Source organism: Leopardus geoffroyi, chromosome E1 (assembly GCF_018350155.1).
Source record: "Leopardus geoffroyi isolate Oge1 chromosome E1, O.geoffroyi_Oge1_pat1.0, whole genome shotgun sequence".
NCBI lineage: Eukaryota > Metazoa > Chordata > Mammalia > Carnivora > Felidae > Leopardus > Leopardus geoffroyi.
Genome location: NC_059330.1, coordinates 10,626,138 through 10,765,281, shown reverse-complemented (window position 1 = coordinate 10,765,281; position 139,144 = coordinate 10,626,138). Strand labels below are relative to the sequence as shown.

Sequence of the window (139,144 nt, the reverse complement as noted above, 5' to 3'; positions counted from 1 at the left end):
GGGAGAGGGGCACCTGCCTGGCTCAGTCTGTTGAGCGGCCGACTCTTGATTTTGGCTCAGGTCATGATCCCAGGGTTATGGAGCCTGATTAGAATTCTCTCTCTCTCTCCCTCTGCCCCTCTCCCCGACTCATGTGTGCTGTTTCTCTCTCCCTCTCTAAAATTAAAAAAATAAAATAAAATAAGGGGCACCTGGGCGGCTCAGTCGGTTAAGCGTCCGACTTCAGCTCAGGTCATGATCTCACAGTTCGTGGGTTCGAGCCCCATGTGGGGCTCTGTTATGACAGTGCAGAGCCTGCCTGGAATTCCCTTTCTCACTCTCTCTGCCCCTTCCCTGCCTCGTGCTTTCTCTTTCTCTCAAAACAAACAAATATAAATAAAAGAAAATTAAATTAAAAATTACATAAGTGGATTTGCCTATATGTGCATAAAACAGCTCTAAAGTTTTTCAACATTTATTTATTTTTGGGACAGAGAGAGACAGAGCATGAACGGGGGAGGGGCAGAGAGAGAGGGAGACACAGAATCGGAAACAGGCTCCAGGCTCTGAGCCATCAGCCCAGAGCCCGACGCGGGGCTCGAACTCACTGACCGCGAGATCGTGACCTGGCTGAAGTCGGACGCTTAACCGACTGCGCCACCCAGGCGCCCCTAAAGTTTTTAACAATGGACTGATTACATTATTTATCCCTAGGGAGGGGAACTGGGTCCTCGGGTCTGAGGTCAAAAGGAAATTTTTTGCTGCACACCTATACAATGTCTAAAAGGGATACTTTGTGTGTTAACTCCCTGAAGGAGGGCAGGGAGTGGGAAATAGATACATTAATTCCGAGGTTCACACTCCAACACCAACAAGGGCCAGGCAAGAAAGGTCGATGAGTGAAACAGTCAATTTAAGGAAGTGGTGAGTGAAATAGGAAACAAAGGCAAATGAAACATTAAATCTCCCGGGGCTCCCGGGTGGCTCAGTGGGTTGAATGTCCGAATCTTTCCCAGGGTGGCGGGATTGAGCCCCGTGTCGGGCTGTGTGCTGAATATGGAGACTGCTTAAGATTCTGTAGACCTCTTCCTTGCTCTCTCTCTCTCTCTCAAAATAAATAAATAGATAAAATTAAAAATTAAATTTCCTTACAACTTACAGCCCGTTGAAATGTCCCTGAGACAGGCAGAGTGACCTCCCTCCGGGAGCTCAGCTGCCTGGATGATGACACTGCTCAGGGCAAAAGACAATCTTAGCCCGACCCCCCAGGGTCCTGTCAGTCTACTTTAACATATACAAATTCCTTTGGAAACTTCCTTTATCTCTAACCCCCCCAAGATACATGTAGGCAACCGTACTCCACACTTACGGCCCCCCGATATACATCTGAGGGATCTCATGACTGAGCTTTTACTAAACAGTAATGAATGGCCTTTTCCTAGCATCAGCTAACCCCTCAAGGTCCTAGCAAACTTGCTTCCAGAATATCTTAGAGACTTCCATTATCCCTAACACCCTCTCAACCTGAAGGTATATAATCAGTCACCTGTCACAAACCCCAGTACAGTTCTTTCTGCCCATGGGTCCTATCCCTGTGCTTTAATAAAGCCACCTTTTTAAGAAAAAAAAATTTTTTAAACCTGGATTCATTTTTGAGTGACACAGCATGAGTGGGGGAGGGGCAGAGAAAGAGGGAGACACAGAATCCGAATCAGGCTCCAGGCTCTGAGCTGTCAGCACAGAGCCCAACGTGGGGCGGCTTAACGAACTGAGTCACTCAGGCGCCCCCATAAAGCTGCCTTTTGACACCGAAGATGTCTCGAGAATTCTTTCCTGGCCATTAGCTCCGAACCCCAACACTTCAAACCCCTTCAGTGGGGACTGAGGCAAACAGAGTCATGTTCTACCCAAAGGGGCAGCCTTACTCAGTGTCAGCAGGTTGCTGCCTTACGGAAGGGCAGGCCCAGAGTCATCTTCTAAGGAGAAACGGAAATGGGGTGGCCGGTGGGTGAGGGAGGAGGTCAAGGTGACTACAGGGAGCACGGCCTGGGAGTGGCAGAGCTAGAGAGAGGTGGGACAGAAGGAGTGGTAGACACGTCCGCTGACCAACCTATCTGCCATTCCTAATCCCCCTCTCCGCTGCTGCCTTCCACCTTAGAGGATAGAAGAGACAAATGACTTGCTTTCCCAGTCTCCTTTGCAACTGGGAGCGGTTATGTGACACAGTTCAGGCCAGTTCATCTAAGGAGTCTCGTTGAGGGTGGAGGTGAGTTCTTCATGATAAAAGGGACAAATGCTTTCAATTAACCCTGAACTTAACCATTCTTCTGCCTTCCCATCTTAAATGTGAATGCAGATGAAATGCCGGGAGCAGCAGCAGCTATCTTGTAAACAAGAGGGAAAACTCAAGTGAATTGCAAACCGGCCCTTGACATCACTGGCCTGATAAAGCCGTACCAGCCAGAGCTGGTCTCCAAGCTCACTGTGCTAGGGGGAAATTAACTCCTCTTTGTCTAAGCCATTGTGATCTGTTTGGTATTTTTGTAGTCAAACATTCTGAACTTTACAGAAGATGGGTATTTGATGGAATTCAGAAGATGAGGGAAAACAGGAGGCTGGACAGGAGTCAGTGGAAGGTTAAGGATCCAGGGCAGAGAATTTTTGTTGGAAGGTAGGGGACGTCTGAGGATGTTTCCGTCATAATAACCAACATTTGTTGAGCACACATGATGTGTGGGGCACAGGGATCTTCACAGATCAACTTATTTGTCCCCACAATCTTCTGAGCCAGGACTGGCTTTGTCCCCCCTATGATGGGAGACTCTGGCCCAGAGATGCAAAGCAACTTGTCCAAAGGTCCTGTAGCTACTAGGCAGTACAGGCAGGATGGGAACTCAAGCGGATGGAGTCCCCGCAAAAATGGAATCTTTTGAGTCCTCACCCAGTGGAGCGAATGAAGAAGCATGTGCCCCTCTTAGGGCCTCAGTCTCTCACTGTGTGAAATGGGGCTGATTGTCTCACCGCAGTGATGGGGCACCAGGAGCCTGTCATCTGTGGGTGGCCCTTGTGAGGGCTGAGGCAAGGCGTGGGTGCTGAGATGTGCCAGCAGGGTGAACTGGTCTCTGCGGGGCCAGCAGGCCAGGGGTGGTGGTGGGCGGGGGGGCGCTGCCTGGTGCTTGGGGTCAGTCATGTGACACCTCCCCTTCCCGTTCCATCTCTGTGTCCCTATGCCCTGCCAGGAATCCTGCCAGGACCAGGGGCTACCTGCAGGGACAGAAGGAGTTTGCGGATGATGGCAGCTGGGGGCAGGGGACCTGGAGGGAGCAGCTGAAATGCTGGAGGCTCTGTGACCCCGCTGGCCCTCTCTGTGCCTTGATTTCCTCCTCTGTAAAATGGGGCTTGAATAGCACCTCCGCCGCCTACTGAGACGGTTCACAGAGACGACCACAAAGCCACAGCGAGGTGCGGGGACACGCGGGGACGCGCGGGGAGCCTCAGGGTGGCCGCTGGGGAGACGTGGGGGCCCCGCGGTGTGTGGGTCCCTCCTAGGCCGACCTCACTCGGTCCGCCCCACTTCCCGCCCCAAGCATTTCCGGCGGGCTGGTCTCAGGAAATACCAGACCGACCCCCCCCCCCCCCCCCCCCGCGGTCCCCATGGGCCTCACGTCACCCGCCGGCGAGGGAGCTGCCCTCCAGCTCCTCACCCGCCCCTCCTCCACCTCCTTCCGGTGGCCAGTGGGCCTTTGCTCACATCTCCATCCCCCCGGGAGTGCCAGCCCTCTTGGGCCGGACCTTCGAGACTCGCCGGCAGCTACCAGAGCCTTCCAGATGGTCTGCACCTCCTCCTTCCTCTTCCTCCAACTCTTTGCTCCCGCTGGGAGAAGGCAGGTTGAGGGCAGGGCTGGGGCGGGGCTGCAGCCCTGGGAACCGGGCTGTTGCACCCGGGAGGCGTGGCTGCTGTGAATGGAGGGGGGGGGGGGCGGAGTTGGGGACATTCTGGAAACCCAGAAGAGGAATCAGAGAAGCAATCGGGGAAGGCTGCCTGAAGAAGGTGACGTTTACGTCTGGACTGGAAGAGCAAGGCGTTAACCGAGGACAAGTGTTTCAGACAGTAATTGCAGCGGGGGAGTCAGAGGAGGAGGCAAACTGACAAACGGGGCACAGAGCTACTGAGGAAGAGACATGAGGGGAGGCGAAAGGGGCCTTGTGCTAGTCTGAGGTGGGCAGGTGGGCAGAAAGGCTTCCCTTCCCTGGGGGAAAGGGCATTGGAATGACTGTGGAACAGTCCAATGCCCTGAGCAAGGTTTACTTAAGCAAAGACGGGGTGGGGGTGGGGGGGGCGGTTTCCAGATGGGGAGACAGCAAGTGCAAGGCTAGAAGTTGGGAGGACGTGGGAGACCCTGCTGCTGGAGCTGAGACCTCCAGGTAGCACGATATTCACAGGCCAACGAGGCCAGTGAGTCAGGCCAGTGAAGGGACTCGCCCAGGGTCACAGGGGTTAGAGCTGGGATTTGAGCCTGGAGTTCAGGGACAGGAACCGCTAGCCACAGGGGGGCTTCCTGGCTCCTGGAAGCCGACCCAATGCCGCAAACCCCTCCAGGAACAGCAGCCACCCTCCCCTGCCAGGCACGGCCACCACCGAGGGCTGGCACTGAGGGAGGGGGCGGCCAGCTGTTGGTAGGAGACACTGCCCTGGGACAGACGGTAGCAGAAATCACCGTGGGATGCTGGAGGCTGTGGTGGCCATGATGTGGTTTCTCCAGGGCCCCTGTGGTAACAGCCTGGGCCCTGTGCCTGCCTCCTGTGGCTTCTTCACCCACAGAGTCCTCACTGGGGCCTGTTCTGTTTCCCAGAGCTTGGGCTGGGAGTCCGGAAGGGACCCTCCTCCGTCCCTGGAGACCTCCCTCTCTTTCTCTGCTGGGGGGCCAGAGTGGGCATCCCTGTTTTGTAGAACAGGAAACTTGGGTTCAGAGATGGACAGTGGCTGGTCCCAAGCCACACAGCAGAGGAGCTGCACCAGGAGCCCGCAGCTATCTCTGTCTGCTTTTCCCACGCTCCTCAAGGCGATTCCTGAGGGGCGCCTGCGTGGCTCAGCCGGTAAGGCGTCCGACCTCGGCACAGGTCACGCTCTCACGGTTTGTGAGTTCGAGCCCCACATCAGGCTCCACGCTGACTGTGCGGAGCCTGCTTGCGATTCCCTCTCTTCCTCTCTCTCTCTCTCTCTCTCTCTGCCCCTCCCCCACCTGTGCGCACGCTCGCTCTCAAAATAAATAAATATACTTAAAAAAGGAAACTCAAAAAGAAAAATAAAGGCGATTCCTGGGATCTCATCCAAACATGGGACTTGCACTCCAATCCTTGCTCTAGGTGGGTTTCTGGGGGTGCTGAGAGAACACATTCCATCAGTCTTCAAACGTGACCTACCCTGAGCCCAGCGCCCGTGCTCATAGGAAAGGCTCTAAGGGTGTTTGTTACCTGTGGCTTCAGTTTGTAGAGGGACTGCATAAGGGCACAGGCTCTGGGTTCAAATACCTCCTGCCACCTGCTAGCTATGCTGCTTCACCTTCTTGTGCCTCAGTTTCCTCGAGGGCGACATGGGATCGTGACAATGCCTTCCTCATCGGGTTGGTATGAAGGTTCAATGAGATAATATAGGGAAGTGCTTAGGAGAGGGGCTGCTAGGGGGTGTCTGTGTGGGCTTTGCTCTTATTATTAGGCACCTGCTGTATGCTGTGACCCTGCACAAGCCTCACAGCCACAGGTGAGGCAGATAGTTTCACACCCTCCGCTTCACAGATGGGAGACAGAGATTTGATGGGAGGTGAAGGTTGCCCAGAGTCTCACAGCTGGTAAGACATGGTGTCAGGATGGAAACCCAGGCCAAGCTGACTCAGACATCCCCGGCCCCCCCCCCCCCCTCCTGCCAGCAGGGCGGCTGTGACTCAAGTTTGCAGGAAGAGGGGGAGGAGGGTGGGGTAAGGGGTACCGAGGGGAATCCAAGACCTCTGTTTTCTCAGAAATAGAAGTGCATTTGGTGACGTCTGCATACGGTATGGTTGAGGCGGTCGGGGCTGAGAATGAGCCAGTAAGGGGCCCGGGAGTTCATCAACACAGGCAGCTTGACAGGGTTGTGGGGAAATGTGTGATCTCTTCAGGGGCGGCTGGATTTCAACCTGGGACTCTGAGGCCTGGGCCTGGCCTTGGCTACAACTTGGGCCCAGCCCCTAGCAGTGTAGGAGGCATCAGGCTGGCACGGGAGTCCCCAGTCCTCTCTCTGGCTCTGCCCTAACCTGCCGTGTGACTTCAGGCCCAGGCAAGACCTCTCGGGCTCCTCAAGGGCTAGAAGGGAGGCAAGTAGCTAGGATAAGTGAGCCCCCGGCCACCCTGCGTAGAGGGCTGTGAGTCAGCTGACTCAGAATTTGGAGGGCCCCAAGGTAAAGCCAGAGCCGGGGCTGGGGAGGTCCTGGCCCCCTGGGCTGGTGGCTGGTGAACAGAGCACCCTCTAGCAATAAGCCGGGCAAGGCAAGGCACACAGCCTACAGTGGAGCTGGTGGCTCATCCTTCTCCAGGGTCTGTGCACCCTGAGTAGCTGGGCCAGCTGTCCTGGGGGTGATAGTTTCCAGCTGGGCCCTGGGCTCCGCCCATCAGGAAGAACCCAGACTCCCAGGAACTGCAGCCTGGATGCGAGGTTGGAGAGCACTTCTCTGGGCCGTGCATCTGCCCGTTGATTCACCAGATCTCTGTTGGGCGCCCACTGCGTGCCAGGCTGTGATCTGGGTTCTGGGGATTCTACCATAAACAAGACAGATACAAAGCCCCGCCGTTGGGAGGGGAAGGAGACAATAAACAAAGAAATCCATGCATAACATAAGTCAAATAGTGATCAAAGCTGTGAAATCCATACCAAGCAGAGAGCGGTGGAGAGAGGTGTGAGGGCAGGGGGAAAGAGGGCACCATCATAGTGGCCCGGGAAGACTGATGGAGCATTGGACTGGAGGGAAATGAGGACAGGGCATCTGGATGTCTGGGGGAGGGCATTCCAGGCAGAGGGAACAGCCAGGGACAATGTGGGAGAGGCTCCACATGCAGAAGAAGGCTTGGGGATGGGGCAGGGCGGGCAGGACCTTTTAGCCATGGGAGGGGCTGTGGATTTGATTCTAAGGGCCCTGCAAAGTCCTTGGAGGGTTTGAAGGAGGTGACAGGGTCTCATTCAGTCTTCCCAGCAACCCTCTGCCAGCAAGGGACGTCGCCCCTGAATTGCAGTGAGGAAGCTGAGCTCTGAGAGCATCCCTGAGCAAGTGTGAGGTCTTTGTCCCAGGCTCCCAAATCCACTGTTTATGCGAGGCAAGGCGCTTGGTGCAACACGAGCCCTTCCCCAGGGGGCCACATTCCGTCAACCTGGGGCTCCCAGACTGGCCTCCACCCCTCAGCAGACAGACATGACGCCTGTGGCCAGCGGCCTGCAGGGGCCAGTCCCAGCCCGCCCTCAAGAAGCTACCAGACCACAGGGGGACAGAAACTAAACGGTGCGTCATCATCCAGGGAACAGGTGCTTAGGAGAGTCTGCAGCCAGAGAAGGCCCTGAGCACGGCCTTCCAGGCGGGATGCCTACTGAATCCTAAAATCTTCAGCCAGGTCAGCTGCTAGAAGGGGCCTGAGGGCCGGAGCGGGAGCTCCAGGCAGAGGGAAGAGCACGCATGGAAGTTCAGAGGCAAGCTTGTGCAGGTCGGCTAAGGGCCCCCAGATGATTGGTGGGTGACGGAGTAGTGCTGACAGATGAGCTGGAAGAGCGCAATCCCTTCCCCGCTCCAGAGCTCAGTTTCCTAATCCATTCAATGGGTGATCACAAGGAAGCGTGGGGCCAGGGATGGGAAGGGGCTCTGGGAGGGCCTCGGGCTGGTTGGGCAGGTCCCGGCTGGCCCCCGTGTCCCTCCTGCCTTTGAGTACGTGGGAGGCTCTGATCCAACAGCCCAGACAGTATGGAGGTACAATTTTGTTCTCATCTTTCTGCTCGGGGCCTCTCAGCCACGCACATTTACAAAAACTAATAACAGTATTGTTTCATGTTCTTAACTTGTATTTCCTTTGGGTTGAAGAAAGGAGTGGGGAGAAGAAGAGAAGAGAGGAAGGAAATAAGGAAGGAGAGAAAGAGGCAGGAAAAAAAAAAGATTTGAAGGGTTTTGTTTTGTTTTTTAATTTTTTTGCCTTTTTCGGGGCTATCATGGCCCCATCCTTTGCATTCCATCACCTCTTGAGTCACTGGCTTCCTGCCCCCTTTGGTTCCCCTGTCTTGGCTTTTAAACTGCTGTATCTGTATGAGCCTCCCCCACAGCTTGACGGCCCCTGGGACAGTTATGCTTCAGCCCCAGTTTTCAGTACCACACGGTTTGGGCGCAGGAAAGGAAGTCTGTATGGATGAGTGGGGGTGAGTGGGAGGAGAAGGTGGCAGGGAGAACCTGTCTGGAGATGTGTTCCATGGTCTCAGGATAGACTGGTCCGTCCTGATAGTCCAACCTAGTAGCCTTGGCCTAGGGCCCTTCCAGCACGGAGGCCTGCCCTGTTGGCATTCTTCCGGCGACACTGAATTACAAGTGTATGAGTGCCGACTCTGTGCTAGGCCTTAGACTGCAAACTTTCCATCTGCTACCTGAGTACCGACAAGCAGGTGTTATTCATGGCCCCCTTTTCCAGGTAAGAAAGCTCGAGGCTCAGAGAGGAGCAGTGACTTGTCTCACAGCCTCATTAGCATGATGGTTCCTTCCTGATTCCCTGGGAAATCAGCCAGGCTTGGGGTTTCTGGGAGCAGCTCTCCACGGCTTTGCTCAGCCCAACGCACGTGCATACACGTTTCCTTGCTGCACAGCACTTTCATAGCTTCTGTAATCTGGGACTCATTTAAAGTAGACCAGGCAGGCATTATCACGGCCCTGTCCATTTTATAGTCCAGAAAACCGCGGCTCAGAAAGGCAGAGCCACATGCCTGAGGTCGCACGGCTGCCGAGTCCCTTATACCCAGGGTATTCCAAATTCCTGTGGCTTTGCACCCAGCCCTATCACGTGAATTCTTCTGCAGGCTTCTCAGCCTGCCCAGGTTCTCAACTCAAACCCATCTGTTTTTCTTCTGGGGAGGAAGGAAGGGGATCAGGACTCTAAAAATGGAGAGGAAAGCAAGGAGCAGAGCGACAGTCACCCTGAGCACCTGCCCCCGTTGCCCTCACGTGGCTCTGGCAGAGGTCTCATGATGGGTGCAACGTCGGGGTGACAAAACCCACATGGCAGGTTGGAAAACTTAGGTCCGCAAAAAGGTGAAATGGCTTCATGAATGAAGGAGCTAGGATCTGAAGCCTGGCTTGCTGACTCCCAATGTCATGCCCTTGGCATTGGAGGGGACCGTACCTCGAGAGCTGACCGTCATCTCAGTCTTGATTTGGACTTTTTTGCCCGAAACGATTAGCCGATGCTCACAGAAGAGGATGATGCAGGACAGGAATGATCAAGGGCAGGGCATGGTCCCCAGCACGACGATGTCATCTATTTCCACCTCTTTGTATCAAAGACAGAAGCATTTTAGGAATACAAGCAGCAAATGGCTTGCTATGACACCTCCCTGGTTGGGAGGGAACTAGGTGAATAAAACTAAGATTTAAATGCGACTTTAACAAATATTTATTCAGATCTGAATTGATATCAGGAACTAATGGAGAGTGCTCTGAATGGGGTGGTAAGTATTGCCACAAGAGACTTGCTACATTCCCTTATTAGTGACTTGAATGGAGTCACGGGGGCGGAGGTGGGGGGGTGGGGGGGACAGCCATTTATTGACCTGGGATAGACAAGGTATCACATAGAGGTCTTTGGTCATGAGCAAAAGAAATGGATTCTGGTTAACTAAAGAAAAAAGCGAAAGGACGTTTTAAAAAAAGTGGAAGGAGGGGCGTTTGAGCGGCTCAGTCCGTTGGGCATCCGACTTTGGCTCAGGTCGTGATCTCATGGTTTTTGAGTTCAAGCCCCACGTCGGAATCTGGGCTAACACCTCAGAGCCTGGAGCCTGCTTCAGATTCTGTCTCCCTCTCTCTCTGCCCTTCCCCCACTCATGCTCTCTCTCTGTCTCTCTCAAGAATAAATAAACATTAGACAAAAAAGTGGAAGGAAATGGAGTGGCTCAGCGGATCAAAGGCAAGGCTTGGAAAGGCTGCCACCTAAAGCAGCTCCAGGATCTCAGAAGTGACAATTGACGGGCATGTTTCTGAGAACGACACTGCTCTAGGGTGGTCCCTGAAGGAAGGACAGACGCTGGGCATTTAATCCAATGGAGGACCCCTCCAGGTGGCTAGGATGTTGGCTAATATCATCCAAATTCCCAGAGGTATTACCTGCAGCTGACAGGTGGGATCTGAGTGAACAAGAATTTTGCTACGGTTGACTTCAAATCTTACCTTTTTGTAAATTTTTGAAAAATGTTTTACTTTTTGATTTATTTTGAGAAAGAGAGAGAGAGGGAGGGAGAGTGGGGTGGGGGTGGGGTGGGTAGGGCGCAGAGAGAATCCCAAGCAGGCTCTGCTCTGCCAGCTCAGAGCCCAGCACGGGGCTCTATCCCACGAACCGTGAGATCATGACCTGAGCTGAAATCAAGAGTCAGGGGCGCCTGGGTGGCGCAGTCGGTTAAGCGTCCGACTTCAGCCAGGTCACGATCTCGCGGTCCGTGAGTTCGAGCCCCGCGTCAGGCTCTGGGTCAGGCTTTGGACTGATGGCTCAGAGCCTGGAGCCTGCTTCTGATTCTGTGTCTCCCTCTCTCTCTGCCCCTCCCCCGTTCATGCTCTGTCTCTCTCTGTCCCCAAAAAAATAAATAAACGTTGAAATCAAGAGTCAGATGCTCAACTGACTGAGCCACCCAGGCGACCCTCAAATGTTACTTTTGGCTTGAGAACCCGGTATAGGTTGGGGATACCTGACATCACAGTAACCTATAGACAGGACTCTGGAATTGCTCTTTGAGGGCCTTTATATAAGGAGCTTGGCACAGGAGTGCAAAGACCTATATGACCAAGGACACACATTGCGTGTAGCATCGTTTCTAGAAACAGAATGCAGGGATAATGTCCTCCATTTGCTGGAGAAGTCTCCAGTTACATACACTAAGCCATCATGAATGAGGCAGTTCTTTTTATGTTTATATGGAAGAATCACCAAGATATATGCTGTTAGGTGAAAAGAGCCCAATGCAGTGCATAGAGGAAGCTATAAGTGTAGAGGTTGGAGGGTGGTACAGATACATATAAGCCTATAAGTAGCTAGAGAATCCGTATTGGACTATAACAGTAGTTGCCTCAAAGGAGGGGGACTGTATGTCTGGGGAGACAGCAAATGGGACACTTATTTTTCACTGCCTAGCCTGATGTACTGTCTGAAAATTTTCTGTGCATGTTAAAGACAAAACAAAACAAAACTTGTATGTGGCACTTGGCTGGGTCAGTCGGTGGACATGTGACTCGTGGTCTTGGGATTGTAAGTTTGAACCTCACATTGGGTGTAGAGATTATTTAAATACAACTTTAAAATATAATAATAAACAAACCTTTTTACTTGGACTGATTTATGGAAAAGTTGCAAAATATAGCACAGAGGGTTTCCCTATACCGTTCACTCAGTTTCCCCCCGTTACCATACATTACCATTGTCCATTTGTCAAAACTAAGAAATTAACATTGGTGCCATACCATTAACTAAGTCACAGAAATTATGTGGATTTCACCGGTTTTCCACCAATGTCCCTTTTCTGTACCAGAATTGCATCCAGGACACCATGTGGCATTGAGTTGTCTTGTCTTTTCAGTCTCCCTTAGTTGGTCACGGTTCACTACGAGTCTTTCCTGTGTTTCATGATCTTGACAGTTTTGAAGAGAACTGGTTAGGTATTTGTAGGATTTGTGCACATATATTTTTAGGATTATTTTTAAAGATATTTACTAAATACAAAAAAAAAAAAATAAGAAGAGAGAGAATCAGAGAAACAGAAATATGGAAAGAAGGGAAGGGAGAGAGAAAGAATGATTAAATGAAACAAAGGAGAGAACAAGGATAAAAAGACTTTGGGGTTTCTCAGAAGAGAACGTTCCCTGAGACAACAGTGAATGTGGCCGTCAAGAAAACTATAATGATGCCAACCTGACCTAACAGCTCTGATCACCTGGTTCCTGGGCTGGTCTGAACTGGAAGTGTTAAGAATCATCTCTGTGATATTGCTGATGATCATAGAGGCAAAAATCTTCAACAAAATATTAGTAAGTCAAACTCAACAATGCACTGAAAAGATCATACATCATGACCAAGTGAGATATATCATTTCAGGGATGCAAGGATGGTTTAATATCCACAAATCAATTACTGTGATACAGCACATCAACAGAACAAAGGATAAGAATCATGTGAACATCTCCATAGATGAAGAAAAAGCATTTGACAAAATTCAACAGCCATGTATGGTAAAAACTCTCAACAAAGTGAGTATACAGGAAACGTATCTCAACGCACTAAAGGCCATATGTGACAAACCCACAGTAATATCATACTCAATGGTGAAAAGCTGGAAGCTTTCCCTCAAAAATAAGGAATAAGACAAGGATGTCCACCCTCACCATATTTATTCACCATAGTATTAGAAGTCCTAGCCATAGCAATTAGGTAAGAAAAAGAAATAAAAGGCATCCAAATTTGTAGGGAAGTATGGGGTGCCTGGGTGGCTCAGTCAGTTGAGCCTCCGACTTCGGCTCAGGTCACGATCTCTCAGTTCGTGAGTCTGAGCCCCATATCAGGCTTGCTGCCCTCATCGCGGGGCCTGCTTTGGATCTTCTGTCCCCCTTGCTCTCTGTCCCTCCCCCGTGCATTCTCTCTCTCTCAAAGATAAAATAAAACATTAAAAATTTTTCAAATTCGTAGCGAAGTAAAACTCACTATTTGCAGAAAACATGGTATTATATATAGAAAACCCTAGAGAGGCACCTGAGTGGCTCAGTTGGTTGAGCATCATACTCTTGATTTTGGCTTAGGTCATGATATCACGGTTTGTGAGTTCAAGCCCCATGTCGTGCTCTGTGTTGTCAGTGCGGAGCCTGCTTGGGATTCTCTCTCTCCCTTTCTCTCTGCCCCTCCCCTGCTCACATGCATGCATGTGCTTTCACTCTCTCTAAATAAATTAATTAATTAATTAAAAAAAGAAAACTCTAGAGGCTCCACCAAAAAACTATTAGCACTAATAAATGAATCCAGTAAAGTATCAGGATACAAAATTAATATAGAGAAATCTGTTGTTTTTCTATACATTAATAATGAACTATCAGAAAGAGCAATTAAGAACATAACTCCATTAACAATTGCATCAAAAAGAATAAAATACCTGGGAATAAATTTAACCAAGGAGGTGAAAGACCTGTGTTTTGAGAACTATAAGACAGTGATAGAAGAAACCAAAGACGAAACAAACAAATGGAAAGGTATACTATGCTCATGGATTAGAAGAACTAATATTGTTAAAATGTCCATGCTACCCAAAGCAATCTACGGATTCAATGCAATCCCTATCAAAATACCAATGGCAGATTTTTCCATAGGACTATAACAAAAATAAGTCACAGGAATGTAATGTACACCATAGGGAATACAGTCAATAATCTTGTAATAACTTTGTATGGTGGCAGATGGCAGCTAGACCTACCCTGGTGAACATTTCGTAATGTATAAAGACATTGAATCATGGGTCTTGTATACCTGAAATGAATATAATAGTGTATGTTAATTATAATTCAATTAAAAAAATTTTTTTTCTCTCTGCTGTGACAAAGAGGGCTCCTAGCAGCTCTAAGCTTCCCGAGTCATTGGTGCCCACAATCTCAGAAGCAGAGAGGGCTACTTTGTTGCTAATTTTAGGTAAAAATCCTGGAGAAAGCAGTTATTGGCTGAGCTTGAGTCACATGCCATCCCCGAACCAATCATTGTAGCCAGGGAGATGCAGCACTCTCATTGGCCAGCCAGGGATATACCTGCCCCTGGTCTGATAGTGAGGAGGGTTGCTCTCCACACCTGTGCAAGAAAACGTTTAAAAAAATGGACTGGCTTGTTTAGAATCTTCACTATAGGGAAAAAAAGCCGAAAGATTAAAAGACAATAAGAAACAGAAATGTTGTGTCATAAGATCAGAAGCTATATTTAAATGGATGCTATGTTTTTATAGTTGCACATAATGCCCTAGGGAGGAAAACTGATGCAGGGTATTGAAACTTGTTTATGAGGTGTGATAAGGGCTTTGGAAGACAGGCATTGTGTAATCCCAAGCAAGACGGTCAGTTTGTTCGTTGATTTAGTGACTAGTACAAGTATAAAAGCGTGGAGCTATCAAAAATTTAAATGTAAACTGGTGGTGGGGTTGGTGACCATTATCGTTAGGAATCAGGGTACTGAGTGATGAAAACCCAAGTCAACCAGTTGAAGGAGGAACAGGTTGTTGCATACCACCCCAGCACCTGTTCCCCTCCCATAAATTCACCGTCCCCCACCCCCCCAGCTCCAGGGATGAGTCCTGATTGGTCCAAACCAACCACCTCAATTCCTTGCCCCAAGTTCCCCACAGCTGGCTCAGGGATGAGCAGGCAATCCAAATTCTTTCAATCACAGCAAGCCGTGGATGGTTGGGAAAAAGAGATATTGTTTGCTTCTGGGTGTTGTGGCTACAGATGTGACACACGGATCTGCTACAACCAGTTTATGGCAAGCTGAGAAACCAGCCAAGGAAAATGATGACATGTCTATGAGGCATATGGCTTATGTCAAAGAAATGGAGCCAGAACCTTGATCATACTGCACCTGAAGCCCTAGCTCTGGAAATTTTAATTAAATGAGCTAATTGATTCCAAATATTATTTAAGCCACTTTGAGTTTGGTTTTCTTTTTTCGTCCTTTTTTCTTGTCTTAAATGTTTATTTATTTATTTATTTATTTATTTATTTATTTTTAGTTAATTAATTAATTTATTTATTTTTAATTTTTTTAAATTCATTTATTTTTGAGACAGAGAGAGACAGAGCATGAACGGGGGAGGGTCAGAGCGAGGGAGACACAGAATCTGAAACAGGCTCCAGGCTCCGAGCTGTCAGCAGAGAGCCCGATGCGGGGTTCGAACTCACGGACCGCGAGATCATGACTTGAGCCGAAGTCGGCCGCTTAACTGACTGAGCCACCCAGGCGCCCCAATGTTTATTTATTTTTGAGAGAGAGGGAGAGAGAGAGAGTACAAGCAGAGGAGGGGCAGAGAGAGAGGGAGACACAGAATCTAAAGCAGGCTCCAGGCTTGAGCTGTCAGCACAGAGCCGGATGTGGGGCTTGAATCCACAGACCACGAGATCATGACCTGAGCCGAAGTTGGACGCTTAACCGACTGAGCCACCCAGGCGCCCACATCTCTGTGTTACTTTCATTCTCAGGCTGGTTCTCCTACTGTAGAGCTGCTCCAGCCTGACATCCCACTAGCTCAGCACCCTAATGGGAGGAGAAGCTTCCTGTCTCTCAACGGTTTCTGCGAAAATCCTGGGCTTGAGTCTTGGCCAGTTCTGGGTCGTGTGCCCGTTGGGAACAAACCACTACGACCAGGAGAGATGCTCTGATAGGCTTAGCCTTTGTTATACACCCACCCCTGGGGCTGGAGGGAAGGGGCAATCTCTCCCCTCAGCCTATTCAAATTCCTATTTCAAAGAGATCAGCTTGGAAATCAGATAAGCCTGGGTTTCCAGTCTTGTTGCCCTTTTAGCATTGTGATCATGGACGGATAATTGAATCTCATCTATAAAGTGGGAATAAAGATGGTCTCAAACTCAGGGTTGTTATTAAGAGGAAATGAGACCATCCAAGCCAAGCATTGTTGGTATTGTTATTATTACTATTTCCTAACCCTACTACCTCCACTTCCAGGAAGCCTGTCTGATTACTCCCCCCCCCCCCCCCCAGGAGCTAGAAGAAAATTTTCTCCCTGTGAGCTTTCACAGCCCTTTCTCTCATGATTCTCTATGTGCTATTACAGTTTCTGCTCATGTTCATGGTTCCTTTCTGCCCTTTTCAACTTCCAGCCCCTAAAGGGGCTACAGTAGGTTCATCACTGTATCTTAATAAGAACCACTGCTAACACCCATCCAGGGCTTGTTAAAAAAACAAAATTCAACCAAGTAAACGTTGAAGATCTCATTGACTTTATTAAATGATTCATAAGTTGAGCAGCACCCCATCTAGCAAGGAGAAGGACTGCCTATAAAAAATGGAAACCTGGGGCACCTGGGTGGCTCAGTCGGTTAAGCGGCCGATTTCGGCTCAGGCCATGAACTCGCGGTCCGTGAGTTCGAGCCCCGCGTCAGGCTCTGTGCTGACAGCTCAGAGCCTGGAGCCCGTTTCAGATTCTGTGTCTCCCTCTCTCTCTGCCCCTCCCCTGTTCATGCTCTGTCTCTCTCTGTCTCAAAAATAAATAAACGTAAAAAAAAAAAGGAAACCTTTCATAGGAAGGAAGGTGAGCCAAGGAAGTTATGAACAAAAGAAAAGAAAGGATTGTTCTAGGTGAGACCACCTTTCCTTGGGGGAAAAACTGGAGGGTCTTATTATACAGATTACTTCATCTTCCTTAGGTGGTGGTAGGGGTGGGTAAGGAGAGGGCCCAGCTCTTTGGTGCAATCCCATTGAGTGTGATGGATTATTCCCACTTCACAGATCAGGACACTGAGGCCTGGGGGGAACAGTGACATGGCCAAGGTCAAACAGCAAATCAGTGGATAAGAAGTTTGGTGTTTCTGGATCCCCAGCACAGGATTCTTTCTGCTGGACAAATGGTTTTGAATCTAAAGTTCAATCTTTGGTGAAGATCCCTGAGACCTCCTTCTGAACCTTTTACTAGGTGATTCTTTTCTTTTCTTTTCTTTTTTTTTAATTTTTTTTTTTTAAGTATTTTTTTTTTTCAACGTTTATTCATTTTTGGGACAGAGAGAGACAGAGCATGAACGGGGGAGGGGCAGAGAGAGAGGGAGACACAGAATCGGAAACAGGCTCCAGGTTCTGAGCCATCAGCCCAGAGCCCGACGCAGGGCTCGAACTCACGGACCACGAGATCGTGACCTGGCTGAAGTCGGACGCTTAACCGACTGCGCCACCCAGGCGCCCCTCTTTTTTTTTAATTTTTAAAAAATTTTTAAATTTTTTAAAATTTTATTTTTGACAGAGAGAGAGAGAGAGACAGAGCATGAGCGGGAGAGGGGCAGAGAGAGACACACACACAGAATCCGAAACAGGCTCCAGGCTCTAAGCTGTCAGCACAGAGCCCGACGTGGGGCTCGAACTCACAGACTGGGAGATCATGACCTGAGCTGGGGTCAGACCTCAACGCTCAGCCCTCAACGCTCAACGCTCAACGGACTGAGCCACCCAGGCGCCCCTAGGTGATTCTTTTCACTCAGCATGCCCACCTTCCTTAACCCAAGACATCCCTGCCTGCTCTGCACAGCCATCTGTTTGTGCTTCTGAAACACCACTCCGACCAGCCCCAGTCACCGCCTCATTATGCATCTGGAACCAACTTCCAAATCCTAGTGGAAGTGGACTTTACCTCCATTTTTGACTTCAAATATTCTAATGGGTTCAGTTCTTTCTGGCTTCTCTCTTAATTTAGGCAAAAGACCCTTCGGGCAAAGCATCCCCTGAGGAACCAAAACTACCCCCTCAAGCAATAAGGACTGACCTGAGCCAGCCAGACCCCGCCCGCAGGTGACTGACTCCAAGATGACCAAGGGCCTGACCTTTACCGTCCACCTGCAGGTCCCCACCGGTCTCTGTCCCGTATTTGCCTAATGTAAACCTGGCAGTATTTTCAGCACTTTGGAGACTGTCTTTGAGGCAGCCCACTGTCTTCCCCGGGGCTGGCCTCACTGCAGTAAATCCTTCTCTGATTTTCACCTCTGCTTCTCTCTCTCTGCCTTTGGATTTTGTCAGCAGTGAGTGGCGGAACCTGGTCTGTTTGGGACCCCTGGAGTCAGGTGCTCTTGTACCCCTGAGCCCCGGCTACGCTAGGAAGGGCCGATGAAGATGTCTGCGCCAGCCCTGTGCCCTGGGGCTGCTTTGGGCGTGGGCACAGGGTCTGGCTTGTCCCTCAGCCTCCTCTGCAAGGCTGCTTACGTGCTCTGGACCAGAGTGTGGGTGTGAATCCCAGCACTGCTGTGTGCTGCCTCTGTTTCCTCATCTGCAAAATGGGGATAGGACTGCTGACCTTAAGGGCTCATCGTGAGGGTGAATTGAGAGAGGGACCATGGAAGAAGGTGCTATATTTCAAAGCAGTGCAGGAAGGAGAAATCACTTGGAGGAATGCAGGAATGTCCCCTCTGACCCTGCACATGGGTGGGGGTTTGGGGCCTCAGGAGGCCCTCCCCCACCCCCCAGCCTGGCTCAATCTCCAACTTACTTTCTGGGCTGTACTTAGCTCATCGTATCTTTTTTTTTTTTTTTTTTTTTTTTTAAGTTTGTTTGTTTGTTTATCTAAATAATCTCTGCACCCAACGTGGCGCCCGAACTCAGGACTCCGAGATCAAGAGTTGCAGGCTTCTCTGACTGAGCCAGCCAGGTGCCCCATCGTGATCTTTCTGTCTGTATCAATTTCTCTTTCCAAAACTTGCGTCTCATCTCTGTGGCGACACAGACTCGCTACTTGGGTGGGGAAGGGAATGGGTCCCATGTGCAGAAAAATTGGCCTGGATGACCAAGCCCTGGCATCTCTCCAAACCTCTGATTCTTGTCTGTAAAATGTGGACAGTAAGACCGCTCACCTTGTGAGGCTCTGGTGAGGTTTCAGGCCAGCGCTGTTCAACGTGGTAGCATCCAGCCACATGTGGCTGTTTAAATTGATTAATTAAAATAAGTAAATAAACTCATTAATTAAAGTTAAATAAGGTCTCAAAAACTCAGCTCCTTGCTCACACTAACTGCATCTCACATGCTTACATGTGGATGGCACAGTTAGAGAACATTTTGATCATTGCAGAAAGTTCTCTTGGGCAACACTGGTTCAGACAATCTATCTAACGCACTCCAGCCTGCACTGAGCACCCACAGTGTATTGGCGTAATTCATCTGAGGTTGCAAATCCTAGTGAAAGTGAACTTTACCTCCATTTTGACCTCAAATATTCTAATGGATTAAGTTCTTTGAGGGCAGGGGCCATAATTCATGTAAAGCTCTGCTCTCCCAGAAGGCCCAGGAAGGTCCCGCCAAGAGTGAGCTGCAGTTTACGGGGGAGTGTTGAGCTGGTTGAGGACCCTCTCCAGGAGGGGGAGTGGGCCAAGTTCAAAACAGGGAGCTCAGGTTCCTGCCACAAGGTTTAATTCACTCTCCTGGTGCAGAAGGGACACTGAGCAGTGGGAGGGGGCTGCAAACCATGGGGAGGAGTTTCTAGCATCTGGAATTACCAGTGTTGGACTTTTCAAAGGAAAAATGACCGGGTGGGTTTACCAATGTGTTAGTTTCTCTCTCTGACTTCCTTGTTGCTCTCCTCCTCTCTCCCTCCCCTCTCTCCCTCCCCTCTCTCCCTCCCCTATCTTTTCTTTCCTTCCTTCTCTTTCAGTCTCTCTTTTCCCCTTTCCTTTCACTCTTCTATTTTCCCTGAGAAGGGAAGTCTAGATCCCAGCTTGTAAGAACAGAAGGGATGTCTTTATCCACCCGGTTTCTTCATAGGGAGGAGGAATATAAGGCTCAAAGAAGTGCAGTGACTTTTGCCTAAGGTATCTTAGGAGAGCAGAATGGGACCCTGAAAACGGAGCTTGGCATAGTGTTGATGTCACCTGGGCCTCCTGGGAACAGGGATGGTGCTGTCCACAACCCAGCAAACCCTGAACCATACCCCATACTCCGCGGTCTGGAGTAGGTTAATGCCGTGAGGTCCCAGGAACCTCTGCAGGGTGTGCCTCTTCTCCAGCTTTGTCTTTGCCTCCCTTTGAGCCTTGCACAGAGCTTGGCACATAGCAGGTGCCTCATGGGCACTGGTTGAACCACATGGAAGGAGCGGTTCCGGCTGCTCTTTTGAGAGTTCCAGGCCGTGTGAAGGGGTGAGTCTGTGAATTCCTCACGTGAGGATGACGGTGAGCCAAGGGATCCACCTTCTAGATCCCTTTGGCAGTCTAGCCAAGGCGATGCACCCCTTTCTCGGAATGATTTTTGAGTGTGTTTTATTGAAGTATTAACACACATACGGAAAAGTGCACACGTCTAACGTGTACATCGGTAAATTTCCACAAAGTGAACGCACTTGTGACCCTAGCACCAAGCTCAAGAAACCGAAAGTGACCGGTGCCCCAGTAGCCCCTGGCGCCCTCCAGGCTCCACCTCCTGAGAGAAGCCCCTATAGGAACAATGTTTTCAAGTGCATACTGCGAGGGAAAGAACGGAATTTCACGTCCGATGAGGGCTCGGGGTGCGTGCCTGAGGCTGGTGAGATGCTTGTGGAGTATGGGGTGTGGGGGGACTGGGTGGGTGGGGGGATCTCAGGGAAGGTTGCCGAGCGCGTGGGTTCGGGTATGAGTTCGCCAGGGCTTGTAGGCGGTTGGGGGGGGTCGTTGAGACGCGTGTGTGGGACTTGGGGGAGGTCTGGGGGATTGGGGCGTACGCCCCGGGCGCTGCAGGAGGGCCGGGCGTTCCGCTAGGGGTCGCGGGTCTGGTGGGGAGGGGGGGGGGGGAGGTCGCGGAGGCGGGGCCTCGGGGCGGGGGCGGGGGCTCGGGGCGGGGCCGGCGGGCGCGCGCACGCAGCCGGCGCGCCCCCTCCCGGCCGCCATGTTGGCTGGTGTGTGGGTGTCAAACGGAGCTGGACGCGGCGGCGGCTGCGGCGGCGGCTCCGCAGGCTCCGGTCGCTCCCGCCTCCTCAGCGCTGGCGGCGGCCGCAGCCGCGCACCCGGGCGGGCTCGGAGGAGCGGAGGTGAGCGGGGCCCACGCGCCTCGGGGGGCGGGAGCGGGGCCCCAGGGCGCGGACCCTCCCCTCCCTAGGGCGCGGACGCCCTCGCGGAGCGGCTCCCCTCCAGCCCGCCCCCCAGAGCATGCACCCCAGCTGCCCCAGCTGGGTCCCTGCCTCGGGTGGGACCCTTTTCTTTCCAGCCAGGCCCGTCCCCACGGGCTGGGGCATGGCCCCCCTCCCCACCTGGATCCCTCTTTCCGCTGCAAAGACCCCCAACCCCCCCCCCCCCACCCCGTTTCCCTATCGGGGAGCTTTTGCTTTTATATTCTCTGAGTCTGAGGCTCCTCTTACTCCCACCCCAGATCTAGGAGCCCTCTCCGGGCCCCCATCCTCTTGCCTTTCGGCTTGGAACCACCCCGCCCCTCCTCCCCAGATCACTTTCCTCCCCACCTCGGGCCAGGCACCCCTTTCCTCCCTCCCGCCCCCGTGCACAGCCCAGCCCCCGTTTCCTCCAGGAATCGGGGGAGGGGTCCCCGCTGTCCGGGATCCCATCCCGTCGCCCCTCTCCTTCGGGCTGGAGCGGGGCCCCTTTCCCTCCCCAGGGACCAGGTTCTCCCTCCCCACCCCCGACCCCCACAGCACAGCGGGGACGGGGGCGGCAGAGCCGGGCTCCAGCTGCCTTTTGTTCCGCGTGGGATGGCAGAGACCCCGCCCGGCGGTCCCGTTCGGCTGATCCGGGTGGGTTTATGGGTGCGTGGGGGCCGGCCTCTTCAAGGAGACCCTCTCTCTGCCCGTGGGGCGGCTCCCCCTGAGCAGAGCGTGTTGGGAGAGGCTGGCCCTTCCTAGAGGAGTCTGTGCCAACAGGTTTTTGTTTGCGACCTGAAGTTGGCCCAGTGGCTTTGCCGGGGAGGGGGGGGGGGGCAGGGGAGAGTGGGGACAGCTTGTTGTCCCCTGAAACCCCAGAAGGGGCCTGTGAAAGCCCATTCCTCCGCCCTGGGACATCGGCCGGGGGTCCCTTCGCTGTTTCGTCCTGGGGATGCATCTGAAATCTGTGCTTTAAGAGAGGACGGGGCCTGACCATCATTGGGGTTCAGATGGGGGAAACTGAGGTCCAGAGATGTAGTGATTTGCTCAAGGTCATGCACTGGTACCGTGTCACCGCCAGAACTAGAAGGTTGGTCTCCGGGGCTTGCTTTCCAGGACATTTTAGAATTTTTTTTTTTTTTTTTTAGAGAGATGTTCAGGATATTATTCCCCCTCCCCCTCCCCCTTTTATTTTTAACATTCACACAAGATAACAGGCACGAAAAGATGTGAAGTATGAGTTCTTGCTTTCCACCTCCAGAAAATGCCCTGTGAAAGAAGAGATTGCAACAGGAGGTTAAAGGGATAGAAAAAGGTGAATTTTAATTACTCTTCCCCCCACCCCAATTACGTAAGATAATGAAGATTTGGCCGAAAACATGTGCATCTTGTAGCCCTAGATACCAGATGATAGGTGCTGGCAATATCAGATACTGAACCCTGCACAGCAGTGATTGAGTTTGCACTGATAATTAAGTTTTCGTCTGTATTTAAATGAACATCAGGAGGGACTACAGTTTGTTTCCAAATTGTTCTTGTGCCAGTGAGTGTATTTGGGGTAAGTGATGGTGTTGGGGAAGCCACCAAGATCTGATCTTTTATGTATCTGTATTTTCCCTTTCATATTTTAAAGCTTACTAGTTTCTTTAGTTCTCATATTCGGTTAGTCATGTTACCCGTCGCACTGGGCTTTTCTTTTGTAAGCGCTGAATGAGATACCGGCTAGTAGAGTTGGGTAAAGTACAAATTGTTGTGAGACATGATTCACGATTGTTTCCCCGCAAGGTCCTGGAACAGGAGCAAGTTTGGATTGTCCTGTGGGATGTACTGATCTCTCCTGGTTTCCACAGGCTTTTTGCCTCCTTGAACCTTGAGTTTGGCAGATGGGGAGTTCGGTGGAGAACTCTTCTCCCAGCAAGATGTGCTGTACCAAACACCCGTGGTGCATGTGAAGAAATGTAAAACTTTCAAATGAGGATACCTCGTTTGGTATATGCAGCCTTAGAAATGACCCATCCCTTGTAAAAAAGCCTTTGTAGAAATACAGTGGATGCCTCTTAATGTAACTGCCTTCCATGATAAGGTGTGGATTGCCTGAGACTTGGGATTCTGATAGGAGTCCTACAAAAGTAGATGCGTTTTTAGGGCTTTGATTTGTTTTAATGGCTGGGCTGTTGCTGAACTTAAAGAGTGGGCTTTTTATTCATTTCTTTTTGAAGATTTTATTAGGAAGAGGACAACTTCCAGTTCTTTGTGGACTAAAGTGCCAAGAAATTTTCATGCAGGAATTGTCCTTTTCATCCTCTTGGGAAGCGCATTAAAGTTGTTAAAGCTTCTTGGCAGTTGGTCTTACTGTTGTTCCCCAGAACCTTCCTGTCAGAGTGATGGGGCCCGGATGACTGCGGTGGTTGTCGCTTTATGGCATGAGTACCAGGTGACCCTGAGCCTTGGAGAAATGACAGGGCTTGCATTTGGGGAACTTGAGGTTGGGGAGGATATGAGGAATTTTCTAGTTCTACTCCCCTGTTTGTCTGCTGGGCTTTCTATTCATGTGTTCAGTTTAAACAGACCTCTTCTGTCAGGCCTTTGCCGGCCACCTCCACCAGTGTTTGGGTCCCTCAAACCCTTCTCTTCAAGCCTCACCACCCCAAACAGCCTTTTGGGGCACTTAGTCACGTTGTCTCAGTATCGGGCTTTTGCGGCACTGTGACATCTTTGAGGCCAGCGACCGCCCTCCCAGTCTTTGCTTACCTCTCCAGTACCCAGCTCAGGCTCTGACACATGGTCGGTGCTCAGAACAGGTCTAGGATGTGAATAACTCCTGGGGGCAGAGGAACAAACTTTGATTGGTCCCCTGCTACAGGCTCCACTGTTTCGCCTTGCTCTTGCAAAAACCACTACTGTCCGTCCCGCAGTCATCTGTCATATGGGTGTGTCACGTCACATGGCACATGGGCGGCTTCAGCCACATGCGTGTTGTCCCCCACCTGCAGTTGTGAGAACTGAGACCCAGGCGCTGAAGTCCTGTGCTCAAGGCCACACAGCCACTAAGTGATGGGGCTGGGATTCCAGCGGGTTTGTTGGGGTTCCCAAATACTCTTATGCCTTTTGCCTCACTGGAGGAACCAAGTCTCAGAGAGACGAAGAGACTTGTATGAAGAAGCCCCCCTGCAAGTTGGCAAGGGACTGAGTGATGTCACTGAGGTCGTCGAGGGTGGGAGAGAGCACATTTTGTTTGGCCTTGTGAAACGACTATGGCCATCGGTTGAGTTTTTGAACATTGACAAGCTTTCTGATAACTTCGTCGATGGTATTTTCCTTGGTCTGAAGGGGTCTAAAAATAGAAACTTGGGGAAACAGATACAGTGAAGTAAGTGTACGTGCCGTTGAGTGAGTGTATCCCGTCCATCTATGGACTTGTTTGGTTCCATCTATTTTTACTGTCAGATGGTTGAGTTTTTCATGTCTTGAAACGCAAAGTTGTTTCAGCAGACTTTGTTTTTTTTTTTTTTTTAATGTCATTTCATTTTGTCTTCACATCGACCTATGACACAGGGATCACCACCCATCTGTGAGTGGAAAAATGGAGGCCCAGAGATGTTAGGTAACCTATGAGGAATTCGCACAGCCAGCAGCCAAACCAAGGTCTGTGTGATTCCCAAACCTGGGTGCCTCCTACTCCACCAGCTCGTGTATAAAGCCCCTCAGTGTTATGTGTGCTCATTTAATTTATTATATAGGATAAGCCTGTGATCTGAAAATCACCACCGAGTTTCTGTAGAAAGTTGGAAATTGTGAATGAGATTTCTTTTTCCTGACCTTAGGATCAGTGAAACCACTGTAAGTTGAATGTCAAGAGTTTAATGAACCAATTGAACTGACAGACGCTAGATTTAGGGTTAGATTAAAAAAAAAGAAAGAAAGAGAGAAAGAAAGAAAGAAAGAGGCTTGCCTCCTTTGAACCAGATCTGCAACATTGTTAAAATGTTCCGTGTCCATGCATTGGATTCTTTGTGGTGACTCATTCCCAGCATCCCCAGGTACTGGAACCTGCTTTGTGCCTGGGCACAGAAAAGCCTTCCTGTGGGTGTCAAGGCTGCATTCTCAAGCGTTCTGGAGACAGAACAGGTAACTTCTCTTTCTGTTCAAAGCAGTGCCAGGAAGTGGGTGCACAGAGGGCTGTGCAGAGGACTCCCCCCCCTCCGCCTTCCCTTCGTGGCAACCCCGCTGATAAATGGAGCAGGGAGAAGCAGGCTCGTCCTGAGGGATGGCCGACCATCTAGGGCTGATGCATGATGTGGGTTTAAAAGCATCTATAATTAATCAGTTCTGAGTGCAGGCTCCATCCTTCCTCTTTCCCACCCCTCTTAAGCTAATGTCATCGTCGCATCCTGGTGGCTCGGTAGCTGAGAGCACCACATGGTCCAGACAGTTTGGCTACAGAGTCCGTGTGAGAAATAGCTGTGGAATGAGACGTGGGTACAAATTGGTCTCCTGGCTGGGTGGCGTTGAACACTGTACTCACGGAGCTTCATCTTCTGCATCTCTGAAGTGGGGCTAATAGTAACCATCTTGCAGAACAGACCAGTGCTTCTCAGACTCCAAGCGTGCATTGGAATCACCCCGTGGCCCATTACACACGTTGCCGGGCTCCGCCCCAGAGTGTCTGATTCAGTAGGTCTGAGGTGAGGCCTGAGACGGTGCATTTTCAGCCAGTTTCCAGGTGTTCCTGATGCGCCTGGTCCAGGAACCAGGTTTGGGAACCCTGGCCCAGAGGACCGAATAAGAAGGCTTGTGAAGGTGTCAGTCAGCACTGGGCGACTGTGCTGAGGGCGCTCACACACAGCAGTGGTTTTCTGCCTCTGAAATGCTTCTGGATTGCTCGGAAGATGATGGCATGACACTTGGGAAGGGACTTTGGTTTGTCAGATGTTTTCGCTTCGTTCTTATGTGATGATAACTTGGACCGTGGTCACGGGCATCATCACTATGGGAGTTAGTTGGGATGTTTTCCTTAATGAAGGGAATGTAAGACATCAGTGCCCTTCAAAGAGGCGCTAAATCTAGGATTCTGTTAGAAAAGCCGGTTCATCATTCCCACACATCAAACAAGATGTTCACTGTCAAGGCTTTTCAGAAATGCAGCTGAGAAGGGGCAGGGCACCAGACAGACTCCCACGGGGCCATTAGGGATGGCCACTGGTGTTAATGGAAGTCATTCCTCCTCCCTCCCCATGGTTCAGATTGATTTAATATTCTTTGGTGTTTAGGGTTTGGGGGGAAAAATTCATTTTCCACCAATAGTAATTATCGTCTTGTCCATCAAAACCAAACATGGTCTGTGTGAGTGTGTGTGTATGAGAGAGAGAGAGAGAGAGAGAGAAAGAGAGAGAGAGAGAAAGAGAGCGCCCTGATGGTTTTCTGATGTCTCCTGTGTGCCAGGCCCTACGCTACTCCATCTACGTACAATATTTAATTTCATTCTGTTCCTCCAAGGCCTGTCACGATTTCCCTTTTTGCATATGCAAAAACTAAGGCTCAGAGGGGTTCAGCACCCTGCCCCAGGCCACACAGCCAGTAAGTACCCCACCTAGTTTTTGCTGCCACCTGTGTCAGATTCAAAACCACATTATTTTCACTGCCTCACTCTGTAGCCATCCCAGGTGCTCCCATTGCTTTGCTAAACCCTCGTAGCAACCCTGGGAAGTACACGTTTCACAGATGAGTAGACCAGCTCAGGGGCGGGTCAGGCTGGTTCATGTGTACCCACCCAGTCCCGTACCTGTCTGGTTTTGGAGCCTCATGAAGCTGTTTCTGTGGCAAGACCTCACCTCCCTGTCCAGGGCCACAGAAGTAAATTCTAAGATGTACATCTGCTTACAGCGGGGGCCTGGGAGGACCCCAGCTGGGTTGGCTGGGAGGAAGTCTGTGTGGGCTGGTAAAGGTTTTTGTGTTTGCAAAACTGTGTTAAAATAATTGCCCAAATTGCTCTGAGGAAAGGGCTCATTTCTTTTTTACTCTGTAATCCTGAAGCTCTGCACATTGGTTCTGTAAACATGACACATGAGAATTAAGGACTAAAAAAAAAAAAATCCTCTGGTTAATGCTGTTGTTAAAACGTGATCAAATTCACGCAGAGGAACTTGTTAGTCTTAAACAGTTATGTAAATAAAAATATAAAGTGTCTCCTTCCTCAGTAGGCAATTAACATATGACTCGTAGCAAATGGGTCATTTTTCTGGTCTTAACAGTGTATGTGGAGGTTGGGGTGTGATCACTTTCCCAAGGTTTAAAAATTGCCTGCAGCTCCCAAGCCAAGGAGTGGTAAACAGCTATGTGTCAGTACCTGCCCTGCACTCTTGGGAGGCCCTGGAGGTTTGGACTCAAATTTGTTGTTCTGTAAACGCTTTCAGGCCGAGGTGAATAAATCATCAGAGCTGGAAGTTGGTTCTGCAGAGTCCGCCCCGGGCCCGTCCTTCCTCCCTCCCCAGAAAAGTCATAGCAGTGGAGGAATACTGACAGGCTAAAAAATCACATATTTACTTGAAAGTGACTTCTCCGCGAGTGCCTGGTGATATCCAGTGCTGTCCTGGGGTATAATGACTGTACCTGGGATCCCAATGTTTGGGAAACACATGATGAGGGGAATAACTTTTATGCCACTTCATGAGAGGCAGTTCAGCTGATGCAAAAGCATGAGGATCAAACCGAGGGCCATTCTATGACATTAGGGCAGAATATTTGAGGTCACCGTCGACCTGGAAAATCTGCAACATGTGGTCTCTTGTCAAGATGATGCACGTCGGGGAAATGCTATGTGTCTTGCCACCGATCGACAGTTAGTATTTGTGAGACAATAGAAGCTGGTGGTTTGCTAAGCTGTGATTTTGATTCTTTGTTAAGACATCAAGAATGCAGAAAAATCTAGAAGAGTCAGGGAAGATGTCAGGGAGAAGGTAGGATTTGAGGTAGACCTCAAAGGACAGGGACCAGTATCCGGGTATAGAGGACAAATGGGAAGGCATTTCAGGTCGAGGGAACATCAGGGGGCGAAGCTTGGGGTGGGCGTGGGCTGGGGCCTGTGTGTGGGGTGTGCGTGGCACCCCACGTACACAGAAGCAGCTTTGCCCGGGGGATGCTGGGAACAGTGAGGACAGAGGTGGCCCGATGGCCTGGCTCTGATGGGGCAGCGGCCTTGGGATTTGGTGGTGTGGGCAGTAGGGTGCTCAAGTGTTTGGGGTGGGGCCCTCTGGCAGGGCCTGACCCGGCAGATCGGTGAGACGAGATAGGTCACAGTTCCAGCAACAGCACGAGGGTGCGCGTCAGAGTGAAGGGAGGTCCTGGGGTCCGGTTCTGTTTGGGGAGAGGCAGGTGCCCCGGGGGCCTCCGTGCTGGCTGGGGAGAGTGGATGTGACACCCTGAGAGCCTGCAGTTTTTACCCTTGGCTGCACCTGCAGGTCACATGGCCTGGAAAGCTTTTTAAAAATGCCTGTGATAGGGCCCCACCCCAGACCATGGAGGAAAAGCCAGTCGTTTGTTTTTTTTTTTAGAAGCACCCCAGATGATGTTCATGGTTTGTGTGGGCCGGCAAGATGAACTGTGTGCTCAGGGGAGCCTCTGGGCGTGTCAGGGATTAGAAGGTGGGAGCCAATTGGAGCACGAGGAGAGCAAGAAGCCTTTGCAGTGATGAGATATGAGGTGCTGGGCTCTGAGCTACTGTAGAGTAACCGAGGAACCAGCTTGAGGAAAGAGGGAGGGGGCAGCACGTAAGGTGGAATCGTGCCAGGGAGAGATCACCCCCCCCCCCCCCCCCCCCCGGGGCTGCTGAGGTTTGCCTTTGAGCTACTTTGCAAAAGGGGGCTGGCCCAGCAGAGAGTGTAAACTGGGTGAGGGCCGGAGAAAAGATTGTGCCCCACCTGTTTGGCAATGTTCCTCCCCCTGATTTTCAGCCAGGAGTAGGGAGCAGGCACGGCGGGTTCTTATCTGGCCGTTCAAGCCTATGAGCCAGATTCCTTCCTACACCCCTGATTGTAATGACTGCAGCAAACACCGCTTGTAAAACTTAAAACTACATTTGTTCACCGAAGTTCCATTAAAGGTAGTTGTAATTTAGAGTACCTAACTGAGGTAGATTTGCTTTTCGTGGAAGATGTCTGGAAGAGAGGTTTTACCTGGTGCTTTTTTTTTTTTTTTTTTTTAATTTTTTTTTTCAACGTTTATTTATTTTTGGGACAGAGAGAGACAGAGCATGAACGGGGGAGGGGCAGAGAGAGAGGGAGACACAGAATCGGAAACAGGTTCCAGGCTCTGAGCCATCAGCCCCAGAGCCCGACGCGGGGCTCGAACTCACGGACCACGAGATCGTGACCTGGCTGAAGTCGGACGCTTAACTGACTGCGCCACCCAGGCGCCCCTACCTGGTGCATTTCATGCATATCACAACATCATAATTTATTATATTTTCAGAAAGAAATTAGTTTGCGGTCCAATTAATTCTGTAATGTTTATTGAGCACATATGTACTGTGCTCCATAGGTTGGGAATACACGGAGGGAGAGGTGTAAGTTCCTGGGCTCACGTAGCTTATGGTGCACAGAGAGTGGCTCCTGATGGAAGGATAAGTGATGGCAGCCTGGGAGGGAGGGTAAAAAGTGGCATCAGATACCCAGAGTGAGGCTGAAGGCTTCAGGGGAAAGGGTAGGTAGGTAGAGTCGTGCAGGGAAAGGGGGAGCTCTGGGGGACGCAGAGGAGAGGCCTCCGGGCCAGAGAACAGGGCCAGGCCAAGGGCTGAAGGCGAAGGTGTGAGCTCGAGCTGAGCGAGGGTGTGGAGGAGGAAGGGCCGGACGTGAGGCGGAACAGGCGGACTGCTTAGCCCTCTCTGAGTCGCGCTCTGAGTCGGGACTTGGCTTTCACACAGTCTTTTGGTGGCGAGTGGGCAGCGCCCCGGGTCTTTCACGCTGCCTCTGATTGGAGCAGCTCTGCTCTGCTCTGCTCTGCACGTGGGAAACTAAAAAGAGCTCATTTGAAAAGTGTTCCTCTGCTGTTTCAAAAAAAAAAAAAAAACCCCAAAGTGATCTCATTGCTGTAGGTGCAGGGGAGTCACTGACAGCAAGAGAGCGCCCTGTGGGTGGCCGGGAGAGAGGGCCTGGAGGCTTCCCCAGGGAGCTGAGAAGCCCTCACTTCCTTCTTTCTGCAGGAGAAGGTGGGGCTGAGAGGGGTTCTCACCTCTTCCACCCTCTGCTCTAGGCCACTCTCCCAGGTCCCAGGGTGAGGTCTGGGCCATGTGCCGTGCTATGGCTAACAGGTCCTTTGGGAATGGAGCTCTTTACGGTCAAATAGCTCTGTTTCTGTCTTTTTCTCTTTTGTAAATAAGCTGTGTGCCCAAATGGGGCTTGAACTCATGACTCTAGGAGCAAGAGTTGCGTGTTCTACCTACCGAGCCAGCTGGGTGCCCCAAGCAGCTGTATTTTCCAGAAATCCCTGGAGAATTTTATGACCAGGTCATAAAGGTAAGGGACCTAGCAGTTCACCCTGGGATGCATGTCCGAGAGATCACGTGCCAGGCTCTTGTGCTGGGTACCGGGGAGGTGGCCCAGCCCTCAACTCTTCTTAGAGTAGACTAGACAAGAGTGGTCCACAGGCCCCATGCGGCCCACAGATGTATTTTGTCTGGGCTGTGCTGGGCCTTTTTAAGGCATTAAAGTTGGTTGCCCTATTAGTTTCCTCTGGCTGCTGTAACAAATGATCACAAATGCAGTGGCTTAAAACAACAGTTGTGTAGGTTAGAATTCTAACACAGGTCTCAGTGGGCTAAAATCATGGTGTAGCCAGGGCAGTGCTCCTTTCTGGAGGCCTTAGGAGAAGATCTGTTTCCTCGTGTTTTCCGGCTTCTGGAGGCTGCCCTCATCCCTTGATTTGTGGCCCCTTCTGTCTTCAAAGCCAGCCACAGTTAGGCTGTGTCTTTATGCCGCATCATTCTGACAGGGACTTTTCTGCATCCCACTGCCACTTTTAAGGATCCTTGCCATTACAGGGGTAATTCAGGATCTTCCCTATTTTGAGGTCAGCTGTTCAGAAACCTTAATCTCATCTGCTACCTTAATTCCCCTTTGCCGTGTAACTGGGATTAGGATGTGGACATCTCTGGGAAGCCATTATTCTGTCTACCGCAGTTGCCAACATGAAAATCAGGAGATCTTACATAGCGATCCGGACTTGCAGCTTCATTGACAAATCAGAACACTTGGCAGCCAGGGGCCTGCACTGTTGCCTGGCAACAGTGGGTCAGTGCCAGTGTCGGCGCCATCTCTGGATGGGGCTTCGTGTGCCAGTTCTCTGCAGCCCCCACCCCTCCCATGACGCCTGGTCACTTCCCTTCGTGGCCTGGGCCCTGCTCTGGAGACCCAGGACCCTACATAGTTCGTCACGGCAGTGTCTCCTGTTCAGGGTGGTGGGGCTTGCCAACCTCCCTGTTCGATGCCCTCCTCCTTGCCCTCACGCTCCACCCTCTCTGCTTAGACACTTGTCTCCCACCCTCCTCTCCCTGACCCAGGCCTCTACATTCCAGAGCATCTCGGATGCTATTTTAGGTGGGCATTGTTTGTACGATAACTCCTTGCCTCCTGTCCTCTCCTTTCCTGGCACCCAACACTGGTACATTCTGGTGCCTTCCATTTGATATCTTGCATCGACGTTTGTGAGAAGCAAGATGCACCTTGAGAGTAGTGTCCATCAGAAGTCAGGATCACACAGCAAACATTTAGCTGAGCCTCTACTCGATGCCATGTACTTACCTACCTACCTACTGGGAATTCAGTGGGAAGGGTGGTAGGGATGCTGGCCTTGCCTCCCACCTCCATGTGGTTCTCCAAGAGGGAGGAGGAGAAACAAGTGGATAGGTGATTGCAATTTTAACCACCTGTTGCATCTAGGAAGAGCCTGGCAGCCTCCTGCTTCGCTGGGGCTGGGAGGCGAGCTCCGTTTGCAGTGGTAGGGGGTCCCCTGGCTCTGTTAAAGGCAGTTCAGTGAAAGGTTTCCTTGTTTCCAGACCCTCGCTGAATTTGGGGGAGGCATCTCGAGGCCTACGTGATGTATTGGTTTACAGTGTGAAGGACCAGGTCAGAGGACTCTGTGTCGCTGCCTGGTGGTCTCACCTGGGGCTCTGGTTCTTTTCTGGGGAGCCCCTTGTGTGGCCTCTTGTGGACAGGCCTCCACAGTGACCCTGAACTGTAGGACTCAGGTGGAGGACACTGGGTAGAGCCCCCAGAACTTGACAGCTTAAGGGCATCTAGTTCTTTTACCTGCGCGGAGCATTATCTAGCATATTAAGGGTATTGGGGAACTTGCTTGAAAACAAAGTAAAACTTTTCATTATGGGGAATTTCAAACATAGAAAAATAGACTAGTTCAGTGAACTCCCAGCACTGAGCTTCAGGAGTTTTTTTTTTTTTTTTCCTTTTTTAATGTTTATTTACTTTTGAGAGAGAGAGAGAGAAACAGAGCACGAGCAGGGGAGGGGCAGAGAGAGAGGGAGACACAGAATCCAGAGCAGGCTCCAGGCTCTGAGCTCTCAGAGCCTGGACGCGGGGCTCAAACTCATGAATTGTGAGATCATGACTTGAGCCAAAGTTGGACGCTTAACTGATTGAGCCACCCAGGCGCCCTGCTTCAGCAGTTTTAATCTAGGATCCTTCCCCCTACCCCTCTTCGATTCTTTCTTTCCTTTTTTTTTTTTTCCCCCCTCTTCGATTATTTCAAAGCAAATCCCAGACTTACTTCATTGATCAGCGCTTCGGTATGTATCGCTAGCAGATACAGACTCTTTGGAAACTTGTTTTTGTAATCTTTTTTTTTTTTAATCTTTGTTTTTGAGAGAGAGTGCACATGCGTGTGTGCAAGCAGGGAAGGGGCAGAGAGAGGGAGATACAGAATCTGAAGCAGGCTCCAGGCTCCAAGCTGTCAGCACAGGGCTCAAACTCACGAACCGCGAGATCATGATCTGAGCTGAAGTTGGATGCTTAACTGACTGAGCCATCCAGATGCCCCTGGAAGCTTGCTTTTAAGTGGAGACTAAACACCAGGCATCCTAATTTTGATTTCGTGTGCTCTGGAGTCAAAGCTGACTTTCTGTACTTGTGGGTGATAATCTTTATACAAAATCTTGATGTGGGTTGAATTTTATTAGCACAATGAGAATTTTGCTATTAATTTTTTTAATTGCAAAATACATGTAACACAAAATTTACCATGGTAACCATTTCAAAGTGTTAAGAATTCAGTGGCATTAAGGGGCGCCTGGGTGGCTTAGTCGGTTAAGTGTTTGGCTTCAGCTCAGGTCATGATCCCACGGTCCGTGGGTTTGAGCCCCGCGTTGGGCTCTGTGCTGACAGCTCAGGAGCCTGGATCCTGCTTCAGATTCGGTGTCTCCCTCTCTCTCTGCCCCTCCCCAACTCATCTCTGTCTCTTTCTCTCTCAAAAATAAGTACACATTAAAAAAATGTTTTAAAAATTCGGTGGCATTAAGTATATTTACACTGGGGCATGTGGATGGCTCAGTTAGTTGAGCGTCCGACTCTTGATTTTAGCTCAGGTCCGGATCCCAGGGTCATGAGATCCAGCCCATGTCAGCTCTGTACTGGGCGTGGACCCTGCTTAAGATTCTCCCTTTCCCTCCGCTCCCCCCTGCCTGTCTCTCTCAAAAAAAGTATATATACACTGTTGTGCAATCATCACCACAATGTAGTTACAGACTTTTTTCATCACCCCAGAAGGAAACCTGTACCCGTTAAGCAGTTATTCCCTATCCCTCCCATCCCCAGCCCCTGAAAACCACTAATCTGCTTTCTCTCTCTAGGGTGCTCGGCCCGTGCTGGGCATTTCATAGGCATGGAGTCATACGGGTGTGATCCTCTGTGTCTGGCTTCTTTCACGGAGTATAGTGTTTTCCAGGTTCAGCCCTGGAGTCACGTGTGTCATTCCTTTTTATGGCTAAATAATATTCCATCGTGTGGACAGACCACAGTTTGTCTATCTGTTCATCTGTTGATGGACATTTGGGTTGTTTCCACCTTTGGCAATTGTGAGTGGTTGCTACTTTAACTTGTCCGCGCTTACTTTGAAATGGGTGATGTGATGCATGGATCAAAAAGAAAATGTCGTCATAAAGGGGTGGGGGGGGTGGCTACTTCCATAATCTGTTGATTTTTAACCCATTTAAAAAGAACTTATTGGGGCGCCTGGGTGGCTCAGTCAGTTAAGCATCCGGCTTCGGCTCAGGTCATGATCTCGCAGTCTGTGGGTTCAAGCCCCGCATCGGGCTCTGTGCTGACAGCTCAGAGCCTGGAGCCTGCTTCCAATTCTGTGTCTCCCTCTCTCTCTGTCCCTCCCCTGCTCATGCTCTGTCTCTCTCTGTCGCAAAAATAAGTAAAATTAAAAAAAAATTAAAAAAAAAAAGGAACTTATTACTGAAGTACATCGTATGTAACGGAAAAGCATTCAGGGACTCAGGCCTGTTGCTTTTTTTCGGTGGCCATGAGGCCTGCTTAGGAGGCTGCCATCTGGGAGACATCCTCCTCTTCTTAGACCTGAGAGACCACAGCTATGGGTCTGAGGGTGGGCAGTGGCCTTTTTTTTTTTTTTTTTTTTTTAGCATTGGCATTGAGGGAAATGCTTGACTTTGACTCCAGAGTTATAGGGGCAGACTTGGTGTTTTCATGAGTCATTGCCTTTATTTCGATGCCTCAGTAAACAGTGTCTGCGCTTGTGTTGTCAGGTGCTGGAGGTCAGGGGGTTAGGTTAGATATGTTGTTATCTGTGCAAAATGAAGTGGGTTTGGTAACACGTTTTATATGTAGACGTTGATTTCTGTTAGATTTTATTTCTAGCAAGGAGTTAGCGAACAGGCTTGAATAAGTCAACTGCTGACTCGTGGGGTGCCCGTCGCAGGGGCTGCCTTGTGGGGCGAGATGCTCTCTCGCATCATGCTGTGTGTCCTCTTTTGGAGGGTCCAGAGAGGTGTTCATCTCAGGTCCCAGGACAAGGAAGAACTCTTCCGTGAATTAGCTCTATTTCTGTCTTGTGGGCAGCGTGAATCATCTTTGCCTTGGCCATCTGGAAGCTCAGCGCAAAGTCGATCATTTGGGCCCGCTCTAGTGTGGCCTGCACTTGGGGTTCTAACCTTGCTTTTTGGCCCAGCCTTTTGTTTTGTTTTGTTTTGTTTCCTTTTTTCCTTCTCTTTCCCTGTTGCTTGAGTTTCTTTGTTTACTTGCTTTTCATTGTTATGTGGGTTTCTCTAAGCCAGTGATTCTCAACTGGGCTCAATGTAGTTTGTCAGGATAACCTGGGGAGCTTCTTTTTTTTTTAAATGCCGATGCTTGGGGGGGCGCCTGGGTGGCGCAGTCGGTTAAGCGTCCGACTTCAGCCAGGTCACGATCTCGCGGTCCGTGAGTTCGAGCCCCGCGTCAGGCTCTGGGCTGATGGCTCAGAGCCTGGAGCCTGTTTCCGATTCTGTGTCTCCCCCTGTCTCTCTGCCCCTCCCCCGTTCATGCTCTGTCTCTCTCTGTCCCAAAAATAAATAAAATAAACGTTGAAAAAATAAATAAATAAATAAATGCCGATGCTTGGGACACCTGGGTGGCTCCATCGGTTAAGCCTCTGACTTTGGCTCAGGTCATGATCTCACCATCTGTGCGTTCGAGCCCGCATTGGGCCCTATGTTGACAGCTCAGAGCCTGGAGCCTGTTTCAGAGTCTGTGTCTCTTCTCTCTGCCCATCCCCTGCTCGCTTGCTCTCTCTCTCTCTCTCTCTCTCTCTCTTTCTCTCAAAAATAAATAAATATTAAAAAAAAATTTTTAAATGCCGATGTTGGGTCCCCACCACCTTCTGTTTTAATCGTTTAGGGAAAGTGGCCTGAGCCTAACTATTTTCCAAAGTTCCCCAGATATTCACCTGTGTGGCCAGGGTTGGGAGCTGCTGTTTTAGGCCATTTCACATTCGTTTCGCAAACAAGACAGGGATAAACAGAAGAAAAGGATGGAGTCTGGGAGGACAGCTGACCCTAAAGTATGGTGGTTTAAGCTCAGAGGAGCCAAGTAAAAGGGATTATGTAGCTTCCAGTGGTTTTCCTGCCAGTGGAACCAGTGGGAAAGCTCTGAGGGGATCCTCTCTGTGGCCAGAACTGCAGAAGGCTTAACTCCTGGGACCAGGGTTGGGGGGGGGGGGGGGGGGAGAGGCTGGGATTTTGCTCTGAACATCTCAAGCCTGCTTAGTGGTAGTACAGCTTTGTAACCAGGTCTTCTGGCCCATTCAGGACCCACGTCCCATACTTGGGACCTAGTTTGTGCTTTAATTCCATTTGTTATAAAAAGTAATCATAGAGAAGACCCAGTGTATAAAGAGAAAATTTAAAACATGGTCTTTGCAACTAATCCAATTCCTCCTGCACTTTGAAAAAGCACTGTCTCTGCCTTTTTTGTTGTTGCTGTTTTGTTTTTTTAATTTACTTATTTTGGCGAGAGCACAAGCAGGGAAGGGGCAGAGAGAGGGGGACAGAGGATCTGAAGTGGGTTCTGTGCTCACAGCAGTGAGCCCGATTCCAGACTCAAACTCATGAATCGTGAGATCATGACCTGAACCAAAGTCAAAAGCTCAACCAACCAAGCCCCCCAGGTGCCCCTAGCACTTTCCCTGCTTTAAAGAGAAACAAGAAATTATGAAAGAAAAGACATTCTTTATTGATTAAAAAAACCTATATTTTATCGGTAGAAGAAAATGGTAAATAGCACGAGAAATCACTGTAATCTGAATGCAAGGTGTTGGATAGATGTTAACCTTTGAGGAAAGAGAAACAAATGATTATCGAAACAAAACCAAACCCATTATTTCTTCCTTCATCCCACCCCATCATTGTTTTTATTTACTTCTTTCACTTTTTAACAAAAATCTTGTTAGCTCTTTTTCTCTTCTGATTATGTTTAAGCCCACTCTACCAAAATAGATTATCTGCAGTATGGGATTTCCAGGCTGATTTTCTTTTTGCGCTAAGTCTCAGAGAATGGTGAGGGTGCCTGTTTGAATGGTCATCAAAGAAAATTTGGAAAGTTCACCTAAGTAGGAAAAACCAAACTTGAACTTGACCTATAGCCTTGCCCCTGTAGTCACTGTTAATAGTTTGGTTTGTTTTCTCTAAGTTGTTTGTTCGTTGAGTACGCAGGGGTCCTTGTGTTGTGTGTGACCATTGCCAGGATGGTCCAGAGCTTTCCCTTGAACAGCCACAGTGGGAAGAGGTCAGAGCCTCCTGCAGTTTCTCCCCTCCTCCCTTGCTGGGGGTGGCTCCGGTCTTCAGCCTCCAGAGGCTCTGGGAGGGCACTCAGGAACTCTCTGCTTTGCTGGATTGCTAAGGGCTTATTAACCAGTTGGATGTGGGTGAGGGAGGGGAGACGCTGACTGTGGAAGCCGTTGATACTGGTGCGGAGATGGGAAGTGTAGGGGGGGAACCGGTCTAGGGGGAGGAGGGCTTCAGGGCCGGACCGTGGAGCCAAAGACTGACAGAGGCTTCCAGAGAGGGGCAGGCTGGCCCCTTGGGCAAAGTTACCTACTGGTCTCTGGGCTTCAGTTTCCCCCTCGATGGTGTAAATGAGAGAGTGGGACTAAGCGATACCCAAGTCCGTCCTGACTCCCAAATGCTTTCTTCCATCCTCAGTAAGAGCGGCAGTCAGGCTGGCAGTTGTTTTTGTCTTCTGAATGTGTCTTTCCCTTTGGTGAGCTGCTGATGAGGTGTCGGTGATGTGGGTGTCGGCATGTTCTTACCGCAGTTTATTGCCTCTTCTCAGAAGTCCCCGTCGGAGGAGGAAACAGGCCAGTTCCTTAGGAAATGTGTGTGCCTAGGGCTCAGCAGCTCACTTCTGATCCAACCCGGAGAGCTGGTCCAGGTTGTAGGTCAACTGGCTTGCTTCAGGGGCACCCATGACATGTCCACGTGCGGTCATTTCCTTCTGGGGCCCTCAGCATTGCTGCCGCACGGGGACAGGCAGAGGGGTCATTTGTGGGTCCCTGTGAGTGGGTGTCCCACGCCGGGGACAGGTCCCCGCTTCTCTGTCCAGCGGTGTTAGGCACGCCTGGCTGGTTACTGAGCCAACCCCAGTGACAAGCTGTTAGCTTTCCCACAAGACTGCACATCCCGGGAGGAGAGCAGACCCTGATGGGTGCCGCGTTCCGCCCAGGGCCTGGTGATGGCGGATGGCTTAGTACAGACTTGTCACTTTGAGGTTTTCATTTGTGTGCTACATCACACTACCAGCTGGTGGATATTTAAGAAGTCTTTTTGACAGAAATTTAAAAGCTATTATGGAGGCTTCCTCCCCGCCCCCCCCCCCGTTTAGAAGAAGGAAATCCATTTAAAACTCAGAAAGGGGAAACAATGTTGTCTTCTTTAAGAGGAAAAAAAAAACCCTCATTCTGTAACGTACCGGCTTCTGAATCGAGACTCAGAAATGAGATTAAAAAAACAAACTGCCCTGTGATCTGTGGTGACAACACTGAGACTGCTTGGGATTCTCTCTCCACCCCCCCCCCCCCGCCACCCCCCCCCCACGCCTCTGCCCTCCCCTGCTCATGCTTGCTCGTTCACTCTCTCAAACAAATAAACATTAAAAAAAAAAAAACTGTCCTGTGAGGCTCATGGAAATCGAATTTGGAATTGGTCAGCCTAAAGTTTGTCTCCTTTCAGTAGGTAATGTGGAAATACGGTTTTGCTGTTGTTGTTGAATATGAGCACAGTACCTCATTGGCTTGGCATGTTTTGAGCACTGAGTCACTTCAGAGGGAAGTTTCCAGACAAGGATCACATCCCTTTGAGGGCCAACGGCCTGTCCTTCTCACTTGGCACTTCTTTTCGCCCTCTTCACACTTGCCCTGTTCCCCGGCTGGCTGCTGGCTGGGTGGTGAGGAGGGCTGCCTTCTGATCGAAAGGCCCAGGCTACCTGCTGGGAGCTTGCGGTCTCTGATGGGTCTTGAGGAGGCTGAGACTCCCCTCCCCCCGGAACGGAACGCCTGGAGGAAGAGTCCGTGTTCTCTGTTGCTGGCATCCAGGGCCCATCCCTGTTTGGCCTGCGCGCTCTCTTCTGGCCTCCTTCTCACTGCTGTCCCCTCCCCACTGGCCCGGCTGGGTCCTGAGCCCGTCATTTTGCTTGGAATGCACTCTGCCTGCCGCTCAGCCACCTTGACCTTCCCCTTGCCCGCTCCACCGCTGGCCCGTACCCCTTGGGCTTCCATAGTAGGGTGTCGGCTGTCTGTGTTTCCCTGCTTCCCATGGGCTGTGTCGTGTGAGCTCTTTGCAGACAGGGTTTGCGTCTGACTCACCTGTGTCCTCCAGCACTCTGCTGCCACCTGACCGGGGGCAGGTGTTGAGGACACACTTGCTGCACAAGTGGGGGCTCGTAGCCTCTTGTTCCTCCCTTCCTTGCCCCTGCCCCTGGTGGTCAGAGAGGCACCTGCTCAGGGCCATGCAGGGGTGGGGTGGAGGTGAGGGGTAGGAGGTGAGAGTAGCAGGGTGGCAGGGTGGGTGGGGGTGCGTGGACCTGTGGGCAGCGCAGGGGAGAGTGCAGGTTGGAACGGGGTATGGACAGCTGGGAAAGGCCACCACAGGCCATTTGCGGCCTTCCAGGTGTGAAACCTGAGGAGCCTGGCCAACACGGATGCAGACTGTCTTCTAGTCCTTGCCCTTCAGCTTCCCAGCTGTGGAGGTGGAGGTGGGCTCTAACAGATGGACAGGCTGAAGGACACAGGGCTGGGCGGAGGCTTACGCCTGGCTGCTCATGGCACCGGCACGTTGGCCAAGGGCTTTGATATTTAAAAAAAAATTGTTTTAATGTTTATTTTTCAGAGAGAGAAAGTGAGAATGGGGGAGGGGCAGAAAGAGGGAGACAGGATCCTAAGCAGGCTCCTCGCTGAGTTCAGAGCCAGATGTGGGGCTCGAACTCATGAACGGCGAGATCATGACCCGAGTGGAAATCGAGAGTCAGCCGCTTAACTGACTGAGTTAAGCACCCATACGCCCCAATATTTTTTTAAATGAGGATGGGACTTTTTTTTTTTTTTTTTTTTTTTTGAATAGACAACACATTGACATAGGTTTGAAATAAAAGATTATTGGGGCGCCTGGGTGGCGCAGTCGGTTAAGCGTCCGACTTCAGCCAGGTCACGATCTCGCGGTCCGTGAGTTCAAGCCCCGCGTCGGGCTCTGGGCTGATGGCTCAGAGCCTGGAGCCTGTTTCCGATTCTGTGTCTCCCTCTCTCTCTGCCCCTCCCCCGTTCATGCTCTGTCTCTCTCTGTCCCAAAAATAAATAAACGTTGGAAAAAAAAAATTTATAAAAAAAAAAAAAGAAATAAAAGATTATTAAAGTATACTTTGAGAGATCTTGCCCTTCACCTCTGATCTCATCTGCCTTGTCCTCCCTTCTTCTTCTTTTTTTTTTTTTTTTTTTAAATGTTTATTTTTGAGACAGAGAGAGCACAAGCAGGGTAGGGGCAGAGAGACAGAGGGAGACACAGAATCTGAAACAGGCTCCAGGCTCTGAGCTGTCAGCACAGAGCCCAACGCAGAGCTCGAACCCACCAACCATGAGGTCATAACCTGAGCTGAAGTTGGAAGCTTAACCAAGCTGAGCCACCTAGGCACCCTCCCCCACTTTTTCTTTTTTAGCGTTTATTTTTGAGAGAGAGAGAGAGAGAGAGAGAGTGTTGCTGGGGAGGAGCAGAGAGAGGGAGACGGGGAATCCCAAGTAGGCTCCGTGCTGTCAGCACAGATCTTGACTTGGGGCTTGAGCTCGTGAACCGGGAGATCATGACCTGAGCCAAAATCAAGAGTCAGATGTTCAACCAACTGGACCACCCAGGTGCCTCTGCCTTCTCCTGAATAGAGAGTCCCTTTTAGCAGTTAGGATATCCTTCTAGTGTTTCTTTACTCAAATAAAGCAAACACAAATTTATATCCTTATTTCTCCCTTTTTATTAGAGAAAAGAGCACACTACGCATAATCATTCTACACCTTGCTCTTTTACGCTACCACTGTAGCCTAGAGATTTTTCTATTTTTATACTTGGAGAATTATCACTCTTTCAGCTGTTTGATATTGTGAAGTTGTTCCTTTGTTTTCTTTTAAATCCCATCCCCTGGGGCGCCTGGGTGGCTCAGTGGGTTAAGCGTCCGACTTCAACCAGGTCACGATCTCGCGGTCCGCGAGTTCGAGCCCCGCGTCGTGCTCTGGGCTGATGGCTCAGAGCCTGGAGCCTGCTTCCGATTCTGTGTTTCCCTCTCTCTCTGCCCCTCCCCCGTTCATGCTCTGTCTCTCTCTGTCTCAAAAATAAATAAACGTTAAAAAAAAATAAAAATAAATAAATAAATCCCATCCCCTAAACAAAGGCATTCGGGTTGTTTCCAGCATACCTCGCCTGCATCCAGTAGGCTTATCTGTGCATCTTTCCCGCGTGTGCAGGAGGACCTGAGGGTAGCGTCCCCCAGGGACACCGCTGGGTCAGAGGGCAAACACATTTGCAATGTGGGTAGATTTTGCTAAATTGCCCTCTGCAGGGGTTGTTCCGATTTGTACTTCCATCCAGCAGGTATGAGTGCCTGGTTCCCCACAGCCTTGCCGAGAGAAGGCACAGTCAGATGTTTGGATTTTTGCCAACCTGACAGGTGTAAAAGGCATCTCAGTGTAACCTTCGGTTTGCATTTTTCTGAAGTGTGAGCCGATCGTGTCATATGTTTAAGGACTACTTACTTATTTAAGAATATTTATTTATTGTTGGGAGAGTGCGTGTGGGGGGGTGGTAAGGAAAGGCGGACAGAGGATCCAAAGTGGGCTCTGTGCTGACAGCAGTGAGCCCGATGTGGGGCTTGAACTCACGAAACATGAGATCATGACTTGAGCTGAAGTCGGATGCTCGACTGACTAAGCTACCCAGGTGCCCCGGGACCATTTATATTTTTGTGTGGACGGTTCTTTTCTCATTTTTTTTCTTGGGTTATTGGTTGTTTATTTCTCAATCACTGTGAGCTCTTTATGTTTTGGGGAGTTTAGTTCCTTAAGTTAGGAGTTGTAAAAATTTCTCAGGCTAGGAATTGTTTCGATCTAGCCAGATTCTTTAAGTACCTCCCTCCCACCCCCATCTCCTGTATTTAAAGATTCAGACTGTGGCCTTGGGACAGAGTCTGGTCTCTATTGGGACAGAACCACAGCCTTGGCTTCCTTCCAGGATTTTAAATTAATTGACCACAGACACGTTTTGAGTCTGCATGGGGGTGGGCTACGTGGTGTTGTGAAAACAACCAGCCCCTCATGTTTCTGTGGCCCGACACAGCAGAGACTTCTCTCTCTCCTCGTGCCGCGTGTCCAGGGTGTGCGGTCATCGGCGTCATTCATGGGCCCAGGCTGACGGAGGCACCTTTTTTTGTTGGTGGTGGTGGTGGTTATTAATGGCTTTATCGATTCACAATTTGTGTACCACGCAATAAAGTTCGCTTGTTTGAGATACACAGTTCAGTAGTTTTTAGTATATTTACAGTTGTGCAACAATCAGCATAATCTTAACATTTCATCACTCCCCCAAACACCTCATACTCATACCCGTTAAGCAGTCCCCCCACGCCACCCCCAACCCCAGCCTTCCTTTACCTTCTGGCAACTGTCAGTCTACTTTCTGTCCTCTGGATTTGCCTGTTCTGGACATATAAACGGAGTTATGTATACAGTAGATAGCCTTTTGTGCCTCGCTCCTTTCTTTAAGCATGCGGTTCTTTTCTTTTTTATTTTCTTTATTATGTTTTAATAAAAAAATATATATATGTTTTCAGGGATAGAATTGTGATTCATCACTTACATACAACACCCAGTGCTCATCCCAACCAGCATCGTCCTTAATGCCCCTCACGCCACTAGCCCTTCCCCCACCCAACACCCCGCCAGCAACCCTCCGTTTGTTGTCTGTATTTGAGAGTCTCTTATGATTGCTCTCCCTGTTTTTATATTATTTTTGCTTCCATCCCCTTATGTTCATCTGTTTTATATCTTATTCCACATATGAGTGAAGTCATATGATATTTGTCTTTCTCTGACTAATTTCGCTTAGCATAATACACTCTAGTTCCATCCACATTGTTGCAAATGGCAGGATTTCATTCTTTTTGATTGCCGAGTAATACTCCATTCTGTATATATATACCATGTCTTCTTTATCCAGTCATCCATCAGTGGACGTTCGGGCTCTTTCCATACTTTGGCTATTGACGATAGCGCTGCTATAAACCATTGGGGTGCCTGTGTCCCTTAGAATCAGCATTTTTGTATCCTTTGGATAAACCCTAGCAGTGCAATTGCTGGGTCGTAGGGTAGTTCTATTTTTAATTTTTTGAGGAACCTCCATACTGTTTTCCAGAGTGGCTGCACCAGCTTGCATTGCCACCACCAATGCAAAAGAGATCCTCTCTCTCTGCATCCTCGCCAACATCTGTTGTTGCCTGAGTTGTTAATGTTAGCCATTCTGACAGGTGTGAGGTGATATCTCAGTGTGGTTTTGATTTGTATTTCCCTGATGATGAGTGATGTTGAGCATTTTTTCACGTGTCTGTTAGCCATCTGGATGTCTTCTTCGGAAAAGTGTCTATTCATGTCTTCTGCCCATATCTTCACTGGCTTATTTGTTTTTTGGGTGCTGAGTTTGGTAAGTTCTTTATAGATTTTGGATACTAACCCTTTATCTGGTATGCCACTTGCAAATATCTTCTCCCATTCCATCAGTTGCCTTTTAGTTTTGCTGATTGTTTCCTTTGCTGTGCAGAAGCTTTTTATCTTGATGAGGTCCCAGGAGTTCATTTTTGCTTTTGCTTCCCTTGCCTCTGGAGACATGTCAAGTAAGAAGAAGTTGCTGTGGCCAGGGTCAAAGAGGTTGTTGCCTGCTTTCTCCTGTGGGATTTTGTTGGCTTCCTGTCTTACGTTTAGGTCTCTCATCCATTTTGAGTTTATTTTTGTGTGTGGTGTTAAGAAAGTGGTCCAGGTTCATTCTTCTGCACGTCGCTGTCCAGTTTTCCCAACATCATTTGCTGAAGAGACTGTCTTTGTTCCCTTGAATGTTCTTTCCTGCTTTGTCAAAGATTAGTTACCCGTACGTCTGTGGGTCCATTTCTGGATTTTTTGTTTGTTTGTTTGTTTCCATGATCTATGTGTCTGTTTTTGTGCCAGTACCATACTGTCTTGATGATTACAGCTTTGTGATAAGCTTGAAATCCAGGATTGCGATGCCTCCGGCTTTGGTTTTCTTTCTCAGGATCGCTTTGGCAATTTGGGGTCTTTTCTGGTTCCATACACATTTTAGGATTGTTTGTTCTAGCTCTGTGAAGAATGCTGGTGTTGTTTGAATAGGGATGGCTCTTCCAGCGTATTTTCAAACTTCATCACGTTGTAGCGTATATCTGTACTTCATTCCTTTTTAAGGCTGAATAATATTCCGTTCTGCACCACATTTTATTTACCCGGTCATCTGTTGATGGGCAAAGCTGTTTTCACCTTTTGGCTATTGTAAGCAATGCTGCTGTTAACACTGGTGCACAGATTTGCATGTGGACGTATTTTCCTGTCTCGGGTAGATAGGCAAGCTCTGTGTTGACCCAGGCCGCCACCATCACCACCACCTTGGGAAGGGAGTTTAGAGAATTACACACTGGCTTTTAAAGTGTTTGACGGAAAAACGACACATTTCACTTCTAGCAGATTTTATTGGCCGGGGCCGTGACTGACCTGGGGACGTGCAGTTCCCAGAAGGACGTGAACTGGGAGTACTTGGTGAATGTAACTGATTTCTACAGAGAAGAGGAACGGGCATTCGTGGGACCCAGGAGAGCGAGTCCGTGTGGACAGGCCAGTAGCAAGGTGGGGAGTCCCAGGGTAGAAACTACCTGGAACTGAATAAACGGGGCAGCCTTGAAAGCCGGTCGGTGAGAAGACCTCGGATCTTTCAAGCGGCAGCTTTAGAAGTGGGTGATGGTATCGGAGAGGAGCAAGGCAGTCTCGTGCAAGTAACCTTGAATTGGCCGAGGTTTGGGACCGGGCTCGTCCAAGTTTTCACAGCAGGTGTTGTGGCTCCGTGCAGGGGACGCAGACCTCACCCCACTCATGCTCGCTCGGTGTCACCCACCTCTTGCTTCTTACCTGTAAAATGCCGCCCTTGCAGAATTCTGGCACACAGTAGGCACTGAGTAAGGTACAGCTGTCACCCTGATGCATTTGGCTCGCTGCAGCCAAGCCTGCGGTCACCAAGTGGCCATCCCCAGGCCTCCGGTTCATGTTTTCCTTGCGAAGCATACATGTGCTGAAGGACTGTCCTCTTCTCGGGGCCTGGTTATCCCCAGGGTGGCCGAAAGAGGAGGAGGTCGGTGGTATTGACGTGGCCGATGAATATTCCAAGGCGAGTAAACAGTTCTTCCTCAGCCTCTGGCGCAACAGATTTCTCAACTCGAGTGTTTTCTGAGCCCCGGAGAAACTGGGCAGATCTGTGTGCGCCCTCAGTCCTACACCCTTGTATTATTTTTCTAAACAAAGCAGGACAATGGCAATGTAAACATTGTTTGAACAAAAGCATTTGGCTAATGGAGATAAAACCAAAAGGAAAATAACAATTTTAATTTCTTTTTGGCTTTTGTGTTTTGACATTTGCCAGCATACTTTAATCTTTTAAGAATTAAAAAAATTACACGGTTTGCAGACTGCTGTTTGTTTCTGCTTGTTAAATTTAGTGTGAAATTGCCTCAGAAATCCCCCCCATGTCAGCTTGGTCTTGTTTTCCTCTTTCGGGTTGGGGGGGGCGGGAGGTGAGGGGCCAGTGGCCTGCAAAGCGTGTGGGCGAGCATGGAAACTGGTAGAAGCAAAAGCTTTCACCTCCGTTCTCACAGCTTGTGCGCGTCCATTGTCTTGTGGTGCCTGGCAGGCCGCCGCGTCCATTTTCCAGATGAGAAGACGGAGGTTCAGGGACGTGCCTGAACAGTGGGGGGGGGCGGGGGGGGGAGGAGAGGCAGCCATCTTTCCACTCTGTCGGGCTGTCACTTCTAACCCCCCACAAACAGTACCGAGAGGTCGCGTTTTACATTCTGTCAGAGCATCTGGAGGTTTGGTTAGGGGCGCAGAGAGGAGCTCAGAGACGTTGTGGGTTGGGGGGGGGGGGGAGCGTGGGAGCAGGTGGGGCCGGACTCGGGGCCTGTGGAGTCATTCATTCCCGCGGCAGATGTGTGCCAGGCGCCGTGCCAGGCCCTGTGAGGCGGGCGGCAGTGTGGAGACAGTCGGGGCCTCTGTCCCCCCCAAGAGCTGCAGTCCAGAGGTCGTGGGAGGAAGGAGGGAGAGCCGAGGGAGAGCCGGAAGCCCAGGCAGGCAGCAAGCAGGTGGCGGATCCTCCAGCAGAAGGGGAGGGAATTGGGGGTGATTTGGATTCGGTTTATCCTGAAACCGGGGAGGAGGTAGTTGCCCCAGAGGTACGGGCCACGGTGCCACAGGTCTGGGAAGTGGCCTCCCCCGCGAGGATGTCTGAGCCACTCATCGGTGTCATGAGAAGGCATGCTGCTCACGGCACCCACGGGCAGGCTTCTTGCCGCGTCCTCTGGACTCTTCTCTGTCCCGGTTCGTTAGCATCACTCCCTGGCCTCTCCCCTCGCCTGCGCCGGATGGTTCTCCGGGGTCTCCCCCCCCCCCCCCCCCCCCCCCCCCCCCCCCCCCCGCCCCGGCACTTCTTGGACTTGGCCCAGTGACTGCTAGCCTCCGTCCCTGTTCTCCCCTGGTCGTGTCACCGCTCCCCCCAGAGGAATGTGTGGACCCTGGTGCCCCTCCCCAGCCCTCCGTGCCCGCTTTGCCGTCACCTCCAGCTACGTTTGTTTGTTTGAAGGAAAACTACGGATTCGGCCTCTTTCCTTCTCCTGAAACCTGCACACTCTTCCCACCTCTGTGTTCTGTGAAGGGCGCCTCTGTCCCCCTGGCTACCGCCACTCCACCTGTCCCACCCCGCGCTGACCTTCAGCTGTCGGGGGTTCGTTCTGCTCTGCGTTTATGTCCGAGGCCTCCCGCCTTTCTGCTCCCCTGCTGCCCCCGCATTCGGGCCTCAGTTCTTCTCATCGCCCCTCGTGTGGGCCCTAAGTGGTCTTCCTGTCTTCCTCGTCCTCCCTCCTCCCCACCCTGGCCCTCTCACCCTGTGCTGCTTGGTCAGGATTCCAGAAATACTGTTGTGACAGCGTCATTGCCTTGCTCCCAAACAAAACAAAAACCAAGCGCTGTAGCTTTGCTCCAGCAGTATTTCCTAAAATAATTTTGAGTGGTACGCAGTCGAATGTTGAATTTTAATAGTTCTTTCTCTTAAAAATGCCCTAGTACTTTGGCAGTGGAAAAAGCTCAACACTGAGTTACCACATGAGCTGGCGATTCCACTCTTCAGTGTAGACCCGGGAGAGCTGAAGGCGTATGTCCGTGCAGACACTTGTATGCAAATGTTCACAGCGGCACTATTCATCGGCCAAAATAAGGGGGAAACAACCCAGATGTCCTCCAACGAAGTAGGTAGATAAAGAGGTAGTATCTCCATACAATGGAAAATTCCTCAGCCCTAAAAAGGAACGAAGTCCTGATTTATACTGCACCGTGGATCAGTGTTTAAGATGTGTTAGGTAAAAGAAAGAAGACACGAAAGGCCAGAGGTTGGATGATTCTGTTCATATGATATGTCTGGGACAGGGGCGGGGGTGGGGAGCGGGAAGGGGCTCGGGTGGGGACTAACAGATGCACGGCCCCTTCTTGGGATGACCCTAGCACAACACTGTGGATATACTAAACGGGAAGTGTGATTTGTGCACTGAAAAATGGTGAATTTTATGCTCTATGAATTCTGTCTCAAAAACAAAACAAACAGGGGTGCCTGGGGGGCTCCGTCGGTGAAGCATCCGACTTCGGCTCAGGTCATGATCTCACGGTTCGTGGGTTCGAGCCCCGCGTCGGGCTCTGTGCTGACAGCCTGGAGCCTGCTTCGGATTCTGTGTCTCCCCCTCTCTCTGCCCCTCCCCTGCTCACGCTCTGTCTCCCTCTGTCTCAAAAATAAATAAAAACATTAAAAAAATTAAAAAGAAAAAACAAACAGGCCCCCAACTTCCCAAATGTCACAGCAGTGATGCCTGATTTCGTGTATGTTATTACTTAGAGTGGGTATTTGAATTTAAAAGGAAATGGATTTAAAGAAACATAGTAAGCGAACAATAGTGCCACTTAGAGGAGCAACTAAATGAGGCCGTTCCTAAGACAGCACCTGGCGCGTAGCAAGCGCTCTGTAAGTGTCAGCCACTAGCATTATCATTTTTGGGAGGAAATGGCAAAATCTTGCAAGTGAGTAACCACGCAAGTCCAGATTTCGTAGTGTGCTGAGTGGGGCCCCGGCAGCACAGCCTCTCCCCGCCGGCCCCCTGGAGACCCCACTCCCACACCCCTCGCTGTCTCTGTGCTCTGCCTGAACGAACACTTGCTCGTGCCCCTCATTCTTCAACAGCATTGCCTCAGATGCACTCGGCATCCCACAGCCTGTCCTGATCTTCCTGTGAGCTGCCCCGGGGCCCGCAGCTTGTAATCTGCTCTGTGGTCCCCCAGCCCAGACCAGAAGCCACGTCTTGTGCCTCCCTAAACCCTCGTGCCTGTTGGAGCCGTTCTTTTCACACTGAGCGAGTGAAGAGTAATTGTTGAACCTGGTATCGACTAAACCATTAATACGTCTGCTCTGTAATGATAAAACGATGTCATTAAAGGACAGCAAGAGTGTTTTCAAAATCCGTGGAGAGCTTTTGCACACCCTGTAAATGAGCAGTTCTACTCTTAGGAACGTACTCTGGAAACACCCTGCCCCTGTGTCCTGGGAGCCGTGCGTGCACAGACCGGAATTATTCATGATGGCAAAAGTTTGGAAATAGTTTAAGTGTCCATTGGCAGGAGAGTGTGTATAAATTGTTACGTGCGAACATAAAGCAGGTGGGCCACAGCTAGCCTTATGGCGCGACGTGGATGCGCCTCAGGAACATAGATGGTATGAAATGACAGAAGCAACTCGTGGAAGACCACACATTATTTGGTTTTACGGCACTGGTGGTAAAATAATTTTCTGCTTTAAACAGCGAGGGACAGGGCTCCAGGGTGGCTCCGTCGGTTAAGCATCTGACTTTGGCTGAGGTCACGATCTCGCATTCGTGGGGCCCAGCTCTGCATCGGGCTCTGTGCTGACAGCTCAGAGCCTGGAGCCTGCTTCAGATTCTGTGTGTCCCTCTCTCTCTCTGCCCCTCCCCTGCTCGTGCTTTCTCTCTCTCTCTCTCTCCCTCTCTCTCTCTCTCTCTCTCTCCTGTCTCTCTCTCCCTCTCCCTCTCTCTCTCCAATAAACATTAAAAAAAAAAAAATCAAGGTACTGAAGAATCCAGAACCCAAGCTGTTTGCCTGGGGCAGAGGAAGTAGGGAGGGGAAGGACCCCCTGGGGTGGGCACTGTGGTCGTGCCCTAGGCCTTGAGAGCTTGGGGGATCACAGGGGTCCCTTTTGTTTGTGCCTCACATGTGGTTTGCACTTAATTCTTTTATGTGCATCCAATAACACATAATAAAAACTTAAGCAAACAGAGGAACAGCAAGAAGACGTTAGGGCCAGCTCACGTCTTTTCTGGGGCAGAGACTGACATTTAAGAGTTAGAAGGAACATTTCCTCCTGACATACCCAGTCGGTATTGCAGAGTAAATAAAGCACTGGGACCGTCTCCAGCAGAAGAGGAAGGAGGGAAATAATATTTTTATTCTGTACCAAAAAAGAAGGTTTACCTTTCAACATGGAGACCCAGTTTTTTCTGAGTGGAATTTCAGATGACCACAGCTATTCGAAAGGAATAATACAAGGGGGCGCCTGGGTGGCTCAGTAGGTTAAGCCTCTGACTTTGGCTCAGGTAATGATCTCACGGTTTGTGAGTTTGAGCCCCACCTTGGGCTCTCTGCCGTCAGCACGGAGTCCTTTTAGGATTCTCTGTCTTCCTCTCTCTCTGCCCCTCCCCTGCTAGTACTCTCTCTTTCTCAAGTAAAGAAACATTTAAAAAAGAAAGAAAGAAAGAAAGAAAGAAAGAAAGGAAGGAAGGAAGGAAGGAAGGAATAATGCAGACTTCTTGATGTAACTGAATTAGCGGAAGATCTGGTTATAGCCAAAGAGACATCATTTCTTAAGGATGTGAGTTCTGAAGAACACATTTAAAAAAATCGTTTTGGAGTCTGTGGTATTTCAGACTTCTGTCCTGACTGATTTCATTGTATTGCCAGTCTGTAGAACCTTACACATTTCAAGGGGAAGCTTTCTTTGAAGCTCATCTTTAAAACCTTTTTCCTTTGTGGGCTATGCTGGTAGGAGCAGGGAATGCCAGGGTCTGATCCTGGTACAGCATTAAATTGCTCTGGGCCTTGGTGTCTGCACATAGGTGAGTCCTCAGGCCCTTCCGGCTCCAGCATCTTTTCCCCTGCTCACGTGGCTTGGTGAGCTGGCTGGGGACGGGACCTCCACCCGGTGGCCAGCTGCACAGGGGTAGGAAAACAGTTTCTCCTCCACCATTTTCTGGCCTCTCAAACACAGAGGCAAGAGGCGCCTTTCCGGGCTGCAGCGTCAGCAGGGACAAATTCATTGTTCTCGTGACTTTGAGCCCTGGATGGGACTGAAGCCAGAAGGAATACATACGAAGTACAGAATAGGACCAGAGGCCAGAGGTCCGGGATCAAATCCTGGTCCTAACCCCTGCTGGCAGTGCAGCCTGGGCTGGTTCCTGAACCTCTCTGTGCTTCAGCTTCCTCCTCTGTAAAAGGAGGATAATAATAATAGCTCCCTCTAGGACTGTTATGGAGATTTAATAAGGAAACGTGTGTTCTCAGAACATGCCTGGCATATAGTTGGGGCTCAATTAATATTTGCTAGTTTCTATTAAAGAGAGTCTTCTCTTTCTCCTGCTGTCCTAAGGCTATTCTATCACAGTTACTAGTAACAAAGAATTAGCACGCGGAGACCTTTCTTGGAAATGCCAGCCACAGAGAAAAGCCGGAGCCGGTGACCCTGTTTATCAGGTTGCTGTGTGGTCAGGAAATGGGCGCTTGTGGACCAACGGACTGGCAGACGATATCCACCCAGCACGGTTTTCACGGAGAAGCTCCCGTGGGCTTTTGTCTCCTGCTTTGGAAGTTCTTTTTGAGTCACCCTCGGGGACGTGCCGAGTAACATCCTTACCGATGTCCTCCCCTTGGTGGTGCCGGGAAGAGGACGCAGATATTTGGACACCTGTTATTTGCCAGTGTCTCTCCAGGCACCTCGATAAGAAATCCCCGCGTTAGCCCTCACATGCGGCCTGACGCCGGCTGGCTTTGCTCCCGAGCCTAGGCTGTCGGGGGCATCGAATGGTCTCTGCTCTGCGTGGGGTCCGGGCCCTGGCGACTCTCCACTCCTGTGGTGGCGCTCGTGAAGCTGGGGGCCTGGCAGTCCTGTCCTCGGGCAGTTCATCCTGGGCAGTCAGTACGGCAGCCGCTTAACTCCCGTGACGGTGAGCTGAGCGGAAAGGGAGACGGCGTTAACGCTGCTGGTCTCTAGATGGACGGGACTGTGAGAACTTTAAACACGGTCTTACTTGTCGCCCCTGTGTTCGCTCAGCGCTCACTGTGCGCCGGGCTCTGCTCTTGGCCCAGAGGAGACTGTGGTGAACACAGGCAGGACCTGCTCTCACGGAGGTCAGGGGCGGGGGGCGGGGGGCGGGGGGGGGGTGGGGTGGTGGAGGGGGCACAGGGGAGAAACAGGTCCACAAGCGAGAAAACGCCGTGCAGAGCGGGGCTTTGCTGAGCATTCAAGGTGGTGACGTGGCAGGGTGACTGGTGGGTCTGAGGAGGCGATATTTAAAGCGGGATAAAAATGGCCAGAAAGGCCGTCCAAGTGACAGTCGTGGGAAGAACGTCAGGCAGACGAGGCAGCAGGTGGGTAGAGGGGCTGGGGCCTGTTTGTGGCACATGGGCTTCTCTGAAGTGACAGTGAGCGGACTGTCCCAGTAATAGGACAGTGATTGGAGAAGAGGGTGCAGCACATGGTGACACAGAGAGAGTTAACCTTCGAGTCCTGTCCTTCCTCAGGGTAGCCCCGGGCCCTGATTTCAGAGAATCTGGCCTATCCTTTCTTTCCGATGCCCGTTTGCCGAGGTGAGCCTGTCCTCTGGTCTCTGGGGCCCTGGCTTGACCCCCACCCCCACCCCCACCCCCGGCCGGCTGCCTGGGGTGGGGGATGGGGACCCAGGCCCAGCCCTGAGGGTCAGTGGGCATCAGCCATCGCTCCCTGACAGTCCGCGGAAGTAACTCCCCAGCTGCCCACGGAAATTGGCCTCGTTCCTTCACAGCCGCTGCGAGGGGAGGCCCGACTCCTGGAGCTGCTGCTTTAAGGGCAGAGAGAGGTGAGCAAACCAGTTGTTTTCCTCCTGGCTTTGGGTTTGCTCTTCCAAGTGTGGAAATACGTGTTCCTTTCCTGCAGGGTTCCTCTTGGCAAGCATCTGGAGCTCCGTTTGAGAAAAGTGGTAGCTCTCTGCTGTGCCCGAAACCAGGTCTGTGGGGTCCTGGCCCAGGGGGCCCGTAGTTCACCCTCACGCCGCTCCCGCTCTCTCGCGCTGGCTCCTCAGGAGACGGCGACAGCCCGGGACTTAGTGCCATCACAGCGGCCAGCCAGGGCTAAATTAAGCACAAAATCATGGGAATTCTAAATTTTCCCATGCAGCTCTGCATTTTTTTCAGATGTCTCAAGCTGGAAAATTGTACTGATCAAAGTATAATCCATAGCTGGGCCTGCCCCATGGGGGTGGGATGGGTGTGTGGAGCCATCAGATGCCCCCATGCCGTGGTTCCCAGTCTCTGGGTGGCATTGCAGCCAGTTATTTGTGGGCATTTCTAGTAGCACAGTCACAGTGTGTTAGAAATAGAGACGCTCTGGCCCGGGGGTCACACACAAGCTGCCTTCCTGGGAGGAGGGAAGGGTTCTTCTGAGGGCTCTTCATGCCTCCAAAGGCCCAAAGGAAGCCCTACCGTTTTGCCCACCATTGAGCCCCAGAGGCGGACAGAAGCATCTGCCACTAGGCTCGTAGCCAGAGTTCTCACCTCACAGTCAGTGACCTGTGGCTGAGCTGGTCAGGGCTCCCCGTGACAACCACGGAGGTGGCAGGGAATTGAGCCATTTGTCAGAAAGAGGGTCTTGGGAATTGAAGGGTTTAGGGAGAGCATCTGGTCTACCCCATCATTTCAAAAATTTTTTTTTAATATTTATTTTTGAGAGAGAGAGAGAGAAAGCATGAGCAGGGGAGGAACACAGAGAGAGGGAGACACAGAATCGGAAGCAGGCTCCAGGCTCCGAGCTGTCAGCACACCGCCTGACGCAGGACTCGAACCCACGAACCGTGAGATCATGAAGTCAGACGCTCAATCGATTGAGCCGCCCAGGCGCCCCTTGGTGTGATTTTTTAAGAATGCTGTCAATGATTGGTCATTTGCAAAACTACTCTGAAGAGTAGAAGAGAGGTGGGGAGCATTAAAGAGTTCTTTTTTCTTTTAAAATGGCATATTTATGCCTTGCCTTGGTCCAGTTGTCAAGATTTTGATCCTTGACCCTTCCGGTGAGAGAGCCACAGCTCAACATACCCCGTCTCCTAAATCGGGGAGTGAAACTAAGTGGCTGTGTCCGATGGCCAGAGTGTAGCCAGAATGGCCAGAGCAGCTCTGACCCTGGCTCACGTGATCTTTAAAAATGAGTGCATTTCAATACCCATATCATCTGCACCCACAGGCTGCTCTTCTCAGAGACTAAGTGGTCGGGGCACACTGGCAAAGAAAAAGAGAATTCCTCATGGGTGTTTTCAGTACTTTAGAAAACCTTAGAATAGGTAAAGCCATACAAGGCTATCTGACTTGCTTCAGTGACTGTCAGATCCTGGCAGAGGCCGCCCAGGATGTTCTCCGGTGGAGGACTGGCTGCCTGGTGGGAGGAGGGGCACTGCCCAGCATTGGGGCGGGAGTCCTTCATTTCCACCTGGTGGTAGGTTAGCTGACACCCCCGTGGGGCTCTTCCTCCCCTAGAAGTGAGAGCGGAGAGGTGCGTGGGCAGTTTAACCTGACCTGCTTTATCATCTAGAAGTCAAGTCTAAAATGTTTGTTTTTGGGGCACCTGGGTGATGTGGTCGGGTAAGTGTCTGACTCTTGGTTTTGGCTCAGGTCACGATCTCACAGTTAGTGAGTTCGAGCCCCACATTGGGCTCTGCACTGGCATCGTGGAGCCTGCTTGGGATTCTCTCTCTCCCTCTCCTCTGCCCTGCCCCTGCTGTGTTCTCTCTCTCTCTCTCTCTCTCTCTCTGTCAGAATAAATAAACATGAAAAAAAAATTTTTTTTTCATGTTTATAATAATCCTCCTTTTTGGATGGTGATATAAAATTTGATTTCTCCACTCAGTGAAGAGAACACTTCTTTTTTGGCTGAATCTCACCATTTTTCTGGTGAACGTAAAGGGTGTTTCTCCCCCCACCCCCTTTTCCTTTCTCCCCTGTGCATGAGCAGTAGTCATTAGGCTCTGAGTTATTGCTAGCTTGGCTGATGCAGGGTCATAATAGTCCTTTCTCTTTAGGCTGAAATGATTACTGTGGAAAAGAATGTGGCACTGTCCATATTGTCCTAACTGGACCGTTGTCTTCTGGAAAGCCGGCTCAGTTTGGTCATGTGAGCCGTAGTCTCAGCCACCCCCTGACTGAGCCTCCTTGTGATGGTCGTGGTACCCTTTTCCCCAGTAGGAAGGTGGAGATGTTTCCTCACTCGTGGATTGCACGCAGAGGAGAATTAAAGCCAACTAGTCAAGGCTTGCAATGTGTTTCACAAACTTTTGGTGTCTATGAGTGTCATGCGGTGACACCAGGGCACTCACTCCAGGATACTCAGAAATCACCCTGGGAGCTTGGTCAGGGTGTCGCCGCCCCTCTGCGCTGCCCCCAGTTATTGTGTGTCTGGAGCTTTTTGACCAGTCTCCGCAGGGGCTTCTGGAAGACGGCCGACGGCGGGCCACACCGGTGTGCCACGGCAGGAACGGTGGCCATGCCCCCTTCCCACAGCTCTCCCCGTCCTCTGCCTCGAGAAGAACAAAGTGCACATGAAGTCACAGGAGGCTGCCACACACAGATAGTTTGAGCCCTCATCTGAGATGATGGTTTTCAGATCAGTTCACTCAGCCGTGTCTGTCGACCGAGACTGGGTCATCACAATCGGCGTTGGTTGACCTGCGGCTGTTAGGTTTTGGGGAGCAGGGAGAGACCCTTGGGGCTATTCCCTCATAGCTGGTCTTGCCCCCTGACGATGATCCCTGGTCCCTGCGAAGCCACTGCCAAGATCTCCTTAGGGATGTGGCGGGGACCTCCGTGGGCAGGGCGTGTGTCTTCTCGGAGCCCAGCCAGCCACGCCCGCCTCCATGACGCAGCAACGCAAGAGCGGCCCAGGGACCTCTGGGCTCTGACCGCAGACCCACCCGGGCTGCTCTGGGTAGCGGAGAGAGCCTCTTCTTTCTTTCAGCGAACACTAGGTTTGGAAGGAATTTCCCCACCCAGTTGCACAAGCCCTTGGAGCACATTTTTATGGAATTCTTCTTGCCTCCAGGGGCACCGCTCTGGCCTCGGAATGTTTGTTTGTTTATTTAGTCTTGTTCTTTGGCTATTCCAGTCTCCGGTGCCTCTTGGATTCTGGTTGTGTTTTCAAGAACGCCAGGGTTTGTCTTGCCCAGCTTGTCCCCAGCGAGTGTGACCGTCGGGCTCTCTTACTTTGCCGTCACTCTGGAAGAGACCTTGACTGGTGGCCGCCTGCGTTTTGAGGAGTGACGAGCCTCCCCGGGAGGGACACGGCTCCTCAGTCCGCCTGAGGTCGTGGGTCAGGTGTGCCTGGGGAGAGTCTGGTTGGTGTCCCCTCACGTCTACTTGAAGCCCCGTGGGGGAGTCGGGGTGGGGGGCACTCACTGTGCGTCTGGTGTTTGCCCGTTGCCGGCTTTCCTGCTCTCAGGGCGCTCCTCACGCTGGGCTCGCTGTTACAAGTGACAGCACACGTTGCTGTAGGTTACAAGTGACCACGCAGGCACCTGCGTGGAGGAGAGATGGCTTCAAGACAGGTGGACCCAGAGGCTCCACCCGTGTTGTCTTGCTGCCCTCCCTCCCTTTGCTCTTTGCTTTCTTCACTGTCCCTTTAGGTTTAGGGAACCCCTGGCCCTGTGGTGGCTTCCGGCAGCTCAGCCACCTTCTGGTTTCCTAGCACTTTAGAGCCACCCAGAAGGGTCTCCGGACAGCCCAGTCTGGATGGCCCACCTGCCGTGATGCAGCCACTGTGGTTGGGGGCCTGTGGCGCTCTGACGGGCAGAGCCTGGGCTGGACCTGCTCCTGGCCGCTTCCCCCTTGGGAGACCCAGGATCTTTCTAAGACAAGAGGAAGTGGATGTTGCATAAGCAGAAACAGTAGATTCCATTTCCAGGACAGAAATGAAAGCGATCTTTGGCTTAAAGAATCTTCTCCGATACTGGGGCCTAACTGTAGAAAAGTGAGTGTCCCCTTCTATACTGGATAGACTGTTGGCTTTTGATGGGGGGGTTCTCCAGAACTCTCAAAGGCCTTTTGGAAGGCCTGACAGAAATGCGCATTGCCCACGATGAGACTTCCCCAGGGCAGCTGAAATGTTCAGTTTCTTTGCTGTTTGTTGGATTTGATCAATTCAGGGAGGTTTACCTCTTGTGCACCAGAAGCCTTGATTCTTAATAAAACAGATTATTAATACATTTTCAAAATAGGCTAGTCAGGGCTGGGTCCGGAGTGGGGAGGTGTGGTGGGAGCCCCGTGTCATCTCATCCAGGGTAACAAATGGACATCCTTTGGCTCCTGGTCAGCTGTTCTGTAGATGCAGAAAAATTTGTTTGCTTTTTTTTTTTTTTTTAAGTTTATTTATTTTGATAGAGAGAGAAAGAGAGAGAACGAGCAGGGGAGGGGCAGAGAGAGAGGGGGAGAGAGAAAATCCCAAGCAGGCTCCCTGTTGTCAGCACAGAGCCCAGTGTGGGGCTCGATCCCATGAACCATGAGATCAGGATCTGAACCCAAATCAAGAGTTGGACGCTTAATCGACTGAAACACCCAGGCACCCTAAAAATTTGTTTACTTTGAATAGAAATCTCAACTTGGCTCCATTCAGAAAATATTGAAAGTCCTAACAGAGTTGTACAAACTTTACCACTTATAATGCAATAGTTTAAGTCATGTCTGATAACAGAACTCGATTTCTGAAGCTCTTTCTGATTACTGATTTTTTTAAATGTTTACTTACATTTGAGAGAGAGAGAAAGACAGAGAGACAGAGAGAGAGGACAAGTGGGGGAGAGACAGACAAGGATACAGAATCCGAATCAGGCTCCAGGCTCTGAGCTGTCAGCACAGAGCCTGAGGCAGGGCTCAACCTAAGCCATGATGTCATGACTGAGCCACCCAGGTGCCCCATCTAATTACTGATATTCTGATGGCATTTGTCCCTTGAGTTGTTGGTATGTAATTTATGGAAATAAGCCCTCCCCCCTTTTTGCCATCTTGGTCTAAACCTTTAACAAAGTTTATTTTTCCTTCTTGTTTTGACAATCCCCATCGCCTCCTACCTCCTGCCTTCCCCATATCTGAGCTCAAGCTCCTTAATAAATGGGGGTATATGAACTGACCACGGCTTCCTAGGCTTGATTGAAGAGTCCCACGAGGTCACAGATTATCCTGTACTAGTTAGTTCAGGCTCAGCAAGCTGGAAACGGAAGAAAACTGGCAGATGAAGAGGGAAGGTTTGGAAGGTGGACCATGCGTACTGTTCAAAAAAGCAAGAACAAAACAAAACTTAGGTTCTGGAAACACTGCAGGGTGTCTATTTGAAGATGTGCTGTGTTCGGGGCCTATTTTGGGGAGGGAGTGCCTGGCAGATGTTTGCCTGGAGAGGAGATGTTTAGGTGTTGACTGTCCAATCCTGAGGTTGAGGGGGAGAAGTTTTGGAATGGGGAGAGTGAGGTCTGAGGTCCACGTGGACAAGTGCGGTAGGGCCCCCCAGGTGTCCGTCCCCAGTTGGGGCCTCCTGGGAGATCCGGGGCTGTGGTCCTGCAGCCCACTCGAGTGTCGCTGGCTTCTCTCATGGCAGGAATTGGAAGGGTCGGTCCACAGAGTCTCTGGTGAGGCGTGCCACCCAGCTGGCCTTGAAGATGGTTTCTTGGAGGCGCCTCTGGTGTCCTTTCTCCTATCAGGAATTTTGTATCCCTAGGTCTCCTCATTCTCACCACGCGCCCATCCTGAAAGCACCTCTTATCTACGGCTTTACAAAAAAGGCAGGCAGCCATTCAAATTATATGGGCTTTCTATATTTCTCTGACTGTAAGAAATGTTTTATTAGCTTTGCCCTTCTTAGAGCCTAAATATTTCAAAGAGACTGCTAACAGATGTCTTTGCAAGTTGAGCCTATTAGAGAAAACCCCTGCCTTGGTCTGCAGCCCCGGTTTCTCAGCTCCTTTGCCAGCCTCTGTCTGGCAGGGCAGGAACACCCCCCCCGCCCTTGATCGGAGGAAGTGCAGCCTTTTCTTTGCCACCAAAGGCCTAGGAGGCTTGGTGGGTGCCCTGGCCAGGCCTCCTGGCCTCTCCCTAGGAGGACACTGGGTCCAAGGTGGCTGGACTAGAAGAAGGGAGCAGAGCCGGGGCGTCATTTCTTCCTCAGGAAATTGTTTGTGTTTGGTTTCTCCGTTATGTTTCCAACCATTTGAGACCTTCTTACCAAGACCATTTGCTCTCATGCTTAATCAAAGCTGCTTCCTGACCTGGAGGAAGGTGGCCGAGGACCTCTTCAGCAGCGGATTCCCACGCCTCCTGCCTCCCTGACAGTGGGAACGTCGTACCTGCCGCGCACCAGACAGATGGAGTGACAAACGGAGGGGCCCGGTGGTCCCTGGCACGTCGCCGGGCCCCTGGGCGTTAAGTCCAGCTGAATGTTACTACTGATTTTAACGAGTGTTTGTACTTTAAGCTGAGGGATGCTCATTAAAAATCAAAGTGTTCCTTTTTGCTTTTGAGGCCTGCCCCATCCCTGGCAGCAGTGAATGTTGCTGTGAATGAAAAAGCCTAACTAAATCAAATGGGCAGGTCACCGTGAACATTTTTATCCCTGGTCCTTTGACAGGCTTTAGAGGATTTATGAGAGCTGGCCAGATCAGTGGAGAGGCAGAATATGCCTGCCTTCTGCTGAAGCCCCGTTCTGTGGCTTCAGATGGGGACAGAATTCTTGGCATATCTGAGGCTGGAGAGAAGGCCTTGTTAGCCATAGAAGATATATCGGTTGTCACCAGCATAAAATTTTATGAGCTGTCCCTTATTTGTACGGTTACATGTGATCAGTGATCGTTGTGTTTTCTGTGGTTCTTCCCTTCCCCTCGCCCCTACCGCATCTCTCGTTTGTTTCTTAATTTTTTTGATGTGCCCGTTGCCCACGTGAGGCTTTACATGAGGAAGGTGAGGGCCATCCGTTGTTTCTCTGGCAGAAGCAGCACAACAGCTGCAGCAGCTCGTGGGGAGGATGGTGGGGAGGACGGGCCACTGCAGGAGGAGGGGGCAGGGAGCAGGTCCCGGCCGCACCAGGCTGCTTTGGTGGAGGTGACCTTGGTTAGCTGACCCCATGACTTCAGGTCCTCGGGTTCCTCACCTACCTTACCTGGAGGCTTTTCATGAGCATTCAGTGAGCTAGAGCCTGGCCCAAGGCTGCCGTGGCTGCTTCACAGCCAGAAGAGCCTGAAATGAGCCCGGTAGGTGGTAATGGGGGGTGGGCAGAGGGAGGGCACTTGTTTCGTGTCCAGGCTCCAGCTGTGCTGCTCTGTCTTTGGCCTCAGTTTCCTCGTTTTACCGATGAGGAGTAATTTACATTATCACTTCCTCCCACCCTCTCAGGTCTCCTCAGCTTTGAAGACACACTGGGAGTTGTTTCTCGCGGAAGTCCCTTCTCCTGCCTGCCTTTGCAGCCCCCAGCAGCCAGCTGAGTTGGTCGTGCTGGCTTTGCATCCTCAGATCCTCTGTGTTCACCTCCAACCCCTGCCAGACTGGCCTTCCTGAGGAGAGGGACACTGTTTTTAATCTGTTCTGTAAATTTATTCAACAGTATTTGTATCCACGTCAGGCACAGTGTGGGAAGCTGGGTGGTTGTTGATGAAAAGACCACACTCACTGACCAAAGCCCATTGTCAGAGATGTGGGCCTCACTCTAGCCCAGTAGATGTTTCTTCTCTGGAGAGGGACACGTGTGTCCGTGCCACAGGGCTGGGTGGACCCATTAATGTGTAACCTTGGGCCTCAGTTCTGTCCTCTGTGAAATGAGGGGATTGGGCTAGAACCAGGTTGTATTAGCTCAGCCCAGATGCTGGAGACTCTGAAAGTCCACTGGAGGGTCCTGACCGTGCTTTAGAAGAGTAGTTGGAAACCTTTATAAGAAGTCAGGAGAAAAGTGGTGCTCACAGAAAATTCCCCGGAATTTAGAAGCACGTTGGACCAAAGCCAAATGTTGAGTGATTTTTAAAGGCATAGACGGCACCTGACCGACTCAGCACAGTGTGTGACTCTTGATCTCAGGGTTGTGAGTTTGACCCCCACATTGGGTATAGAGATTACTTAAAAAAAAGGCATAGATAGACATTTTGGGGGGGGGGTAACATATACCTGAAACAAGTCTTTTCTTGCTCCCATAGGTAATTTAAAATTTGTCAGGACCAACTTCCCCCAGTGTTATGACTGTTCTCTTCTTTCGCCAGTCAGTGAAAATACAACCCACAGAAGAGCCATGCCAGTGGAAATGTTTTGAAAATAGAACAACTGTTACAATGTTTACTTCCTGTCTTCCCAAGGCTTAAACTTGAGTTTAGATTGTATTCATTATTAACTTGTAGTATTGATCTTGTCGCAATTTTTTTTTAAAAGGTGGCTCTGTCTCCTCCTAGGGAGGCTGGAGTATGTCCACACCTCCCCCAACCCTCCTGACCGCGCCGCCCCCCCCCCCCCCCCCGACCTCAGTACCTGCCCTTTCCAGAAAAGGCCAGAGCCCCCTACTCTCTCAGGCGTGTGTGCTGCAGTGAGCGTGTGTTTCTTTCTTCCTCCAGGTCATGGCTTCTGGCTTCTCGGACCTGAGGCTCCAGCGGAGGACATGACTCTTAGGGATCCTACTCCACATCTGTTGCGGAGACTGAACCTTCGCAGGGCACGAACTCGCCCAGGACAGGAGAATCTCTCTCTCTGAAGGGCTCTACGATTGTCGCCAAGAAAAGTAACAATGGCGACTTCGTCTATCAGACGGCAAATGAAAAACATCGTGAACAATTACTCGGAAGCGGAAATAAAGGTCCGGGAAGCCACCTCCAATGACCCGTGGGGCCCGTCCAGCTCCCTGATGACGGAGATCGCGGACCTGACCTACAACGTGGTGGCCTTCTCCGAGATCATGAGCATGGTGTGGAAGCGGCTCAACGACCACGGCAAGAACTGGCGGCACGTGTACAAGGCGCTGACGCTGCTGGACTACCTCATCAAGACGGGCTCCGAGCGGGTGGCCCAGCAGTGCCGTGAGAACATCTTCGCCATCCAGACCCTGAAGGACTTCCAGTACGTGGACCGCGATGGCAAGGACCAGGGCATCAACGTGCGCGAGAAGTCAAAGCAGCTGGTGGCCCTGCTCAAGGACGAGGAGCGGCTGAAGGCCGAGAGGGCCCAGGCTCTCAAAACCAAAGAGCGCATGGCCCAGGTCGCCACCGGCATGGGGAGCAACCAGATCACCTTCGGCCGCGGCTCCAGCCAGCCCAACCTCTCCACCAGCTACTCGGAGCAGGAGTACGGCAAGGCCGGGGGCTCACCCGCCTCCTACCATGGCTGTGAGTAGTGGAAGCGCCCCCCACCCCTTGCCAGCGCGCTGGGCCTCAGGTGGGGTGGGCGCCCTGGGGCTGAGCGAGAGCTTGTATCTGTCCTTCGTTCTCAGCTCCCTGCAGCCTGCGCAGCACCGCCGGTGGTCTGCACCGGGCCACGGCGACACGGGGGCTTGGTCCCTTGGCTGCTCTGCCTCCGGGGTCTCAAGACCCTCTGCTGCTCCGTGGTGTTGATTCGGTACATCCGGGCAGGGCCAGCCGGCCCTCGGGGAGACGGTCCGCCCCTTTCCCCCACAGGGAAGGGCCGGAGTGAAGCGACTGGCCTGCCCCACAGACGGTGGGAAGTTGACTGTGTTTGGTAGGTAGGAGGAAACGAACGTTCTTTCTCGATGATAATCTCGTTTCTTTAATCTCATTAAATGTTTGTCTAACCACTGGGCTGCGGGTCTCCCGACTGGCTCAGCGTGTTATTCTACCTCAGCGTCCCAGGGGAGAGAGATGGGATGTCTCTGTCTCCCTTAAAGAGGGAGGGAGAAGCCAGAGGCCTCTGCAGGTGCCAGTGTGAGCAAGGCCCCTCTTTGGACATGTGGGCGAGAGCTCTTGGTGATTTGCTTTTGCATGGCTGGGTCTGTGCTGGGTGGGGCTGCTCTGTTTTCTCATTTTGCATGTCGGATTATGCTGGGCCTTTGCCCAACATTCGGACGAGATTTCAGGGAACAGAAGTGGAGTTCAGAGCCTGACGGAAGCTGGTCTCTGTGAGCCACATTGGCGTCCTGGGCATTCACTAAAAGTGGCCCCGGGAACAGGCACCCTGCTGCTTTCCCTGATGCTGTGTCAAGACAGGTGGCCCTGGTGGCCTGTGGGGACGCAGAACTTGTATCTTATGGCTGTAAAAACAAAAATGCATGCCCCTACACAGCCTTTCGTTTTGGTATCGGTAACACTGTCAGCATAACACCAGCCTTTTTTATTTCTTACACATTTTTTTTAATGTTTATTTTTCAACGAGAGACAGAGAGACAGAGACAGAGACAGAGACAGAGACAGATCACCAGTGGGGGAGGGGCAGGGAGAGAGGGAGACACAGAATCCGAAGCAGGCTCCAGGCTCCGAGCCGTCAGCACAGAGCCCGATGCAGGGCTCGAACCCACAAACCTTGAGATCATGACCTGAGCCGAAGTTGGACACTTAACCAACTGAGCCACCCAGCCACCCCATTTTTTTCTTTTTTTTTTAAAGGAAATTGTTTGTAGCCTGACAAACGCCTGTCGGTCTTTGTGTGGTCATTGGTGCTGCTGGCCGACCACCTACTAACGGCTCCCGCCTGCAGGTGTCAGTTTGACGTTGTCCTGCCACCAGCAGCATTTTGAGAAATGTGTCAAATGGGAGATTTGTGTACCAAAGCCAGACTTCCTGGACTTCCCTAGGAATTCCAAATTATGACCGAGCTTGGAGAGGTTAGCATTTTTCTTGTCCCTGTTTCTAGTCGTGGCGGTTTCCCTCTCAGTTTGAACTGCTCTGCTGAAGCATAGGTTGTGACCCTCGTGAGACCGCACGAGAAGGAAAGCGACCTGCGTCTCCAGAAGTCTCCGTCTGGGCCAGGTTCATCACCAAAGTGGTGACGATTGCCCTTTAAAGGGAGAGCTCGTTTGTTGCTCTCATGGAGCCGCCCCACCCCCCAAAAGTGCCCGCTGTGGGTTGAGCTGGTCTCAGGCTGCCTCGGCTTCCTGTCTGGGAAGTGGACGCGCCTGTGCTCTGCAGCCACTGGGAGCTGCCCTTCTCGCGACGTGCCTGTTGCGGTCATTTTTGTCCAGAAGCCAGAGGATCCGAAGGGAGAGCTAGAATAGCATCCTGTCCATCAACAGCTTGTGGGACGTTCCCCGTGCGGGAGCCGGGGGTTCGGGTCAGGCACTGGTGGCAGGCCCGCCGGCCTTCTGCTGGCCTGCCGGATGCTGTCACGGCCCCAGCTCTGACGCTTTCCGGTTCCCTCAGACCTTGAGCTCGAGCTGCATGTTCTGGGTCAGAATGTGGTCAGCGGGCTGTCCGCCGCCCCCGAGCGCCACGGGCCCCGGCCCTGGCCCGCACCGTGCCGTTCCCACTCTCTCTAACGGCGTGTCTCTCTCTGTGTGTGTGTGTGTGTGTCCCTGCCCGACAGCGCCCGAGGCCTCGCTGTGCCCCCAGCACCGCGCAGGGGCCCCGCTGGGTCAGAGCGAGGAGCTGCAGCCGCTGAGCCAGCGCCACCCCTTCCTGCCGCACCTGGGGCTGGCCTCCCGCCCAAATGGCGACTGGTCCCAGCCCTGCCTCACTTGTGACCGCGCAGCCCGAGGTGGGACGGCGGTTTGCTTTTCTCCTTCCTGGAAACGCTGGGCGGCTTGCTGGGGGTGTGCTTGTTGTGTGTCAGTACAGCCAACTCTCTCCCTGTCTCCTCCCCGGCCTCTCGGTCCACCCTCCCGCGGACCCAGGGCCCCCTTTTTCCTGTCTCCCTGAGAGCCCCCCTCGCACCACCACGTGTCACTCGCCAGAAGTCCTGTTGCGATTTGGGTGAGGCATGGGGTGACTGTCCGTGCTTTCCCGGTGTCCCCACGCCCTGAAAATTTGGACGGGGCCCCGCTACCTGCCAGACCCAGGTGTGGTGGGGGCCAGACACCCTTTGGCTTGTTGCGCCAGAAGGGTGCGGCTTAGATCTCACAGTGGTGGGCAGACCCGAGGTCCCGAGTGGTGGACGCTCGTTGGAAGCCCTCAGCCTTGATGCAGTGATATGTGCCTTGATGAGGACAAAATGGGATTGTTTCTGCTTCTCAATTAACTGCTGCCCTTCCAGAAATCCCCATTACCGTGGTAAACAGAGAGTTAGCTGTACTGTCGATTCTAGGTCACAGTGTTTGAAGATACCTGATTCAATGGGTAACTAAAAGCGGGCTTCTCTTCTGACTAATTCACAATGTGTCCCGGTCAGAGGCTGCAACTATTGCGGGTTAAACCGAAAGCAGATTTTTTCTGTTGCCTCCAAGAAAACGTCCTCAGTCTGATCAACCTTTGGCCCGAGTGCCCCGCCCCCGCCGCCCGCCCCCCACACACAGAGAAGAAGAGAGCTGTTCTCGCCTGTTCTTACTAGAAGGGGCACCAACGGAGAGCCTCTGTGTGACCTCCCCGATAAGGTGGCCCGCCTTTATTCAGCCCTGGAAACAGTTACTGTTCATTCATGCCTCATCAATATTACAGCTTGTTTGACTCGGGTATTTGTGTGGTCACTAGATTTAGCTCTGGGATAGTTTCCTTTGTGCTCCTGTCTTCCCCTAACGGCCTGTGCAGGATTTTGTGAGGAGGACCGGCTTTGCACTCTGCAGGATGAAAAGGTCGAAGTGTGTTTTGAAGGATCATCCAAAGGCCCTTGGGTTGCACACCGTTTCTTCCACCAGATCTTTGGTGGCCGTTCCTACAGGTTCCCAGTGTTCCCCCCAGGACTCTGGGGTCCCCCTTTGTTTTTCCCGGATTTCATTCAGTAACTGGGAAAGTGTGTTTGGAGTCTTGCACCAGCTCTCCTGGTGGCAGGTTGGCTCTGCTGGGACATGTGCATATTAAAATTAGGCCGCCCTGCTGCCCACCTCTCCCGCTGTGGTCCGGACCACACCCTGCGCCACCAGGCCAGTCTTGTCCCCTCTGGTTCCTTCTGCCTGGGCGCCTCCCCTGCACGCACACATCTGGCAGGTTGCTCGAGGTGCCCGGTTCATGTGGATTTCTCTTCTCCTGCAGCTCTGGTAGAAATTGGGGCTCAAAATGAGTAGGTCTTTTTGGCAGCTTCTCGTGTCCCAGAAGAGTTTGGGGCAAACAAGTGTCACACTGTGCCACGTTCTGTCCTTCAACTGGTTAGTGTGTGCGTCCCTCTCTGTATCTCACACGCTGCCCATCCTTAGGCTGCTGGAGAGCAGGACCCCCGCCCACGACGACTTTCTGTCCGTTCTTAGCACCTAACAGTGTTCAGTGCAAGGTAAGTGCTTCACGTACGCACGTCGGTGGGTTTGCTTTGAACACGGCCGGCTTGGAATCCGGCAGTGGAGGAGTCAGACGGACACTGGCCGTTCGGGAAGTGGTCTCCTGAAATGCAGGCCGTGATCCTGGAGGAGACGTGTGGGCGGGGCACACTTAGGACCCCCAGACCCCGCAGAGGAGGAAGCCCTGTGGGCACGGGTGCAGACTCAGTGTGGGGCAGGGGAGGCAGACGGCTGAGAAAGCCCCTTCGTGGGAGAGCACGCACTGCGGGGAGGCTTTCACTGCTGGGTGGCTGTTCTGACCCACAGTAATCATGCCGGTGTTTGAGGAGACCGTCCTTCCACGAGCCGTACCCACCTGATCCTCTCTGTGCCTCCTTCCTCCCTTTTGCCTCCCGCATACATCGGCAGGTCTGACCTTGGAAACCTCTCAAATTCTGTCCTTCCTCTCTAGTTCCATGACCTCAATTCAGTGTCTGCTTTCTCACTGGTTTCCTTGCGGTTAGCCGCCCTCCCCCCCACTCTTGTCCACCTTCCATCTTGAGAAATGATACCCTGACCCTGGGTCTTGGGAGAGATCCTCTAGATTCCAGGGTCCAGGCCAGAGCCTTCGACACGGCAGACAACTCCCCTGGGGGTCCTTGGCTGCCCTCTGTCAGCCTAAGTGTGCGGATGTCCACCCGGAGGCAGCCACTCCAGGTTGTCTCTGCGAAGCCTGCCCCAGCTGCCCTCTGGCTCCCACGTTCCCTCCTTCACTCAGCAAGTATCGAGTTCCTGTCGTGTGCCCAAGCGCAAAGCAGAGCCCTCCGCCCCTGCTCAGGGGAAGAGAGACAATAAACGTAAGACACCATACAGGATATTATGTGGTGAGTGCTTTGGAGAAGGGCAGAAAAAAACCAAACAAGCATGAGCCTCCCAGCCAAGCCTGAGGAGTGGGGAGGGTGGTCTGCAAGTGTTAAGGAGGGTGTCAGGGTAAGCCTAATTGAGAAAGTGATGTTGGAGCCAGGGTCCAAGGGGGATGAGGAGTGCTCCCGTGAAGGCTCGGAAGAGGCAGTGCAAATGCCCTCAGGTGGAGTGTGCTGGGGGACGGGGAGGGGGTTGTTTGCAGACCCGAAGGGCCAGTGGGGCTAGAGCTGAGTGAGGCGGAGTGGCGGGTGAGGCCCGCCCCGAGGGCCCCGAGGCTGGCGAAGGTGGAGGCCCCTTCTCAAACTGCCTCTGGCAGGGAGCAGTTCTTTCAATTCCGGATCTGTCTCAGACCGATACTTTTGTATCAGCCTGTGGATGCTGTAGCTATCTCAGATTGCCCTAAAGGTTTCTAGCCACTTTCTCTCACCGGGCTTGCTCCTCTGGCTCTGTCCGAAACCATGGGCCTTATCCAGGTGGGGGGTGACAGGCTGTGGAGGCCTGGGGATGTCTTACAGGAGAGCCAGCAGGCTTGCTGGAGGACTGGACGCGGCGGGGGGAGGGGGGGGCATGGGGAGAGGAGTTGAGGACTGCTGGCGGAGCAGCCCGGGGAGGGGGGTGGGGGGATGCCACTGCCATCAGCCGGCCGCCGTGAGGGTGGCTGTGAGCCGCGCGGCTGGGAGCAGAGGTGGGGTTATGCTCTGGCCATGGCGAAATGTCTACTAGACATGCAGGTGGAGGTGTGGGGAAGGTCTGAGAAGTTGAGGGCTTGGGGGAGAATTCTGGGCTGGCAATGGCTTCAGCTCTTTGGCCTCACCTGGCATTCATGTTTCCTTGACACTTGTGTCATCCCTGGTGCCCCGCTGCCCTCCCCGCCCAAGGCTGGGCCCTGTATGGCGCGCGTTGGCCGTGTATGTGATTTTGGCACGTAGCTGGTGCTCAGGACTGCCGTGTGCAGGAGAGGCTGTGGGGAGCCTTTCCAGGTTGAGAGATTGGGGTTTGCCAGAGAGCACCCAGACAGGGCAGCTGGCTTGGGCAGAGCAGGGGTGAGCCACCTGCCTATTGTTACCCTCCCTCCCCGCCCCGCCCCCCCCCCCCCCCCACTCTGTCCACCCTCCACCCTTCAACAGGCAGTGGAGAAACTGCAGAAGTTCTTGGGGTGGTGGGAAACCACATGAAAGGTGGCATGGCGGGGGGGGGGGGGGGGGGCGGCGGCTGGGGGAATCGTCCCCGTGAGTCCGGGTGGAGACCTGAATGTAAGACTGCCACTGACCTCCAGCAGGCACACCCAAACTCAGGGCAGGACCTGCCACCTCCCTCATCTGTCCTGTGGATGGAGGCTGGTGAGGGAAGGAAGGAACGCCCAGCCCGTACACCCCCAGAGCCTGGGCCACGCTTGCCTTGCTCCGGCATCATCCTGTGTTTGGTACCTTGCGTTTCTGGGTGCGAGGCCAACCACCAGCATTCCCATTTTTTTTTCTTTCTTCTTTTTTTTCTTTTCTTTTCTTTTCTTATTAATTTAATTTAATTTAATTTTATTTTTATTTATTTATTTATTTTTAAACGTTTATTTATTTTTGAGACAGAGACACAGCATGAATGGGGGAGTGGCAGAGAGAGAGGGAGACACAGATTTGGAAGCAGGCTCCAGGCTCTGAGCCATCAGCCCAGAGCCCGACGCGGGGCTCGAACTCGCGGACCGCGAGATCGTGACCTGAGCCGAAGTCGGACGCTTAACCGACTGAGCCACCCAGGCGCCCCTCTTATTAATTTTAAAGTAAATCTCTTTTGAAAGAGAGAGCATGCACACAAGCTGGGGAGGGGCAGAAAGAGAGGGAGAGAATCCCAAGCAGGCTCACGAACCGTGAGATCATGACCTGAGTTGAAATCAGCAGTCGGGACAGTTAACCAACGGAGCCACCCAGGCCCATCCAGTGTTCTGGTCCTTAGACAAAGGAAGGAAGAAGGAAGGAAGACAGAGTAGAAATGCTTGTTGCCCTCTGATTCCCTCGGATGCATCAGAACCAGAGTGGGCAGTTCTGTGTTCGCACACGCCACCTGGGGCCAGGTCTCGGGCTGACCCAATGGGTCCACTGTCTTGGTGACCCCTTGGACGCTTGGGCTGGTGGAGCAGCCCCCCTGCGAAGTGGCTGGGCTCTGCTCCCAGGAGAGCTTCGGGGCTTGCCTCAGGCCGGCCCTTCTTTTGGGCTGGGAGCTCCTCACGCAGGGCTGCGCCCCCCAGACCCTGTGGACAGCGACTCACCAAGTGATTACCAGAGATTATGAGCATTCCATTTATTTGCTCTGCTTCGGTCTAGAAAGGATTGGAGTTGGCTTACAAAACACATGCGATACCAGAGGATTAAATAGGGGCAAAAGGAAAATAAAATAAGGCCAGAGTCACACATAAGTGCTGGAGACAGATCCAAAATTGGCTTTGAACTTCTCAGCCGCCAGCGCCAAAGAGGGCGATTTCCCTTTAGTTTCTGGACAAGAGTCTAGGATCCGGATGACGTCCAGGGAGGCCAGGTACCCACCATGCAGTGGGGGGAGCGGGGCCTAAGAGCAGCCTGCACAGGCCTTCACGGGGAGCACTTGATCCTGACTGCATCCCCACGGCCGGATCACCCGAGCCTGTCCTGAGCCCTACCCTGCTGGCCTGGTGTGAATCCGGGGGAGCTTGAGGTGTCCCCGGGACTGAAGGGTCGGTGCGGTTATCTCCCTCCACGGTTCTCAGCCATTCTTAAGCCCATTAGGGAGAATCGGAAAGCATGCGTGTTTGGGAGGAGTCCAGGGGCACGGGCCTTCCCAGAACTCTCCAGGGAAGCTGGTTCTCCACAGCAGGGAGCCTCAGGGGTGAACCAGAGCCCCTGCGGCCCCTGCCCTGCCAGCCAGACTATGGGAGCCGAGCGGGAGCAGGTAAACACGTGCATGCGCACAAGAGGACATTTTAATAAGGGTTAGGCATCTAAGAAAGGGAGGAGTCCTACACAGGTCTGCTTTTGAAAACTTGAAGATGTGCGAATATATAATCATAATACGTTATTGTTTTTTAAAAGCTACAAACCCAGCCAGCATGTCCCTCAGAAGCCCTCGTGGGGTGTGGACTTGGAAGGAGCCTGGGTCAGCCCAGGCCCCCTGAGAGGGTGGGAGGGGGAGGGGAGCTCTGAGGTGCAGGACTGAGCGGTGCTGCCCAGGCACGGAGTGGGGGGGATGTGCAAGGGCCTAGAGGCGTTTGCTGGCTGCCAGCCAGGTAATTCCCCAGTGTCCGGGAGGCCAGGGGCAGCCACCCGGTGAAGAAAGTTCCCGGCCCTCAGGGGTCCCAGCCCTCAGCGGCAGAGTGTTTTTCAAGAGGGATGGACTAGCAATCTGGTGGGAGATGGGATCCACGGGACTTCCCTTTTGCTGGGGCGAATATGTCCTGTAAGTCACGGGACCCCTGATCTTAGGCAGGCAGGCAGGCAGGCAGGAAGCCCCACGGCAGAGGCCGGTGCCAGGCTGGCAGCCTTAGCGTGCTCTGGAGTTAATCCCTTCAGGTGGAGGTAGAATCTCAGAGGAGGCTGGTCAGTAACGGGGGCGGCCGTGTTGCTGACACACGACCCTGGAGATGCTGCTGCTTACCACAGGGGCTGGGTCCCAAGTGGGTCTGAATGTGCCGGGTGAGGCTGTCCCCCGAGTGGGCCGTTGCGAGAGACAGCCGCAAGGTGAACTTCCCACCCGTCTGCTTTCCCCGTGACTGGTCCATCTGCCGCTTCGACCTGCCTGAGGAGGTGGGCGGGTGCTCCTCAGTAAGGACACCGAGATGGCCTGAGCGGAACCCACTGTGTCATGAGTGGTAAAGCTGGGATTCCACCGAGTAGACGAACGAACGTACAGCTGCACGTTCCAATCATAAGATCGTATGGCTCATCCCGTGTAATGCTTTTTTCTTTTATGGTTTGAAAAAAAGTGGATTTTTTTTTTTAAACATTTATTTATTTTTGAGAGACAGGGAGAGACACAGCGTGAGCTGGGGACGGGCAGAGAGAGAGGGAGACACAGAATCCGAAGCAGGCTCCAGGCTCCGAGCTGTTAGCACAGAGCCCGACGCGGGGCTTGAACCCAGGAACCACGAGATCATGACCTGAGCCGAAGTCAGACGCTCAACCTACTGAACCACCCAGGTGTCCCTCTTTTATGGCTTTTAAGAAATTTTTTTTTCATACTTATTTATTTTTGAGAAAGAGACAGAGCGTGAGCAGGGGACGGGCAGAGAGAGAGGGAGACACAGAATCTGAAGCAGGCTCCAGGCCCTGAGCTGTCAGCACAGAGCCCGATGCGGGTCCCAAACCCACGAGCCGTGAGATCAGGACCCGAGCCGAAGTTGGATGCCCAACCAACTGAGCCACCCAGGTACCCCCTTCTATTATGGCTTTTAAAAGCAGGGGTACCTATTTCAACTGTTACATAACGGGGACCCAGATTTTAAGGAGTTCCTGTGATTGTCAGAGAGTGTAACATTGAAACACAGCCATCCGAATTGCTGATTGGGGATTATCAGCTAAGGATCAGTGTTGTTTTGTGCCATAGAAAGTTGAATTATGAATACAAAATTTGTATCTGTCCGTTTGTCTTTTAAAAAAATGTTTTTTTTAATTTATTTATTTGGAAAGAGAGACAGACAGCAGGAGCGGGAGAGGGACAGAGAGAGAGGAAGAGAGAATCGCAAGCTGGCTCCACACTGTCAGCACAGATCCCAATGCAGGGCTTAAATCCACAAAACTGAGATCATGACCTGAGCCAGAACCAAGAGTCAGGTGCTTACCCGACTGGGCCATCCATCCAGGCACCGCTCTGTTTGTCTTTAAAGCAGACTTTGTAGTATAGGTAAACAGTGTTGTTTATAAGCTCATAGTAAGTGGAGTATGAAACAGGGAAAAGGAGCTTTAAGTCAAGGTTGACAACAGTTACACAGCTGTGACAGTGCCTGGGTCATGGCTGCCCAGTTCCATAGTGGCTGGCTTCAAATAGTCCACTTCAAGAGGGCATTTAAAACGTACTTAAGTAAAAATAAGAAGGAAGGTCTAAAGATAGATTTTTTTTTTTTTGGTATGGCAAAAGAGACTGCATGATTTACTTATAACCCCCTGTATATCATGTTCCTCTCTTTTATTGTGTTCACAGTACTTTTTACTACTTGAGTTATCATTTATTTCATTTTCTTTCTATCTCCCTGTACTAAAACACACTCCAAGAGCAGAAGCCTGGTCTGTGCTCAGTGCACAGTGCCTGACCCGGGGGAAGGCGTTCAGTAAACACTTACTGAATGAACAGATGCTAAATAAACCTTAATCTGTCTTCCTCCCTTCCTCCCTCCCTCCCTCCCTTCCTTTCTCTCTCTTTCCTTTCCTCTCTTCTTTTCTTTTCTTTTCTTTTCTCTTTTTCTTTTTTTTCCTTCCATCGTTCGTTCCTTCCTTCCTTCCTTCTATCCATCCTTCCGTCCATCCATCCATCCATCTGTCCATCCGTCCGTCCTTTGTTGGTATTTCTGTGTTATGTTCATCTCTCTTGGTGTTCTGCCCCAGGCATAAGCATTAGTCTCTTGGAAATATATTTTAGAGGCTTTTCCAGAAATAAAGAGACACTTTACATATCTGTGCGGTTTCTTGGTGCTTTAAGGTTGAGTTTAGCAACAGTGTAATTCATAGAAGCTGGGTTTTGTCTATTAATAAAAAGCTGTTCCTCGTCTTGCTGGCTGCCTTTTTTTTTTTTTTTTCCTCTAAGCCACTTGCCCTAAGGCCGGCTGCCGAGAAACTTTTAAATGTTCCAAAACATCCCAAAGCCTGGGCTGCACGTCTGACCAGTGAAGTCAGAACCTCTGGGCTGGGCCCAGGCTTCACAGCGTGCGCCCGGGGCCGGGCACTGTGCCTCCAGTGGTCCATTCCGGGTCAGCTTTTGTTCAGCAGAAGCCTTCTGTTCTGCCCTCTCTCCAGCCGATGCCCAGTAGCGGTGCCCTTTCAGAAAGTTACAGTTGGCAGGCAGAACTTTCAGCAGCTAGAAATTGATGGTGCCTATTGAATTAGTCTCCTCCTGCTGACAGCTTAGTCCAGCTGTGGGGAATAACCTGCACCCTTCAGACCAGCTCCGTGGTGGCCCACTTCTCCAGTATGAACTGGTAAGCCCAGGGTGGACCTGAGCTGAGGACCTGCGGCCATTTCATTATAAAAGTAACACGTGTCCATTCGTGTTCGTGTAGAAAGTGCAACACGAAGAAGACAAATATCCCGTAATCTTATTCCAGAAAGACACAGCCTTCCTTTACACGTCGGTACATTTCCTTTCAGACTTTTTTCTAAACATTTTTTTGTTCCAGGAGTGCATACATGGTAAATGCAAGTTTGTGTCTCTGGGTTTTGTCTCATAACATTGTAACAGAAGCTCTGTCTCCCTTCCTCCCACCCTGTGAACATTCTACCAGCTGCACTCAACATTCCACTGGGTGGAGCTTCCTCGCTCGTCCCGCCCGATGCTGGACCTGCGTTAACTCTTCTGGCTAACGCCAGACAGCCCGGCCATTTTCAGTGCCAGGGTCCCACTCCCTGGACCGTGAGCACAGGAGGCTCCGAGCCCCCCGGTTGTGCGGTTTTGTTATGACCATCTTCCTGTGGGCAAAGCAAACAGGTTCCTAATTGGGAAAGGAATTGCAGGCCAGATCAAGACCCACATCCCCCAAAGGCGGCTGTACTGACATCTGGACCGCAGGTCTGAAGACCGCTCCGCGAAAACAGAACAAATCTAGCGTTTTGTGTTCTGCAGATAATAGCCCAGTATACAAGCGTCATTCATAACCACATGACATTTGCAGAACACAGTTTTCAAAACATTAAGTTTGTTCGCTTCCTCATTTCGTAAGTCCCGTGGGCCAGGGCCGGCACTGAGTGGTGAGGGGCCCATAGCAGCCGAAGCCTTGTCCCTCGTGGGCTTCCGGTGTAGGAGAGGCAGACACATCTATGGGGCACCTAGTATAGGGCCTGGAAGGGGCCTGGGCAGGCGGTTTCAGAGCTTCGTGGCCATCTAGCTGTTCCAATGCTGTGTGTGGTGTGATGGGGCGAGCTAGTGGGGTAGGGGTGGGGGGCTGTCAGCACAGGCCTCAGGGATCCCTGTGCAGTGGCTACAGAGGGTTGCCCTTCAGCTGACTCCTTAGGCTGCATTCCCATGAGAAATAATACAGTTAAGCGGTCTGATCTTTTCACCTAACTTTCTATGTGCATTTTCCATGTCGCCACAAAGTTACTCTTAGTTTGTTTGTTTGTTTGTTTGTTTGTTTCTTTCTTTCTTTCTTTCTTTCTTTCTTTAATTTATTTATTTTGAGAAAGAGGGAGCAAGTAGGAGGGGCAGAGAGAGAGAGAGAGAGAGAGAATCCCAAGTGCGGAGCCTGATTTGGGACTCCAACTCCTGAACCTTGAGATCATGACCTGTGATTGCTGCTAGTTTTAAAGGTGAAACCTTGGGTAGGTTACTTCACTCTGGCCAACGTAAGTCTTTTAATTGGTAAACTAGGGATAAGGGTACTCTCTCCTGGATTATGGCGTAAATTACGTGTGCTAATATATGCTGTGCACATACGACCTTACACAAAGGAGGCGTGCCATAAGTGGATTGTTATGATCAGAGTTGTTTTCAACTTCTCACCAGTGTAAATAATGCTGTGGTAAAACTTCTTTGTGCAGAAGGCTTGCTTTTCAAAGGATTCCTTAGGTTCAGTGTAGCCTTCGGTGTGGAGTTCCCAGAAGTGACATTAATGGAGAAGCGTGTGAACATCATTCTGTCTCCAGAAACATTGCAGATGCTTTCCAAACAGGTTGTGTCCCCTTGCTGGGCCCCCAGCTGTGGAGACAGTGCTCGGTTGATAGCCGCGGAACCCAAAGGGGGTACTACAATTTTTTTTAAAGATTGTTACTAATAGATGGAAGTTACTATCAGAATACTCATTTTATGTGTTTGTTCTAAACATTTATTTATTTTTAATGTCTGTTTATTTTGGGAATGAGTGTGTGCAAGTGGGGGAGGGGCAGAGAGAGAGGAAGAGAATCCCAGGCAGGCTCCACACTGTCAGCACAGGGCCTGAAGCGGGGCTCGAACTCACGAACCGTGCTGTCACGACCTGAGCTAAAATCACGGGTTGGATGCTCAACCGACTGAGCCACCCACGCGCCCCCAGAATACTCATTTTAGAAGTGAGTTTCCAGTTTCTAAGTATTACTCTAGGAAACTGCTATAGGCATTTAACTTCTTTATTTGAATTCAAACTTATGATTGAATTTTAAACGACATTCCATCTTCGCTGAAGTTCATGCCTCACCCTGGGCCTGCTCACAAGTTTGGGTGCCAGCGTTCACTCATCTCCACGGGGCCAGATGGGCTGCCGAGCCCCGGCCCCTCCCTCCCGAGGTCCTGCCTGGAGAGCTGTGGGCACCTCCCGTGCCCCACCCGGAGAGCGACTTTCACTGGGGACAAAGCCGGGGACGCCGCGGCAGGAACGATGGGGGCCCCTGGGAAAACAGTAATGAGAAAACGTTGCTTAATGCTGTGGATGAGCCCTCCCTACCACACCTCACAAGCCGGTGATCTTGAAATGGAGAAGGTTTCACCTGTGGCCCAAAGAGAACAGCATAGACTTGCTCTTTTATTCCACGCAGAGGATGGGCTCTGAATCGTGCAGACAAACAAAAGGACTGCCTTTCATCTCTGCTGCCCCCCCCCCCCCCCCCCCCCCCCCAGTCTCCAGCCCTTCGGGGGAGGACCGGGACCACTTTTCTGGCTCTGCTCCCTTTCCCTTTCTCCCTGGGCTTCGGCTTCCCTATCCCTGTCCCAAACTGAGGCGGGCAGCACCAGTGGCTCAGGCTGGTGGTAAGGAGCAAATGACGTGGGAACTGAACTTGAAAATGAGCCAACAGGTGTTTGAACTCCTGCTCTGTGCCTGTCAGGAAGCCGACGTGGCCCCTGCCGCTGTGGAGTCTTCGGCCAGATCAGTTCGAGGAGATGGCCCGACTGCACACAGGTCAGCGGTGCCGCGTGCATAAGCACTGATTACAAAGGGGCAGACGAAAGCCACGAGGTGCCCTGCTCTAGGCGCCAGGGGTGGCGGGAATCAGGCCAGCAAGGACGCCTGCCCTGAGGAGCATCCTACTGGCCTGATCGAGGAAGACGTGCTTGAGAAGGTGCCGCTGGAGCTGACACTTTGGCTGAGGGGGTCTCTCTTTCCCCCTTGCGGGACAGCGGGATGGGCACAAAAACAGGGAGGAGCTGAAGGATTCTAGGAACTGAGTGGAGGCTGGCAAGCTGGGGTGCCTGGGAGGAGATGGGCTCGTGAGCAGCCCTGGGGAGTGAAGAGTCTGTCCTGGAGCTGGGAGGCGGTGCTTCCTTGCCTGGAGGACGAGGATGCCCATGTCCCTGTGTGCAGGGAGGCGGTGGGAAGACGCTGAGCTGTGCATGGGTAAAGCTTTGACCCGGTGGCTTCCCACAGCTGCTGCAAGCAAGTGCCCCAACCCAGGCAGCTTCGAACCACGGAAAGGGGTCATCTCTCCTTCAGGAGGCCCCAGGTCCAAAATCAAGGCATCACCAGGCCCACACTCCGTCTGAAACCTGTAGGGGAGAGTCCTTCCTTGCTTCTTCCTAGCTTCTGGTGGTGGCCGGCAGCTGAAGCGCTCCAGTCCCTGTCCCCCCTCATCCTACGTGGCCTCCCCTCCTGTGTCTGTGCCTGGGGCTCTTCCCCTTGGTCTTGTCAGGACACCGGCCATGTTGGATTTAGTGCCCACCCTGCTTCAGCATGACCTCGTCTTCCCTAATTACATCTGCGGCGACCCTGTTTCCAAATAAGGTCATGATCTGAGGTGCTGGTGGTCAGGACGTCCCCATGTCTTCTTGAGGGACCCAGTTCTGCCCACAGCACCCTGGCAGAAAAAGGCACTCTGAGTGATCGCAAGCACTGCTTCGGATGCAAGGTGTCAGCCAGGCTGGCCAGGGCCACAGATTCTCTCCTGTGGCCTCAGGCTGGATGGTCCAGGAGCCTCTTCAAGAGAATCTCAGTTGAGTGAATACTGAATCCAGCCACGTCTTACCTCTGGCCAAGCTACCACTATTGCTCCCAGGGACCAGTCACACTGCATCATGGCTCCACTTAGATGCCAAAGCCCCTCTAAGGACCCCAAGAACCACCTTGGCTCTTCCATCGTGGCCCTTTGGACACCCTCTGCCTTCACCAGCCTCACACCCAGTGAGCGAAGCTCCCAGTTACCCTCTGTCTGACCTCCTTCCACCACCCAGGCCTCTGCTCCAGCATCTCAGAAAGGCCTTCCCTGACCTCTGAACACACAGAGCAAGCTCTCCTCGGCCTGGGATTCCCCCGCCCCTGCTCCCTCCCTTCCTTCCTTTCTTTCAAAAATAAGCTTCCTGCCTGTTGCAGAGCCATGGGAGCCCAATGCTGGGCTTGAACTCACAACCCTGAGATCAAGACCTGAGCTAAGATCAAGAGTGGGACGCTTAACCGATGGCGCCCCACCCCGCCTTCTTTATTCCTTACTGGCACACAAGCTCCGGGAGATCGGGGACTTTGCTCATTCCTGGAGGGGTGCAGGGCATGGTAGGCATTGAGGGTAAAGACAGAGTCCCGGAGCCCCTTCAGGGTGCTGGAACGAGCATGGCATTTGGCCCTGAGGTGTGGGTTTGAGTTCTGGTGTCCGTGAACAAGCCATTTAGCCTCTCTGGGCCCCAGCTACCTCCTCTGTGGAAACAGTGATAACCAAGAACAAGGCCTTAAGGATCACACTTTGTCTCTCTCACTGGCTGGGTGACCTCTCAGCCTCCGCCCGGTCTGCGAGTTGGACTGAGGCTTCACTGAGATACTAGTAAGAGTCACACAAGCACCGCACACCAGGCCCTGGTCTCAGCGTCTCCGTGCTTTTCACAGATGAGCTCACTGAATTCTCACAACTACTCTAGGAGGCAGGGGCTCTGTCTCCGTTTTGCAGATGAGAAACGGGGGCCCAGAGGGTTAGCGACCTAGGCCAAAGGTCACCTGCTGAGAAGTGGCAGGCAGAGCCCAGATCTGAGCCCCGCCCTCCACGCTGGGCTGAGTCTCATGTGGAAAACACTCGGCCCAGGTGAGGCGCACACCTCAGGAATGGATGTGCTTCCCTGCGCGTAAATGCCAGAAAAGCACACCCACGCACATCCACGCGGAGTAGGCATGAAACGTTTTTCTGGGTAGAATCACAAGAAAATGTCAACAGCTGTTTCCTCTGAGGAGAGGAATGGGGGCAGGATGAGAGGCGTGGCTCCCACTTCCTTTTATGATGAACTGTTTAAAAATAGTCACAGGCATCATCACATTCCACCCGTAAATATTCTGTACGCGTCTGTTCCTGAAGAGTGAGCCACGGCGCCCTGGCCGCACCTCCCGAAAACAGCAGCACCGTACCACCCACACTCAGCTTTTGTCACTTGCGCCCAGAGTGTCTTGCAGCTGATGTGTCTAAACTGAGACCATCCCAGGACCGTATATTGCATCTGATTGTCCTGTCCCTTCTGTCTGTCTGTCTGATCGCAGCAGATTTTCCTTTTTTCCCTAACCTGAATACACCAAGCGCCTGGGCCACTGGTCCCCTAGAGCACTCCTTAGGTCTGGGTCTGTCCCTGCACTGCATTAGGCAGTGTTTGGCTTAGTCCTCGCCCTGTCGTTCTGTGAACTGGGTGTCAATTTCAAGTCTAGATTGGAATCCAATCCAAGATTTTGCCCGAACTTTCATGGGAGGTGGGTGATGTCATGTGACAGGCAGAGGGTGCCCACAGCATGGCGGGTGTGTGTGTGGGGCGCTATGGCTTATCCCTCTGTCACGAAGTCACAGCCTCCCCCCCCCCCCCCCCCGCTTTGCCCTGAGAGTGACCTGACTGTCATACTTGGTGCCCTTCTCATCTTGTACTTTAAAAAAAAAAAAAAAAAAATTTTTAATGTCTTACTTACTTTTGACAGAGAGAGTGGGGGAGGGGCAGAGAGAGAGGGAGACACAGAATCTGAAGCAGGTTCCCGGCTCTGAGCTATCAGCACAGAGCCCGGCGCGGGGCTTGAACTCACGAGCCGTGAGATGATGGCCCGAGCCGAAGTCGGGTGATTAACTACTGACTGAGCCACCCAGGTGTCCCCCCCCCCCCCTTTTTTCCTTTTTTTGGCTTTTCCAACCATGTATCTATATTTTTTCTCTTTTAATGTTGCCTGGGGTAATCTGAACTTATTTTCTCATAATTCATCTCATTTGACCTAAAGTAATGTTTCTTGCTCCTCCCTGTGAGGAGCTGAGAGGAAGACCCTGGGCAGGGGGGGGGGGGGTCTTCTGTGGGGAACAGGTTTAGAAGCCTCAGCTCAGGCCAGGCTACTGAGTAGGGGTGGCCTCGGTTTCATTGTTGATTCAGGAAGTGGCCCGTGGAACCACAGGAAGAGGTCACCACATTGAGAAAGATCCAGTAAGCACTTGCCTGCAGTTCAGTGATGAGGGAGGAACTTCACTGGCCTGGGGCACCAGTCACTGGAGGGTGGAAGCTGGAAGGCTGTTCCCTAGCTCCTACCTCAAAGGACCATGGCCCCAGTCCTGCTCCCCGGAAGCCTGGGAGGGACCGGGGTCCAACGGGATACCCACTTACGGCTTCCGTGTGAGTGCCAGGCAGCTCCAGCCCCTAGGGAGTCTTGTGGCCTTGGGGTGGAGCAGAGAGCAGTGACCTGGGGCCTGGGCTCATTCTCACGGGAGAGCCAGCTGTGTGTTGGGTGCTCCTGACCCTTCCCACAAGCCCCACTGGCCTCCATCTCACAGATGTGGATACAGAAGCCCAGAGAGGTCAGGCCGTTGGCACGTGGTCTCACTGCCAGTTGGTGGTGGGGACAGGATTTTGAACCCTGGTTTCCCTGCCAGCTAACAGGCACGGGATTATAACGGTGGGGGCGGTGCTCAGACCCAGATGGGGTCTTCTCGGGCCCCTGAGGCCTGGTGCCCTTCCATTCTTCCCGGGTTGTCCGACGTGCCTTGTGTTGCCCAGCATCAATGGGCGACACGTGGAGACAGGCCGTCACCTTGCGTGAGGCTCACGTACCAGAGAGTTTTACCAGAAGTCACGCTGGTCACCACGCAGAGCTGTTTTCCTGGTAAGGTCGTGTCCCACAGTGGCTTCCCTTTCATCGATGTGATTGCGGGTGTGCTCAAGTACTTTCTAGGAAAATCGTGACACGGCCCGAGAAGTGATTTCCTGTTTTCCTATTACCTGGACTGCTTCGGTTTCTGCTTTCAAAATTGTCTGAGGCCGGCCAGCCGAAGCCTCTGTGTTAGAAACTCTGCCAGCCTTTGCTTTAGGAGCACATTTGGGAACCCAGATCCTTCCTGAAGCCCAGGGCGTGGGCACCCACACTCGGCCTGGTGCCCCCGGAGCCGTGGGGGGTGGGGAGTGACTGCCAGAGACTCTCGTCCGCCTGCAGTGGGAGGTGTTTCTTGGTCTTCCTCTTAGCCTGTATCTTGAAGGAAAAGTTGGCTTTATAGGCTTCCTCTTCAGCCTTTCCCCTTGGCTTTCTCAGCCGGCATAATAGGCCCGAGAGGATAAAGTCGAGGCCTAGCTCTGTTTATAATTCTTGGCCCCAGCGAGCGAGGACTTTGAACTCTTCCAGGTGGGACCCGGAAGCAGGGCCATGATGCTGCGCCCTTGATGCTCCATCAGTGGTCAGCCTCCACTAACGGCCCCTGTTCGTCCCTCCAGAAGGTGGCGGGCTGAGAAAGCGTCTCTCGGGCACTTGCGTTTTCCAGGGGTCTCTGGGAACCGCGGACCTCCAGAGCCGCCGAGCAGGGCCAGGCTCAGGTGGTCAGGAGGGTCCGTCCGGGCTCATCTCACAAGCACATCTGTGTTCACTGTCATGTGCGCGGGTACAAGAGGCCCTTTGTGGGGCAGGGATGCTGTCACTAAGGCAGAATGTCTCCGTTGGAATCCTCCCTCACAGCGGAGGCCGCTGCGTGCAGCTCAGCTGATACTTGGGGCTGGCGGCTGTGAATTTTGCCATCTGCAGAACTGAGAGCTGTACATCCGTTCATAAAAACCACAGCGTTTAGGGGAATACCCTTTGTCTTTAATTTCCACATTGATGTGGTAAGCCATTTCCCTACGTGCCGGCTATGTGTTATTCTAACAGTCAGTCATGGTAGGCACTCACATGTACATTTGCATTGGAAGCCAGTCTGGCCTTGCAGATGTGCTGAAAGGCTCAGAGGACAAGGGAGGCCTCATTTCTCTCGAAGGTCCCTGTTCAGGGCCCCGTCCCATTCGTCCCTGGCCGGGCTGACTCAGGCGCTGTGGCCGTGCGGCCAAGTAGCAGCCTTCCCTGCCAGGACGGGGCTCATTTTTCAGAGCGCTTAGCACTTTTTTGGGGTGTGGGGTGGGATACAGGTCTTCTTTATCGACTCCCCATTTGCATTTGGTAGTGAATGAAGGACGTCGAGTGTGCTGTGTTTGTTATAAACAGAGTTCTGTGAAGCAAGCTTCAGAGATTCCCGGAAAGAGGCTGGGAACAGGCAGGCCTGAGTGGTTAAGCATGGGAGAGCCACACACATTGTCGAGCAGAATCTTCCAGAGCCGTTCCCCAAAACTGTGCGGCTTCGTTTGTATCCAGCAGTCTGGATGGTGACATCTTTGCTTCTAGAGTACAGGAAAGCCCAAACCTGAGCCCTGTTATTGGCATAGGTGAGGTTTGGGAACAAAAGCACCACCACCATAAAAAAAAAAAAAAAAAAAAAAAAATGCTTTTATTTGGTATATTATTAATAAATCAGATTATTAAGATGGACTGGACGTTCCATTTTATTACCATCTAGCTTTATTTTTAAAACAAACACTTTGGAAAATGCAACTGTGATTTACTAGGCTGGAATTCAACCTGATTTGTTTCTTTTTCCTTTTATTTCTTTATTTTTTGTTGGGGGGGGCGGTTCTTCTGGTTGACAGTAAATCGTAGCAGACACACTGCTTCACGACACAGAATTGTTCCAAATGAACCCTTACTGCCGCGTGTTTTGTGCGCTTTTAAAAAATTGCGTGACAGAGCATTGCCTTTTGCAGCCTCCTGCCCTTGCAACCTTGCCTGGTTCTTCTGTGATCACGTCCGTGACCCTGTGTCTAGCCCTCTTCTTCCTGTTTTATTCATGGTGGCCAGAGCCGGGCCAACTAGAAACCTCATCTGTCAGGAATCATTCCTGACCTTTTACTTTCTCCCAAAGAGGCAGGTCCTAAGGAGCAAGTTTACATTGGGGTTTTAGGCAGAGGCAGCGTTGGGTGCGTGGGCCCTGATGGTGGGGCTTGCTGGAACGGACGTAATGAAAAAAGGAAGAAAACTGATACACGATTAGAGCATTTTCAAACAGCTACCCGTCCTCCATGAGATTGAATTCTCCATCTGTCCGTCCGTCCATCTGTGCATGCTTCCACGCATCCATCTATCCAGTGGGTGTTTGCCAGGTGCTCTGCCAACCTTTGAGGATGGATGTGCTGGTGAGAAGACAGGCTTGGACCCTCCTCAAGGAGCGTACCTTCTGGCATAATCCACCAAACTGCAGACTAGAGGGGAGTGCTGACCCAGCCCCAGCCGGGAGGACCAGGGCAGGGGAGCCGAGCTCCGAGAACTGAGAACTTGCCGAGGACATGCCAGGAGGGCATGCATGGCACGCACAAAGGCCCAGAGGGAGGATGGAGTGTGGTTCCAGACCTTTCAGGCAGTGGGGCTCGGCTTTGAGGGTTTCGGAGAAGCTGTGGACCTTCTCTCGAGGCAGAGGCAGAGGCGGGCACGTGCACCCAAGCTTTATGCCCTGTTTCTGGAGAACCCTACACTCCCCGATGCACAGAACATCTGATGGCCGTGTCGTTTTCCATACGGGGAGGCCCAGCCTGGTTTAAGTGTGTGAATGCGTCAAGACTCCTTTCCTGGAGGCTCACTGCATCCGCTAGGAGTCCACATCCCATCCCTTCAGTAAGAACTGTCTTTCCAGGAGCTGCTTTCAAGTGTTTACACTAGCTAACTGCTGACAGCAAAAATGTGTTTTTCCCAAGCCGGTGCTCCGTTTTACTTAGAAAACACAATTTTTCAGGGTTGCCGCAGAAACATTTGGCTTCATTTCCCATGGTCTTTACCCCCATGAGATGCACAGTGAGATTCTTCAATGTTGAGGAGTCTCAAGTGAAGTTCTTGGTCCACAGATAGCCCTGTGCTTGTTTGAGTGACAGTCTTTGATCCAGCTTTTCAAGAGCAATACTTTTGATCTTCTCAAAACAAACCAACCAACAAACAAGCAAACAACTTAGTTTCTCTCTCTGAAGGAGGGCAGCCTGGAAGCGAAGACTAAGGTTCTAATCCTGGCGAGGCCTGACCATGGGGCTGGCGCCTGAAGGTCTCTTTCCTTGACTGGGGCCACGTGGCTCCTGTAATTGAGAGTCCGTGTTTGATGTTACTCGATTCTAACCTTGCAATAGTCACAACCCTTCCGCGCACGGCCCCGACCCTGCGGGTGTGAGGTGGGGACGGGGTGTGGTTCGACCCGGCAGCTGTTGATCGTGAGCCTGTCCCTTGCCGGTAGTGACTCTGCCTTTCCCCTGCAGCCACCTCCCCGAGGGTGTCCTCTGAGCTGGAGCAGGCCCGGCCCCAGACAAGTGGAGAAGAAGAGCTGCAGCTACAGCTGGCACTTGCCATGAGCAGAGAGGTAGCGGAGCAGGTGGGTGCCTGGACGGGGGAGGGTTGCGCGGTGGGGGCGGGGGCCGGGCGGGGCGCGGAGCAGGCCCTGCCCTCGGTGTTTCTCGGGTGTGTTTCCTGAGATGGGGCTTCGAGGTGCCAGGACCGTGTTCTTGCCACCCACCGTCCCCTGTCAGGAAGGGGGCCTGTGCTGTTCCAGGTAGGGAAGCCTCTTGTTGCCAAGGGATGGAGTGATCGGAAGTGCGCCCCAGAAACACTTTCGCACACACGGCAAGTGTCATGGCCTCTGGGTGTCCACAGCCCCTCAGCGAAAGGCCTGTGGGTGCGCAGTGGGGCTTAGCCCCTTGGGAGGGAGGTTTGGTGAGATGGATCGAAAGCATCTGAGCGCCGAAAAGGCGAGAAGAGCTGCAGGTAATAGAATGCTCATTGCGTTTAGATGACGGAAGTGTGTGTAGTTTTAATTTTTTTTCAGTTCCTGTTTTTCTCTAATAATCATGCATTACTTTAACACGGAGAAGGAGGGAAAGACGTGATGGAAATGACCTTTCAAAGCTGCCATCCCGTGGGCCCCAGTGATGAGGTCCGTCCCTGCTGACCTTGGGTTAGGGAGGGTAGACTGAGTCAGGTAGCGCGAGGCTCCGTCTCGCCCAGAGGTGATGTGTAGGGACAGATATTAGGGAGTGCGACGGGAGTGCAGCGGTGGCTGTCCCAGCCTGACTTGTGTCGCTGTAACTGGAAACCTAAAGTCCAGCAGTAGTGGACAGCTTTGCTCGGTCCCTCTGTTCACAGCAGGAAAAACACAGCCATTAAATCTGTCCCTGTGGATGCCTGGCTCTGTCACTGACAGCCCGGGAAGAAGGTGTAGGAATACAGGGACAGATGGACAGTGGGAGCCCATTTTAGTAAATAACTCATCTCTGTGATTTATCACATTTAATATAAATGAAATAGAATGATTTTTTTTATTTCATTATTATGCAAAAGCCTAGGACAACCCAGTCTTTTGCATAGGGTGACTTCACCTTAAATAAATATAAATTAAGGGTGCCTGGGTAGCTCAGTCGGTTAAGCGTCCGCCTTCGGCTCAGGTCATGATCTCATGGTTTGTGGTTCAAGCCGTGCATTGGGCTCTGTGCTGGACCCTGCTTCGGATCCTGGAGCTCAGAGCCTAGAGCCTACTTCGGATTCTGTGTCTCCCTCTCTCTCTGCACCACCCCCCCCCCCCAGTCTCTCAAAAATAAACATTAAAAAAATTTTTTTAATAAAAAAATAAATATAAATTAAATACAGGTGACCTTTGAGCAACACAGGTTTGGACTGTGCTGGTCCACTTATGTGTGGATTCTTTTCAATAAATAGTGTAAAGATACTGCCTCTTATTTTCTTAATAACATTTTATTTTCTCTAGCTGTATTATAGTAACACAGCATATGATACATATACAGAATATGCATTAAGTGACTATGTTCTAGTCAACAGTTGGCTATTAGTAGTTGAGATTTTTTTAAGTTTACTTTTTTTGAGACAGAGTGTGAATAGAGTAGTTAAATTTTTCAGGAGTCAGATATATATGTTGATTTTTGACTGTGCAGGGGCGGGGGTTGGTGCCCCTAATGCGCATGTTGTTGGAGGCTCAGCTGTATAATGAATCATTTCTGTTTGAAATCATAGAAATAAACATACAGCCATTTTCTGTAAGCATGTGCTGTGCAAGGTGCAATGATAAGTGATTTTCATCCTCTTTTCTAATTCCTTTCTGGGCTGTCAGACTTTTGTATTTTATATGGAGACGTGTTGCTTCTGTAATTACAATTATAAAGCCATTTTCATTTTGAGAAAAAGCGTTCCCTTTCCCTAACTTGGCTGTGCCTGCGCCCGTCTCCCTGCTGGGACCCCAAAATCAGGGAAGCCACACGAAGTAGGTGGGGCGGAGCCCTGTGGGCTATACCTTCGGGATAGAAGACTGTGTTTCACGAGTCATTTTCCAATCTTCCTTTGAAATAATGCGTACTACAGTTCTGTGCATCCTGTTCCCGGCCAGCGCTGCTTTGTTCTCTACCGTGATGTTATTACAGTCACGGTCACCTCCAAGTCCCATTGTCCTCTACAGGAAGAGCGCCTCCGGAGGGGTGATGACCTCAGATTACAGATGGCCCTAGAAGAGAGCCGAAGAGACACGGTTAAAGTTCCAAAAAAGAAAGAGGTAAGCGCTTCACGGGGAAGGTAAACGTTTGAGACGGTCCCGTAGTCGCTGGGGGAATGTCCCAAACCTAGCGTGCAGAGTACCCTGCCTTCTCAGAAGGTGCTCTTTTCTCCCTTGGCTCAACAAATACTCCTCGGGCCCGTGCTGAGCATGAGTGAGCCGAGAACGTACTAGAAAACACATCCGCCCCAGACATTACTCCCAAGGCTCTTCTGAGACCGGCCCCAGAGGAGACGGGCATGGGCGAGGGGCTTCTGTTGACCAGGGCCTCCCTTTCCTCCCATGTAAACGAGCACGATAACAGCCAGGCGGTCTTGGCGGCCGTTACATAAGCCAAGCGTCAAGTGCTTTGGAACAAATTCCTGGCACAGGGTAAGCCCTCACTAGTGCTGGTCTCCACTGCCGTCATCAGCCTTACTCTGCGCCAGGCTGCCTGCTAGGAGCCTAAGGTGACTAGGACGCGGGTCTGCTCCCGTCAGGCTCATCCAGTCAGAAGACACAGGGCCAGCGGTTCCAGTGATCTCCTGTGGTACAGCACCACGGGGTCCCTGGCAGTGGGGGGGGGCCGCCCCCCAGGAAGGAGGGTCCTGGATGATGGCTGGCAGCTGGGGGCAGCACGGTGGGTGGGTGGGGACAGCGTTCGGGAGGGAGGCTGCAGCCTGGGCAAAAGCTTGAGTCCTTCTGGAAAGCCCTGAGGGCCTTTGAAGGTGGGCGGGGCATTGGGCACAAAGTATATAGCTTGGTGTGGGTGGAGCCTGGGCTGCACTGGGACTTGGTTTTGTGAGGAGGTGGGCAGGGTGGGCAGCTCAGTTTCCTCTTGGCACCTCCCAGAGGGCTTCTCTTCCTAGGAGGCAGACAGTATTTATGGTTAACACGTGGATATTTGCTGTAACTGTAGCCAAGTAAAACCTGTCCCCTTCTCTTTGTCTCAAAGCATGGCTCCCACCCACAGCAGACCACTCTGTTGGATTTAATGGACGCCCTCCCCAGCTCGGGCCCTGCTGCCCAGAAAGCAGAGCCTTGGGGCCGGTCAGCCTCAGCCAACCAGACGAACCCCTGGGGCGGGCCGGCAGCCCCAGCCAGCTCTTCAGACCCCTGGCCATCGTTCGGTAAATACCTGCCCCCTTCGTCTCCCGTGCCTTCCTGTTGGATGTGTGAAGGGCCATAGGGCACAGCTTGTTGCTCTCTCCCCCCTTCTGGAGGTGGGAGTGAGGCAGGCCTTTGGTGGCGGGTTGGGGCTTCTCCAGTCCCCAACCGTAATGTCCAGTAAAGTCCTCCCGAGGACTGCAACACAGGGCTTTCTGTTTTGAATGGTTTCCTGCTTTGGTAGAGGGAAAGCTGACTTCCTCTTTGCTTCCCACACGCAGTAGAAATGGCTGGTCTCCTTTCTGGGACGTGTGTCAACTCTCTGAGCCTCAGAATTGCACCCAGCACCCCAGGTTAAGAAACTAATACACAGCTGGAAATTATGATGTAGTTGCTGTGGTTGCTAATGAAAAGAGGATGTGTTTGCTGTAATTCTTCCTACCTGTTACATAAAGCAATAGTCGGTTTACTAGGCTAAGTGAATATTTTAAAGTTCTTTTTAATGCCAAATGTCGGAGAATCTGTGGTAGGAGATTTGAAACACGAGTGTGGCGCAGATGCTTTAATCTGGGGAGAAATCTTGGGCCTGTGGGTTTCCTGATGGCTGGACACAGGGCCTGGCCTGAAGCCTGTGTAATGGCTTCCAACCCAGCCTGCTGCTCTGGGAGGTTCCCCCCACCCGGTGCTCTGAGCCCTGCCGGCCATGGCCGATCTGTCTGGGAACTTTCGGTGGTAGGTTTTGTGGCAACTTGTGTGTGTCTCTTTGGGGTCCCTGTTTCCCCCAACTGGAACCATCTTTTGTGTTCAGCTCGGTTCCCTGGACGTTTGCCGAAGTGTACCGAACGCCAGGCTCTTTCCTGCTACTCAGGGACCCAGATGCAAACAGGTAGTGGTCTTGCCTTCAAGGTCCTGAGCAGGTGTGGGCAAGATGGGAGTTCCAGCATGGCAGAGGTACACCAGCTGGGGGGCTGGGCCTTGGTGGCGGGTCTTTAAGAGCATCCTGGGACAGGGCTTAGCTCAGGAGTCTGGCAGGCATGAGACAGGTATCTTGGAGGAACCTTCAGGGAAGCACAGGAGGTGGCCAGGCTGTGAAGAGGCAAGGGTGTGCCTAGCAGAAGGCGTGGCTTGTGAGAGGCCGAGAGCGTGCAGTGGTGTAGTGGGTGCACGTACAGGCAGCGGGGAGCAAGGGCAAGGGGTGGGGGCCCTCAGGGCCTGGCAGCCTTGTCCAGAAGGCAGTATCAGCCCCAGATGTCCTTTGGCAACGCTGTTGGCCTCAGGGACCCGGGCAGGTCCCCACATTTCCTTTGGCAGGAGCCCTCTGGGCTTTGGGGCAAACTGCAGGCCAAATGGCCTACAGGAGCTCGGTCACTGAAAGCCAGGACCACGGTTGCCAGGAGCTTGGCAGTTCTCATGGCCCATGGCCTGCGTGCTGCGCCCCCGGGGAGCTTGTGGGCTAAAGTGTTACTGAGCACACACAGGGATGGCGAAGGCAGCTCTCCTGGAAATCCCCACTTGGGCCCCTTCCAGACAGTGGCTTTGACTTAATTTTTAAATTTGAGAAATAGTTCCTCTGTAACGTGATGGCCACCTTGAGTTACGGATAGGATGTTCTTCAGGAAACACTATCAATCCCTTTTGGAGTTGCGTAATGGATCATTAAACAGACAGGACGTTTTCTAGTGCCCAGAAAAGAAAACCGGCACGCTACGAGCCGGTCGCGTTTAACAAGATTGAATTCTGCTGAGTCTGTGGCTGATGGGGAGTGGTTGGGGTGGGGCTTGGGGGTTGGGAGGGAGACTAATTCTGTCTACTTTTTTTTTTTTTTTTTTTTTTTTTTGCTCTTTGACTTACTAGGGGTATGTGTCACCAGGTCAGGAGACACAGAATTTATGAATTTTCAATGAACGAGTTTGCCCCTCCCTTCCTTTGGCTAGGGGATAGCCCTGTGCCCTGGAGCTGGGTGTCTTGATCGAGCCAGGGACTTGACCTCATAGGGTGTTTTAAAGTGGGCACTTCAGCAGTTGTTAGCCATTCACGGTGTGGTGCCACCATCACTACTAATCCCAGGACATTCCCATCACCCCAGAAAGTGACCCCATTCCCATTAAGCAGTCACCCTCTGTGACCCCTCCCTCCAGCCCCTGGCAACCACCAGTCTACTGCGTTCTGTCTCTGGATCTTCCCGTTCTGGATATTTCTTACGTGTAATGGAATCCAACAGTGTGTGGCCTTTGTGACTGCTTCCTGTCACTCAGTGTGATGTTTTCAGAGTTCATCGCTGTAGTAGTGGCACGTGTCCTCACTCCGTTCCTTATAACGGCTGAAGAACATTCCATTTATAGTTCCACCGCATTTTGTTTAATCACTTAGCGCTTGATGGACACTTGGGTTGTTTCCACTTTTTTGGCTACTAGAATCCGGTTTTTTAAAGAGAAGATGGAAACCTAAATTTTTGAAATCGGTTCATTTTTGTTCATTTCTGAGAGAGTGCGCAAGCGGGGGACGGGCAGAAGGGGACAGAGGGTCTGAAGCAGGTTCCACACTGCTGGCAGCTGCGGGGCTCAAACTCAAAAACCACGAGATCACAACCTGAGCCGAAGTTGGATGCCTAACCGACTGAGCCACCCAGTCGCCCTGAAATCTGTTAATTTTTAAATGTTGACAAGGAATTTAAAAAAAATTTTTTTTAACATTTATTTATTTTTGAGACAGAGAGAGAGACAGAGCATGAACAGGGGAGGAGCAGAGAGAGAGGGAGACACAGAATCTGAAACAGGCTCCAGGCTCTGAGCTGTCGGCACAGAGCCCGACGCGGGGCTCGAACTCACGGACCGCGAATCATGACCTGAGCCGAAGTCGGACGCTCAACCGACCGAGCCACCCAGGCGCCCCAACAAGGAAGGAATTTTAAAGTGAGAACATGGTTGGGGCTGATCAGATATATCTGCAGGTGGCCAGTGTGGTCTGCGGACTGCTAGTCGGCCATTTTCTTGCCCCTCGCCCAATCCAGGGCCCTGTCCTTGGTTCTGACGCACTTGGCATTTTAACCAGTGACTTGGGGAGAAAAGGGGACATCAAAGCCCAGAGAGGCTCCTCATTCCTCTGGTGTCACACAGCAAGTTAGGGGCAGGTTCAGTGCGTGTGGCACCTAATCCTTTCCTGGAATCGCCATGCCATCCCTTGGGCTGCTGCAGAAGCCTTCTGTGGCCGTGCGTGTCCTGGAAAAGTCACCTCAGACCGTAGCGTGGAGATAAGCAGTGTTAGAATGTTAGCTTATCTGCTTCCTGTTTTTTTCTGGCTCTTATGTTTTTACATAGGTGAGGCCATATTGTATATCCGGCCTTACAAATGTATATAGGTATTTCCTTTTTTTTTTTTTTTTCAACGTTTATTTATTTTTTTGGGACAGAGAGAGACAGAGCATGAACGGGGGAGGGGCAGAGAGAGAGGGAGACACAGAATCGGAAACAGGCTCCAGGCTCTGAGCCATCAGCCCAGAGCCCGACGCGGGGCTCGAACTCACGGACCGCGAGATCGTGACCTGGCTGAAGTCGGACGCTTAACCGACTGCGCCGCCCAGGCGCCCCTGTATATAGGTATTTCCATCTGGACTGTGTGGTGAGTGTTTCCAGGCATCAGGAGAAACTGCACTGCATGGCTCCCGAGGGACAGTGCAGAGCTGTGGCACCGTGACACAGCCCCCGGCTGTCCCCGGAGGTGGGTTTTGCAGCTCTGAAGCTCCGCTTCCAACAGCCCTGCAGGAGATGGCCTCACACCAGCTCCTCCATGCACTGGAGCATGGATACAGCCCCTCTCTGCTTCCCTCTTCCGAGAGCCGCTCCAGAGCAAGACATGGTGTCAGACTTGCCGATTAGCCTCAAGCAGAATCCGCTAGTGTGTGTTTTCTGGGCCACCCCATTGCCCGGAAACACATTCATCAATATGAAAGATGTAGAGAGTTCCTACCCAAGCGCTGGTAGGCGCCCCCGCCCCCAGATGAAAGGAGCACTGTTTCGTAGCAAGCCCTGCCATTCCCCGTTCTCTCCAAGCAGCACTGGGGGCGGCTTGGCCAAGCGGCCTTGGGAGGAAATGCTGAGGGCTGAGAGGAGGGCGGTCGGAGCCCGCCGGGTCAGCGGGGCACTTCCTCCTCTGTTCCAGACACACAAAGCAGCCACCTGGGATGAGAAGGGCAGACAGCCTGGTGATTCAGAAGGCCTTGGCTGGCTCAGGCCCGCTCACTGCCCGGGCCAGGACAGAGGCCGTCTTCCGCCCCAGTGGCAGCAGGTGGTGCTGCTGGTTTCCTGACGATCCCCGCCACTCAGTTCTGTGACCCCCACAATGTGACTGCCCCCCACCCCGCCCCCCTGCACATGAATATTCCTATGCAAGGCCTCGGATGAGCCAGGCCAGCGGGGGAGGGGCCCAGGGACACTTGCTCCCTATGAATGGGCCCACAGAGCGGGAGGCGGAAGCCGCTTGATCTTTCTGCCCCGAGTTCCATCCTCCTTTGCTCTCATTCACTCGCGCTTTCAACAAGCATTTATTTATTGGGTTTGCGGTGTGGCCCGGGCCCCGTCGACTACACGGAGGACAGAGCACAGAGGGGCCTTGCAGCGAATCCACTGTCCATTCATGGAGGAGGAAGACGGAGCGCCGGTCCCCAGGGGCCGCGCTGTCAGCAGGCGTAAAGGGGGGTCTGCCCCGCCAGGCTAGCTTCTGTGGGCTGTCGGCGCCCATGGGAAAGCAGAGGGCACGTTTTCTGTCCCCCAGGTAGGTTTGAGGAAAGCGAGGTGCCACCGCGTGTAGCCTTCTGTGACTCCAAAAGTCAGCACGGTGCCTGGTACACACATAGGTCCCCAAGCGCCACTCGCAGACTGGAAAGCCAGGAGCCCGCCATGGCTAAGCGGCTCATCCGTGGTCATCTGGATGACTGGCCAGGGATTGAACCGAGGGCGTCTTTCATCCCACGCCCAAAGCTCTCTAGGCTGTGACCGTGCTTTGTCTGCGTGCACGGCGGTGCAGGGGCAGGGAGCTCTTTCTGGACCGGAGCTTGTGGATTTTCAGCATCGTGTGTGCTGGGTTTTAAAGTTCTTGGCCATACTGTTTCAGCATATTCTAAAGGGGACGCAGGGCACGTGGGAAATAACTGGGGGTCATAAGAGGCTCTGGAACAACGTTAGGGTAGAGTTGCACAGCAGCGGGGCGGGGGGGGGCCCCGTGTGGCAAGCCTTGCCTGTGAGCCCAGGATGACGGGGCTCAGCATGGTGCCAGCTCACGGAGAGGGTATTAGAATGCACGCGGTGTATATAGCCTCACGTTACCGTGTTCGTGCAAAAGGAGCTCCTCCGGAGACATTGAAGCACTTTTTTCACTCTTACCATTGCCCGTTTATCAGTTTGAGGGAAAACGGGTGTTTCGACCCTCGTTGCCTGAGCTAGGGTCTGGACGGAGGAGCAAAGCCTGATTTTGCACGTGCGTGGCAGGTGTGCAGTTGCCGAGGGGCTTGCCCGTGTGAGGCCAGGAGGGGAAGGCCCGGGGCCCGGGGCTGGAGGGGTGGCGGAGCACCCCAAGAGTTGTCTGTCTGTGGGGGCCGCCTGGGTTCCCGTGAATGCCTGATCCTTCCTTTGTACATTGTGTCCAATTGTCCGCCTCGCAAACTCCTGCGTATTCTTGGATACGCGGCTCACATATGCTGCGTGGAAAGGTGTCACCTGTCCACGGCACTGCCTGCCCCGATCCCGTGGTCACCGACTGCCCGTGCCACCCAGGCTGGTTGCAGTAGGTGTGTTCTTGTTTCTTCTCAGAGGCGGGACCTGGACCCGGGCCTGGTGAATGCTGACCAAGTGTGCTCAGAGCGAGGTGACTCCAAGGAGCACCTGTGTGTGGGAGGCGAGGCTCGTCCCCGCCAGGCGTTTGTCCATTCAGGCTGTGTGTCTGGCTGGCGCTCAGATGGTGGGCCTCTGCTTCCGAGAAGGTTCAGCCAGGCACCTGAGTGCTCCAGGAGTTCGGTGGCTCTCACACATCCTGGCTGCCTATTCTAGTCACTTCTAAGCTTCTAAGAATCCAGACGCCCAGGCGCTCCCAAGAGTCTGTGCGTGTGAAGGGAAGAGGCAGTGTTAGTATTTTACTCACATCCCTCAAGAGGCTCCTAAGGACACCACCACCTGGAAACCACGTCTCTGGTGGCCCCTGAGCTGCACGGCCAATGAAGTCTTGCCAAATCTAAGGCGTTTGAAAACTGCGCAGCGCGTCAGAGCTTAGGGGCAGCTCTTATCTGTGTGTGTTTCTAACACCCCGAATTGTCCAGAAGTGGTCACTGAACTCCAGTGTTCAAAGATGCCTCACCGGAGGGAGTTAGTGTGGAAACGGCAAAGTCTCTTCCGGCCCCGGGGTTCTGTAGCTCCCTTGGTCCTTCGCCGCTTCCCTCCAGCCCCCAATTAGTTGTCGAGCATCTTTTGCGTGTGAGGCTCAGTTCTGAGCGCGGGGCAGGAGCGGCGTGGGCCAGGTAGACCCGGCCAGTGTTCTGTGGAACACGCGCTCCAGCTGGGGAGACGCATTGTCACATGAGCTAGCACAGGGGTGAGTTCCTTGTGAGGGGTGAGGGGCTGGGCTTAGAGTGGGTGGCTGAGGGATGAGGTGTTGTGGAGGCTGCAGGGTAGGGGTCGGGCCTTCTCAGCAAGTACCTCCCACCCGTCCAGACACACAGCGGTGGGAGATGACCTTGCAGACAGCTCCGGTAAGATGGGTGGCTCTGTCTTCACACCAGCTGGACACCGTGGCTCAGACATTATCACCAAGACCCAGACTTCTTTGCGCAGCCCGAGCCTGTGGGCCCTTCCCCTCTGGCCTCCGGCCTCAGAAGCCCCAGGTCCTGCCGCCTTGGGGGCTACCTCGTGTTCTCAGTCCACAGCCCAAGGGATAGGGAGGATTTCTCTGTAGCTCCTCTACCATCCAGGGGTTTGGGAGTGGGGGGCTTGGGACCGGGGTACTTTGCAGGTTCACGTCAGCTGGTGGAAACCCTCCCCGGTCACCACAGCAAGGTCAGTCCGCCTCAGACTGGGACTGGGAGTAAGTGGGGGGGCGGGGGGGTAATTCTCCCAAGGAAGTCAGGGTATCCTTCAGGGAAACAGGGCAGGAGTGCTGGAAAGTGGCCAGGGGTCTCCTGATGGAGGCGAGCGGCTGGAACGGGCAGCATCTCTCACACAGTGCCCGAGGTGGTCAGGTCTGCAGGGGCAGGAGCTCGAGCCTCCCGGTCCGTGTCCTCCTGGCACAGGTGAGCTGGGGGGTGTAGACCGGTAGCAGGGTTCTCCTGATGAGCTCGTTCAGTTCTCGTGGTTGCTGGCGAGCAAGGGGAGGCTGAAGAAAGGGTGTCAAGATTCCCGTGGTCTGGGGCTCCTGGGTGGCTCAGTCCATTAAGTGTCCGACTTCGACTCAGGTCATGATCTCACGGTTTGTGAGTTCGAGCCCCACATCGGGCTCTGTGCCGACAGCTCAGAGCCTGGAGCCTGCTTCGGATTCTGTGTCTCCTTCTCTCTCTGCCCCTCCCCTACTCATGTTGTGTCTCTCTTTCTCTCAAAAATAAATAAACATTTAAAAAGTTAAAAAAAAAAAAAAAAAAAGATTCCCGTGCTCACAGGGAGCCGGAGCAGTCTGTCAGTCTCTCCCTGACACTTTCTACCACATGGCTCCCTCTAGTCAAGGTGGAGAACCAAGGCCCCGTGAGGTGCTGTGTTGGGGACAGAGCAAGGACCCGTCCCCACTGTGATCCCAGCCAGGACCAGTGTCCTGCTAAGCGCCTCGTCACGTTTGGCAGAAGTGGGCCTGGGGAGAGCTGTCACAGTCACAGGGAGGTGGCTCTGTGTGTGCTTCTGGGAAGACCTGGAAGGAAAGGTCAGAGCAGCTTCTGGAGGCAGGTGAGTGTTTGTGGAGGCCTCTGGAGGGTGTGGGTCTGGGGAAAGCAGCAGGAGAGGTCCCAGGTCCACACAGGAGTTGACAGGCTCGGGTGTCCAAGCGGTGGTGGGAGTGAACCTTGCAGGTCCGTCTGCCTTGGCCGGTGCCCAGCCCTGCGCGCTGCTGCTGGGGCTAAGAGGGGCCTGTGTGGGAATGGGGCCCAGGGAGGCAAGTCCTCCGGAGGCCTGGGGGACATTCCCTGGTCTTCTCTGACACTGGCAGTCACCACCCTTCCTGCTGCCCTCTCTGAGCCTCAGAGCTCAGCCAGATTGTCGCGGGAGCCACCCGCACACCTGCAGGGGGGAGGAGCGTGACGGGGGTCACAGCCCAGGGAGACTCTTAGGCAAAGGAGTAGTTATGGTGCTAAACGATAGGTGCTCTAAAGGAAAGCTGAGTGATTCCAGAGGAGTTAGGGCAAGCGGGGAGGGGAGAGACGGAGGGACTCGAAGGCTCAGAGGCAGAGGGCGGTTTACGTGCCCTATTGTGTGTCTGGGGGGGGGCGGGGAGGTCAGTGTGGCTGGGGAAGCACAGGCAGAATGAGGACATCTAACACACATCTCTTTGGAGTTCCAGAAGAGTTTATGCTTGAAAAGATAATGATTGACGGTTTTTAAGTTTGTGGCAAGGTGCTACTTCTCAGATCCAGGAAGCCTAGTGAGTCGTAAGCAGGATAAAATTAAAGAAATCCCCACCTGGGCACATTGGCAGGAGACTGGAGAACACCACAGGAAGGGAACATCTTTTAGTTTTTATTTTAATGTTCCATTATTTATTTTTGAGAGGGAGACAGAGAGAAAGAACGCCGGTGGTGGAGGACAGAGAGTGGGGGAGAGAGAATCCCAAGCAGGCTCCCCACTCAGTATGGAGTCCAACACGGGGCTCGAACCCCCGAACTGTGAGCTCATGACCTGAGCCGAAATCGAGAGTCGGACATTCAACTGACTGAGCCGCCCGGGCGCCCCTAAGGAAGAGAACGTCTTAAATAAACCCAAGGGAGCATTTGCACCGCTGAAAAGAGACGGCAGTCAAGCGGACGGCTGACATCTCAACGAGGATGGCCGTTGCTGGCAAGCAGTAGAATAAGGTCTTAGGTGCGCTGGAAGAAACACCGTTAACCTTGAATTCCCTTCCTAGGGAAACCTCTTTCTTGCAAGAATGATGGTAAAATACATTTTGAGACACCAGCGAAACATCTGTTACCCTCCGGAATTCTGGATTCATTGAAGGTATTCCTTAGGAGCAAAGGTGAAATAGTGACATTTGCAGGCAGCAGAAACGTCCCAGCTTCCCATCGTGACTTGTTCTTTTTGGTTATTCTGGCTCCAGCCAGGAGCCCTCCAAGGAACCCGGCCAGAGTCGCCTCAGCTGAGCAAGAGATGCTCCCAGTGCTGTGGTCACTTAAGAGATCCCAAGGGTTTCAGGACCAGGAGCCGAGGGTGCAGAGACCAATCTGTATATTTCATATCACTTCACAAAAAGTAGTAAAAATGTAACAGGATGTGAGCGGCACAGTTCATAAGCCTGCGGATTTGTTGTTCTCGGTGACAGGAGCACACGCATTATTTTCAGTCCCCTTCAGAATACTTAGCGAAGACTTGATCCTGTGCTAGGCAAAAAAAAAAAAAAAAAAAAAAAAAAAGGCCAGCCCCAGCACATTTCTGGAAACCGGGATCACCTAGAACACACGTTCTGACTACAACATCGTCAGCAACAAAAGGAAGACTAGAGAAACTCCATATGCTTGACATTTGAAAAATTCCTGAATTCTTGAGTCAAAGAAGAAATTCTAATGAGAATCAAAACATTTAAAACCAACTAGTAAGGTAAATATTTTTATCCCAGAATTTGTGGGGCCACTAAAGCAATAGTGAGAGGGGGACCTGGTAGCTCTCACTGTTTACAGAATAACGTGACACCGAAAAGTGGAAGAAATGAAGTAAGGATAAGAACAGAAATGAGTGCATTGGAAAACAAACACACGGGACAGTCATCGCTGACTGAAAAGAGCAACAAATAAAACAGATCTCTGGCAAGAATAATTTTTTTTTTTTTAATTTTTTTTTTTCAACGTTTATTTATTTTTGGGACAGAGAGAGACAGAGCATGAACGGGGGAGGGGCAGAGAGAGGGAGACACAGAATCGGAAGCAGGTTCCAGGCTCTGAGCCATCAGCCCAGAGCCTGACGCGGGGCTCGAACTCACGGACCGCGAGATCGTGACCTGGCTGAAGTCGGACGCTTAACCGACTGTGCCACCCAGGCGCCCCAAGAATAATTTTAAAAAATAAGGAGGAGGGGCGCCTGGGTGGCTCAGTCAGTTAAGCGTCTGACTCTTGATTTCGGCTCAGGTCATGATCTGTGGTTTGTGGGTTCAAACCCCACACTGGACTCTATGCTGACAATGCGGACCTGCTTGGGATTCCCATTCTCTCTCTCTCTGAGACCCTCCCTTGCTCAAGCTCACTCTCTCTAAAGAAATAAACGTAAAAAAAAATTTTTTTTAAATAAGGAGGGAAGACACAGACGGTATTAGGAATGAAACAGGGGGACATAACTGCCCACACTGCCAAGGTTTCACACGGAGTAAGAGGCTGTTTGGTCAGCTCTGTGCTTTCAATCTGAAAACTTAAAGTGGATACATTTAGAAGGAAAACTTAGCAGAGCTGACCGGAGATCAGTAGGAAATCCGTAAATAGGGGTAGTGCTATATCATCATTAAAGGCGTTGAGTCAGGACTTAAAAATCCTCCCCACCCCACAATCCACCCGGAGGGCTTTACTGGCAGATTGTAACACCACTCTGGAAACAATTCCACCTTTATACAAACTCCTTCAGACGGTAGGAAAATAGGGAGTAACCTGCTATTTTATGAGACTAGCATAACCTTAGCATCAAAAGCAGACAGGACATACAGTGTGAGAACAGACCTGTCAGCCACTCCCGCTCAGGAATACAGATGCAAAAAGCAGATAATTGCGAAACCAACATGAAAAATATAAAAAATGATAGAGTACATCAGGAGAAAGTTTGCAAAGACCACGTCCTTAGAAAACGTATACATACATGTACCATATCACAGACGAGAAGGGAAAAATCATGCTATCATCTTAATAGAGAGAAACTGATAAAATTCACCAGCCATTCACTGTGAAAGTCTTAGCAAACTTGGAATAATGAGGAGCTTCCAGAGCCTGATTAAGGGCTTCTAGAAGGAAAGAAACCTATAAATGGTAAGTGCTACCATTTAATGTAAAACGTTGAAAATTGATCCTGTAACAGCAAGACAGAGACACTGGCTGTCCACACTCGTGCTTTATGTTGACGCTGGTGGTCCCAACTAGCACAGTGAGGCGGGAAAAGGAAAGAAAAAGGGTAAAGGCTGGGAAGAATTAGGCCATCGTCACTTGCAAGAGATGTGCACACAGAATAAAAAGGAAATGTGTACATAGAAAAAAAAAAAAAGACCTTTGAGGTGTAGGGAAGGCTTTCCTAGTCATCACAAAAAGCACAAATTACAAAAGAAAATACCGATAGGTTTCTCCCCATTAAACTTCAGAACATCTCTGTTCATCAAAAGATACCTTAAAGGGGCGCCTGGGTGGCTCAGTCGGTTGAGTGTCCGACTTCTGCTCAGGACACAATCTCGCGGTCCGTGAGTTCGAGCCCCGCGTCAGGCTCTGTGCTGACAGCTCGGAGCCTGGAGCCTGCTTCAGATTCTGTGTCTTGCTCTCTGTCTGCCCCTCCCCTGCTCATTCTCTGCCTCTCTCTCTGTCAAAAATAAATAAACATTTAAAATTAAAAAAAAAAAAAAAAAGATACCTTAAGGAGAGTGAAAAGAAAAGCCACAAATTGAGAGGTAACATTAATGGAACATTATGAACATTAATGCAGGGAACATTAATGAGATTATGGGGCAGTTCCCAGAGCACCAGGACTTGCACCCACACAGCATAAGGCATGACTGTGGAGGCCACACGGGCATCACTCGGTAAAGGGAAAGGAGCTTCGACCGAGGGCCTCACACGTATGAGCGCACTTGGGGATGAGAACCAAAGCAAAACCTAGCCAGTGCCTTCAGCGGACCAATCACATGTGGGCACCCCCCCCCCGCCCCAGAGCGGAATATTATACAACCATAAAAAGGAACGCGTTTCCACTGCACGTCAACGCAGGTGAAATCTCCCAAATAAAAAGTGGCGTGCGTGAATAGAGCAGGCCGTAGAGGATGTGTACATTTATATATAGGTAAGAAAGTAGGCACAGCTGATGGATAGGTTGTATAAAGCTGCCTCTATGGGGTAGAGGGGGAAGTCGAAGGAAGGGCTAACACAAAATTGATGAGGATTGGGGTGGGGCCACCACTGCGGGGGGCACTTCTCCCTGAAAGGCAGCAGTGGCTTTTAGTTTGTTTTTACTTTTTCGCATGTTTGTTTTTGAGGGAGAGACAGAGCACAAGCGGGGGAGGGGCAGAGACAGAGACAGAGACAGGATCTGAAGCTGACTCTAGGCTCCGAGCTGTCAGCACAGAGCCTAATGCGGGGCTCGAACTCACAGACCCCGAGATCATGACCTGAGCTGATGATGTCAGACACTTAACCGATCGAGCCACCCAGGCTGACAGCCAAGCTGTGGCTTTTAAACATTGTTGTGACTCCATCAGAAGCTACAGGTGCAGGTTGTGTGTCCGTGCTTACGCGTGAGAAACGCCCCGTATCTGTGTGTGACTGAGGTGAAGGACTGGTACAACAGGATCGACCCCTTATATTAGGTGCATTCTCTTTTACTCTTTTGAAAACCGGTTGTGACCCACTAAGTTGATTTGCCACTGATGGTTTGAAAACATTTTATTGCCTAAGTACATAGGCATTTGCTTCTGATTCCTTTTCACATACACTTCTGTTTTATTCACCCTCTGTCAAAAGCAGAAACCACTCAAAGCAAGTGGGGACAGGATGCTGCCAGGGCCTGTGGCTGGAGCAGCAGATGGGCAGGGCTCGTTCCTTGGAGGAAGCCTGTGGACTCCAGGGAGACAGGCTCGAACTTAGCTCGGGAGGCTCCTCACGAGACCGTGTATGGCGGGGACTTTGGAAAGGTTCTCCGCGGTTTCCTGTCTGGTCCCTTCCCAGCAGGCCAGGCCCAGTGCACTCCCTGGGGTGGGCACCCCCGATGGCTGTCGGCCCTGGCCTTCAGCTCTGTCCGGCTTTGCTGGCGTGGGACAGCACCCTTTAGGTGACTGCCTGTCTTGACATGGGGCCCAGCGTCCTCTCCTTTCTCTCCCCAGCCGCCCAGTGCTCTCCGAGGACGTATCTGAGCCTACCCTGCCTTTCCACAGGTGCCAAGCCAGCTGCCCCCGTCGACCCGTGGGGAGTGCCCACCGGAGCCAGCATACCCTCCGTCTCCAAGGGCTCGGACCCCTGGGCAGCCCCACAGCAGCAGGCCCCCAGTGCTGGGAAAACGGCCGACGCCTGGGCCGCAGCCTCGGCCACCAAGCCTGTTTCGGCCACTGGTGAGACCTCCCTCTGCCCAGGCTCTGAGGGCCCCTTTGGGCCCCATGCCTTCCCCTCTTCTGGCTCCATGGCGTGGGATCTGTGGGGATCTGTGGGCTGCTACCCTGTCACCTGCGGCCTTTGTCCCCAGTCTCCCGATGCCACAAGCCCACCGTGAAGGGTGAGCTCACAGGTCTTCTGGGCACCGTGCCTCTGTCCAGAGGGAGCTTCCCGAGGGGGTCTGGGCAGGCTACCCTCTGGGCGCTCCTTCCAGGAGCTTCCTACAGGCTCTATCCAAGTCTCGAAACCTAGCTCCGAAGTACCTCCACCCACGTTAGCGCCTCCTTCAGTTTGGGGTTGGGGCAGGCGGGAGCAGTCGCAGGCAGGCGCCCCCACACCGTGTCCTGGGAGGCCAGGATCCTCGGCCTGGCCCCCTCCCAGACCACCGGGTGACCGTGAGCCCCATGCGATGGGGCAGACATCTCCCCTCCTGCTGCCAGCACACCCCTGGGCTGTAGACTGGACGGCAGGATCACGGGGTCATGTTGATGTGCCCACAGTCACCGGCCTCTTATGTTCACCCAGGGGCCTTTGATCTCTTCAGTAATTTGAATGGTACAATTAAAGATGACTTTTCTGAATTTGACAACCTCCGAACTTCAAAAAAAACAGGTATGTGAAAGATGGTAGCTGTTTCCATGACGTCCGTGCCTTTGACCAGCCCAGTTGTTGCAGAAATAATCGGCTTTCAAGACCTATCAACTTCCTGCATTTTGTTGTGTTTTGGTCTCGGGAGCTGTAAGTGGCCGATGGCAGGAATTCACACATTGGCAGTGAAAAGTCATGCGGTTGGGTTTTTCTTTCACCCCGTCCTGGTGTCGGGCCTGGGTTTCCTGTCTCATTCACCTCTCTGCCTCGGCCCTGCCCCCAAACCCCAGAGGCTGCCTGCACGAGCCCCAGCCCAGCATGGGCCCCCCCTGCCCAGCCTGAGCCGCTCTGACCGTCTCCTTTCCTCCCGAGTCCCCACTCCCCAAGCTGCCCCTTTTGCAGACAGCCCGAGCTCTGGGCCTGGACACGGTGTCTCTGCCCGACTTCATCACCCCCGTTGTGGCTCCCACCCAGTGCCTGTCAGAGGCCCAGGCCCAGTGCCCCCGGGGCTGGCGGGGCATCAGGGTAGGTAGGGTACAAAGAGACCGGACCAGGGGGAGGGGGCCGAGGCCAGAGGCCAGGGACAGAGCCAGGCTGTCTCTGTCCGTCTGCGGCCACGCCTCCCAGCTACATAGAGCAACTTCTCTCCTTTGTCTTTCCTCTCTCAGCTTCTCCCCGTGCCCTCCCCATTCTCCATTTGCCCCCCCCCCACCCCCTTCCTCCCTCCCATCTCCTCCCACCCCTTCCCCCGGCTACAGCTACAGGCCTGGCTGGCCCTGGTCTAAGGTACGAGCAGCCTGGTGCCCCGGGTCACCCCTCGGGCCCCCTCTCAGCTCAGGGGACCAGAGGCCACTTAGAACGTGCTGCTTCTTGGGGTCTTTCTTTCGCTGCATTAAAAAAACAAAATGCCATGCGTGTCCTCTGCGGGCCAACTTACAACCTAACTGTCCTGGCCCACCCACGCGTGCCTCAGCGAGAAGGCGGTGTGGCTTCGTTGTGGGGACATCCTTCCATGGACTTGCAAAATAGGTACCCCCAATTCTAGAGCTATTTCCACTGCAGAAAATTTGGGAAAGTTTGTGGAAGGAAATGGAAATCATCTGTAATCCTTCCACCCACCCCAGCCGCTGTGTGTGTTTTCTGAGCTCTGTGTATACGGTCTTTTTTGTTCAGCTCATACTGTCAGATGGAGTTGGGTCCTCCCCCCTCTCCTCCTTTACAGAAGAACAACAGATTGAAAAATGGAAAAATTTTTCTCAGGACATAAAAAAAAAGACTTCAGCAACCATTCCATAGCTGTGTAATATCTCCTTGCGTTGCTCAGCGGTCATTTATTTGATCTGTTAACTTTTGGGAGGACATTTTAGGTTGATTCCAGGTTTCGCTCAAGTAAATAATGCTGTTGTGAACAGCCTGGTGCTTACATCCCTGTTCACGTTTCGCATTATTTCCCAAGACTGGATTCCTAGAAATGGGATTACCGAGTGGAGAGTATGACCATTTTTAAGAACCTTCAACCCCACTGCCGCGTTGCATCTTGGCCAAGCACACTGCGTTCCCACTAGCCTGTCTCAGTACACCCTCTGTTGGCTGAATTTTTGAAAATAATTTGCTTTCTTCTCCATCAAGAAATTCACGTTCATTGTAGAAAATGGACAGTGAACACACACCAAAAAATAAGCTGCTCGTGCCTAGCCAGCAACCTGAAGGAGCACCCCGGTATTTGGGGCGGGGGGGGGGGGGAATCATGCTGTCTGCGTTGTCTTGTCACCTGCTTGTCTTCACGTAACGTTGTGATACGGCTCTTCCCTCATCATCGCGTCTTCTGTCCCTGCGCTCTGGGTTTGGTTACGTGAACCGGGGGTCCTGGGAGCTGCCCCTGTGGCCGACTGTCCCCGGTCGGGTCTGTTGGAAACAGCCCTGCACCGGACATCCCGTCTTCTGCGTGGCCACGCGGGGTGCCCCCCGGAATGCCTGTGTCTCGCTTGGGACTCTCCTGGGGTTGGCGTCTCGGGGCCCCACCCTCCGCTCTCACCGTGCCCGCGTGTGTCCCTATCTTGCAGCTGAGGCGGTGGCCTCTCCACCGTCCCAAAACAACGGAACTACAAGCCCCGACCCCTTTGAGTCTCAGCCCCTGACCGCCGCCTCGAGCAAGCCCAGCAGCTCCCGGAAAACCCCCGAGTCCTTCCTGGGCCCCAACGCGGCCCTGGTGAACCTGGACTCGCTGGTGACCAGGCCAGCCCCGCCGGCCCAGTCCCTCAACCCGTTCCTGGCACCAGGTATGCGCACCTCCCGGGCCCCCCCAACCCCCGCCGGTCGTCCGCCCTTCTTGAGAACGGGTTTGGGGCAGGCCTCGGGCCCTGACCTCTCCTCCACCCCTCGGGGGGCGCTTCCTGGCGTGTCCCACACGCTGGTGCCAGATGCTCAGAGGCACGGCCGCAATTGCTGGGCTTCAGCGGGCAGGGGTGTGAACGCCGGTGTGCAGTGGTGGGGTGGGGGCTGGAAGACAGCCCCTCTCCTCAGGTAGACCGAGACCCCTGAGCGGAAGCTGTCCCTGACGTGGTGCCCTTGGCCAGGGAGACCCTCCGGCAAGCACCGCCTCCTGGCCGGGCGAGGGCAGTGGTGGGGTGAGGAGGGGCCGGAGTTTGCTGCCCAGCTTTCCACTCTCTGGGGGCCACTTTCCAGGGACCCACGGACCCTCACTTCAGCCCCGCGAGGGGCTGGATTCTGCCTTCCCAGGGCTCGGAATCCCACCTTCCCATCCCTGTGTGCGTCCTCCCTGCCGGCAGGCTCCTTCTAAAGGCCCGCTCTCCACCCTCAAAGGCTCCATGTGGACAAGCCCCCAGCACTTGCTTTAGCATCGAGGGCTGCTGTGGCCGGCCTGGCCCTGCCTTCTCTGCCCCTGTGCTCACACCCTCAGCTGCTCCGAGCTCCTCTGCTTTCCCTTGCCTGGAGCGCCCTCTCTCCAATGGGAGATCACGGTCCTCCTCGGCACCCAGCCCAGATAACCCTCTCCCTCCGGGGACCGACACCCCCGAGATTTCCCAGCAAGGCCTTGGGAGCCCCAAGGGCCGGGATGTTATCACATTCAGGGCGTTCAGTCTGAAGCCCACCGCAAGACACATCTGAAGCCCTGGGCCACGGCCCCTCATAGAACCCTGCAGAAAAGAGGGACCCCAGGACTTAGAAGAGTTGAGGGTGGGGACCCTGGGGCAGAAGTGGGGTGTGTGGAGGGCCTGGTCCTGCCCAACCCTGTGATGGGCAGGGACGTGGTTGCTCCTTGCTCCCTGTGCAGGATGAGAACCCAGTGTCTAAGCCAGGCTGGCCTTCCCCCCCCTCCCCCCGGTGGCCCGCCATCCCTCCCCCCACCACTCACCCGGCGCCCCGCCATCCCTCCTCAGGGGGCTTCTGCTACCTCTCAGGTGGCCCTGCTCCAGCAGGGCTGATCTGCAGGGTTACCAGGGGCTGGTGCGGGGACGCTGGCTGTGCCCTCAGCAGGGCGTGTGCCTCCCCAGGGTGGGGCGGAGAGCGGGCAGGGCAGCGTCTCCTGGTGGTGACCTGTGGGGGTGCCCTCAGCAGGCAGCCTTTGTGCTCTGGGGCTGGGCTGCTTTGGAGACTCAGTGCTGGCAGCTCTCGCGTTTTTGGCAGAGTATCAACAGACATTTTTGCTGAAAGCTGGGGAAAGGTTTTATGACGTATGATAAATTCTGGACATGCTGGGTAAGACATGGCTGCATCCACTTCTTGACTCCGGGGCTTCTCAGAGCCTTTATCATGCCAGCCCTTGGGTCCCAGGGCCCAGCATGGAGACTGCCACTCTCCAGCAGCAGTTCCCAGCTCCCCCTCTGCCCTCCTCATTCCCGGACCCCCGTGGTCACAGAGTGTGGCACGCGGAATACGGGAGCAGTGCCAGCTGTTCGTCGTGAGGGAGCCCCACGAGCTGGGCACGTTGCTGGCACTGCCCTAGTCAGGCTTTGGGACTCTGGATGAGTCCCTTGGCCTCTCACAGCCTCGGTCTCCTCACGCGGACACCGGAGACCCAGCCGGCAGATGCGTGTGCGCGTGCAGAATAGCGTGTGCGAAACAGCGGGCGCCGGGAAGGGCTGTTCCCAGAGGGGTGGACTGCGGAGTGCACGTGCTCCCGGTGGCCGCCAGCTTCCGGCCCTTGGACCTGGGGATGGATGTTGTCCTGACCAGGGCCGCGGTCCCTCCTGCTCTCTCCTCAGGTGCAGCCGCAGCCTCGGCCCCTGTCAACCCCTTCCAGGTGAACCAGCCCCAGCCGCTGACGCTGAACCAGCTGCGGGGGAGCCCAGTCCTGGGGACCAGCACGTCCTTTGGGCCGAGCCCGGGGGCGGAGCCCATGGCTGTGGCCTCCATGACCTCCACAGCCCCGCACCCAGCTCTGGGGGGCAGCGGTTCCTCCCTGACGCCACTGGGCCCCACCACGATGAACATGGGGGGCAGTGTGGGCATCCCCCCGTCGGCAGCTCAGGCCGCCGGCACAACCAACCCTTTCCTCCTCTAGTGCCCGGGCCTGGGACCCACCACAGAGCGAATGCCCAGAGCACCTGTGCCTGAGGACGCCCAGCAGGGACTCGATTGCAGAAGGGGGGGGTGGGTGTTAGGGCTTTCCACTTCTGGCTTCCTGATAAAAGGGTTGCCTCTACGGCCCCGATCCTCAGACTCGAGCGGCGGCCGGCCTGCTAGACGTCAGACCCCGCGCGCGGGTCTCCGCGCCTTCTGAGGCCGCCGCTCGCCCGTCCCTGGCCTGTAGCCCGACCCTGCCCGGTCGCCTCCCCGCGTCCCCCCCACCCCCCACCCCGAGCGTGAGGTCCTGGCTCCTGTGGAGATTGGCCAGCTCTCTGGGGCCTTGGACGAGGGGGCGGGAGTTGTCCGTGGCGCCCTTGCCCTGAACCTCAGCCCGAGGGCCTCTGGGACGCTGCCTGGCCCGGGCCTTGGGACAGCCACCGTGTCTTTGCCCCTGACCTCCAGCCCTAGCAGGACCCAGGCAGTCCCAGGTGTGGACGGAATGAAGCACCAGCTCCATGAGACGCTCACCTTTTGGGGACGTGGTTGTGCATATTTTATTTTCCTTTGACTCGTGTGTGAGTTCAAAGTAACCACCACCACCGTGGAACAACTCGAATTAAATCCACTAGAGCAAGCTTTAAACTAATCTGAGCATAACCCCGCCACGTGGCTCTATGCTTGTATACGTTTGCACATATTTTGTTTAGTACAGTTTCATATTTGAGTTTGCAGAATTATCTAATAGTCTTTTTTTGGCTAATATTTTTATAACGTGGTTCTTATTTAACTGTCTAGTTTTGATAGAATTTACCAGGTCTGGCTCAATTAAGATATTGGCACGTGTCATGTTAGTGGTTTAAATGCTCTTATTTATGGTTTTAACTCTAAGAAAATTTAAATAGGAAGAGACAAAAAAAAAAAATGCCTTATGGAAAAACTAAAGCAGATTCTTTATAGGGAAAAATATGGGAATTTGATTACACATAAAAGATGATGTTTATTTAAAAAAACAAAACCTACAACAGCAACAACGACAACATCCCAGCCTCCAGTTGCCTTTTCCTTTCTTTCACTCCCTTTTTTTGGTGACTGCCCAAACTGATTGATGTGTAGCCTTTTGGGCTAGATCCTGAGAGAGGCTATTTTTCTTACCAATACACCACCGTCAAGAAAGTTAAAGAAAAAAAAAAAAAAATCCAATGTATGAATGTGACTCACCAGTTTGTATCGGCTAATTCCCTTTTGTAACTGAAGGCACGCGCAGATCGACAAGGACTTCCGTTTGCAGTGGAAATCTGAAACGGAAGAGGCGTCTTGAACCTTGTGTCTGTGATCTCCTCTGTCTTAATCCGCACTCAGGGTGAAGATGGGGACGGCGTGGAGACGGCGGGTGTCTGGGGGTGCCCATGGCTCCCTGGGGACAGCCTCCGGGCCCAGAGGGGTGAGGGACCAGGGCTGGCCCTGACCCACCCGGCTGCAAACTCCAGACACACACACTGCAGACTTAAAAATAATCATCTCTTATTTTGGAGAGGAGGGGGAAAAAAAAGTCCTTCTCACACAATAGATTTTTAACAAACGTGCACTAATCTCACCCCGCCCCCAACTCCTGCTTCCCCCCGCCCCCCACCACTGTAAGAAAAGTATGAAGTCATGAAATAAAGACCAGAAAGGATGCGCTTCTCCCCAGGGAAGGGACCCCACCCCCCAATCCCGCGTCTGGTCAGCCTGCCTGGCGGGCGTTCCGGTCTTCCTTTCCGCCCTGGACTTTTCGACCCCGACCCCGAGGGCAGCGGACCCCGCCCCCCGCCATCCTCCGCCCCCTCGCTGGTTCCAGGAGGAGATGTGACCCTGAGCACCGCCCTGAGAGCCGTAAGATGCCCGGTGGCGAGCGGGCGGAGTCAGAATTGCCTTCTCAGGCCACTCCTGTTTGCTATTTTTACAAGCTCACCGTGCTGCTCCGAGAGGCCGTCCTCCGGCCCCAGGAGCCACCGCCAGAGCTCCTAACCGGCCACACCTCGGCCAGAGCCGGAGGCCTGGGGCTGGACCACGGGCCCCGGCGGCGTCTGGCCTCTTCCGACCTGGGGGAGGGGCCTCAGCAGGCCGCTTCCCCAGGGAGGTGCTTTCACTCGTATGGTGCGAGCCCGGACCCCGTCACAGGCCAGCAGACCAAACCTGACTACTTGGCCAGTGATTCTCGGTCACAGTCAAGACCCCTTCCTGACGTGACTTTGAGGCCCCAACATGGTAGCCACTGGGCCACCAAGGCCCCAGGAGACCCCCGTCCCTCCCCGCCTCCCGGCCCAGGCCCGTCCCAGGCGCCTCGTCCCTGTTGCCTGCTGCACTGATCATGAAGCCACCGGCCGCTGCCACACGTGTAACACACATGCCATCACGCCCCCTCCTGATGGGCACCGTGGTAGGGGTGTCACCCAGCCCTTTTCTCAGTCCCAGGGGCCGGTGGCTGGTTTTGAACTTGTGTTGACTATTGATACTTATTTACTGTACAAATATAATTTATCATTTGTATCATGATGCGGTTTCTGGCTGTGTCCTTCCCTCACCCCCATCTGCACGTCAGTCCCGCCATGCAGGAGAGGGGTGGTGGGCATGCGGCTTCCCTCCCGTGAGGGCCCCTCGCCCCAAGCTCTGCCCCGGGGCAGCCCTGCACACGCACCTCTCCGCTGAACACCTGGCCTGGCATCCGCTCCGGGAGCAGGACTCAGCAGGGACCCTGGGGAGGGTTTGCCTGAGTCCGGAGCAGCTGGGAGCGCCCCTCTGCCAGGGTGCCCTGGGTTACGCTGCGTCGAAAGCCACCTGTCCGTGGCATGACAACCCGCTTACTTCTTACAGAGTCCAGTGCCTGGTTGGTCGGGCGGCTCTCCAAGCAGTGATTGGGGACCCCAGCTGCTCCTTCTTGTGACACCGCCACCTTCGACACACGTGGCCCTGAGGTCTGCGGGGAAGGCAGTGAGCGAGCAGAGCGAGGAGTGTGAGGTTTCATGAGGGCCAAGTCTGGCGGTGGCTTCTCCCCGAACCCTCGCCGGCACCGGCCCCAGGGCTCCAGCTAGGAGCAGGGAAAGGGGGGAAATGCAGGCTTCCTTTGTGCCCTGGGGGACGGGATGTGAGTTGGGTTAACACGGCTGGTCTCTGTCACAGCAGGCCTTGTGGCCACCAAATGCAGATTTCATTCTTCTGCACATAGAGTGTACCCCTACGCCCGAGGGCGGCATCCTAGGGTCGCACACAGAACCACCAGAGAGCGTATGTGGGGGTAATTTGTTACACGGCAGTAGAGAACAAGCACACACAGAATTCTGCCCTATTTCCTTGCTGTCTTACCCTCATATTGTTCCGACTTCCTGCAGCCCCTGTTGAGGCCATTTGGGATAACGGGAGGAGTATCACCCCTTAAACCTGATACTTCCCGGGAGGCTGTTACTTGTCCCGACGAGAAGTTTTACTAGGACTTTAGTGTCCCAACCATTTTTGTTTCTTCCCTCTTCCCGTCTGTTTCTTATCTGTTCCCCCAAGTCCCATCGGCTTCTAGAAACCAATTCCTTTTCCAACCTCTTGATGCCCCCAAAGTTCTGGATTCTCCGTTTCTGTCATTCAGCTTTCCTGAGCTCACCGTTTCACTGTGCTAGCTTTCCAAGTGCAAGGATCGCTCAAGGGAGGTTTTAAATGGGTCGGGCCTATGAGTGGTGAACATCTTTCAAACCCACGTTTCTTTGGCCAGAACAACTCACAGGGACCCACCTGTGTACCATGGGGCCCTGGGAAAACGCAGTCTTCTTGTGAGCCCAGGAGAAAAAGGAGATGTTCTAGTGAGCACACAGCTTTCTCACGGTGGAGGACAGAGGGAACAGCGAGGGGTGACCTCGGGGCCATCCCCTTTGACTGTTCTTTGTGTGGATGGTCACAGATCTCCACCCTGCTTCCCCAGTTCCCAGGCACAGAATACCCTCAGCCTCTGAAGTTTCTAGCATTCTCCTGCCCTGATTGGGAAGAGGCACGAGGCAGCTTTCTCAGGAGATGGTCACATTCTACACCTTGACAAGGAGGTTGAAGGGTACGCATTGGTCAAAACTCCGTGCGTGCGTGAAAATTAAGATTTCTGCATTTCATTGCACGTAAATGTCCCCTCAAAAGAAATGGCACCTGAAAAACAAGTACCAAATCCTAGTTAAGGAGAGGCGTGCTGACATGTTGCAGAAGGAGGTGCAGTGATGTCTGAGGCCTATTTTGCACTGAAACTTGGACGGATGGAAGGGGGGAGGCGAACGCAAGGGTGGGGAGATGGCGACAGGAGTCTAGACGGCTAATATGCAGCCGGCCATTCACTGGGACATTCCAGCTTTTTCCATGCTTAAACATGTTAATAAGAAAATGTTGATAAATTAAAAAACTGCAAAATGGAGGCACCTGGGTGGCTCAGTCGGTTGAGCATCCGACTTCAGCTCAGGTCACGATCTCACGGCTCGTGAGTTCGAGCCCCGCGTCGGGCTCTGTGCTGACAGCTCGGAGTCTGGAGCCTGCTTCGGATTCTGTGTCTCCCTGTCTCTCTGTCCCTCCCCTGCTCATGCTCTCTCTCTCTCTCTCTCTCTCTCAAAAATAAACATTAAAAATTTTTTTTAACTGCAAAATGGAAGAGGACGAGAGGAGGGTGAAGCACGCTACGTCATCGGTGCTGGCACACTGGGCCTGATGGGAGGGGTTCGGCCCCTCAGAGCTGCAGGAGGGTGAGGAGGAGAGAGGAGAGGCATGTGGAGGGCCCGGGTTTCGCTGGGTGCAGCTGTTCGCAAGCCAAGAGCCGCGTGGAGCTCGAACTCACAAACCCCAAGATGAAGAGTCCCATCCTCTTCTGACCGAGCCACCCAGGCACCGTCTTGGATCATTTCCTTCTCCTCGTGAGCCCTGCAGCTCAGGGTGAGGGCTCCTGGAGGTTGGAAGAGGGACAAAGACCTGGAGGAGTTTTCTCTGAGATGCCGGCAGAGCTGGCTGGGGAGAGCGGGGTCCGCCTGCAGCCGGGAGGCAGCCCTGGCCACGGACCGAGCCTGGCAGTCCTGGCCTGGCCTCTGTGACCATGCCCCGGCCCCCCAGCACCGCGCGGACCCAGGGCTAGCTTTCGTAGGGCCCAGGATGGCCGGGTGAGGACATGGGAGGGGACACGAGCACAGCAGTTGAGGGCATCGGATGAACGTGCCTGTAGTGACAACTGACTTTTTTTTTTTTTATTTGATTTTTTTCTTTAACTTACATCCAAATTAGTTCGCATCTAGCGCAACAATGATTTCGGGAGTAGATTCCTTAGCGCCCCTCCCCCATTGAGGCCATCCCCCCTCCCACCACCCCTCCCATAACCCTCAGTTTGTTCTCCATATTTATGAGTCTCTTCTGTTTTGTTCCCCTTCCTGTTTTTGTATTATTTTTGCTTCCCTTCCCTTATGTTCATCTGTTTTGTCTCTTAAAGTCCTCGTATGAGTGAAGTCATACGATATTTGTCTTTCTCTGACTCATTTCACTTAGCATAATACCCTCCAGTTCCATCCACATGGTTGCAAATGGCAAGATTTCATTCTTTTTGATTGCCGAGTAATACTCCATTGTAAACATAGACCACATCTTCTTTATCCATTCATCCATCGACATCTGGGCTCTTTCCATACTTTGCCTATTGTTGATAGTGCTGCTAGAAACATGGGGGTGCATGTGTCCCTTCGAAACAGCACAGCTGTATCCCGTCGAGAAATGCCTAGAAGTGCAGTTGCTGGGTCCTGGGGTAGTTCTGTTTTTAGTTTCTTGAGGAACCTCCATACTGTTTTCCAGAGCGGCTGCACCAGTTCGCATTCCCAGACAACTGTGAGTTCTAAACTGGGCAGGGAGGAAAGGAGAGGAGGGGCTGATGGCCGGCACGAAGAGGGTGGTGGGAAGCTTGGAGGACCCGGATGCAATGGACTGTTGAGAGGGACCGCAGGAAAGGAACCACAAAGTGGGGAGGGAGTGGGCTGGGAGGGGGAAGCCTGGCTGGCTCTCTTGGAGGCACTGGTAACAAGAAACAGGTGGTGGGATGGGCGGCTGCTGAGGGGCAAGGCCAAGGTCATGGCAAGGGAGGAGGCTGAGGAAGAGGCCAAGTCGTGGGAAGGGTCATCTGTGTAGGTGGTGAAGTTGTCACGATTAGCTGGAGGGGCGCCTGGGTGGCTCAGTCGGTTGAGCGTCCCAACTCTTGATTTCGGCTCAGGTTGTGACCACACCGTCAAGGCATGGGGCCCTACGTCGGGCTTTGCTCTGGTAGGATGGAGTCTGATGGGAATTTCTCTCTTTCCCTCTCTCTCTGCCCCTTCCCCACTTGTGATTGCTCTCTCTCTCTCTCTCAAAATAAACTTGAGAAAAAAGAATAGCCGGAGAAAAAGGCCGAGGGCAAGGTAGTCAGGTGTCTGGTGGACGTCAGTCCTGGGGGCTGGGACACGAAGGCGGGCATGCTGCTGGGAGCCAGGATGAAGCTCATCTCTGGGCCCGTGGGACATGGCGTGTGGCAGCAAAAAGACACCGTTTAAGAGGGCTGTGAGCATAAGCGGCCAGGACTTGTTGGGGTGCAGGGGGAAAGAGTGTGGCCAGGGACAGTGCGGGTTTCAGCACAGGACAGAGGTGGAGGGAACTTTGCATTCAGAGAAGAGGCTCAGTATCCTAGGAATTTTGCTGACGACAGACCACACGTTCCAGAGCACACAGGGAGCTGGGGGCTGGGGCCGGGGGTGCCCCGGGCAGCACAAAGTTCTGGTGCAGAGAGAACTGAGTGAGGTAAAGGACAGAACGGGGTCCGCTCGGTAGTGTCGGAGGCCAGGTTCCAATTGCAGGGCAGTGTGTAGGGGCGAGGCTGGTGGCCTTCAGGCCGGGAGCCAGGGGGTTACCAAGAGCTGGGTGCAGGCACCTTGCGGCTTCCCTTAAATCAGGCCCGGGCAGCGCCAGGCGGCGAGGAACCCTGGGCAAGCTCCGGCTCCCGTCCCCAGGCTGAGGGCAGGCTGGGTGACCACCAAGCCACGGGGACCTGTGCGTTGAGAGGGCTCAGCTCCCAAAGTGCGGGCTGCTGGGCTGCACCGCACACCCTCCTGTCCCATGGGAGACCAGAAAGCTGGGATTCCGGCCCCTCCCCGCCTCTGGGAGGACTGCAGCCCCGTCGTCTGGGCTGTGGGGTTGGGGGCCGGCAGAGGGCAGGCCGGGAGGCCTCTCCTTGCAGCTCCTACCGACGGGGCTCTGTCTTCTTGCCAAGGGAAGCAGGCGGTCACGCCCCACAGCGGGCACCGCGGCCGGGCACCCAGCAAGCCCGCTGCTCGACGCCGAGGAGGCCCTCGGCCTTGGGGACACACCTGTGTTAGGCATGAGCGTGTTGAGGCAAAGAAAAGGCTGCACAGCCACGAGTGGCAGAACCGGGCTTGGAGCGAGGCTCACAGCCTAGGTGGCTGTCCCGCCGGCCGTGCCTCTTTCGGGGCAGCTTCAGTCCCTTCGCCGTACAGGGTCGGGGGAGGGGCCAAAGGGGAGAGGAGGCAGCTCCAGGCCCTGGTTCTGTGAAAAGGTGATGCTTTATTATATAAAAACCTCCACCCACCCCCTTTCCCAGTCCCACGAGGCCACGCGTCAAGCAGATGTATCCGAGGCCAACTCTCTGGAAGGACAACCTGCTTTGTCTGAGGACGGCCAGTCTGGCGGGCGGGGCCCGGTCCGGTGGGCGGGGGTAGGGGCTGGGTGCCTTCACAGGGGGAGTCCTGGCGGCGGGCTGGGCCCGGAGACGCCCTGCGTGTCAGAAGGCCCAGTGTCGTAGCCCAGCTTCCTCATGTCCTTGGTCACCACATTGAAGAGGAGAGTGACAAAGCCCTGAGAGCGGACGCGGGTCACTGGGAAGAGAAGGGCAGCATCAGCTGGGCTGCTTTGGGAGTCTCTCGGCCTCAGCGTTTTCTCCTGTAAAATGGGAATGACTGCCGGGCCCGTGCCCCTCCCTGGGAGGTGCTCTGGGGAAATGCCTGGGCCCTGCCCCTGCAGTCCCTCTGCGTGCCTCCCAGGTCTCTGGCTTCCACCCTGTTGTGTGGAGGTCTCCCCAGTCTCTCCCAGGCTCCAGCTTGCCTGTGGGGTGGGGGTGGGGTTGAGGGGATCAAGCTTTACCTTCCCGGCCTTCACCCTGAGCCACCACCTTGGGGTCTGTGTACTCGGGCCGCCGTCCCATGAACCAGCTGGAAGACAGGAGACCCTGGGTGAGCAGATCCTTCGCCTAGCCGTCCCTCAGCCCCGAGACATGGGCTCTCCCCCTGCTGCAGAAACCAGCAGCCCTGCTCCAAGCCCTGTCCTAGGGCCGGACCCTGGGCACAACCTTCCCATGCCACCTCCCTCTGCCCGGGAAGGTGAGTCTGGGTGCCATGTGTGGCTTCCAGCAGGCGTGTGGGGCTCTGTGCCCCACCCCTCCTCAGCTGGATGCCGGGCTTTCCCATCACAGTCACCCATGGCTTTGAGGGACATGTGGGGCTGGGGGCACAGTGGGAGCCCAAGTGGAAATCCCAGAAAGAGGACGGCAGCATGAGGTGCCCGCCCCCCCCCCCCATGTGGGAGTTCAGCATCCCTGGGGCGGGCAGAGGGGCCAGACCTGGGCTCTCCACTTTCCTCTCGATGGTGCGGGATCCCGCGCAAGTCACTTGCCATGTCTGAACCCTTGAGCCCCAGTGCCTGTCACCTGTACCTAATGGTACCTAGCTCCCCAGGGTCTAGGTGAATGCACTCTGTCAACTACCATGAGAAACATTGGCCTCCTATTTATGCCTCTCGCATAAATGCACCTGCCCCAAGGGTGGGCTTGCTCTGGGGTGACCGACACGATCACCTGACTCCGCAGTCACTGATGTGAGGGGTGCACACTCAGTGCCAGGGACCCTGCCATGCCCACTGTCCACCTGCCCCTCACAGGGGCCCTGGTCTGTAAACCCCCGCCTGTCAGAGGCTAAGGGCGGTGTGGTGACATGCCCAAGGCTACAGGCAGGGAGGTGAGGCAGGGCCTCCCCTCCGTCCCAGTTCAGCCGGCCAGAGCCTCACCTCCAACACATGCATTCAGGCCGGGAAACCCTCCCGGGGCCCATTCCCGGCCGGGTGGGCCAGGTGTCCCATGCAGGAGCGCCTCCAGCCTGCGTTCTGGGGCCCGGCTGGTGGCAGGGGGGACCAGTGATGTAGCTGTGGGCGGTGGGCTCCCCACAGGGAAGGAGGCCCCTCTATCGGTCCAGGCCCAGGTTCCGGCATTCCCAGAGCAGGCTCTGCCCTGCCTCCCGCTACAGTGGCCTGCATTCCGCCCCAGCGAAGCCACCCTTCCCGAGCAACACCCCTCCAGCTCCGGCTGGAGTCACCCCTTGGCCCAGGCCACCCTGACTGAGCCAGCCCTGGCCCCCAGCCCACCGGCTGCTGCCCAGGGGAGGAAGCAATGCCTGCCCCCTGCTGTCTGCAGCTCCAGTGACACCCAGTAAGGCGCTCACTGGCTCCCAGCTGAAAAAGAGAGAGAGAGAGAGAGAGATGGGAGGGGGACTGGGAAGCCAGGGTTCCAGCCAGGCCTGGATGGGCGTATCACCACTTCTCTGTGCCTCAGCGTCTCCATCTGAGGAGTGGGGCTGTGCACCTCGCAGGCACAGGAAGCAGCCACCGCGAGCGTGGCACACGCCGAGCACCCATACCCAGAGCTACCAGAGCCAGTGCGTTGCTTCCTCTCCTGAGGCGCAGGAGGGCAGACGGTTCAGGGTAGGGTAGAGCGTCCGTCCAGGCAAGGGCCTGAGGCAGGGAGGGCTGCAGGGGGCTGGAGGAACCAAGTCAGAGGGCACGTGGGGGCAGGGGAGAGGGCCCGAGGGCAGCAGGGCAGGAGAACGCAGGGCCTCGCAACATCCTAGCTGAAGTTAACGGTAAATGCAGAGATGTGCTCGAGTGGTTTCTAAAGCTGTTTTAGAAAACCATTTTTGTCGCTACGTGAAGACTAGATGGGAGGCGCTGTCATAGGCTGGATAATGGCCCCCAAGATATCAGGTCCTAATCCCTGGAACTTGCAAATGTGACCTTATTTGGGAAAAGGACCTTTGCATGTGAGATTAAGGTGAGGATCTTTAACGTGGGGAGACTGTCCTGGATTATCTGGATGGACCCTAAATGCCATCACCAGTGTCCTAAGAGAGGTGGAGGGAGATGTGACACAGGGGAGGAGGTGACATGTGAGGTCATACACGTGACTGCAAAGGACACGGGAGCGATGCAGCCGCAGCCACCAGGAGCGGGAAGGGGCTGGGAACAGATTGTCCTCTAGAGTCTTGGCGAGGGGGGGGAGGGCGGGGGGAGCACGCCCTGCCAGGTACCTTGATAGCAGCCCAGTGATACTGACTTTGGACCATGAGAAAAAAATGTCTGTCATTTAAGCCTCGAGTTGGTGGTGATTGGTTACAGCAGCCCAGGAAACTAATATGGGGCTGAGTGGGCCAGGCCAGGCCAGGCCAGGCCAGGCAGCCGCGGGGGCAGGAACGAGAAGTCTCCTGCGGGAGCAAAGGCCACTGGGAGCCAGTTACACGCCAGCCTCCACGCGCGCCAGGCCACGTCTGGGAAGATTTTGATCAAACCGCCTTCGCTAATCAGACCTTCCTCCGGTGTCTGCAGTCCAAGCACACGCAGCCTTGCCCAGAGGAGACGGTCCCCTGCCCCGAGCTGCTGTCCCTGGGGCACCGGCAGAAACTTCGCATGCCGCGTGAGCCGTAAGGCCTAACTTCCTCAGCAACGAAACCCTTTCCTCAGAGGGCCCTGGCCCTGAGACCCAGGCTGCTCTCAGTGCGGCATGAACGCCCCGGCCCTGGGCAGCTGTGTGGGCTCAAAGCCCTTAACCTCCCGGGACCCGCCGACGGGCACCACCCCCACCTTCCCGACGGTCCCACGGGGCAGGTGGCGTCCTCTCTAGCTTCCACTGTCCCAGGGCACCGGCTAATAAGCCCCTTCCCGTCACGGTGGCCTCCCAGAGGGCAGGGGGCACCCCAGTTTGCCCCTCCCCCAGGACCCAGAACTCAGGGAGGCCTCCCTGGCTCAGGTCCAGCACCGTCCCTCTGCGCAGCAGGGCTCCGGCCAAGGCTCACCCCGATACCGGCCAGGCCTGCCGGGGGCTGCTCGTCAGCTGCCACCGGGGAGCCAGACGGTCCTCCATTCCCCCACGTCATCCTGCCTGTGAGCAGAAGGCCCGGGGCCCTCTCCTGGCTGAGCTGGCGGGGAGCAGGGGCGGCTGGCCGCCGCGCTAAGCTGACAGGAGCTTCTGGCCCCGACCTCGAGTCGGCCGGCCCTCTGAGCTTCGACGCGGAGGCGGTGAGGGGCAAGAGGCCTGGGCCCGGTCTCCCCCACATCCGTGCGCCAGCCCCCCTGCCTCCCGGGTGTCCCCTCCCCCCGCACCACCACTTACCAGCGACACCCCGTCCTTGCCGCTCCTCACACACGAAGCCCGTGGGCCTTGCACATGCGGTTTTCCTATGTCTGGAACATTCCTTCCCCACATCGCCCACCCTGGCCCTTACCTCTGCTCTAGTCTCTGCACAGATGTCACCCCCTTGAAGAGGCCCCGCTGTGAGGCATTTCCTGACGGAAACTGCCCACCAGGAGTATCGCTGCCGTTCTGTTCGGCTCTTACTGCTGTACCCTCCCGCGTCCTATCTTTTTAACGTCATGTTATGCCACGAGCATCTCCCCGTCTGCTCTGCTCTGACCAAAGGCTGTTAACGCGGCCCAGGGTAACGGCGCACGGCCTTACGCGGCTGGAACGGTGGCTGAAGGGAGCCCGGCGACGCCCGGAAACCACACAGCCCCCGCTTCCATTTGTCCCCAAAGACAGAGCAGCAGGAAGGTGCGACGAGGTTGCCCGGCACAAGTGAGGGGGGACCGTGACAGCCCTCCCTGTGCCCCCCCTGCTTAGGTCAGAAGGAGGGGCTGGAGGCAACGCGTACGAAACTCACCTCGTAAACTTTTGCAGTTTAGACGTGGATTCTGGGACAAACATGGGGATGGTCCTTTTGTGCCTGAAACAAATGTTTTCACGGACACGTGTGCCGAGTCACAGAAGAGTGACGAACTTCCTGAGCCTCCCTCGAGCAGGAGTTGTCAGGCGGGCGGTGCCAGGTCAGCGGCAAGGCCAACCCGTCGGGCTGGCAGGGGCCACACCCACCGGGCCCGGGCTGGGTGCTGAGTGCCGGGAGGCTGAGTCGGGGAGAGCGGGAGGCCTGAGGCCCCGCGAGTCTAGTTTCTTTCAAAGGGTCAGGAGGATACGGAGGGCTACAGCCGTCCGGCCCGGGGTCCCGGCTCACGCGCCCCTCAGAGGCTCCGGCCTCCACACGTCCAAAGGTGCCGCCACCTCCGCGGCCCGGTTTGGACGCCCTCCCTCCGGGAAGCCCCTGACAATCCCCCCGACCTTCCCCGCCGTGGCCACCTGCCCCCGGCCTGCCCCTCACACCCCGTCCCCCACTCCTCTCCACACACCTCCCCTCACGTCTTGCACTTTCTGTCTCGGCAACGAGACTCCTCAGGGCATTTGGTGCCCGCCGTCCCTCCATCTTCCTCCACCATCTCCAGACAAACTTCCATCCTCTGGGCCCCAGAACACGCTGTGTCCATACCCTGTCGCCGTGCTTAAGAACACGGTCGCTCCTCTCCGTCTGTGTCTACTAGTCTGGGGGCTTCCGAGGAAGGGCCCAGGTGGTCACACTAACGCCAGCAGGGCCGGGCACAGAAGGGGTATTAGCGAGAGCTCGTGGGACGCTGAGTGGCGCGGAAACAGAGGCGTGGATGGAGTCTGAGCCACAGCCCCAAACTGCCTGCGAACTGTCGCTGGGCCCAGCCCCTCGCAGGATATCCCCCGGTGCTTCCTGCCGGGGCCTCTGACACTCCCCCCACCCACCCGCTGTCTCGGGGTGGGGGTGGGGGGGCAGCCCTAGCTTCACCCATGTGGGTCTCCTTCCAGAGATGGGCTCTAACCCACAGCCCCCAAGCCGAGTTGCCCAGGCGCCTGGGGACCCCAGTGCATCCCCAGCCTAGAGGTGACATCCGTCCCAGGAAAAGGCCTGCTGGGGGTGCCCTGGTTCCCAGCCAGCACGGCCCAGCAAGGGAGGGACTGCGGCCCAGGGACCAGTCAGAGCCAGGACCTACCTGCCGGGCGAGAAAGGCAAGTGCACTGCCCCGTAGCCTCGAACCACATCGTTCCCAAACACGTCTGGTCCATACACACTGAGCACGATCTGTGGCCCTTGGGAAGGACAAGACGAAGGGTCAGCAGGTGGCGAAACTGGGGGGGGGGGGGGGGGGGGGGGAGGTGCCAGGCAGAGAACCCGGATGGTGCTCAAAGCCCCAGGGGTTGTGGCTGCACAGAGCTGGGTCCGTATATTCATCCTCTGAATGTAGGGATGAAATCACTGCCCCAGGCGACAGGTGAGGTGAGTGGGTGCGGCCCCCAGGCAATGACCTGCCTTCCCAGCCTCTCGGTTTCCTCCTAAGGCAAGGAGAGTAGTGCCTGACACAGAAGAGCTCCGTGTTAGGAAGAGGATCGTACCAAACAACGCGTGCCGAACATGGTACTTGGGTTTTACCCACTTTTTAAAAACTTTATACAAACGGAATCCTATAGTATGTGTATTGTTACTTAGCTTTTTCCTTTTTTAAATTATTTTTATCTATTCATTTATTTTATGTTTTATTTATTTTTGAAAGAGAGACAGATAGAGTGCGAGCAGGGGAGGGACAGAGAGGGAGACATAGAATCCAAAGCAGGCTCCAGGCTCCGAGTTGTCAGCACAGAACCCAATGCGGGGTTTGAGCCCATGAACCATGAGATCATGACCTGAGTGGAAGTCGGACGCTCAACTGACTGAACCACCCAGACGCCCCTCTTTTCTTTCTTTTTTTTTTTTTTTTTTAATTTTAGAGAGAGATGGCATGAGCAGGGGAGAGGGGCAGAGGGAGAGAGAGAGACTCTTAAGCAGGCCCCACACTCAGCACCAAGCCCCATGAGGGACTCGATCCCACAACCCTGGGATCATGACATGAGCCAAAATCAAAAGTCAGACGCTCAACTGACTGAGCCGCCCAGGCACCCCGGGACCCAGCTTCTTTATAATTCAACATCACGTTTGTGAGATTCTATCAAACTGTCATGTACGGGGTTTTGCTCGTTTTCAACGCTGGGTAACATTCTAGCTCCGGACAGAGAATGAGGACGTGGTTCACTCTAGTGCCGATGGACACGTGGGTGGTTTCTCCTTGGGGGGACCCCCCGATGGGGAGACTATGCGCTCTCTGCTACTCTCGTCCAAGCTCCGGCCCCCTGTGCACGCACGTTTCTGCTGGGTACGTGTCCGGGGCGTCCCGCGGGGTACACACACACTCGGGCTGAAAAGAGAACGCGGGGCCGTCTCCCAAAGGGGTCGTGTCACCCACACACTCCCGCCCGTGACTGGAGTTCCCTTCACACCACATGCTCACGAAGCTTGGGATCCTTCCTCCAGCATTCTCCCCTGAGCTATTCTGGTGCGTGGGCTGCGGCACCTCACGGTGGCTTTTAATTTTTAATATTTATTTATGTTTTTTAGAGAGAAAGAACATGAGCAGGGGAGGGGCAGAGAGAGAGGGAGACACAGAAACCTAAATAGGCTCCTGGCTCCGAGGTGTCAGCACAGAGCCCGACGCGGGGCTCGAACTCACAAGCTGTGAGATCACGACCTGAGGCCAAGTCAAAGGCTGAGACGGAGCCACCCAGGCGCCCCTCACAGTGGCTTTCATTTGCATTTTCCTTAACTGTAATCTTTCTTACTAAAATAAAGCTGAGGCCCTGCGCTGTGTCTTGTCACACAAGATGTCCCCTTTTGTGAAGTACCCGCTCAGTCTCTTGCCCGTTTTTCTACCGGATGGATCTTTTTCTCGTTGACGTGTAATGTGTATGTGTGTGAATTCTGCGGCCTGTCTTTTCGGGCCAATTGCTGTCTTCTGATGACTAGAAGCCTTTAATTTGAATATGGCCAAATCCCTGGATCTTTCCTTTAAAAAGTCCTTTGAAGGGGCGCCTGGGTGGCTCAGTCAGTTAAGCGTCTGACTTCAGCTCAGGTCATAATCTCACAGTTCATGAGCTCGAGCCTCGCGTGGGGCTCTCTGCTATCAGCTTGGAGCCCACTTTGGATCCTGTCCCCCTCTCTCTCTGCCCCTCCTCTGCTCGTTCTCTCTCCCCCTCTCTTTGAAAAAGTCTTCCCTTACCTGATATCATGGCTCTAGCATCCTAGGCTTTGCGTTCACATTTCTATTTACACATCCACCTAGAGCTGACTTTTGTGTATGTGTCGTAGGATGCGGGGATCCGGTTTCTTTCCCTGTGCATATCTGACCGTCCCGGTACCTTTTATCAAAGACACCTGCTTTCCCCTCCTGCTCCACAGTGCCCTTTGTCACAAATCAACTGTCTACGTAGGCTTAGGTCTGTCTTGGGGCTCTCTTTGGATCTGTCTGTCTCTCCATGTGCCAGAACTATACTTAGTTATTCTGCTTTAAAATTAAATTGAAGCTTGATGTGTGGTGGAACAAGTTATATTTTGATCTTGTAAGGAACTTCTTTTTAAAATGCCATTTTCGATTCACTGTTTATGCACGTATTTTAGTTATTTTTATACAGAAAGCCACTGGTTTTTGCGTGCCCATCTCATATCCAGCATCCATGGAAACTTATTAATTCTATAACTTCTCTGTAGGTCATTTTGCACATTCTTTAAAAAAATTTGTTTACGTTTATTTATTTGAGAGAGAAAGAGAGTGGGCAGAGGATGGACACAGAGAGAGAGAGAGAGAGAGAGAGAGAGAGAGAGAGAGAGATTGAGAATCCCAAGTAGGCTCTGCACTGTCAGTGTAGACCCTGATGCAGGGTTCAAGCTCATGAACCGTGAGATCATGACCTGAGCCTAAACCAAGAGTCAGATGCTCAACCGACTGAGCCACCCGGGCGCCCCCATTTTGCACACTCTACATACACAAGGTTACCTGTGAAAAACAATTTTGTTCTCCCTAATTCTTATGCCTTTTGTTTGTGATGGTGCCAGCAGGAAGGAAATTTCACTTAGGAGAGGTGATATTTGCTCTAAGTGTTTTATAGATAACCTTCATCAGATTAAGAAAGTTTCCTTCTGTTCCTAGTTTGCTAAGTGTTTACCACGAATGGATGTCGAATTTTATCTTGGTTTCTTCATTTATAGGGATGATCGTGACTTTCCTTCTTTTTAAAGCAGTGAATCACACTGGTTGATTTCAGATGTTCCACGTACAAGCTTTGTATTTCTGGAATAAACCGTACTTGTTCAGGATGTATTATCCCCCTTCCATCCTGCTAGATTTGGCTTACGAATATTTCGTTTGGGAGTTTTTGCCACCATGTTCAGGGTCTGGAATGATCTGGAGCCGGGCTGCTTCTCCCTTCCTCCCAGGGTGCAGCACCTTGAGGTCTCCATTCGAGTTGTAGGGATTTTTTTATTCTTGTGCCCCGAACCCAGTGCAGCTGTCAAAAGTCTCAGTCAGCCTCTCAGTCACCTCTGGTGGAGTGAGCAAATACTTGCAGGGGTGATGTGAGTGGGATCATGACTCTAGATTTTGTTTTCTCCCGGCTCTTGGCCTGGTAAATCTCCAATACTTGGCCAGCTCCCTGAGGCCTTCAAAGAGTCGTGTTTGTTTTTCCTTCTCAGTACTTTATCCACCTCTCCTAGCTTTCCTCAGCAGCAGGAGACTACTCCATAATCCAGAGCCCCATTCCAGGAAGCCTATGGAATGGGGCGCCTGGGTGGCTCAGTTGGTTAAGTGTCCGACTTTGGCTTAGGTCGTGATCTCATGGTTCGTGGGTTCAAGCCCCACATCGGGCTCTGTGCTGACAGCTCAGAGCCTGGAGCTGCTTCAAATTCTGTGTCTCTCCCTCTTTCTGGCCCTCCCCCACTTGTGCTCTCTCTCTCAAAAATAAATTAACATTAAAAAAAAAAAAAAAAAAGTTGGGGCGCCTGGGTGGCGCAGTCGGTTAAGCGTCGGACTTCAGCCAGGTCACGATCTCGCGGTCCGTGAGTTCGAGCCCCGCATCGGGCTCTCGGCTGATGGCTCAGAGCCTGGAGCCTGTTTCCGATTCTGTGTCTCCCTCTCTCTCTGCCCCTCCCCCGTTCATGCTCTGTCTCTCTCTGTCCCAAAAATAAATAAATAAATAAATAAATAAATAAATAAATAAATAAAAGCATCTATTGAAGCATCTTACTCATGGACAAAGACAAGATGCAGTCCAGGTAGCCCTGCTCTGGACCCTCTGTACCCAGTAAGCCTAGGCCCCAGGCCACACGAGGCAGAAAGGCCCAGACTATGAAATCAGATGGATCTGAAAGCCAGTCCACACTCAGCTCCTAGCTATAAAGTTGAAGGCAAATGACGTCACTTTCTGTGTCAGTTTCCTAATGTGGGAAAAGAAATGGAATGCAATCTGTCCACCACATAGGATTAGGAAGCTAGGAAAAGCACACGTGGGGGGAGTATTCACAGCCCCTTTGGAGCGACCCCAGACTTCGCACACAGTAGGCGGTTATTAAGTGAGAGCGAATTCCAACTACTGGACAAGGCAGATCGTAAACACTGCAAGCAACGAGGGCGCTGGGAAGGAGGCCAGAGATGGCAGCGGGAAGGGGTGTCCCAGGCAGAGGGGACAGTACGAACCAAGCCTCGGAGAGGTGACTCGAGGGATGTGCACAGGAGGTGTGGATGGCTCCGGTCTGGCCGCAGCACAAGACACGATCGCAAGCTGAGAGCCTTGCAGGCCAGACCGCCACAGCCATGGACACCAGGCTGTGCCCTTCCCAGCCCCAGAGCTGTCCAAGGCACAGGCTGGGGCCTCACCCGATCGGCTCTGAGCTCCCAAAATGTCAACTGCACAGCATGTAGACGAACTGGGGTGGGGAAGTGGGGGGAAGCGGCCAGGTGTCAAGAGAGCCCACGGCAAGGCTGACATAAGGGTCCCGGAGGTGGGCAGTGAAGAGCCAAGAGCGGACAGTGGTGGCAGGATGAGGCCCGGACTGTCCTGGGGGCGCCTCCCCGTCCCGGTCCCCACAGGGCCCCCGGGGACTCACAGCCGTAGGGGTTGGTGCTTTTAAAGGTGACGTCGATGGGGAAGTTCCACACCAGCGCCTGCCGCACGTCTTGGCTCTTGGATGTGATCTGTGAGATGCCCTCCTCCAGACCCTGTGAGCACAGAGACAGTGACAGCCCGAGCTCCAGCTGCCATGCACGCCCCCTACCTGGGTGGGCGGGCGGGAGGGCTGTGTCCTTCCCTTCTGCCCACATGCTAACTTCCCAACAACAGGGTCTGCGAGGTCACGGAGCAGCTCCTAGGTCTCTCCGGGTTTTATTTCGTTCGAGCTTGACGGCCTGGAGCCAACTGGGCACAAGTTCTCCCCTCGCCAGCCCGAGGAACCGGCTCCGGCCGGCCGTCCCCTCGGATGTCACCGATTTCACCCCGACGCTTCCTGTCGGGGCACAAGTGCATGCGATTTTCCCCATCACCAGACAATCCTGCCCTCCTTCTTCCTCCACCCGTCAACCCGTTCGATGCTCCCTGCCAAGCAAAACTCCTTGAAAGGTCTGTCCGTTACTCCCTGGTTCCAGTTCCTTCTCTGCTTTTCTTTTGAGAACCGACTTCAATCTGGCTACAGGCTCCCACTCTACCAACGTGTTTTCGTGGCGTAGCACCAGTGACCCCAGCATCGCTGTATCTATGGACACTTCTCTGTCCTCAGTTCACCTGACCCAGTGGCAGCGCTGGACCCGGCCGATCGCTTCCTGACACGCTCCCCCTGCGTGGTTTCTGGGACACGGTACGTACGTGCGTCTTTGGGTCTTTCCTCCTCACGGGAGGGGTGGTCCCCACTGTTGCTCTCAGCACTTGCTCCTTCCGTGTGGGAGCGTCCCGGGGCTCCGTGTTGGGACGCTCCTCTAACCGGCCCTCGTGACCTCAGCCATCTCGGGGCCACCAACGTGGTCTGGGTGTGGCTGATTCCCAGACCCATGTCTCCAGCCCGGTCCTTGCCTCCGACCTGCAGATCAGCACGGCCCCACCCCCAATGCCCACCTGGCACCTCCGCCTGGATATCTAGTGGGAACCTCAACACTTGCCGGGCCGAGTTCTGGAAAGTTCTTCCAGATCTGCTCTCTCTAGTCTTCTCAATCGAATGGCAGCTGTGCTAAGTGCCCAGGCTAGAAAGCTTGGTGCTACTTTTAACTACTTTCTGTCATGCCCCACATCTGTCCGAGAGGAAACCCCGTTGTCTCCCGTCTTGTTCGACCACCTGTCATCACCCCCCCGTGCTGCGCCTTGTCCACGTGCCGTGTCTGCTCCTCTGTTTCTGGTAACCGTCCATGGCGTCCCTGCTTTGGCCCTTGCTCCCCTGTCTACTGGGAACACAGAAGCTGGAGGGAGCTTTGAAAAACACAAGACGGGTCACTTTCTCTCTGTTCTAGACTCTCTGAGGGGGTCCCAGGTCACCCCGAGTGAGGCTGTGGTCCTCACTCTGACTTGCCGTGTCCTCCAAGGCCTGCCCCGTCTTCGACACCCCCTGCTTCACCCCCAGTCACTCCCCTTCCTGCTCATGCTCCTCACCGGCCTCCCTCCTGCTCCTCAAGCACGCCAGGCGCACCCCTGCCTCAGGGCCCGTGCGCCGCTGCTCCTTCGGTCTGGAAAGTTCTTTCTACAGACTTCCGCATGGCTTATTCCCACACTTCCTTCGGGTCTTTACCCAAAGTTACCTTCTCAGGGAGGCCTTCCCTGGCCATCGGATCTAGATTCCAGCTTCTCTCTATCCTGCACACCTCCCTGCCCGACTACTTCTCCTTGGCACTTTTCACTAGAACATACTAGAACACTAGTATTTAGTGTCTGTCTTGCCCCACAAGAATGGGCACTCAACAAAGTCTGGGACTCTTGTCTGGCTTCGTTCACCACTGTCTCCCCGTCACCCAGAAGGCTGCCAACAGTTATTCAGTTAGGGGGTTAAGAGAAAGTAAGTATTGTCACCTCGCCGTGCAGAGGAGGAGACAGGCTCAGCGAGGCTTTGACAAGTGCTGCACACAGTAAAGTGTGGAGCGAGCCGACATGGTCATCCCAGCCCATCTCCTGGTGGAGACAGACTGTTCCCAGGGAAGTCTTGCCAGGACAGCTTCCGTTCTGCCTCCTGCTTCCCCAGAGTCCTCCCCATGAGCTAGGAGAGGCCAAGTGATGAAGGGACTTGCCCAGAGGCTCCACAGGGTGGCTACTTCCAGGCTGGCCCTCTGGGGCCTGCGTGCCTGCGCCACCCATACATGCCTCCTTGCTGCTGTGTGCAAGTTCCCGGGGTGAGGCTCGCGGACAAGCGCAGCCTGGATCCGGGAGCCCGCCCGTGGCTGCGTCCTCCACTCCAGCTTTACCAGGAACAAAGTCGTGTTTTAGAACCCCCTGAACTCAGTGTCTACCTCTCAGTGCGTTCTGAACTGGGAGAGGAAGGGATGTACGATGGACACCTTGGGAAACCCCAACAGTCGTGGGGGCTGTGAGGGAGGGAGGCCCAAGAGCCCAGCTTACCGCCGTGGGGGCCCAGTCCTGGCCATACACAAAGCAATACTTGCAGTAGAGATCATCATACTCAGGAAACTGTGGAAACAAGCACACACAGGTTCTGTTTACAGGGACTCGTGGTGAAGCTACGTTGGCCAGGTAAGGGCAGCTGACGGGAGTTCTGAACACGGGGCGCCTGGGGTGGCGTCTAAGAGACAGCCGGACGAGGAGTTCGGCAGAGGGGCCGGGGCCCGAGATGTGGGAGTCCAAGGGAGAGTCCCAGGCTGCTACTGCCCTCGAGCCTTTGCCCAGACTCTGCCTTCCGTCTGACATGCCCTTCCCATTCCTTCATCTGGCAGACTCCTGTTCGTCCTTCAAAACTTACCTTCCAGAGAGCCTGCCCTAACCTCCAGGCTGTTTCAAGGGCCACCGCCTCGCGCTGCCAGCCCCTGGTCCTTCCTTCCGTCAAAGCTCTGATTGCCCGTGTTTATTTCTGCCAACCCCATCTGACTGCGAGCTGAGAACAAGAGTGATGACGTTGTGGTGTCCCCGATGCTTGGCACGAGGGTAGGCATAGAGAGGAGGTCTAAGGGAATGGTGAAGTGAAAGGTCTAAGAACCCGGATGCTAGCGGGACAGAGAGCAAACACAGGGCTGGAGTTCAAGGCCTGAAGAGGGGGAGGGGCCCACAACTGAGTGGGAGGCACAGTGGGGGTGGCAAGCGGGCTGACCGTAGAGGTAGTTGTGATGCTGCCCAGCCAAAGGCCCCTACGGGGACAGAAGAGGAGCAGACAGTCTTGGGCACTAGGACCAAGGCCGGGGGAGAGGGGGGGGGGACCGGGTGGGTGCACGGGGGCATAATCCCAATGAAACAGGAAGGCAAGAGACACCTACTAAGAGATCGTGGCAGGGCTTTGCCCAAACCATCTCACTTAATCCTCACAAGGATATAATCAACCCCATCTTCCAACAGCCTGGAAGGGTAATGCAGCAAAGCTCTGGCACAAGACAGACCGGGTTCAAATCTCAGCCTTGCCACTGCCTTTGGGCAAGTGTTCCCCCATCTGTAAAATGGTGGTGTTAGTAATATCCACTTCCCAGGACTGTTGTGAGGACTGAATGAGCAGTGCTGGGCGCCAAGTCTGACACATAAGGAATACATGGTGCGTATATCTCTGTGCGTATATGAATATGACAAATGGTTCTTCTCAAGTGTAGGGGGATGGAGGGTAGCGTCTCCTTCTGTCAGACTAGACAGACTCTCCCTGGATCTTTCCACCATCACCATCGTTGTATCGGATCGCCTAAATCACCTCCATTCTAATCCAAGTTTAAGGATTCGAGGGCTCAGAGTGCGGAGCACTTGAGGACCGAGGCCCAGCGTGCCGGTCGGGTCTCGGCTCGTCCCGTTACACCCGCGTTAGGCTCCTGCCCGTGACTCAACAGAGTGGACACGATCCGAACCAGGGGTCACAGGCTCGGCCGAGCGTGCCCTCGGTACCAGCTCAACCTCTCGAGGTCTGTTTCCACACGCGCACGTCGGGCGCGAAGACTCCGCCAAGCCTCTCAAGGGCTGGTTCTCCTCCCCCGTCTAACCCAGGAAGAGAGAGGCTCACAGGAACGACGCGCCTCTCCGGAGCCACACAGCAGCCCGGGAGATCGCGGCATAGGCCCCGGGGGGAGACAAGGGGAAGGCCGGGCAAGGTCCACGGCCGCTCACCTGGGCGCTCTCCACCTGCCCGTTGACCATGAGTAGGAAGACGCTGGGACCCGCGGCCGCCATGGCAGGCTGGGGGCGCCTGGAAACGACCCAGGCTGCGCGCGGGGTTGCTAAGAGGCGCCGGGTTGCCCTGGAAACAGACGGCGTGGCGCGTGGGACACGTTTCTTGGGAGCGGCACCTTCGCGGAGGCGAGCGTGTGTGAGACAGTGCGCAGGCGCAGTCAGCGGCTGCTGGTGCGAGGGGCGGGGCTTTGGGGGGAGGGGCTCGGCAGTCCCACCCCTCTCCGGGGGAGCCGGGACCGTCCACGCAGGCTGGGCGGGAGCGTGGGCCCGTTGTGTAGAATCCAGCCCCGCCGTCCGATCCGGTTACACCCGCAGGGAGTGTGTATCCACTCGGCCTCGGCGCTGCCCGCCCCGAAGCGCAGAGGCCCGCCCTGACTCAGGCGGGCCAGGAGCCAAGTGGTGCAGATGCTCTCCGCCACGAGATGTCGCTGTGGCGCTACCTGGAGGATGGCGGCCAGGGCGTGCGGAGGAGGGATCCTGATGAGCGACCACCGCGTGTCGCGTGTCGCAGGCAACGCTCGAAGGCCGCGAGTCAGACGAGGCTCGGGGCCGCCCGGGTTCTGGAGAGTCTCCAGCTGGGGCCCAGCAGCGCCCAGCGTCAGGTCAAGGGGATGCCCCTTTGGGGCTTTTGAGGTCCTCGCCCCCCAAGAAGTTGTGTAAACAAACTTGGGAGGGACCTCCAGAAAACTTTAGTCCAAGCCAAGGCTCCTCAATGTGAAGGGGGGAAACTGAGGGCCACGGAGGGGCAGCACCTGGCATCCCAGTCATTTGGCCGTAGGGGGAAGAGTGAGCCAGAACCCATGGCTCTGCCTGGTTACTGTTCAAATAACAGTGACTCCCTGGCCGTCCTGCGTAGGTCATGGTTTCTGTTGACACAGCAATCCGATCCTTCTTAGCACCCACTGTGGTTTGTATTTGCACATTTATTACTGTCATGACTCGGGCTATTGCTTGCCTCCCCTCCTCTAGACAAGCCCGCCTGTTGCCTGAGACCAGGGGCCCCACTGATCCTGTGTTCTGGTTGCCTGGCACATAGGAAGCACTGGTAATATTGTTGGACGAAGGAATAATTGTGAATACATCTCAATTACTCAAAGAGGAAGCAGATCCAGAGAGGGGAGTTTGCTGGGAACAGTCACAGCGGCAGGTAAGTAGCTGGATCGGGGTTCAAACCCAGGACTTCACAGGCTAAAGATCCTCACTGCCTCCTCTGTCTGGTCCCAGGCCGGGCCCAAGGACGCTTCTTGGCCAGGGTGGGAAAAGTGGCATTAGAGACCTTATCTCTGATCCAGGAAATGAAGGGATGCACAGGCCTGTAGACTTCTGGGAGGCCAGGCCCCCAGCAGGGACCCCAGGTGATCACCCCCTGTAGCAGCCAGCTGTTAGCTTGGAAGCAGACCAGGGGGCTCCCATCAGACACCTGTGCGGGAGAGGGAAGGAGGGGTCAAAGCCAACAGGGACCCACTGACCACTCCCTGAGAGGCGAGCAGAGGTACCTGACTAGGGGAGGGGGCGGGGGGGCAGCCAGGGTTCCCACCTCTGACAGGAGATGCTGACGCTGGGGAGGCCAGATGGTTGGGGGCCCCAGTGCAACACACAGAGCTCAGAGCTCGGGTGGAGCTCTTGGTCATCCCCCCTCCCCCCATCGCTCACACCCTCTTGCCAGTTAAAATGCTTTCTCCCACAAATTCTACCATTCTTGCCTGACCCTTTCCTCCTTGTGGCTTTTGAGGCTTAGTATTACACAAAAGTCAGTTTTTAACAAAACGCTTGTGTTTTGTCAGATAACCAGGGGCTTTCCAGCGGTTCAAAACCTGGCTATGTCAAAGGCTGCCCCACATTCAAGCGGGACCTAAAGGGGAAGTCTCCCCAGAGGATGGGAAGCCCCTAATCAGGGGTGCACATTAGCTGCTTGCCTGGGTGTTATGGAATAGGAGACCCTGGGAGGATGGCCAGCCTGGCTCTACTGAGTCTAGAGGCATTAGGAGGGGCTGTAGGGGAGGGCATGTCTCGGGGCCTGCTTGGGCCCAGCTCGAATCCTTACCACCAGTTCAGAGGGGCCGGTGGGGGGCTTGGTGCACTGGGAGCCCTCAGGCAAGCTGGCCTCCGGGTCAGGACAGTCAGGGTGGAGGCGAAAGGCATCTTTGCAGGTGTGGATATGCAGTGGTCTCAGCGGGACACTGTGCAGCTCTCGGGGTGGGATGTAGGGATCTGCTGGGGGCAGGGGAGGGTGGGGGAGGGCTGCGATGGGCGGACCCTCAGCCAGGACTGATATCCAGCAGGTTTGCACCAGCCCTGCCCCGCCGGTTGGCACACCGCAGAGTTTCCCTCCCTGCCCCAAGTCTCCCTGCCCTGAACCCAGTCCTGAGCTTCCAGTCCTCCCTGACGCTCCTCACCTCCACCTCCCTCTGCTATGGCTCCACCCTCCCCTGCATTCTCACGGTGCTCCCAGGGAAGCTTTAAGCCTGGGGAGGAGGCCAGGAGCGTGCCCAGGGCCAGCCTTTGGGGCTGGGAGCTGACTCAGGCATAGTGGAGCGTCCCTGCTCACCCTCTCCCCTGCATGCTGGCATCTTTGGTGCCGACCATTGGCTGGCCAGAGCCAGGCTGTTCTCCGGGCTCGGGGACTGTGGGGATTAGTGCCCCCGCAGGTGCCCCAATCTCCACCTTGGCTGTCTGCCTCGCCCAGTCCAGCGCCCCCTGCTGCCCTCAACCATCCCAGGCACCTCTCCCATCCTACCGATATCAGCCTCAAACCCTTGGGCCCAGCAGAGCAGCCGTGGGAGGAAAGGTTGGGGCCGGGCGGCCAGAGGGACCGGCTGCACGGCGCTGCTGAGAGGTAGTGGCCTTGCCAGTCGAGCCAGGGCCAGGCCACCGGACGCAGAGCCCTCACTCCCTCCTGGGGACAGGAGCAGCTCCTCCACACGGGAAATGCCCTTGCAACTGTCCAGCACCAGGCGGTCTGGGCCCAGGGTCACTCTGAACTGGGACCGAGACCCGCTGTAGAGATCAGGAGGTAGTGAGCCTGGGGGCCTCCCCTCTGGAGCCCCTCTCCACCACCCTCCCGGGCCCTGCACCCACCTGCTAAAGCAGCTGGCTCCTGTGAGCACCCACTCTTGGGAGATGAGGGCCCCCTCGCAGCGGTAGCGGGCATCCAGGAAGATGCTTGCCTGCCAAGGCCACGCGGCCGGGCCCTTCCTGCTGTTGGCCTCCGCCGGCCTGATTCCCGCACCTCAGGAAATGAGGCCTCACAGCTCCGCTCCGGGACCCCCACACCCGGGGGCGGGGGGGGGGGGTCTTACGTTCATTTCTTTCCTATCTGGCCCGCCGCCTTTCCATCCAGGCCTCTGCTAACCTCTGCAGCCCCAGATCCGACCTCGCGCCCCCCTCCCGCCCGAGGCCAGGCTGCCTGTGATGCGATCCTGTGTGAGCTGGAGAAAGCTACCTAACCTCTCAGGGTCTCAGTTTCCTAGTTCCACCCCGAGGGGTCTTGTGAGCATTAGAGGGAGTAATGTAGGTCAGAGACTGAGCACATGATCTCCACCCTGCCCACCGAGAGAACTCCTATTCAGCCTTCAAAGCCCACTTTTGAGAAGTCTTCTTTGCATGCCTGTCCCCAGCCCCTCCCCATCTTCCCTGTGGGGATGATTGCCTCACCTTCCTGCCCAGAAGCTCAGTGTAGGTGGGTATCTAGCTCTGCTTGCTTTTCTCTCAAGACGGGGAACTCACTCATTGCTAAGGCAGCCGGGCCTCATTTAGGTGTCTCCACCCTGTGCATGTGGTTTGACCCTCAGGATCTTCAAAGGTCAGGCCCCATCCACATGGAGCTCCTCCCTGGAGGCTGCACACCCCCCACTGCCTGTCACCGTGTCTGTCCTGCACCCGAGTTCCTGTTACTCGAACCCAAGTCTGGGTCGTCAGTTTTAAGAGAACCTGGACTCTCAGCCCTCCAGGGATGGGTGCCCCCCGCCTGCAGAGGCCACCTCCTTCACCCTCTATCCCCAGCCCCCTTCCTGCAGCCTCTTACCAGACAGGAGCAGCAGCACCGGCAACATTTGCATAGCGGGCCCCGGGTCTCGTCCCCACCGGGTCTGGCCTCCTCCCCACCAGCCCAGGACATTTAACGTCTCCGGCATCCCCTCCCCACCACCCACACAAGGCCCACGTCACCAGGCAAGGGGGAACTGGCCTGGGAAAGAGGAAGCGGCCATGGCAGGACTGGCAGGGGGCGGGCGTCCTGGCGACAGACCTAGGCCCATCCTGGTGACCGCAGCAGGGACCCACATCCCGCCCTGCCTCCAGTCTCAGGTGACAGGTGGAGAGGGCAGCTGGCCCGAACCCACAGCAGCACTGATAATCCCAACCGCCCCTCTGTTGATGCCCCAGCGAGCTCTGGGGCGCCCACACCGAGGGTTCCCCCCAGCAACTCCACGAGAGCCGTCCTGCCACCTGCCAGTCCCTGTTACAGATGGGGAAGTCGAGGCTCGGAGAGGTGAAGTGATTTGCCGAGATCAGTGTTGGAAGCAGAGTTGGATTCAAACCAGAGTCTGCGCGACTCCAGATCACCACATCCTTCCCTCTCACAGCTCTTCTCGGTCTTTCTTCCTGGCTCAGGCGCTCGGCTCTTCACGCCAAGAATGCTTGTGGGCTCCCCGCCGGATGCAGCACAGGCCAGACCACAGCTGAATCCCCCAGGCAATGCAAAGGTAGGCCCTTTGTGGCGTGTCACGCCCCTCTGGCCCCTCCTGCGGCTGTCCCCCTGCCCCCCGGCCCCCCAGCCTCACGGTGCTGGACGCCCGCATGCACACCGCCTTCTTACAAATCGTATGTATTTGTTTTCGCTGAGGTGGAACTCACATAACCATTCTTTAAGTTACAATTCAGTGTACCCCAGTGTCTTTGCACATGCTCTTTTCTTCAAGCCTGGAATGTCCCTTCCGCCTTTGCTGCCTGAAAGCTCCTTACTGAACTTCAAGATCCAGATCAGTGTCCCCTCCTTCAGCCTGCCTTTCTTCTGTCCCCCTGCCCCATGTTGGTCCAGGGGCTTTCTCTGGACCTCTCAGCCCCCCAGTCACAGCCCCACCCCGAAAAGGCTGCGGTCTGACCCGGACTCCCAGACCACGCTGAGAACTCTGTGAGTGCCCGTGGAGAGAGGGCACATTGGAGCCACTTACTAATTGCTTGTGGAATGACTGCATGAGCGAGTGAATGGGTGGGAGTCTTTGGGGGATACTGGAGGGGGTAGGGCTGGAGCCTTAAGGTTCCAGCCGCAGGGGGGGAGGTGTAGATTCAGGGAGGGGGAGAAGAAGACTCGGGGACCCCAACCTCCAGCAGCATGACAGAACAATCGGGTCTGGGGCAGAGCCCGACATGGAACAAAGGGCCCTCAGTTTCCGTCTCCAGCCTGTCTCCGCTTTTCAGTGTGACCCGGGGCAAGTCATTGCCTTACTCAGATCTCAGTGTTTGCATTAGTAAGAGAGGGGCAATGCCTGGACTATCTCGTTCTCCTGTTGAGTCATGGGAAGGGCTGGGGGGTGGGGGAGCTTCCTGGCCCCTCCAAATCAACCTCCGCGACTGGGGCATGCCCTCTTAACCCCTGATGTTCAAGTGCGTGGAGTGGCTGCTTCCGGAGTTAACCAGCAGAGGGAGCTGTGGAGAAATGGGTCCCACAGTCTTGGGTTCTAATCCAGACCCTGCCCCTTACTAGCTGTGTGAACCTGGGCTGGGTGCTTAAGTTTTCTGAGCCTCAGCTTTCCAGGCACACCTGTCTAGTGGGGCTCAGTAAATGGTAGCAAGGGTCTCCACTGTGAGGATGGGGATGTGATTGGAGTCCAGGTCGCTGGTAGACAAATGGAATTGCTGGCCAAATTCTGGAAAACACTGTAAGTCTTTTTTTTTTTTTTTATGTTTATTTATTTTTAAGAGAGAGAGAGAGACAGAGAGACAGAGCATGAGCAGGGATGGGGCAGGGAGAGAGGGAAACACAGAATGTGAAGCAGGCTCCAGGCTCTGAGCTGTCAGCACAGAGCCTGACGCGGGGCTCGAACTCACGAACCGTGAGATCGTGACCTGAGCTGAAGTCAGATGCTTAACCGACTGAGCCACCCTGATGCCCCAAAACACTGTAAGTCTTTAAAAACCATTCATCTTTGGGGTGCCTGGGTGGCGCCTCTCTGTCTCAAAGATAAATAAACATTAAAAAAATGTTTAAAAACACATTCCTCTTTAGGGGCGCCCGGATGGCTCAGTCGGTTGAGCGTCCCACTCTTGATCTCAGCTCAGGTCTTGATCTCGGGGTCGTGAGTTCAAGCCCTGCGTTGGGCTCCACAAATGGGCATGAAGCCTACTTAAACAGAAAACCATTCATCTTTAATCCGGAGGAAATAAACACGTCGGCCGAAGCCAGGCAAGTTACATGAAGCATGTTCACATGTCGGGCACATGACACGTGGGCCACAGGTAACAGAAAACTCATTTGGGGCTTACATACATGGAGGTCATTTGTCTCAAACATACAGTCCAGAACGGACAGGGCGGCTCGGCTATGCCATCAGGGACCCAGGCTCCTTCTATCTTCCTGCTCCACCTTCTTAACATGTGGCTTTTGTCCTCATAACCACAAGGTGGCTGATTCCGCTTCGTTCCGGCGAGACTTTGTGTAGGATGTGACATCCCATGCAAACCACTGATTGGAGGAGGGCTTTCGGACACAACCCATTAGCCAGAACTACTTGACAGGGCATGTCTAGCTGCAAGGGAGTCTGGGAGCTTGAGCGTTTTTCTGTCCGGGCTGCCCAGGATAGGACAGCAAGGGACAGGGCAGTTAGAATGAGCGTTGCATTAGCCAATTCTTCAATTCCAGGGTTGCTTCTGTTGATCTTAAGCGTATCTCCACATCTAGCTTTTGTTTTCCTCCGTTGAGAGACACGGCTGCCAGAAGTATTTCTTTGCTTCAGGAGAACACGACCGTGCGGGCATGGAAATAAGGGAGTAACGGATCAAGCTTTGCCTCAGGCAGTTGTTGTGGATGGGGTGGTATTTAGAACATGGACTAACTCTTGTGGCGTGGGCACCCACTGATGCAATCAGATGCCCAGTAGCTCAAAACATGCTCGACCAATCCGCGTGGACGCCTGTTGATGGGCCGGACTGCCTCACGCCGGCAGAATGCCGGCCCCCGCGGTAGGTGTTTCAATCCACGGGTGCCTCAACTTCCACAGCTGGAAAATCCTGTCCTGTTGGGTGAATTTTCAGATGACACTACGTCGGTCAAAGAAAGCCTTGTGGCTCCTGACGTGTAATCCCTGGCCTGTGGGTCATGGGTGGGTCAGGGGGCATGGGTGGGTCAGGGTCATGGGTGGGTCGGGGGTCATGGGTGGGTCAGAGGTCATGGGTGGGTCGGGGGTCAGGGGTGGGTCAGGGGTCAGGGGTGGGTCAGGGGTCAGGGGTGGGTCAGGGGTGGCATGCCCGTGGCCTGACTGGCTTGTGGGAGGGGGTGCAGGTGCCGGTTGCTCCTCATGATCCTTCCCTACCTCCCCGGAGTTCCAGCCCAGGAGGGAGATGCGTGGTGAAGGGAAGGGAGAGAGGTGATCTCCCCAGGAGATGGTGGGGACGCTCTCTGGCGAGAGAGGCTGCTGCGGACTAAGAGAATCTAGGATGATTTCTTATTTTTTAAAGTTTATTTTGAGACAGGGAGAGAGAGAGAGAGAGAGAGAGAGCACACGCACGCACCAGCAGGGGTGGGGCAGTGCCAGAGAGAGAGAATGTCAAGGAGGCTCAGTGCTGTCGGTGCAGAGCCCGACGCGGGGCTCTATCCCACGAACCGTGAGATTATGACCTGAGCTGAAATCAAGAGTTGGACGCTCAACTGACTGAGCCCCCCAGGCACCCCTAGTATGGTGTTATTTATTTATTTATATTTGTTTATTTAATTCATACAGGAATCGAATTTAGTGGTTTTTGTTTTCAAGGATAGAATTTAGTGACTCGTCGCTTACATATAATACTCAGTGCTCATCCCAGCAAGTGCCCTCCTTAATCCCCCTCACCCCTTTAGCCCTTCCCCCCACCCAACACCCCGCCAGCAACCCTCAGTTTGTTCTCTGTATTTAAGAGTCTCCTATTGGGGCGCCTGGGTGGCGCAGTCGGTTAAGCGTCCGACTTCAGCCAGGTCACGATCTCGCGGTCCGTGAGTTCGAGCCCCGCATCGGGCTCTGGGCTGATGGCTCGGATCCTGGAGCCTGTTTCCGATTCTGTGTCTCCCTCTCTCTCTGCCCCTCCCCCGTTCATGCTCTGTCTCTCTCTGTCCCAAAAATAAATAAACGTTAAAAAAAAAAAATTAAAAAAAAAGAGTCTCCTATGGTTTGCCTCCCTCTCTGTTTTTATCTTATTTTTGCTTCCCTTCCCTCGTGTTCATTTGTTTGGTGTCTTCAATTCCACATATGAGTGAAGTCATGATATCTGTCTTTCTCTGACTGATTTCGTTTAGCGTGATACCCTCTGGTTCCATCCACGTAGCTGCAAATGGCAAGATTTCATTCTTTTTCATCACCGAGTAATACTCCATCATATATATATATACCACATCTTCCTTATCCATTCATCAGTCAATGGACATTTGGGCTCTTTCCATGCTTCGGCTATTGTAGATAGTGCTGCTATAAACTTTGGGGTGCATGTGACCCTTCAAATTAGCATTTTTGTATCCTTTGGATAAATACCTAGTAGGGCAATTGCTGGGTCGTAGGGTAGTTCTATTTTTAATGTTTTGAGGAACCTCCATACTGTTTTCCAGAGTGGCTGCACCAGTTCGCATTCCCAGATGTCACTTTAAAAAAAAAAAAAAACTTTCTTATTGTTTATTTATTTTTGAGAGAGAGACAGAGTTCGAGAGGGGAAGGGGCAGAGAGAGACGGAGACACGGAACCCGAAGCGGGCTCCAGGCTCCGAGCTGTCAGCACAGAGCCCTATGCAGGGCTTGAACTCATGAAATGCGAGATGATGACCCGAGCTGAAATCGGACGTTTAACCGACTGAGCCCTCCAGGCGCCCTCCCCCACCAGATGTCACTTTTAAATGGACTGAAGTCACCCAGGCTGGGAAAAGGGACAACAGAAGGATGATTTTTTTTTTAAGTGTCCCAGATGACAAATCCATGTAAGTGTCTCCATGTGGTGCTTGAGAAGAATCCAAGTGGAGATTACATTGTTTAAGTGACTTCCTCTACTTGATGAAAATTCGTGATTTCAAAACATGCTGTCATAGGGGTGCCTGGGTGGTTCAGTCGGTTGACTGTCTGACTCTTGACTTTGGCTCAGGTTATGATCTCACCATTTATGGGTTTGAGCCCTGCATGAGGCTCTGCACCGACAGTATGGAGCCTGCTTGGGATTTCTCTCTCTCTCTGCCCCTCCCCTGCTCACTTGCTCTCTCTCTAAAGAAGCAAACTTTAAAAAAATAAAATAAAACAACATTGTCTAAAAAAAAAATGCTGCTGCGGGGGCATCTAGCTAGCTCCGTTGGTGGAATGTGCAACTTTTGATCTTGGGGTTTTGAGTTCAAGCCATTGGGTGTAGAGATTACTTAAAAATAAAATCTTTAGGGATGCTTGGGTGGCTCAGTTGGTTGGGCCTCTGACTTCGGCTCAGGTCATGGGATCTCACTGTCCGTGGGTTCGAGCCCCACGTCGGGCTCTGTGCTGTCAGCTCAGAGCCTGGAGCCTGCTTCGGATTCTGTGTCTTCTTCTCTTTCTGCCCCTCCCCTGCTCATCTGACGGTTCTAGAGTGTTTCTTCCTCATAGCAATGAAAGTTTCCCCTCCGAGAAATGGTGGGGTGGATGGGGTTCCTGGTGCCACATTTTTGGGGTGGTAGATATTGCAAAGTGCTTTCCCATCTGTTCAGCTGCATGGCCCCCCACAATAGCTGCAGAGGTGGAAGGTAACAGCTCCCCCACAGGGGACGAAGCCAAGAGGCTCAGAGCTGGACGGGACCTCTCTAAATTGCACAGCAAGGTGGTAGTGGGCGGGGCTAGAATCCAGGTCGGCTTCTGGCTGGGTCCTGCAGGGGCGTGGCCTCGGTGGGGGGTGGGGGTAGAAAGAATGAACACCGAGACGAGTAAACGGATGTTCACAACAGTGTGAGGCAGGGATAAGTGCTAGGAGGAAGAAATAAAACAGTGCAAAGGGCTGGAGAGTGATGGGGGTTATTGTAGGTGGGTGCCCAGGGAAGACCTCTTAGAGGAGGAAAGTTTGAGCAAAATCCCAAGAGAAGTGAAGGGGTGAGTCACGCGAGGACCTGGGGTTGAGCACTTCCAGAAGAAGCCCAGTCAGTGCAAAGGTCCGGAGGTGGCGTTTGCTGGAGGAACAGAGAGGCAGGCTGGAGCCCGCTCGCACTGACTTGCACTGACTCACAAAGACAGCTGTGCCCAACTTTGCCTTCGGTGATGTCACATCGGTGGCTTGAACTCAGCCACAGAGGGAGCATTTACACCACAGAAATTGGTAAATGCTAAACTCGGGGCTTTTGAGTTTTTATATTTGATTGTTTCTCGGAGAGCCACCCTCAGCAGCCCGGCACCGGGGGCAGGAGATGGGTTTGGAGAGCTCACCAGGGCCTCACGGCAGTGGAGGGTTTTGAGCCAAGGAAGGATGTGAAGTGACTTGGGTTTTAACAGAGTTTCCGGCCACCATGTGGGGAAGAGACCATGGGCCTTGGGGGTCGGGGGTCGGGGGGTCGGGGAGGCCAGTGAGGGGGCAGATGTGAATCCAGAAAGGATTGCCAGATTTAGCAAATGAAAATACACAACCGCCGGCCTCAGGGAAGCTGATCCCTCCACCTCCCTTCCATTCTTCACGAGTGGGGCGTGCGGGGCCGGGTGAGGGACTTGACCTATGGGAGCAGGAAGCTACTGCAGGGACACGATCTGATCTGTGTTTCCCAAAACCTCTCTCTGGCTGCTGTGCAGAGACTAGGGTCCAGGAGCAGGAGAGGGAGCCCAGGGGACAATGCAACAGGAAATGATGGTGGCCGGGACTAGGCCGTGAGCCGGGAGGATGGCGCTTCTCCAACTCGGGTTCCCCTAGTCACTCTGCTCCAGCTCCAGGGACACTTCTGCCTCAGGGCCTTTGCACCTGCTGTTCCCTCTGCCTGGACTGCTCTTCCATCAAATCTCCACAGGGGATTCCTTCCTCTCCTC

The 139,144-nt window shown here is 53.5% G+C and overlaps 3 protein-coding genes and 1 long non-coding RNA gene across 7 annotated transcripts; 2 read left to right on the top strand and 2 right to left on the bottom strand.

Moving 5' to 3' along the window:
* The first annotated feature begins 20,760 nt into the window (after nt 1-20,760).
* Nucleotides 20,761-108,098, top strand: EPN2 (epsin 2). Of its 4 annotated transcripts, XM_045487558.1 has the most exons (11): nt 20,800-20,956; nt 61,270-62,034; nt 64,181-64,351; nt 83,571-83,683; nt 85,772-85,864; nt 86,799-86,973; nt 100,232-100,405; nt 100,971-101,057; nt 103,097-103,312; nt 105,260-105,297; nt 105,559-108,098. In XM_045487558.1, exons 2-11 carry the CDS (start codon nt 61,440-61,442, stop codon nt 105,775-105,777), a joined length of 1,881 nt encoding a protein of 626 aa, XP_045343514.1. In that variant the 5' UTR covers nt 20,800-20,956; nt 61,270-61,439; the 3' UTR covers nt 105,778-108,098. The 4 variants fall into 4 exon arrangements, with proteins under 4 accessions (XP_045343515.1, XP_045343516.1, XP_045343514.1 ...); XM_045487560.1 differs by lacking the exon at nt 64,181-64,351 and having other exon boundaries at nt 20,794-20,956; XM_045487557.1 differs by having other exon boundaries at nt 105,260-108,098.
* LOC123603099 lies at nt 89,783-96,943 on the top strand. The gene is made up of 2 exons (XR_006714741.1): nt 89,783-90,308; nt 90,547-96,943. It is a non-coding gene; the product is annotated as an uncharacterized LOC123603099 (long non-coding RNA).
* Nucleotides 108,099-113,124: 5,026 nt separating the features above from the next.
* Nucleotides 113,125-128,102, bottom strand: B9D1 (B9 domain containing 1). The gene is made up of 7 exons (XM_045487562.1): nt 127,891-128,102; nt 126,199-126,267; nt 123,716-123,827; nt 118,743-118,839; nt 117,557-117,619; nt 113,721-113,788; nt 113,125-113,455 (listed from the first exon to the last, which is right to left on the bottom strand). Exons 1-7 carry the CDS (start codon nt 127,951-127,953, stop codon nt 113,313-113,315), a joined length of 615 nt encoding a protein of 204 aa, XP_045343518.1. The 5' UTR covers nt 127,954-128,102; the 3' UTR covers nt 113,125-113,312.
* Nucleotides 128,103-128,856: 754 nt separating this feature from the next.
* On the bottom strand, nt 128,857-132,105 carry LOC123603097 (serine protease 33-like). The gene is made up of 5 exons (XM_045487561.1): nt 131,978-132,105; nt 131,032-131,182; nt 130,691-130,950; nt 129,998-130,164; nt 128,857-129,373 (listed from the first exon to the last, which is right to left on the bottom strand). The coding sequence occupies exons 1-5, from the start codon at nt 132,084-132,086 to the stop codon at nt 129,152-129,154; spliced, it is 909 nt and encodes a 302-aa protein (XP_045343517.1). The 5' UTR covers nt 132,087-132,105; the 3' UTR covers nt 128,857-129,151.
* Between the last annotated feature and the right edge of the window lie 7,039 nt (nt 132,106-139,144).

Coding starts and splice junctions, on each gene's coding strand:
- EPN2 (XM_045487557.1), top strand. CDS start 61,440: ATGGCGACTTCGTCTATCAGACGGCAAATGAAAAACATCGTGAACAAT. Junction 62,035..64,180: donor ACCCGCCTCCTACCATGGCT/GTGAGTAGTGGA, acceptor CCTGCCCGACAG/CGCCCGAGGCCTCGCTGTGC. Junction 83,684..85,771: donor GCAGAGAGGTAGCGGAGCAG/GTGGGTGCCTGG, acceptor TGTCCTCTACAG/GAAGAGCGCCTCCGGAGGGG.
- B9D1 (XM_045487562.1), bottom strand. CDS start 127,953: ATGGCGGCCGCGGGTCCCAGCGTCTTCCTACTCATGGTCAACGGGCAG. Junction 113,789..117,556: donor AAACTGCAAAAGTTTACGAG/GTGAGTTTCGTA, acceptor CCTGTCTTCCAG/CTGGTTCATGGGACGGCGGC. Junction 113,456..113,720: donor TCAGGGTGAAGGCCGGGAAG/GTAAAGCTTGAT, acceptor TTCTCTTCCCAG/TGACCCGCGTCCGCTCTCAG.
- LOC123603097 (XM_045487561.1), bottom strand. CDS start 132,086: ATGCCGGAGACGTTAAATGTCCTGGGCTGGTGGGGAGGAGGCCAGACC. Junction 131,183..131,977: donor GGTGCTGCTGCTCCTGTCTG/GTAAGAGGCTGC, acceptor TCATTTCCTGAG/GTGCGGGAATCAGGCCGGCG. Junction 130,951..131,031: donor GGAGCCAGCTGCTTTAGCAG/GTGGGTGCAGGG, acceptor TGATCTCTACAG/CGGGTCTCGGTCCCAGTTCA.